Below are 144,179 nucleotides of genomic sequence, written 5' to 3' on the forward strand. Positions count from 1 at the left end.
AAGAATCTGAAAAAGAATATATATATATACACACACACACACATATATATATGTATAACTGAATCACTTTGCTGTACAACTGAAACTAACACATTGTGAATTAACTACACTTCAATAAATATATATGGTTGTTGTTTTTTTTTTTTTTTTTTTGTGGTACGCGGGCCTCTCACTGTTGTGGCCTCTCCCGTTGCGGGGCACAGGCTCCGGACGCGCAGGCTCAGCGGCCATGGCTCATGGGCCCAGCCGCTCCGCGGCACGCGGGATCTTCCCGGACCGGGGCACGAACCCGCGACCCCTGCCTCAGCAGGCGGACTCTCAACCACTGCGCCACCAGGGAAGCCCCTGTTTATTGTTTTTGAGACTGTAAAAATCACACGTTTTTACAGTAAAATACAGAAAAGTTTCCAAATTTTATGTGAACACATACACACACACACACACACACACCCCTCAACCCTTCCACTGAAAAAAATTATAGTTGTGGTTTCTTGTATCCCTTTCTTTTGTATAGCATACAGAAAGTGCATGAATCTGCAGTGTATAGACTGATGAATTTTCACATACGTACACACTCATGTAATCACCGCGAGGTGGTTACAAGATATAGAACATTCTAACACCCCAGAAGTTTTTCTTGAATTCCTTTTTTCATAAATATCGCCTAACACCAGCAAATTTTAAAAATCGTATCATTTGTACATATTTATTAAAGGTGGACAACCTGACAGGAATCTAGACTTCAAAGGAAATAAAGTTAGGAGTCAGAGACATGAGAGCCTTTACATTGGAAATTTGACTAGCGAACACCAATTTCTCTTGATACCTTTTGTGGCTGCCTCCTCACCCTGCCCCCGAGAAGTCGGGGCGGAACAGGCAGGGTTCTCTTAGACGTGGTGGAAGTGGAAGAGTGGAGAAGAGCCTCTTTCTCATTTCTACCAACTCGTGTGTATCCTTCCCCTTCCCCCACAAGCCACGTGCATGCTGTGCACTCGGAAAACTACGAAAATGGCAGTTTGAATTCTGGAAAGTCAGTCACTCGTGTATGTCAGCAGACAGGGACGTGGGCAAGGCCAAACCCCTGTGCTGCGTGTGCAGCCTGGATTCAGCGAGAGGCTCTCAGAATGTCTGTCCAGGTTTAATGGTTTCCTTGCTCATTTGAATGCGTTATTGTTCGAGTGGCAGCAAGAGCAGCCATTCTGTAGACATTACCCATCACTGGTTAGAAAATGACAATGTCAAACTATGTCTGACCCCGACTCTCTTCAGCTCTTTTTATCTGTGGTATCTCTTTGGAATAAAAATGCCTGCTCCCTGCTGGGTCTTCTTAAAAATGCACATTGTCTCTTCACATAAAAGCAGGGATGATGGTGCTAGGAAAAAAGAAGAAAAAGAAGAGGAGGAGGAGACGGGGCGGGGGGGGGGATAAATAAATAAAAGAAAAGGCATTCATTCAGACTTCTTTGGTTTGAAGTGCAAGTCCAAAAACCTGTTGGGCTAAATGGGCACTTCATTAAGAACTTCCTTTAGAACATTCTGGTGCTTTCTAAAGGGAGCTTGGTTCCGTGGTAGCTCAGTATCCTGATGCTCACAGAGGAACTGGTTTCAGAATGCTCAGGGCCAGTGTTGGGGAGGGTGCCCTTCAGCCTCTTGGAGCCCTGCAAGTGTGAAGCTGCCACCAGACGGCTTGTCTGTTTTTCTAAACAAAGCAGAGAATAAATATAAAATTGCACTAGGCAGTGCCACGTGTCCCTGGGGGTCCTTTGCTACCTTGAGCCACAGTGTGCCCGATACCTAGGAGCCTGTGTTCTCAGGTAAAATCCTGAGTAGAAGCAGCCAGGTTGGACAAATACCGTTCATATGGTCACTGTTCTAGTCAGAACCTATGTTTTGCCTCTGACAGTCTTTCCCTGGCTTGAAATTTCAAACAAAAAAGGAAAGGTCAGATTTGAGGTGGACTGACTAGACAAATGCCAAGGTCCCTTCCAGAGCTCACAATCTAGTAGCCTCTACTCAGACCATGCTGGGTTTCCTGCCTCCATGCTACCTTTTTGCCTGTGCGATTTTCTCATCAGCTAGGCGAGATGTGGAAGAGTTATATAAACAATTTTGAAAAATGAATGTTCTGGAAGCGCCTTCACAATCTAAATGCCAAACACGTAGTACTTTTATTTAATCAGAAGGATATGAAGAAATAATTTTCTTTCCATCAATGAACCATTTATGTCCACTGGGTAAATTACAGAAGGAACTCTCTCCCAATTATATTTAAATACACATTTTATATCTAAAGCTGTAGGGCAAATTATAGTCAACAGCTAGAGTTCTGCCATCACATGGAAGTGTATCCACTGAAAAGTGGAGGTTTTTTCCACTAATTAGAAATCTTCTCTATAAATCAGACTATAAATCAGAGCTTTGGTGTACAGAAGACCAAGACCAGAGACAAAAGATCTCTTCCCATACCACCTTTGGTTTTTGTTCTCTTACAAGCATGAGACATGAGTCGGAATTTTTACAAACTACATACTTCATGAAACTTTTGCCCCAGTAGTAAAGTATGAGAAAATATCAATACCAGTAGATATGTGATTATTGCATAAAAATGTCCACATTACTCTCTGGGCCTCAGTTATCTCATCAGGAAAATGGGATAATAAGAAACACCTTCCCTGTAATGACAGAGCCATACTGTATGAAAGTAACTCAGATCCCTCTCTGCTCTACAACTTGTATAATTCAATGCTAATTATGGACCAATACAGAGGTAATTCATGTATCACAATACGAAATTATCAGACCAATTTATTATCCCGCTAAATAGCATTCAATGCTGACAGGGCTGGATCTGCACAAACTGTGAAGTAGATGGAATTTATAATAACCATAATAACAATAGTATTGGTTCATATTGATTGAGCCCCCAATTTTAGGCTCCATGAGAGAAGAGACATTGTTTTATTCATGAATATATTCCCAAAGCCTGAAAGAGTATTGATCTTCTAAATACGTGTTGAATGAAGGAATGAATAAATAAATGGATGCTTTGCACCAGGCTGTATGGTAAGTGCTTTCCGATTATTTCAATGAATAGATATTTTCTCCTCCATGCTTGGTGCTGAGGGCACATAAAGGAATTTGACATGCTCCAGGCCAAGAGGAATGCTTTTCATATGTTTTCTCTCGTAAGCTTCACAGTGTAGGCATGACACATGAGAAAAGCGAGGCTCAGGGAGGGTAAGTTACTTATCTAGGGACACACAGGCAGGAAGTAGCAGAGCCAGGATTCAGCTCTTGGTCTGCCTGACCCTATAGCCTCGCCTCTTTCACTGGGCAACACTACCTCTCTTCTGTCTGTCTTGTATTTATTCTCTGCTCTTCATAAAGAATCCCCGGATGAGGAATCGTTGGGACTTTATCACTTGGTTGAGAAGACTGCCATGGCCTCACTTGCCCCTTTTCAGTCCGTCCTATGCCTCCTCACTTCCTCACTTCATTCTTTCGAATGCACTACTTGTATCTTTTCACTCTCTGCTTATAAATCTTCAGTGTTGATAGGATCAAGATGGCACCGTCCTCCCAGGGTAAAGTGCCCCCCTTATCTGGCACCGTATTTCTCTGCCTAGTGATTCTTCCCCATCCTTCATGGTCCAAAAGGAGAGCTACCTTCTCTACTCCTTTACACATCAGCCTTGCACTGTCTTCGAAGTTTTCCTGGGCATATTTTGGGCTTGGAACATAGTGAGGAGTGACTACATCATTGAACTTGGACTCAGAGGACCTCAATTGAAGACTCCGAGCCAGTTTCCTCACCCATAAATTATGGAAAAGAATACATGCTTCACAGATAATACATGTGGAAGCAATACCTAAACTCTGCCGCTCTAAACATATGTGTTATTATTGTGAGATTGTCTTCCTATGGAATTCTTTTTTCACCAAAGAGTGTGACACTTGGAAATCATGCTATAGGAAGACTGATTTTGTGACAGTCCCTGGGGTGGATGGATGGAGGGAGAGGTTGGAGATCTGTTAGGTGTTGGCTCTACAGTGCAGACAAGAGGTAATAGAACTTGGACAAAGGTTGACGGCTGTTGAGTGGAAAGGAAGACTCAGCCCAAGTTTTTAATACAGAGAGAGGGAGTGTGGCACCTACGGCCTGGGGAAAACAGGGGGCAACCCTGGCACAAACAGGAAAGTATGGTGGCTAGGTACCTGGAGTTGGTGATTAAAGCTGTAAACACAGATGAGCTCTCTGAGGGAGAAGGAAAAGTAAGGCAAGCTTCAGGCACTAGAGAAAGAATACTGAAGGGAGGTCAGGAGTAAGGAGACAGGAACAGACCACACACATCAACTTCTTCAAAGTGGCTGATCCTTCAATTACTGGTACTTCGGTAAATTTCCAGAGGGACCAAGAGGAGAGGGGCCACCATGAAACAAACAGCAAATTGGGATGAGTGTCCTGAGGGACGTGCATTGCCTTTTGCTTTCTTTGCCAGTGTCTTTCTCCATGTAGATATGGATCTTACCTCCCCAGGCAAGATGCCAGCTCCTTAAAGGCCTCTGGTCTTTCAAGTTTCTAGGTCCTTCACAGAACCAACTTTTGTTCACAGGAAGTGGTCAGAAGACACTACTTGCTTGGTTGCTTGAAAAGGAGAGGCGTGGAGTGAGGAAGGAAAGTTACTTGGTGAGATCTAGGCTAAAGACAGGCTGAGTTTGTCCAGGAAACTTTTAAGAGCTCTGAAGTAGTAACTAATTTAAAAACCAGGAGATTTCAGGGAGTTCCCTGGTGGTCTAGCGGTTAGGATTTGGTGCTTTCACTGCAGTGGCTCGGGTTCAATCCCTGGTTGGGGAACTGAGATCCCGCAAGCTGTGTTGCCTGGCCAAAAAAGCCCCTAAAAAATCAGGAGATTTCAGATACAATTCTAGGTCTTTTTTTTCCCCTGGGAAACTGTCCATCAGGTGAACCTGTACCCTTGCAGGCAACAGGCATTTACACAAAAAGCCTAAAAAACCTTTTGGAGGCTGGGGGTCGAGGAATCCTCAGAGAAATCAGGACCTCTGCTAAGGCGCAAATGTGGTAGTCATTTTATAAAGACAGTGCTCTGGAGGCCTAGAAGCAGGAGCCATTAGCTCTGCTTGAGGGGATCTATGAAGGTTTTCCAAGAGGTACTATCTCAGCTGAGTTTTGATGGATGAGTATGAAGGACTTGTCCAAAGAACGGAGGGGAATGAAAAGGTATTCCCAGCAGGGGCAGGGAATGATGCAAGGATGCAGGTATGATGCAGAACGATACAGGGTTGGGGAGGCCCAGTGAGAAACTTGGTAATGTAGACTATGGCCCAATAGCAAAGATCCAGAGCTGCTGAATGACTTGGCAATGGACTTGGAAAGCAATAGGGTACCATGGGGGAGAGGGGCAGAGTTAAGCAGGGGAGGGACATTGTTCAAGTGATGTCAGAGGCTCACTCTGATGGTTCTGGGAGGGTTGGGTATGGTAGGGGGAGAGACTAGAGGCCTGCAAAACCTATCCTAAGGGAGAAAGCCACATCCTACTCTTTGTCCGCCTATTTGGCAAACAAAGCAGCTTCCCAGCAGGCCAACAGAAGGGCCCCCAAAGCTGAGAGAATGGACCTAACTCAACTGATTCTTAAGGACAGCAGCAGTGAGTACATACTTTGTTCCTTCCTCCTGTAGCAGGAGAAATGCCTCACCTGGGAAGACCGACTATACCACAAATACAGTAAACCGTGAACTCATTTGGCTTCTATATCTTCCCTTTCTCCAGGGCTGGGCAGCATCTGGCACATAGTAGGTGCTCAATGAACATTTATTAATCTGAAATAGGACACTCATATGGGATTCAGTCAAAGGCCTTACATTTTTTTTCAGTCTTGGTTCAGCCACTCAAGAGCTCTGTGGCTGTGGACAAACCACATAACTTCAGTGAGACTCAGTTTGTTGATCTATTTATTATTATTAATTTATTTTTGGTCGTGCCACCTGTCATGTGGGATCCTAGTTCCCTGACCAGGGATCGAACCCGTGCCCCCTGCATTGGAAGCACGGAGTCTCAACCACTGGACCACCAGGGAAGTCCCTGCTGATCTATTTTAAAAATCAGTATGGGAGTGTGCCTGGAAGCACTTTGCAAATTCTAAAGTACTATACGGGGCTTCCCTGGTGGCGCAGTGGTTGAGAATCCGCCTGCCGATGCAGGAGACACGGGTTCGTGCCCTGGTCCGGGAAGATCCCACATGCCGCGGAGCAACTAAGCCCGTGAGCCATGGCCGCTAGGCCTGCGCGTCCGGAGCCTGTGCTCTGCAACAACAAAAAATAATAATAAATAAAAAATAAAGTACTATACGACCCAAAGTGGTGTATCCATAAAATGGAATACTGTTCAGCCATAAAAAGGAAGTGCTGACACATGCCACCACATGGATAGATCTTAAAAACATGATGCTAAGTGAAAGAAGCGAGACACAAAAGGCCACATGTGACATGATTCCTTTTGTGTGAAATGTCCAGAATTGGAAAATCTATAGAGACAGAAAGCAGATTAGTGGTTGCCAGCGGTTGGGGAGAGAAGGGAATGGACTTAATGTGTTTTCTTTTGAGATGCTGAACATATTCTGGAACTAGATAGCGGTGATGGTTGTACACCATGGTGAATGTACTAAATGTCACCAAATTGTACACTTTTTTTTTTTTTTTTTTGACCACACTGGGCAGCTTGCAAGATCCTATTTCCCTGACCAGGGATCGAACCCAGACCCTGGGAGTGAAAGCGCGAGTCCCAACCACTGGACCACCAGGGAATTCCCTGTTAACGTATTTTATCACAGTTTTTAAAAAGCCCCCCAAAAGGGCTATATGAAGGTTAGTCATCCTGAGAAGTTATTGATTCTTGCACTCTACCCGCAGACCCCAATCCATTTTTTGGCATTCAGAGAACTTACAGAGTAGATGCACCTCTACTAAGGAAAACTGGAATGGGAGTGGGGGGAGGGAAGGAGGAGCTTCGGGCCATCAGAAAAGGGAAACTGGGTGGTATTTGTTTCGTAGATTGCCAGTTGTTCACCCTGTTTGTATTTAAATGAAAGGAGGCTTTGAAGTGGGAGCCGCCTCTGAGCAGGGCTTGGGGTTCCTGGCTTGTGTGGTAAAGTTCAGACTTGTCCAGATCCGTTTCTAGCCAGAGGTTACTGTTTCTGGTGGAAAAGGCTTAAGTTTTGGTTAATAATACACGAACAGGAAGAGCCGAGTAAACTGGGGGGCAAGGAATGAGTTCCCCCTGGACTTGGTATGAAAGGAAGCTTTCTCTGATTTGGGCTTCATAGTTTGGGAGTATCTTTTTCTCGTTTACAGTGGCTGGGTTTCATTTTATTATTAATGTTGGTTGCATCTCGGATCGTATTCTTTTTGGTAAAGAACATCTTTAAGTAAATGCATCAGTCAATGAAAGTTAAAAGTGCTCTGGGCTAAGCCCTAGCAATGCCTTGAGGACCTGATGGTTATCAGTTTAAGGAAAACCTAGACCATTTGAAAGTCCCTCGAAAATGGCAGGAAATTCATCTGTAGTTGAGTTTGCATATTTAAAAAGACTCCTCTCCTAGCTGCAGAGTTAAATGTTATGCCAACCCACCGAAACTGGAAATTTAAGTCCCACTCATAGATGGGTCGCAATCTGTCTGTATCTGCCGATTATCTCCAAGAGTTAATGAAATGTAGAAGAGTCTGCAGTGGGCTTTCAAAACAACAGCTAGCTACTTTCTACAGCTCCTCACAGCCAATCATGTCAACGAGGTTCACAAACAACAGTGGAGGAAGTCTCAACAAACCCCATGAGGGTGCTAATTGTAATGATGGTTCATATCTTCACCCTATGTAATTTTATGGGAATTGAGAGTCTAGCCAAATAATAAGTTCCAGCCCCTTTTATCTGCCCAGTTCCCAGCACACTCCAGAGGTGTCTGAGGGCTTCTCACCCTAACCTCTCACAGCAGATTGTAACAATAACAACTTCTCAATCTGCACAGTTCCCTTCATTAAAGGAGCCCTAGAAGCTTCAAAAACACTCATTAATGGAATGTGACAAAACTTAGAAGGTGGGAAGACTCACCCATTTCCAGTTTTCAGGTGGCTAAGTGGAGACAGGGTCCCAGAAAGGTGTGAGACTCTGTTAAGAGGCTTAAGGGCAGAGGGGAAGGGGGTTCCTGGGCTACCTTTATTCCATGTGACCTGGAAGTCAAGTCCCGGGTTCTGGACACCCCGCCCCCGCCCCCCACCCACCCCCGCGCCAGCTACATGCTATCAGCAAGTTGCTTCTCTTCTCTGGGCCCCAGTTTCCCTTCGTGAAGAAGGAGGGTTTGGGCCAGAAGGTTTCCAAGGTCAACCCTGAATTTGCTCTGCGGTTGGCAGGGCGGCAGTTCTCTCGCTTCAGGGTTTGATTAGACCTGTAGCAGAACCAGACTGGGGGCTGGGGCGGGGGAGCTGAGAATGCCTGCCAGGTTTCCGAACAGGTCGATGCTCCACGAGCACCGTCTGACGGAAAGCAAGTCTGAGGAGGCCAGGTGAGGCTCTAGGGCCAGCTCGGAGTCCCAAGTCCCTCTGGTGCCCGCATCAAACAATGAGATGAATGCCAGCGCTTTCCCTTCCTAGCCCAGGAGCTGGGCGGTTACGAGCGTCCTCCAGGCTGCGGGGCTGTAGCAGCGGCGGAGGGGTGCTGGTGGTTAGGTATCGAGGCCGGAGGGCTCCGTCCGGCTTTGGCCCGCGGGCAGCCAGCGGGTCAGGTGGCCGCACGCAGAAGGCCTAGGACTCGGACGTGGGTTTCAAGTCCCCAGCCTCTCGGTCCCCTGGGACTTGGGCCCTTCACCCACGAGAAGTCAGCCTCTCCTCCCCGGGTGGGGGGCGGCGGGCAGGCTCCCCGCCTCCCGGGAGGAGGAAAGGAGGGAGGAGCCCCGCGGGGCGTGTCGCGCGAGGGCGCGTCGCGCGCCCGGTGCGGGCCCCCTAGGAAGTGGATTTGGACGCTCCGGATCCAACCCCGCTTCCAGGTTTTCTCCCGTCCCGGCCCTGCTTGCTCCCGCCTGTCTCCGGCCCCCCCGCCGCCCGCCCCCTCCCCCTGAGTGCCGCCCGCTGGGCCAAGTTTGTCGAGCGTCGCCGCGCACGCCGGCCAGTCAATCAGCGGCAGAGCTGAAGAGGGCATAGCCGTGCGGCCGAGGGCAGAGCGAGCCGAGCCGAGTCGAGCTAGCAGGGCGGACCAGCGCCGGGCAGCCCGAGCCGCGCGCCGCGAGCGCCCGCCGCCGCCCCTCACGCCCTCCCCGGCCCCCGCGGCGCCTGCCACCTTCCCCTGCTTCCCCGCGCCCCTGTGCCGCCTCCGGTCAGCCCGCCCCGATCGCTGCCCCCGCGGAGCCGGGAGGTCACCGGCTCGCGCCTCCGCTCCCCTGGGCCGCGCGCCGCCTCCACGCCCTCCTCCTTCTCCCCGGGCTGGGCGCCTGGCACCGGGGACCGTTGCCTGACGCGCGAGGCCCAGCTCCACTTTTCGCCCCGCGTCTCCTCCTCCTGCTGCTGCTCTTCTCCTCCTCCTCCAACTCCCCTCGCCCTCAGACTCCGCTCGCGAGCCCCCGACTCCGCGCCCGCCCGCCACTTTCCGTCCCGCCCCGAAGGTGGGAGCGCATCCGCCCCGGCCGGCACCATGGTACGGTTCGTCTTGCCCGCGCTGCTCTGCACCCTGGCCGCGCTCAGCGCCGCGCTGCTGGCTGCCGAGCTCAAGTCGAAAAGTTGCTCGGAAGTGCGACGTCTCTACGTGTCCAAAGGCTTCGACAAGAACGATGCCCCCACGCACGAGATCAACGGTAGGTGGGAGCCCCCGGGAGGCGAGCGCAGAGACGGGAGAAGGGGCCGCCGAAGCCCCCTCGCCCCGCCGCCCCCCCTCGCCGGACGCAGGTAGCCGAGACGGAGAAATGGGCAGGCGCGCCAGAACCCCGACGCAGAGCGTTCCCTGCGGACGCGGGGGCCCCGGGTGCGCAGCAGGCGGAGGGGCGCCCCCGAGTTACCCGGCGGCACTCCCGCGCTCTGCTTCCTTCCCCCACGCCCCCCCCCTCCCGCGGGCTCCCTGGTCCCAGGAAGCCCCAGAGGACTCTGGCCCGCAAAGTGCGTGTCACCGGCTCCCTCGCCTTTTCCGGGTTGAACTCCTTACTGGGCTCCCCGCTTTGTTGTGTGGGTGACGAGAGGTCGGGTAGGGTGGAGGTTGCCAGGTTCCGGGGGCGCAAAACGTGGAACTTGATGTTTCATTGATGTTCTTTAAAAACCCACTCCCCGCCTCTCTTCTACCGCTGACACGGATTAGGAGTTTTAGTAGCTACAGCGGCTTTAGAAGTGGCCTTTAAAAAGCAAACGACTCTCCACTCCTCCGAACCCTGACTTTTGGGGACTCTCCTGCTTTCCGGAACGTGTTGGACGAGAAGGGTATTTCCCCCCCTTTTCTTTTTCTCTCACCTTATTTTAAGGGTTCCTTGCACTTTAAATTACAAACCTTTGGAAGGACTGATTACTGGAAGCCTGAATCTCGGTTTGGAGATGGTTATGCAAATAGAGACCGCTTAACCTGTGAAAAAGTTCACCGGGTTTCGGCGCCGGGGGTGCGTGGGGTGTTTGTGAAAGCCCTTCTTGGAGCGCTGGGGAGGCAACTTGGCGGCGGGTGCCCTTCGCCCCTCCTCGCCATGCTGGCGGCGGTGGCCGGGCCGATCCCCTCTGGGTGGCACTCATTCGCAGAGAGGCCAACTGTTGCGCGCAGCCCCGCGGGCCGCGCTGGGGCCAGCGGCCGCGCAGGTAGCCTCTTCGCCCCGAGGGTTCGGAAAGAACTACGAATCCAGCTGGCTGATGGCCAGCTTAACCTAACGGAGAAGTGAGCGATTCGAGTCCCGGGGGCCAAGCCTCCATTCCGACCCTTTCATGGAAGTGAGCAGAGCGCGCCTTTGCCTCGCGGTGTTGGTCACCCGGGTGGGGCGGGCAGGGGGCCGGCAGCCAGCAAAGGAAATACTGTAATTTCAACCAGGCGCTTCCAAAGGCTTAGGAAGACTTGGGGGTCATTTTGGGGGAAGGGCTATTAATAACCTTGGAGATTAAGTGCAGTCATCAATTACATATAAATTACAAAAAGATAATTGGGAGAAGTGGCTGGGCACTTTTCGAGTGTGACCGGCATCTATCTAGAAATAGAACCTAAGAAGTGGTTGGAGCAGCCCAGGACCCCACGCACCTTGGGAGTTATCAGGTAACTCGCACGTTACTGATCAGAGACTGTTCGCCCTTGAGCTGCTGGTCTTTTGGGGAGCTCACGTCTGTCTTCACAGCGGCACGATTTTATTGGTTGTAGAGCCCTAAGAAGCCCTCTTTCTTTCCCCTCTCCCTTCCGCCCCGCTCGAAAAAGTAAAGCTGAGCCAGTAGCCACTGAAGCTTGGGGGCTCCACAGGTCAGACCTGGGGTCTTTGTGTCCTGCACGGTCTGCGCCCGGGGCCCAGCGGAGATGATGGGCGTGAAGCTTACAGTTAGTTGTCATTGGCGTTCAGGGAGTGGGCCGTGGAATTGCCCTCCCCACTTTCTCCAACTTCGTTCTGTGCAGGCTTGCAAGGGCAGGACATCTTCCCCCGCCAGCATCTCAGGAAAAAGGAAGTTTGAAGGGTGCCCGACGACAGTGCTAGGTGTTCCCTTTGATTGTCATGGTCCCCAGAAAACACCTGAGGAATGTTTTTGCATAAATATTTCTCTGGACATATTCCTCCTAAAGATAAGAGCGTTACTAGTGACCAGCAGCAGGAAATGGAAGCTAATGTGCTCACACCCAAAACATTTTATTCTTTTTGTCTTGTCCTTCATCTCCCTCCCAGGGCTGCTGCTTTTATTTCCCCTTTTGAATGACCTACTGGACTGCATTCTCCCGAGGAACAAAGGAAGTGCCTTTTTAGCTGGAATCCTTGGAAGACCACCAAGGACTTTAGCTCATGCAGTGCAATTTCGCACCACTTTCAACAATAACAAAAATGCATGACTGAATGGCTCAAAAATGTGGAGTGTTAGAGGCATTCATTTGAGCCTAGGACACTGTCACAACACAGACAGACCCAAGTAAATACCTTTAGACGGCCAGTATAGAAGCGGGGTAATCTTTACCATCACCCTGGCCTCTCCAGATGCGTACATTGTGTTGTCTTCCCTGGGCTCCGCTCACATAATTTTGGTCATTTGGGAGAGCATGGTCAATGTAGCGACTTGAATGAATTAATTGCCAGGCACTTTCCTTGGTTGGGGGTGTGTGCGTATGTTTTCTTAAGTGCAAAACAGTCCAGGACTGTTTTCCAGGCAAAGGGTCACAGTGTCTGGGTGCCTAGCCCCAAGTTTAAGGTTTGATTCTTGATGGCCTTGCACTTGCCTTCTAGAGGTTTGAAGAGGCTTTGAGAATACTCCACGACCTGGCTCCTGCATTGCCTATCCACTTGACCCCTGAACTTAACCAAATAATGGGTAGCCCAGATGCCATGATCAAAAGGGATCTTTAACACAAAGGATGGGTTTTTGTTCAGCTTTCAATGGGCATATCTTTTGGAGCGCCTACTGTGTGCGATATTCTGTGCTCAGCATCCTGGGGGCAGCAAGGACGGGAGGGCCTCTGCCACCAGGACCTTCCCAGGTAATAGGGAGATAAGCCTTGCCCCACACACCATTGGAATACAACGTGGTGTGTGATAAGGACCATATGAGTGGTACAGATGAGGAGAAAGGAGTACCGGGGAGTTCAAGGGAGAAGGGATTTGGGACTCTAGGGTACTAACGTACTAATGGTACTTCAATAGTAATTAAGAAAATAGTATTTATAACAAGAAACTGTAAAATCTTATCATGCTCATTGCACCTCCCTCCATAAGGACAGGATAAAGGATATGCAACAATTGGCATTTTTGTTACTAATCTAATCTTTGCTTGAAATTGTCTTGAAGAGTGAGGCAGTCGGTTAGAAACCTACTTCACCTTGCCAAAGGTCCCCTCCACAGTGACATCGAATGATACCAAGGAGAACTTTGCATCACAGGTGTGATTTGGGAGTTTTTATTTTTCCTGCTCCCATTTACGTTCGTGACCAGTGCACCTGTGAGTGTGCACACGTGCTCACATGTATACCTCTGAGGGAATCACGTAAGCTATGTTAGGATTACGTGGGAAAACGTGTGCTGGAGAAGTAAGAATACTTTCTGATACTGCGCTGATTATTCCATGTAAGACACACAGCATATGTCTTCAAGAATTGTATTCCCTCTTACTAACTTTAAGTAGATGGGTTGGATTTTGCAGAGAACTTGTGATTTTTCTCACCTGTCAGTATAGAAATTGTCCCAAGTAGTACAGGGACTATCTCCTGGACATGCTCAAGAAAGAAGTTGGTAAAAGTTCTGGCTTATGCAGCTCAATCTCTACTTAGAACATACAAATAGAAAATGTTTGACTCAGCATAATTACTATTTTCCTTTTTCGTTTGACTCACATTGGGTTGCATGCAACTTCAGGATTAGCTGGAGAGTAGACTGAGGAATGAAAAAGGAAGGTGTTTTTCGTTGTCTCAACAAGGGAAACATCAGTGTTCATCTAAGTCGGTTGGGAAGGGGTCTGTGGTTCCCCAATAACATCTGTTTTAGCCCTGAGGTGGTTGCCATATATGTTCACCAAAAATGCATTTTGGCCTCAATGAAAAGATGAAAAGAGCTAGTGGCTATTAAGTGCTTTCCCTGGGCCTGGTCCTAAACGGGATTGTCTCATTTAAAGTCCACAGCAACCGTATAAAATCAGAATGATGACTATCTTCATCATCCGCATCTTACAGACAAACTGAGATTCAGAGAGGTTTAGACATCTATTCGCAGTCTTTTTTTTTTTTGCATTACGCGGGCCTCTCACTGTTGTGGCCTCTCCCGTTGCGGAGCACAGGCTCCGGACGCGCAGGCTCAGCGGCCATGGCTCACCCAGCCGCTCCGCGGCACGTGGGATCTTCCCGGACCGGGGCACGAACCCGCGTCTCCTGCATCGGCAGGCGGACTCTCAACCACTGTGCCACCAGGGAAGCCCTATTCGCAGTCTTATAGCTCGTTAATGTTGGAGGTGGGATTTGAACCCTAGGTCTTATCTGACCCAAAGTAGAGTCTATGCTGTGTTGTACAGAAAATAAGAAAGTACCTTCCCAACTCCCATAGGGGGCTGGTCTTAGAAACATAAGCTATGAGAGGACCAGCAACTAACTAGTAAAAGACCATCATCACAGCACTATGCTGATGCTCTCGTAGAGAGATCCAGTCATGTCCTTTGCAGGCAAAGTGTTGTACCCGGACAGAGACAATCTAATGTTAACAGTAGGAGGACTGTAAATTGTATTTCCTGGGTCATGGGGGGAGCCCACGATAGCTTCTGAGGAGGGGAATTTCGTTAGTCAGGCTGTTTCAGGAAGATTAACTGGTGGCACTGCAGAGTTCAGGGTTGGTGAGGCAAGGGGAAGGCGGGGAGATCTGTTGGGCCGCTGTTTTCAATAGTTCTTAACCGCCTCTTGTCTGTTACACCCCTATTCCATCCTAAAGATTGCCAGCTTCCTTTGCATTCAGCAGTGCTTTGAATGGAGTCATTCCCTTGCTTTGAGCTTCCCTGGTTCCAAGCATCTCAAATGATAGTTTCACTGAGTCACTCCTGAACTCCCCAGGGGTTATGTGCCCTCTTCCTCCGAATCCCCTGCTTGCTTGAATCGGATCCATGGTCTTTGCACACAACTGTCTTTGTTTCCTAGTTCATCATGTGTGCAGGCACATGTGTGTCTCCTTGCCTCAACTGTAAGCAACCTGAGGACAGATGGCAGCTCCTGGCATTTTGTGTGCCCAGTGGTACCAGGTGTGCGAGCGCGGTGCAGTATTTGTCAAACAAGTAGGGGGATGACATAGACAGTTGTATCGCCTTGTCTGGCAGGACACCGGTGCTATCATGGGGTTATACTGCCTTGGTGATGGATCATCATCGCATGGTCTCTCGCTCTCCTGGGAAGCTTTTGGGTCTAAACATCCTGAAGTGAAATAAATTTAGAGTAAGTCTCCTGGAAATGTTGTTATAACTTGGAGAATGTTTTTATTCTTTTGGGAGCGTACCCATCTTCACCGCTTCATTAATAACCGAGTGTCATAGGAATTTTTCAGAAGGATTCCGAATTCTGTTTTTCTTTCCGCCTTGATATACTTCTTTAAGAAACAAACAGTTGAGACTTGTGATTAGGCAATTTAGAACAAATGGAGAAGAGTAATTTAACACCTTAGATTCAGCATATAGAGCTGTCTGGTGCACGTCAATTACCTTTAAAAAAAAATCTTAAATTTGTTGTCTTTACCAAGGTGAAGAACACAGGCTTAAGGATATCAATATTTTATATAAGTGGGGAATTCCCTGGCAGTCCAGTAGTTAGGACTCCGCGCTTTCACTTCCTGGGCCCTGGTCGGGGAACTAAGAACCCACAAGCCGTGTGGTGCGGCCAAAAAAAAAGCGGACACACTAAAATACGAACAGGGAAAAAACTAGCATTTTCAATTCCACTTGGCTAAACATCTGTTGCTTACTGTAGAGAACATGAAAGTGCAGAAAATTCATGAAGTGATTCCATCTTGGAGGTAATTTGAAATATATTTAAGTTCTGATGCATTTAATTCAGCAATCTGGTGGGAGAGAAAAATCAAAGAGATCCATCAACCAGGTATTCAACTTTTGAAAATGAAACTCTAACAAATGTTAGAAATTAGGAAAAAAATTGAATGGAAGAGTTAAAAAAGTCAATAACCTCCAGGAAGCCTGGAAGCTATGTAAAAACATCTTATTGGAAGCCCAGATAAATGTGTGCCAGACATCAAAAAGACCAGCTGCTTGGGGGAAGAAAAAAAGAACTGGGCATGACTGACTGGCAGAGAGAAAGAGGTGCTTCAGGGAAAAAGGCATCTTTCACAAAATGGAAAGTATAAGCCAGCAGAAGAGGGAAGTCCACGAGGTATGGCAGGGCAGGTACAAACTAGAAATTAAGTGAGCTGAAAGAGAATCAGGTGAGACTTGCCAGGGATTTGAAAAAGGGCCCATGTGATGATAACGGTGAAAAGGGTGGGCTGAGTCCAGCCTCTTAGAGGAGAAGCAATATGGCTTCTTTAAGGGGCAGCCATGCCCGATTAACCTCCCAGAGTTCTTTGAAAGAAGCAAGTGGGTGGATCCAGGGAAACAGACCTAGTTTAGATTGTCAAGAATTATGCAACGGGATTCCAAGACGGAGTATATTCAGAAAATGCATTTACTTTGGGATAGGTGAGGCCATTGGTTGATTGAGAAGAGGAAATAATGGAGGAAGGGCCCGGGGGGGAGAGGGGAAAAAACCCCACTGTCCTAGGTGGAGTAGTTTACGTGGTAAGGCCATGGTTACTTGAAAAGAGCAGTTCTAGCCTAGCTCTGTGACAAATCAGTTAGTTGTCTGATACCTTCAGTGAGGTTCTTTCTCCTCGATTTGAAAAATGGGAGTGGGGTTGTTAGAATACTGGATTACGTCAGTGATTCTCAATCCTTGCAACGCTTTAAAGCACCTGGAGAGCTTTTTTTTTTAAAAAAAAAATTATTTATTTATTTTTGCCTGCGTGCGGGCTTAGTTGAGGTGAGCGGGTGCTATTCGTTGCGGTGCACGGGCTTCTCATTGTGGTGGCTTCTCTTGTTGCGGAGCACGGGCTCTAGGCACATGGGCTTCAGTAGTTGTGGCACGTGGGATCTTCCCGGACCAGGGATCGAACCCGTGTCCCCTGCATTGGCAGGCGGATTCTTTTTTTTTTTTTGCGGTACGCGTGCCTCTCACTGTTGTGGCCTCTCCCATTGCAGAGCACAGGCTCCGGACGCGCAGGCTCAGCGGCCACGGCTCACGGGCCCAGCCGCTCCGTGGCATGTGGGATCTTCCCGGACCGGGGCACGAATCCGTGTCCCCTGCATTGGCAGGCGGACTCTCAACCGCTGCGCCACCAGGGAAGTCCTTGGAGAGCTTTTAAAATCCACTAGTACCTGGGCATCACCCCAGACCAATTAAATCATACTTTCTGGCAGTGGGGCTCGGTCTTGGTAACTTTTTCAAAGCTCCTCAGTGGCTCTAATGAGCGGCCATGGTTGAGAACCAGTGCCCTAGATGATCTGTGAGTTCCCTTCTATCTCTGAGATTCTGTGATTCCGAATTTTCCAATGAAATTCATCACAAAGTGTTATCTCAGAAGAGAGCTTTGATTTAGATACACCCAGTGCATGCTTGTTTCAATTTTGGCTAACTTGGACTTACTTAAGAGGAACGTCTGGTTTATTTATTTCTTTATCTTAAAAATGTATTTATTTTATTTATTTATTTTTGATTGTGTTAGGTCTTCGTTGCTGCACGCAGGCTTTCTCTAGTTGCGGCGAGCGGGGGCTACTCTTCGTTGCGGTGCGCGGTTTTCTTATTTCAGTGGCTTCTCTTGTTGTGGAGCACGGTCTCTAGGTATGCGGGCTTCAGTAGTTGTGGCTCGTGGGCTCTAGAGCGCAGGCTCAGTAGTTGTGGCATGGCGCATGGGCTTTTAGTTGGTCCGCAGCATGTGGGATCTTCCCGGACCAGGGCTCAAACCCGTGTCTCCTGAATTAGCAGGAGGATTCTTAACCACTGCACCACCAGGGCAAGTCCAGGAACGTCTGTTAAACTTGGCAAAAATATTTTTTAATCAAGACGCAAGTATATGCCATAACCAGTGATGCTTTGCTGAGGGTGGAGAAAGAAAACTAGGACATTGAAAGTACTTTGGAGAGAATTAGACAGGAATCCAGCCTTGCTGTTGTTTATTGATTAAGTGTCAGTGTGCTAGGTGATACTTCTTCCCCTCTCTTTATTTTTTTTTTTTTTTTTTTTTTTTTTTTTTTTTTTTTGCGGTATGCGGGCCTCTCACTGTTGTGGCCTCTCCCGTTGCGGAGCACAGGCTCCGGACGCACAGGCCCAGCGGCCATGGCTCACGGGCTTAGTTGCTCCGCGGCATGTGGGATCTTCCCGGACCAGGGCATGAACCCGTGTCTCCTGCATCGGCAGGCGGATTCTCAACCACTGCGCCACCAGGGAAGCCCCCCCTCTCTTTATTGGTAAAATAATAAAAATCTCTTTATCCCTTACTTTAATGTCCTCTTTGCCATGTGTTTATTCTCTTCAAGTATCTTATCAAGAAATAGAAGTACAGTAAATCCCTAGGCTTCTGGCCGCCACAGCCATCCAGAACACAGCTGGGAATGTGGAAGTAAGCAGAAAAGCTAAATGATGGAAACAGCTGTCATAAAGCCCATGCATTCTACTTGGAGAAAAGGCCTTCAGAAATTTATCATCCACAATCATTGATTGAATAGCTCTTCTATCAAGAGCAGAATGCTAGGTGCTGGGGATTCACAGAGTTCGTTGAAAACCAGAATCAAGCTTTTTTGAGGCACTTACATTCAAATTAGGTAGATAGTGTTTCAATGTGGGAAGATTAAAAGTTTAGGTTACCTGGCTCCCCAGCCCTACTTGCTACTCCTTACCTGATTAGGAGTAGCAAGCAGTGCTGGTTGGGATGTGGACCCATCAGAGGAAGGGATGGGTTTGGAGGCAGGCAGCCACTGGACCGCCAGGGAAGTCTCTCAGGGCAGTATTAAATAATTGCATATTCTGATTTAAAAGTTCCAAAGGTTTTCGCTGTTGTTGTTTGTTTTTTGTTTTGCTGCACCATGTGGCTCGTGGGATCTTAGTTCCCCCACCAGGGATTGAACCTGGACCCTCAGCAGTGAAAGCGCAGTCTTAAGCACTGGACTGCCAGGGAATTCCCGGAAAGTATATTTTAGAAAGAGTGGACCTCTTCGAAATACAAAAATCGCTCTTGAAAGCACATTACCTTTTCAGAGCACCTAGTTTCCCAACAGTGCTGGGTCAATAAGGAGTCAATTCTGTGTGTCACTTTGTCCTTCTCTGGAAAAAAAAAAAAAAAGTATTTAAATATTAATACCAGTGAGTATTGTTAATTCAGTGGTTTACTCACTTCAGAGCTTTTGGTTGGTGATTTTGTTCCTCTGCACCTTCTAATCCCCCTAGAATGTCAGATTTTGCCTCTGCTGCTGTTACCACCTGCTGTGCTCGGCTTGGGAAATTGACATGCTGACCTGAAGTCACTAAAGGCAAGAGTTGGTTTGGAGTTAAGAGGTGGCAGGTTTAAATATGTGAATATTGGTTTCCCTTTTATACATTTACCAAACTAAGTAAATGGATAATCATATGTAAAGAAACTCTAGAAGTTAAGGACGGGAGTACTGTATTAAGAATGAGGGCAGGGCTTCCCTGGTGGCGCAGTGGTTGGGAGTCCGCCTGCCGATGGAGGGGACGCGGGTTCGTGCCCCGGTCCGGGAGGATCCCACGTGCCGCGGAGCGGCTGGGCCCGTGAGCCGTGGCCGCTGAGCCTGCGCGTCCGGAGCCTGTGCTCCGCAACGGGAGAGGCCACAGCAGTGAGAGGCCCGCGTACCGCAAAAAAAAAAAAAAAAAAAAAAAAGAATGAGGGCACATTTGACGGTCCTTGTCTCTGATGAGGTAGGTGGCTGTTGGATGGAACCTTTAAAGGAAAAGAAGCTGTTGCTGCCTCTGGTCACGGCCATGTAGCTCCAGCTTTTATCACACTGCCCGGCACATGGTAGGTGTTAGAGAAATGTTTGTGGTTCACAAAGAAGTTCCAGCATGATTTGTGACTTTTGTATTCATTCTGGGAATGAATATTTCTATTCCTCCATCCCTTTTAATTCAACTAACTTATTTTCAGCTATTTATTTAAAAATTTCTAATACGTTTAGTCCTAGATGCCTAAGTGAGAAAGAGAATCTTTTTTTTCTTTCTTTCTTTTTTCTTTTTTTCACTTAGAATGTAGTGTTATTTCTCAGCTTGCTCAGAGGTGGGAGCTAAGTGTTTCGTGTGGTTTGCTTTAATCCTGGTAGACAAATGGTTGCTGCTTCTTACATTGTCTGTTCCAGACATTAACAGGAACTCCGCTGTACCTGCAGAGGCGCTTCTAGAAAAAATAGCCTTTGCTCCTGTTCCTTGCTTTAGACTCTCAGCCAGGTGTTCGCATCCCTCCCCTTCCCCAGGCAGTTCAGGTTGGGCCCCAGGCAGGGTTGCCTTCTTTGTCTAGTCTAGCTCAAGGTCACCTGGCCCCCCATTTATCCCAGCCATCTTTGCATGCCGGTCCTTTCTCCTCCCGGCTACTTGGTCTGTTGGCTTTCGCAAGCCTCTTTTAGCCTGGCTTCTTTCTTGATGTTGGGCTTCTGTCTACAGGAGCAGACTGGAAAGTGGTTTCTTTTGGACTGCAGAGGTTTCCTTAGTTCTCCAAACCCTTGACGTCGGTATCCCAGCAAGCTTCATTCAAGCCGCAGAAAAACAATTTTCCCTTCAGTTATTGTTTCTATTCTACCACCCGGGTTTGTCTCCGTTGAGTTTTCAGTCTGGTGTTTGGTTAGAGATGAAAACAAAGAACTGTGTCCTTGCAAACTGCGGTGTGAAGCATGTGGTTAACAGTTACTACTTGCAATGGTCCGGCCTGAGTGGGAGTATCATTTTTCTTGGCAGTCACTTCACAGAAAGTCCTGCTTCTTTGGTGCCAGAATAAGCAGTCATTGCATTCCTTACAATTTATAGTCAAATTATTATCTACTATTGTTAAAATTGCCTTAATTATAGCATATTTCCCCATGCTAAGATTTTTAAAAGCAACGCAAGACAGCTTTTCACTGGTGTACTTCAGAAATAGTCCTTAAAAATCGCTCTCTGACTAGGATGTCAGAGGCTTTGATGAGGAATCGTTTTTTTGTTTTTATGGGGAGAATTTTTTTTTTTTTTTTTTAAGGGGAGGAGTGCAGTGGGTTCACTTTAAACCGAATCCGAACTAAATACCCCCAGCTGGCTGGTTGGTTAATATTCTGCCTTGTTTATCCCCAGTTTGGAAGTAACTTTCTCTTTCCCCTGCCTCTTCAGGTCCCACGGGCCTGGATTCATTCTGGGAAGAAGGCTCTACTGGTGGGAGGTGGGTTGATCATGAAGCAGTGGGGCGATGGGAGAAGATGGTCTTGGGTCTTTCGGGTTGGAGGGCAAATGAAGAAATCAGAACCTTCCAGAATAAGAGACTGTTCGTTTTCTTGGGATCAGAACAGAGATTTAGGTGACTGGGTGGGAAATGTTTCTGTTTAGAGGCTCTCTCAGAATCTCTGCCTTTGAGCTCTGCTTTCAAGACGGATCCAAGCATCTGTCCTCTTCTTTACCACCTCGATCACTACCGTCCTGATCTCATCTCCCATCACCTCTTCCCCGGATTCTCGCAGTTGCCTCTGACCAGTCTCTCTGCCCTGGCTCTGGCTCCAGCCTCTTCCACACCAGCGTGTTCCCGGCACATTAGCCAGTGTGATCCTATTCTGTTAAACCTCACTCTGACCTTATCACTTGTGCTGAAGAGTGCTCCAGTGACTTCCACTGACACCCAGACCGAAAGCCAAAGCCAGAAGCTTAGGAGGCCTTACGGGGTCTGCCTCTGGCCCCGCCTGTCCCGCACTGCTCTGTTCAGTTCTCAGTCTGACCTAAGGGCAGGGACTTTGCCTCTTTTACTCACAGCCCTACACCTAGCGTCTAGTGTGTTGCTTGGCACTCGGATGTTTGTTGAATGAATACATGAGTGATTCCTCCCGGCCAGTAGCATGCTCTTAACCATCCGAAAGCCTTTTGCTGACTAAGAGCATCCTACTTGTGAGTGTGGGGCCACACATGTGACCCTGCATCTGTAGAAAGAGGGTGCCTGGGCCGAAGGTTCATTCAGCAACTACTTACCGAATACCTCTGAGTTGACGGGCATGGTGCTGGGCACTCAGGGTGAGGCAGCGACCAAAGAGGACACAGGCTTCGCATGCATGGCGTCACGGTCTAAACGGTGAGACACATATTGTCAGGCTCCGGACGCGCAGGCGCAGTGGCCACGGCTCACGGGCCCAGCCGCTCCGCAGCGTGTGGGATCCTCCCGGACCGGGGCACGAACCCGCGTCCCCCGCATCGGCAGGCGGACTCTCAACCATCGCGCCACCAGGGAAGCCCCTGATAACTACTTTGAAGGAGACGTAGTCTTGAGTGCATATTAAACGTGCTCGGAGTGAAGCACAGCGTGCTGGAACTTCAGACCCCCCCATTTAGGCCCGTGGGGCTCTTCTCCCTTCCTAGGAGATGTGTGTTTTACACCACCACAACCACCACCCCTGCAACTCGAACGGCAGGGTCTGTTCCTGCCAGTGGGTCCTGAGGCGAAGGCCGGAGTACTTGGCGCAGCACAGGGGGAGGTGGGCCTAAGTTAGCGAGGCTTACACGGAGCACTCTTCTCTGGTTTATCTCTTGGCCATCATTTTAGAGACGGGCTTACGTGGGCACCAGAAAGCGCACGGTGAACCCTTGTGTCCCTTTGCACGGCTGTCTTCTGTTCTCGGGGGGGCCCTGCGCAGGAACCACCAGGTACCATGAGTGCCGAAGCCGCCAGGTTTCTGTGAAAGGCCAGCGTCCACTCTTAGCCCCATAGAGACCACAGAAATGCTAGTTTTTAGGAACTATTTTATTGAAGTAGAGTTGATTGACGATGTTGTGTTTAATTTCTGCTTGGCAGCAAAGTGACTCAGTTATGCATATGTATTCTTTCTCATATTCTTTTCCGTTATGGTTTATCACCGGATACTGAATATAGTGCCCTGTGCCGTACGGTAGGACCCTGTTGTTTACCCATCCTGTATATAACAGTTTGCACCTGCTAATCCCAAACTCCCAATCCTTCCCTCCCCCACCCCTCCCCCTTGGCAACCACAAGTCTGTTCTCTATGTCTGTGAGACTGTTTTTGATTCGTAGGTATGTTCATTTGTGTCGTATTTTAGACTCCACATGTAAGTGATATCATATGGTATTTGTCTTTCTCTCTCAACTTACTTCACTTAGTATGATAATCTCTAGGTCTACCCATGTTTGCTGCAAATGGCATTATTTCATTCTTTTTAATGGTTGACTAATATTCTGTGTATATACATATGTATGTATATATACATATGTGTATGTATATATGTATGTATGTATATACCCCACATCTTCTTTATCCGTTCATTTGCCGAGGGACATTTAGGTTGTTTCCATGTCTTGGCTATTGTAAATGGTGCTGCTATGAACATTTATATAGCGTGTATCTTTTCAAATTACGCTTTTGTTTGGGTATATGCCCAGGAGTGGGATTGCAGGATCATATGGTAACAGTTTTTAGTTTAAGGAACCTCCGTAGTGTTTTCCACAGTGGCTGCACTAATTTACATTCCCACCGATAGTGCAACAGGGTTCCCCTTTCTCCACACCCTCTCCAGCATTTATTGTTTGTAGACTTTTATTTTATTTTATTTATTTTATTTTTTGGGGTAGACTTTTAAATGATGGCCATTCTGACCGATGTGTGGTGGTACCTCACTGTTGTTTTGATGTGCATTTCACTAATAATTGAAATGCTAGTTTTTTTGACCAGTGAGTGGCTCAGCACGGAGCCCTCTGGCTCCGCAGTGACTGTTCCAGTAGAATTCTGGGTCAGCAGAAATGGGCCAGATGCTCTTGCCACGTGGTAGCAGGATTCCTTCCCTCTCCAAGCCTTTATGAATGGCAACCAAGTGTGCCAGGTCTCCAGGACAAGAGGGGGACCGTGGCTGTGGAGGTGAGTGCAGAGGCCGGCCAGGGAGATAGGACTGTAAGGAAATGCAGCCCAAGTGATAAGTATTCTAGCAGTTATCACCGGAACAGGATGGGAAGGAGCATTCCCTGCCGTACATTGAGCCCCTCAGAACAGGGTCGCCCCCATTTCAAGAAGGAGTGTTTGGGGACTTCCCTGGTGGCACAGTGGTTAGGACTCCGTGCTCCCAATGCAGGGGGCCCAGGTTCGATCCCCGCTCAGGGAACTAGATCCCACATGCATGCCGCAACGAAGAGTTCACATGCCACAACTAAGGAGCCCGCGAGCCACAACTAAGGAGCCAGTGAGCTGTGACTAAGAAGCACGCCTGCCACAACTAAGACCAAGTGCAACCAAATAAATAAATAAAATGTTTTTTTTAAAAAAGGAGTGTTTTTCAGAATTTTATTATATATATATATATATTTAAATTGAAATAGGACTGATGGTTTTCAGAATTTTAGATGAGTACTCCGGATAAAAATAGGGCCTTATTTTTGTTAGTATGTTCGGAAATTCCAAGCTCTGATGAGGAACCCCGAGGCTGAATTATGTATAGGCAACACCTCGCGTGCTTGGCAGTTTTACTTACCAGTGCACAAGTAGTCATGAGATCCCAGTATTCCCAGTGTTTCCCGGTTACAAACCAGTGGTTTTCACCATCTTCTAATCCACACCCCCTCCTTTTACAGCAAAGGACAGTCTGTATTGCAGTGATGAAGGCTGAAGCCCCAAGCTCTCGATTTAGTGCAGCGAACTGGCTGTATCTGTAGTAAATGGGTGCCTATGTTTGTACGCAAGGGCCAAGTCTTGTGTAGCTATGCAGATTAAGGTGTTCCCTATTTTATATATGGATTTAAATATGAAGATTTGGGCATATGCCCTATTTTAAATACAATAGGCTGGCACTATCAATATATAAGGATAAGTTGCCTGATTAAAAATAGAAATAAGGGGCTTCCCTGGTGGCGCAGTGGCTGAGAATCCGCCTGCCGATGCAGGGGACACGGGTTCGTGCCCCGGTCCGGGAAGATCCCGCATGCCGCGGAGCGGCTGGTCCCGTGAGCCATGGCCGCTGAGCCTGCGCGTCCGGAGCCTGTGCTTCGCAAAGGGAGAGGCCAGAGCAGTGAGAGGCCCGCGTACCGCAAAAAAAAAAAAAAAAAAAAAAATAGAAATAAGCATTTTGTTTCTTGTCCAATCAAGCAAATGGTCCATATGCTATGAAGTGCTCATGGTGTGGACTAAGATGTGTGAGTTCATGCTGGGGCAAACCAGTCCTTAGCTATCTAAACATAGCTTTAAGTTTAGAGAGAAGTGATTAATTGTCTCTGGTTTTATTTTTAAAACAGACACAGCGTGGACCATTTTTTCCAATAACCTCTTAGTGTTTCTCTTAGAGCCCAGAGATTTTCTTGGTTGCTCCTAAGCTCAAGAATGAAGGAAAATACAGTGAGATTCTGGGATAATGGAGGCTGAGGCTAAGCTTGTTTCTCTCTGCTGGATCTGTAATAAAAGGGTTTCCTAGGCAAATGAATGGTGTAAATAAGATCTTAGGAGATGTTTGACACCTGCATAGGGGAGCGGGGATCTCCAAACACCTCAGGAACAGCCATTTTAATTGAAACCATTGTGTTAATTACAAGTATATCTCTGTTTATTGAAGTAGGGTCTCTAAGTTACTTTAAAACTTCGGATGGTGGGAGCGCGGGGAGAAGTCACTTTGGGTTTAAAAGTGATAAATCTGTGTTTCTTTAAAATATTGTATAATTCAACTCATTCTTTCCAATTAGTCAAATTTATAGAAGGCATTTCTATAATTGACCATAGCAGCATGAGCAACTAATGGCAGTTCTGCTGTTAGGGCAGGCTATTTGTTTTCCTTCTTGAAGTCCCAGCAGCTGTTGTATCCTCAGAGTTTGCAGAAGGGAAAAACAACCCCAAAAACTGAGATGTGTTTTTCATGTGAGAGGAATGCAAGCTGATCACTAAGAATAAAGGGAAATGACTGCATTGGCGCAGTTATTAATTTCAGAAATGTCTGAATCTGTGCTATATGCCGGAGTGTTATGCCAATGCTTTGTGGCTTCCCGGGGTGACACTTAAGAAATGTAAGATTTAGATCCTGTATTTTGCCAAATATGAATTGCCTCACTCAGTATTAAGTGTTTTTCTTAAAAAGTTGATCCCTGGGCCGGGAAGATCCCACATGCCGCGGAGCAACTAGGCCCGTGCACCACAACTACTGAGCCCGCGCGCTACAACTACTGAAGTCCGCGCGCCTAGACCCTGTGCTTTGCAGCAAGCCCGTGCGCCTAGAGCCCGTGCATTGCCACCGCAATGAGTAGCCCCCGCTTACCACAACTAGAGAAAGCCCACACACAGCAACGAAGACCCAACTCAGCCAAAAATGAATGAATGAATGAATGAATTTGTGTTAAAAAAAGGAGCTACTCCCTCTTAATTGGAGGGAATATTAAAAAGAAAAAAAAGGAAAAATAGGTACTTCCTTGGCCATCCAGTGATTAGGACTCCAAGCTTCCACTGCAGGGGGCACAGGTTCGATTCCTGGTGGGGGAAGAGATTCCACATGCTGTGTGGCACAGCCAAAATAAAAAACAAAACAAAACAAAAACCCCAGGAAGAATAGCAGGACATTTTACTCCAGCTAAATGTAAAATGTTGGAGATTTCTTCAAATACCACATCACTTCAGTACGTTTCTTGGTTGTATTGAATTCTGTCCACTGAAGTAGTTGACTTTTGTGCTTTTGTTACTTTCTAAACAATGTATTGTAACCTTGACCAGACCTTTCTCATCTCCTTTCTCTTCTCTTCCTTTCCTAATATTTGTTTTGTTTAATCAGTCAATATTGATAAATTTTTTCCATTTTAAAAAAACAACCAAGAGGGACTTCCCTGGCGGTCCAGTGGCTGGGCCTTCGCGCTACCAATACAGGGGGCCCAGGCCCAATACATGGTCAGGGAACTAGTTCCTGCATGCTGTAACCAAAGATCCCGCATGCCACAACCAAGACCCGGCGCAGCCAAATAAATAAATATTTTAAAAAAGACAAACAAGAAGAGGCTAACGTAATTTCATTGGCGCTCTAATTGCTTTATTGATGGAAATCTGTTGGTCCGTTCAAGAGTAAGGGTGCTGGTGACCGGTTCTTCAACCATATGTCTTTAATTTTTAAAAATCTGGCAGGGCCTGAAACTTCGAGAAGTCATGTCATTTTCTTCCAAGGTTTTAAAACTTTAACAGTAATATAAACCCTACCTACTTAAGATTATTTAATCCATATTCAGTAAGATTCCTACAATCACATTGATCATCATTATTTTAGTTACAATAGATAGTATGTACTGAGCACTCACTATGGGTCTTTTTGGAAAGCATTATGTAGAGTAACCCATTTTATACAAACAGAAAATAAAAAGACACACGACGGAAGGAGAAGGGAATGAGGAATTCTAAAAGCAAGGCTTATGCCAGTGAATGGGCTATGCCAGTAGGCTTTCCAGGTAGCATTTATCTGAGAAAAAGAAACCTGACAGTTCTTCAGGCAAGACACGTTTTTGTTGTTACTAAACCTGGAAAGAATTTATTATATAGGTTTTTACGTAAAAGACATCAAACAGGGTAATAATCAGTGTCACCAACATTTCATTTATTGTACTGATCTCCCATAAAAACTCCAAGAAACAACATTTGAGAAATTCAGTCTGGCTTTCAGATCCATGGTGTTATCTTCAGTCTAAAGAATTCACCTCTTCTACCTTTCTGGGTAACTGCTTCCTTTTTGTGTATGAATTCACATCTCTTGGTCTCTGAGTCAGAGCTCTCCTGTAACAACCCCATGATAGCAGCAAGTACAGCCACCTGCAATGTCCAGAAAACCAGAAAGAGTTACATTACCAGGGGAAATGAGAGCCTGTGGGCTGAAGTTACTTTACATCTAGGGATTGAAACCATTTGGGGGAGCTGGACAGCATCTTTGATTCTTCAGCCATTTTTCTTCTCCCTGTCCCGACTAACTCTGCTCTCAGGACTTTGTACCTGGCACTCAGAATTGTCAGACTGTCATTTGGCCTCCAGAGATTGCTGTTTATGGTAGGTTACATATTTTCCAATTGAAAAGATGATATAACAGTAATAATAATGAATAACTTTTATATCTTTTGCACATCACAGCCCAATCGCTATTCACATGTACACGATTTTTTTTTTTTTTTTTTTTTTTTTTTTTGCGGTACGCGGGCCTCTCACTGTTGTGGCCTCTCCCGTTGCGGAGCACAGGCTCCGGACGCGCAGGCTCAGCGGCCACGGCTCACGGGCCCAGCCGCTCCACGGCACCTGGGATCCTCCCGGACCGGGGCACGAACCCGCGTCCCCTGCATCGGCAGGCGGACTCTCAACCACTGCGCCACCAGGGAAGCCCTGTACACGTTTTTATGTGGCTTAAATTATAGTACTTGGTGTATCTGCTATTTTTCCAGTTTGATTGAGATATAGTTGGCATACAGCATAATGATGTGATTTACATATACCATGAAGTGATTATCACAAGTTTAGTTGAACATTCATCATCTTGTATAGATAGAAAATTTAAAAAATAGAAAACATTTTCTTGTGATGAGAACTCGGGATTTCCTCTTTTAACAGCTTTCATATACAACATGCAGCAGTGTTGATTCTATTGCTCATGCTGTACATTACATCCCTAGTGCTTATTTATCTTATCACTGGACGTCTGTACCTTTGGACCACCTTCATCCAATTCCTCCTGTATCTGCTATTTTTAACATAATATGAAACGTGCTTCTGTAGTTCTATAGAATTCAAATTTTCTAACAGCTGTATAGTAGTCCCGGAAGTTGTACCAGAATCTAGTTTACGTACCCCACACGGCTGTTTAGTTATTTCTGGTGGTTTGTAGGTGTGTGTGTTGGGTTTTACATTCAGCACAACGATGATCATCTTCTTCACTGTGTGTTTGGCTTCTGTTGAAGAACTTCCTTACGTTACATTTTATGCAAATCCTCTGGTGTTTGTTTTGTTTGTTTGTTTGTTTGCGGTACGCGGGCCTTTCACTGTTGTGGCCTCTCCCGTTGCGGAGCACAGGCTCCGGACGCACAGGCCCAGCGGCCATGGCTCACGGGCCCAGCCGCTCCGCAGCACGTGGGATCCTCCCGGACCGGGGCACGAACCCGCATCCCCTGCATCGGCAGGAGGATTCTCAACCACTGCGCCACCAGGGAACCCCTCTGTTTTTTTTTTGTTTGTTTGTTTGTTTTAAATTAAAGAAAGCTTAAAAAAAAAAAAAAAGAAAGGAAACGTTCCCCTGGTGTCGCAAGTGTGCTGGCGGCACACTCCAGGCTCCTCTGTTCAGGGGTGCAGGGAAGAGAGAGGAGAGGAAATCTGAGATTTAACCTAGGGACTTGGTCAGCTCTAAGAGTTCAGTTGTTTTTTCCAGCATTTCCCAGATGCACTGTCTCTCAGCTCTTGCCAGGAACCTACATGTACTTTGGTCCCTAAAAACCTAGGTCAGCAATAATCCCAGAAACAGCTCAAATGTTGGTTGGTGGGGGGGGGTGTGATTAAACCTGAAGGCGAGTATGAATTAGTTGCTTGCAGGGCAATGCCTTTTTTTCTGGTTTTCCCGCCTTTTGATGGGAGGAGGGTTTCCCACATGTCTGTGTGTCCCACTTAAAACAAAACAAAACAAAGGGGAAAAACCCAAACAAAACCCTTCCTAAAAACATTTGTCATCTAAACAGTACTTCCTAGAAAGCAGTGTCATTTTTTTCTCAAAGGAGGGGCTTGTAATAACCCTCCTTCTCACTCCTCTCCCAGCTTTTGACAATGAGAAGATTTTATGACTATTAGTTGTGAAATGGCTTAATTCAGCTTCTTATTCTTTATGGAAAATAACTTTGCTATGCCTAGTGTCTGTCTCTGGTCAAAGGGCGTTTCCTCTGTCATTGACTTCCACGGTTTGTCTGCTTTCAGCTTTGTGATCGGGAGGGTACAGTCTCGCTTTTTAAATTGTCCGTTTCATCTTTTATCTTTCAACAGGTCCTGGAAAGAAATCGTCCAACGGCTTCTTTCCAGTGTCAGTTTTTGAAAGATCCGTGGCTTGCTTTATTTTGACAGGTGGCTGGTGAAAGAGGTGCTTACAAGGTGGGGTAAAGGAGGAGGGGCATCTCAGTGCAGAGAGAGGAGAGAGGTTAGCTGCTCCTTCTGGGGCTTTCTGACATAGGGCGAGTGATTATCATGCTTTTTCTCCTCAATGGGGCCTTTAAAGAGGAGTTTGCCGACAAGGCCTCCAGTTGGAAGACAGCTGTACCCTTTTCAGGACCATTTCGGGGTCTTTGCCTTTTTACTGGGAACAGAATTAGAATCTGTAGAGGATGCAACTGTGTAGATTAATTTCCTGTGATGGTGAACAGTAGTGATAAGTCATTCAAAAGCTAGGTGTCTTTATTTGGGGGAGCTGTAGCTTTGGATCAGCCCCAGAGGCCAGGCCAGCATGTGTCTCAGATGGTCTCAGCGACCCTGGTGTTCAGGGATATCTTCCAATAGTCCTGATTTGCTTTAGCCATGCTTGCTTTAGTTTATACCACTCCTGGGGATGGCAATTGACTGTTGACTGCCTGCTGGATAAGTTAGTGCTTCTTTGTTATAACTGAAGCAACTCCCCAGGTCTTTTAACCTTTGGTTATTGGTAGCTTCCTGAGATTGTCACTTCTAGGGTCAATGGGCCTTTATGATGTCCTAAGGGTTAGAATACATATGTATCCCTTTACATCTCCTCTCCCGTGCCAGACTGCCCTCACTCCTCATCGTATTCTACCGCCGACTTTTCATCATTCTAGTTTCTGTCTCCTGAGCCTTCAATTCAGTTTACGGCTTGTTTCATTTGCACAACCCAGAATTATACAAGAATATTCCAGGTGGTTGGAAGAAAGGTAGGAGAGTGTTTTCTGATTCCCATCCCCTCCCTAGGTTCGGGGACAATTTTTTTTTGGTGTTGTCGATTACAGTACATTTAACAGATTAAGCCCTGTTAATAATTAAGAACAAGATGTAAGGTTTAAGCCGGTCTAAAGAATTAACCAGTAAAACAAGTGAAGCTAAGACAATACATAACTGAAAGGATTTGGGATCCAAGAGGCTCTTTTCCAGACCCTCTTTTCTTGCTCAAGCCCAATCCTGGCTTCCAAGTGGCCTCTTGGGGAGGAAACTGAGTGATCAGTAACGGTGAAAGCAGGGAGAAGTCGGTCCACACTGTCTTTTTGTACTAGAACACTGTGGTAACAAAGGCCTCTTGGAAAGAGGGCCATCTGCTGAGGCAGGGAAAGCTTTCTGTCTGCCATGAAGGGGGATGCTTCTTGCATGGGGTTTTAGAAATTCACTGTAAATTAGAGAGCCTTGATATTAAAGAAAGTGGCTCAGTGTCCTAAGTGAAGGCAGATGCTAGCAGTAACAGCAATAAGAATTAAAGTTTTTTTTAGGGAGGGGTTTCGAGAAACTTGACAATATGCATAGCTTTTAATTCCTCTTGCTGGCCTTTTCAGAAGTTCTAAGCTACTTCACTATGCTGTTTGATGAGAATATTTACATTCGACTTTAAGCTGATTGGTTTGGTTTGGTTCGGTTTGGTTTTTCCCCTAAGGAGACACAAGCTGTAACATAAGCACGGAAACATATCACTGGCAGGCAGGAGAGAGCCTTCCTTGGACGGCCTGTGAGTCAGGAAGCCTGGGTTCTGCTCCCAGCTCGGCCCCTGACCAGCGGGGGGATGGGCCTTCAATAAGTCATCATATCGGGGCCTTGTTTCTGGTGTTCATTAAAGGAGGGCGTTGCACTAGATTATCACTAAGATCCTTTCCAGCTCTGATATTCTGTTTTTCACTGCAAATGTGTTGAGAGCTGATGAGATGATCTGGAAAGATGAGAGGAATATAAGGAAAGCCCTTTCCTCATTGCATATGTATTCTCGAATACAATAAAACCTTGAAATGAGCAGTTCTGGGTAACTGAGCTTTCTGAATGGTTTTTGTCTCCTTCCTCGCTGTCAGCTGTCATTCTGCATCGCTGTCAGCATGCCGGCTTGTAGCAACTCCTGTCCCCCCCTTCTTGGCTGCTTCCCTTGTGTTCTTAGAAACCGTAGCATTAGGCTCATCAGAACTCTGTGCTAAGTAAGTGGAGAGAAGCCGTTGGGAGGGCCTCTCCTATGAGCCCAGCCCGTGGACTTTGGCTGATCAGAGCTTTTGGGGGCTTCTTTTTAGGTTCCAGATAGGCCATGTGTCGCTCTATCCCTGTTTGTCTCAGGCTAGACATTAGTGTAGTTAATAAGCACATGTCTTCTCTAGGCTAATTAGTCAGAGTAGGTGGATGAGAGGAGGCGCGGAGGCCCTGAGACCAGGAAGGGGCCGGGGACCCAGTGTGTATCCCAAGGTGTAGCCAGATGGCTAGACATGCATCAGAAGGTGCCTCGTTTTGTAAAGGATCAGAAAAGAGGTTGGGAGTGAAGAGCTAGGCTAAGGAGCTGTGGCTTGGATTCTAAAGAGAAACCCAGCCCAGACGGGCCTCTCTAGCTTGAAGTAGGGTGCTGCCCCGGCCAGTGTGTGTATGTTTAGGATTCGCTTGTCTGCCTGGTGCCCGGAATGTTGCACTCGAGCTTCTGCAAAGCTACAGACACGCTGCTCCCTAAGCCTTGGGACTCGGGGGCGTAGTCAGTCCCAGAGTGGGAACTTCAGTCAAGCCAACTCTTCAGAAAGTTCACGGGCAAGGCGTTAACATCCCAATACGCTTCCTTTTTCTGAATTTTCTTTCAGTGACTCTCCTGCATGAGACAGAAGTGAAATGATTCATCATTACGTTCAGAATAGTCTCTCTGGCCATCAGGCCAATAGCGGTACATAACTCACAATCCAGGCGGATAAACCTTGCCAAGTAAAAGAAGCCAGACTACTCATTTCCCAAGAACAGCAGGACTGTCAGGTCGCCTCCCCACCAACCGTGGTACACGTGTTCTTTCTGCCTGAACTTGCCCCTACCGACTTCTGCCCATTGAATATTCTGCGCCTCTCTCAGACCTTTGCATTCATTTTCTCTGATACCCATGGCTGAACATCTTCCCTTCTTGCCCCTAGCATTTTGCTAGGAAGGAATAGATGGACCAACGAATGGGCATTAGAATTAGAATGAACTATTCATTCACTTATTCGGTAAGCATTTATGCAACATCTTCTGTGTGCCCAACTAAGTGACAGTTACTAGGGATATAAAAAGACAGATCGTGTCTCAGTCCTCAAGGAAATAATCCTCATCTCCTATTAAAATTGGCTATTGGTTTTATTTACCTCTCCAGGTTTGGAAGCTCCTTGAACTCAGGCATGCTGTCTTGCTCAGCTCTATAATCCCCCATCATGCCTCGCACACAGTACAGGGGCTCCATAAGTGTTTATTAGCTTGATTTGAAAAACACCCAACTTTTTGCCCATGAAAAAAAAAAAAGGGCATGCATTCCCAAAAGGCCTTTCCGAAGTGTGGTCATTGGCGTGGTGCTTTGATCTAACAACAGCAGGCGTGTTAGTCTTTGAAGCACACACTTCCCTCAACATCAAGGGGACTAAAAACACAGAGGGTTAAGACCAGCCACTGCCAGCCAGGTACAGGAAGGGTCTTCTTTTCGCTGTGAAGCCTCCAAGATAAGGACTCCTGCCCATTTGTACTTCTGGATAAGTGCACGTTCCAGCCTGCCACCTATCTTGTTATGCCCGGAGTTGATAAGAGTGCTTTAGCTACAAATGTGTGCATCTGTTGAAAGGATTTGATGCCATCTACTCAGCTGTAGGAAGGCCTAGCAGAAGAATTGTTTCAGGAAGAATAAGGCTTTTAGACCACACAGTGGTGTTGGAGAAAACAGCTTCTAATTATCTAGTTCTTGAGTCTAGAGTGAAAATAACATAGCTAGGGATAATTTATTATGCCGAGTGTAAATGGGTGTTCAGAGCTGGAAACTGGAAAACTTACTGGGGGAATTCAGGTATTTAAGCCCTTTGATTCAAGCATCAGCGCTGCACTGAGAGTTAGGAAAATGAAGGGCTGCAACCTCACAGGTCCTGCATATCATGTGATTAATTATCAACAAAGCTTTCAAAGTATGATGATAAAATTAAATCCAGCTCTCATTTACAGGAAACCCTGCCTCTAGTACAAATTATAGACTTTACTAGGTTTATCTAGCAAGGCCTGTCCTTTAAGTGCTATATAATGATTCCTAAACCTTTCAGGAAAGAATTTGAGAGATAATATTTTAAACCCACAAGCTACAATTAACTAACAAGTTGGAAATCTCATTTAGTCTTCTGTGCTTGCTGGCTGGCTGCCTTGCTTGCTGGCTTATTTATTTATTTATTTATTTATTTCATGTTCAAAAATTAACCTTTACTCCCCAGAAATGCTTCCAATCCTCTGCTGTTTCTACTCTGGCAGACAACTATAAATAACAAAATTAATATCACTACACAATGCTTCGGGACAGTTATTCGCAGCGTATAATTGAAACCCACTGCTGTTTTCATGCCGCATGACTGCAATAACAGAAACTACTGGGAGACCAAAGGAGAGACTCTCCGCTCACCCCAAGGATAACCGGACGCCTTCTTCCATAAAGCCGCTTTGCCCTTGTGAACTGAGGCCGGTGTGTTATGGCCAAGTAAGATTTAGTGGACATCTGTGAAAACAGGCTCCTGTCGGGACACAGCTGATCAGAAGTCACGGTGAAGATTTGAACGGCCCATTGACCCATAGCGCAGGTATCCTCCTTCATGGGCTCCACATCCCAACATGTGCTACCACCCATGGGCGGGGTTGCGTGATGGACCCCTCAGGGGGAGGCACTGAAGGCTTCTGGCTGCTGTCGCCCTCAAGTCTTCCCACAGAATCGGGTCTCTAATGGCCATAATTAGCTTGGGGTCCAGAAGCACTGGGTGTGAGTTTTTTTCTAAAATCAAATTCTGCATAAAAGGAGCTCTCATCTCAGAAACATAAACGAAACGGACTAGAAACTGGAGGCGGGGGAGGGGGAGTCCTTTGTACTCAGAGAATAGGTACTTTTACTTTAAGTGTGCCAGAGTGAATTAGGACTATTAATGCTTTCACAACTCTGCTAGTTATTGAGCCGCTTCTTAAAACAAGGGAGGCAAGGGGGGATCTGAATAGACAGATCGCCGACTTGACAGCCACTTCTCAGGTTGTTCTTTAGGCTCTGAGCATGTGCACCTGCCTCTCATTTCCATTCACGTCATTAAGAGCCGCGTATCATGTGTAATACAGGACCATCAGCGTTCTTTATTGCTGTTCTTTGAAAGGGAGTAAAATCATGTCCCTTTCATTCTCCCTGAAACACGACGTGTTAAAATTAAGGGCCCTGGTGCTTTGCCCAATTACTTTTCCAGATAAAGTTTCTTGATAATGTGCCTAGAAGTAATTTTAATTTAAACAAGCAAATATGTATTCTTCGTTTAAACGTTTTCCAATTCCGTTTGTGTCTCTGGTAGAGTCCTCTGAAGGAACTGCTTAGATTTCCAAACAAAACTAAACTAAACTAAACTAAACAAAAAACCCCCAAAGGAAAAAAAAAAAAAAAAAAAACCCTCCCCAAATCAAGTAAAATGGACGCCGGTGCCCTTACTGCTATTTCACAGCCACGAGGCCCCCGTGTCAGAAAGCTGCTGCCTAAAGAACCAGCATCAGTACCCTCAGCAAAGCTGAAACCCCAGTCCTGTCTCTCTGCCAGACTACTATTATCAATATTTTAGGGCTTCCCTGGTGGCGCAGTGGTTGAGAATCCGCCTGCCGATGCAGGGGACACGGGTTCGTGCCCCGGTCCGGGAAGATCCCACATGCCGCGGAGCGACTGGGCCCGTGAGCCATGGCCGCTAGGCCTGCGCGTCCGGAGCCTGTGCTCCGCAACGGGAGAGGCCACAGCAGTGAGAGGCCCGCATACCAAAAAAAAAAAAAAAAAAAAAAAATATTTTAGGAATGTCCCTTAATGTTAGCATTAGCTTAATAGCACATACACGTAGATAAGCCATCCACAAGTCAAACATGAGTTTTGGCGCCCTTGCATTGTAACCAGTACAGAGGCCCTATTCTGGGCTAAGCTTCAGGGAATCTTATTGATATATCAGCTTCACAAGCATCTTGGAAGAGGATTTTATTTCTTCATTTTTCTGATCAGAAACTGAGCCTCAGTTTTTCTGACTGTAAAACAGGATACTACCTTCGACAAAAGCAAATAATATATGGGAAGGTGCTTCAAGAGCCATATGCACCATGTGAGGTGCCATTATTAAGACAGCTACTTCTGTTCTGGTTATGCACAGGTACTTTCAAGTAAAAATCAAAACCAATGAGCCCAATCTTTTGACTGTTCCTGATGTTTAACGACAGAATTTTTTTAGTGTTTCTGATTTCTTCTAAGACCACCTTGATTACAAACATTTTTAGACTCCTTTTCCCCAACCTGCCACCCCATAAAAATTGATTTGTAAATGCCGCTGCAGGTCACCCCGTTTGCGAGCAATACTGCGTCCTTGAATGAAATGTTCTACTACAAAGTCAAAAAGGACATGCTCCTGTGAGGCAGAGGCTGTGTTGCCCCTAAATACATCTTCTTTATTTACTCACAAGTTGGAAAGGTGCGGGGACTTGGTAAGGAAGTAATGCTAGGCCCTTGGAGTCATCAGTTACCTGTACTGAGATACATTTTGATAATTTTATGCAAACAGACGTGCATTCATTATGAGTCCTGGCTTAGGGTTCTCTGGCCCTGATCTGAGTCCCCTCTTGAGTTCAAAAGGGCTGCTGAGGGCATCCTGAAGGGCAGTGCCTCCCAGCATGGTCTTACAGGGCTTAGTTTTCAAGCTGGGTCCAGATACTCCTCCTGTTCTGTGGGGAGTGGGGGGCAGGTCAGAAAGGGGAATGCTGGCTAGTAAGAGATTTGCAGGGGTGGGGGAAGGGCTGTATGCATGTGCCTGAGATGTGACATCTGTGCTGGTAGCTTCTTAGGGTTCCTGGTTACTCTGAAGGGCTTTGCTGACACCCCTGGGGAGTGATGTCTGACCTGGGACCGTTCGAGGTTCCTGCTTGTACACGTAGCCCAACGTCTGAAGCCTTCTGAAGCCTTCCGGAAACGCTTTACATGTGCCAAAGACAAGGCCCCGAGCCTGCTTTTGGCTTGGGCTCTCCCTCCTACTCAGGTAATTGTGCATCCTTATGTAACCTTTCAAACTGAAGACTGAGACATTTATAGCAACCCGAAAGTTCCTCTCATCTCTTCTCTCTTTCCCCGTTCAGAGTTTGAGCTTTGAGATGCGGGGTGGGGGGTGGGGTTTAAGAAATGAGTTTAATTCACTGCAGATTTAACAACATCGTATGTATGGCCCTGCTCCCAGCTTCAGCCGAAGGACGTGGCTTTGTTTGACAGAGATCCTTGAGACGTATTAACTTTTAAAAAACAGATAGCACAATTCCTTCCGGGAAAAAAGAAAAAGATCGTATGCCTCCTTTTCATAAAGGAGTCAAAGTTGTCACAATTAGTTAGGGCCTTTTTATTTTGTGCATGGCCATTTGCTCTGGGTAGTGGGTTCCTATGGGCACAAGTGCAATTCTTTGTGCATTTTTAGTGCTCTGAAGAAACGTTTCACGTTGCATTAGCACAATAATAAGCATAAATGTTTTGCAAAGGGCTTTTGTAAGAGAGCAACTCTTAATATTTTTAACGGACTTTATTTTTTAGAGCACTTTTAGGTTCACAGCAAATTTGAGCAGAAAGTACAAAGAGTTCCCATGTACCCTGCACTTCCCCACATGCACAGCCTCCCCTGCTATCAACTTCCTGCACCAGAGTGGTGCATCTGTTACAGTCTGAGCCTACAGAGTTACATCAATGAGCCTACATTATCACCCAGAGTCCACGCTTTACGTTAGGATTCCCTCTTGGTGTGACACGTTCTGTGGGTCTTTGACAAATGTATAATGACACAGATTCCCCCATTACAGTATCACACAGAATAGTGTCACTGCCCTCAAAATCCTCTGTGCTCTGCCCATTCATCCTGCCCTCCCCCCCGCCCCCAACCCCTGACCACCACTGATCTTTCCACTGTTGCCATAGTCTTGCCTTTTCCAGAATGTCCTATAGTTGGCATCAGACGGTATGTAGTCTTTTCAGATTGGCTTCTTTCAGTTAGTAACATGCATTTAAGCTTCCTTCATGTCTGTTCACGCCTTGATAGCTCATTTCTGTTTAGCACTGAGAAATATCTCATTGTCTGGATGTACCACAGTTTACTTATCCATTCACCTACTGAAGGATATAATGGCTGCTTCCAGATTTTGGTAATTACGAATAAATCTATAAAGACCCTTGTGCAGGTTTTTGAGTGGATATACTTCTCAGCTCCTTTGGATAAACGAGTACGTTTAGTTTTGTAAGCAACTTCCAAACTGCCTTCCAGAGTGGCTGTACCGTTTTGCATTCCCACCAGCAATGAATGAGAGTTCCTGTTGCTCCACATCCTCACCAGCATTTGGCATTGTCAGTGTTTTGGATTTTAGCCATTCTAATAGGTGTGTAGTGGTATCTCATTATTGTTTTAATTTGCGATTCTCTAGTGATGATGTGGAACATTTTTTCAAATGCTTTTATTGCCATCTGTGTATCTTTGGTGAGATGTCTACTCAGGTCTTTGCCCTCATGTTTTTAATCAGGTTCATTTTCTTATTAATATTTTTTCATCCTATGACAGATGTTCATTTGTTCTAACTGGCAGCTAGACTTTTTTTTTTTTTAACATCTTTATTGGAGTATAACTGTTTTACAATAGTGTGTTAGTTTCTCCTTTACAACAAAGTGAATCAGTTATACATATACATATGTTCCCATAACTCTTCCCTCTTTTTGTCACCCTCCCTCCCACCCTCCCGGCAGCTAGACATTTTAATTTTGGTTACACATCTCACCTAAGATTTGTAGGGTTTAAGGCAGATCATGCTTGGTATATGTTCCCCCGGGCTTGCTGAAGGACTCACTTTTATTAACATGACTCTGGTGAAAGGGCAGGTAAAAGTGATCAATTAAGTGTGCAGCTGCCGATTAACCTATTGAATGTATAAACCATGTCAGAAAATCCAGTTCGTTCTGCTATAATACAACATATTCATTCCTAAAAGTCACTCTGCTGTGTAAAATCATGCAGTAAAACCACAGGGCTTATTGGGAATATTGGGGTTAGGGTCCAACAGTAAAAAAAAAAAAAACAAAACTTCACCAGTGGCACATTTTAAACGCAGGAAACCGAAGAAAAACAATAGCCTACTTTTTGCACATGCTAAAATGGTTAAGAAATATATAAAAACTACAATAAATACGACACTTTACCTTAAAGAACACCTGAAGTTTGCTTGTGGACACGGGGTTGGGGAGGTGGTCAGAAGGGTTGCATACTGTGAGTCGTGGTGAAGTGGTGGAAGTACATTATCTGAAATCAGATGGGAAGTTAATAAATGTGAATGGGTGTGACTCAACACAGTGAACTGACAGAGCTGGTGGATGTTTGTGTGTTTATGTGTGGATTCCTACTTGGTTTGTTTCCGCTGGTTGGAGTCCCGTGCTTTTACCTAGTGTTTCTTGAAGATGAAATCACCGGTGAGGGAACCGCAAGTGAGCTGTGAAATTCACAATTATGCCCAAATTGCTTCCTAATTTATCGATGGCATTGGAAGGAATTTACATTTTCAAAATAAGCATTGTAGCATAGCTGACTATAGTTAATATCCTTTGTTGATTTCTTGAGTGGGGGTGGGTGGGTAGTAGCTGCTCACATATGACCTCCTTTGTATGTGCTGCCCAGAAGTGCTGCTCTTGAGGGCCCACTGACCAGCGCTCTCATCACCAGTCGGTCCCTCCACAAGGGGCCTCTTGTGCTGCCTGGGAGGGCCGGTTAGCATGCAGAGTGACTTCTGGTTTTATATTGATGGGAGAATGCTGTGTTAAGACCTCTGGCTTACTCATAATTGCTGGTGTGGATGAGGCATTGGCCAGCAATGAGTAGCAAGAAGGCTTCCCTGGAGCTGGTCTAACTAAGGCTGGCTGTATATTTGAGCCCTCAAATGGACTGTCTTCCTAGAGTAATTAAAAGCATATTAGACTCTGGTCTTCTTTCCAGTCTCTGGCATGGATCGTAAGAGGACTGGATTCAGTTGTGTCTCTTTTCTGTGCACTTTTCCCCTTATGGATTAAAGAAACCATCTTTTACTAGGGGAAACTTTCAATCGTGTCAAAACCTCGTTTTCAAAGGGAAAACAACACCTTAGAGAGGAATTTATTTTCAAATATAGACATTCACATTGCGTATAAATATATAGACAAGTGCTCTAACAACAACAGCAAGATGCTGCCCTTCTGTTCTGGGGAACAAATACATTATTTTCACTTTGGAGGGAGGGATTCTCCACAAAATACAGATGCTCTGCTCTATGTGTATTATTTCCTATAATCCCCCTCACTAAACATGCTTTGGCTCTATTATTCTTGGGAACCTCCGGGTTTTTCTGTAGATTGGCTGAGACAGATAGATCCTTAGCCTTAAAACTTCTTGCTATCTGGGAGCTACATCAAATTTATGGGGCTGCTGTGCTTGATTGGGAATGGGTCCTTGGAATTAGGAGCTGACATTGTAAAAAGGTTAAGGTTTTGTGAAGAAAACTCGGAACTGTCCCATCTCCGGGTCAAAGCCATCTAGTTTTCCTGGAGCCCCATATTTCTCTGTAACTATTTGCTATTTAGGACCACTCTCTTCTCTATGGAAACTCCACTGTTTCAGCACTGATTTTCGTGTGTCACCTCCTTTCATTCTTGCAAAAAAAAAATTGTAAAATTACTCCCCTCTCCCCCATTTTCCACTTAAGGGAACTGAGACTTATCTAAGTCTCTTGCACAGGATCAAGCAGCATGCAATTCGAACCCAAGACTTTCTTTTTTTAACTCTCATTTTTTTTCATTGTGGTAGATTTCACATAGAAAATCTACCATTTTAACCCTTTTCTTTATTTTTTTTGGCCATACCGCATGGCTTGTGGGATCTTAGTTCTCCAAGCACTGATCAAACCCGTGCCCTCAGCAGTGAAAGCGCAGAGTTCTAACCATTGGACCACCAGGGAATTCCCCATTTGGAAGTGTACAGTTCAGTGGCATTTAGTACATTCCATAATATTGTGTAACAGTCAACACTCTAATTCTGGAATATTTTCATGTCAAAAGTAAAATCCTGTACCTGTTAAGCCACCATTCTTTGTCTCTCCCCCCCGCACCCCCCCCCCCCCTCGACAATCATTAGTCTGCTTTCTGTCTGTAAGCATCTTGCCTATTCTGGATATTTCATATAAATGGAATCATACAATATTGGACCTATTATGCCTGGCTTCTTTTACTTAGTACGGTTTATCCCCATGGTTGCATCTATTGGCATTTTATTCTTTTTATGGCCGAATAATAGTCCATTGTATGGGCATACCACATTTTTAATCCATTCCTCATTTAATGGATGGCCTGTGGGTTGTTTCTACCTGTTGGCTATTTCAATAGTGCTACCATGAACATTCATGTACACGATTTTGTCTGCAACACCTGTTTCAGTTTTCTCGAGTATATGCGTGGGAGTGGAGTTGCCGGGACATATGGTAATTCTGTGTTTCATTTTTTGAGGAGCTGCCAAACTGTTTTCCACGGTGGCTGCACTATTTTACACTGCCATCAGCAGGTGTGAGGTTCTGACACCAGAGGCTGTGCTCATTTTCTTAGGCCATACCGTCTCCTAATAACTCCGCAAAGGCTCCAGCAGCCCCCTGCCAAGTCTCCCCTCCAGCCAACAACAGAAGCACGTTTCAGCATGTCTCGTGTTTCGAGGGGAAGTTGGTGGTAATACGACTTCGGCTTGGGGAAAAGAACAGGTGTTTGCAATTTGTCAGTGGCCATCTCCTCTTCCTCAGTGTCAGGTAGTGGTGAAGAGGGTAGGCTCTAGAACCACATACTGTATGATTCCAATTCTAAGAAGTATCCAGAATGGGCAAATCCATAGATAGTAGGATCAGTGACTGCCTAGGACTTAGGGAGTGATAAGTATGGTATGGAGTTTCTTTTTAGGGGTCATGAAAATGTTGTAATATTGGCTGTGGTGATGGTTGCACTAAATATACTAAAAACTATCGTATGATATACAGTTCGTTCGTTCTTTCTTTCTTTCTTTCTTTCTTTCTTTATTTGCCATGCCGTGCAGCTTGTAGGATCTTAGTTCCCCAACCAGGGATTGAACCCAGGCCCCTGGCAGCGAAAGTGCAGAGTCCTAACCACTGGACCACCAGGGAAGTCCCTGTGCGGTGTACTTTAAATGGGTGAATATTGTATGTCACTGAAACGTTAAAAATCAGCGTCAGCTCTGGAGTCTTACTGCCACTTATTAGCTCTGACCTTGGACCAGTTCCTTAGTGACTTCTGCTCCAGGGTTCATATGTGTGAAAAGATGGTAAAATAATAGGTTATACCTACCTCATAGAGTTGTGAAGATCAAAGCGGCTAATAGAGATAATATAGTGCTTGCCATGGTGTCTGACACATAACCAGTGCTCATTCCATGCTGGTAACTATTAATATTAGCATCATAAAATAGTTTTTGAAGATCCAACTGAGAGATGGTGTCCTTGATGGGCCAGTGAAGACAGGAAGTAGGTGGAATTCCTTTTACAATTTGAATTCTTCGTTCAACCCTGCTGCCTCATACGGGACAGCATAATGAGGCAATAATTCGGATAGTAATGGGAGATGAGGTCATGTGGCAGGGGGCGTTGGGTAGAGACCTAAGGGCTAGAAAAAGAATATTGGTGCTGATGTGGGAGAGGAAATTGTATTAAAAAGGCTGCTCTACCCTTCACTGACAACAGATGTTGGGAGGTCTTGGGCTCTGGGCTTCAGGGTCTCTGACCCCCTTGAAATTCTCTCCGGTTTCTTTGGAGGTCATGATCCCACAGTTGGAGGAGTCCTGGTGTAGATTAGCTCCCTTGGATATGTTTTCCTCTCTCTTTGCCTAATGCCTCCCATACCCGGGAACTTGGAGGTAGGTGCTCATGCTAGCAAAGGAACCAGCAGCTTTTCTAGAGCAACGGAGGAAAAAGCTGGGATGAGATGAAAGGCAGGAGCCTAAAAGACGGGGATCTGTGAGTGAAAAGAAAGCAGAACAAAATGCCGAGCTGCTCCGCTGGTCCAGTTGCTCTGAGGCTGAAGGCCCTCCAGAGAGAGCCAAGCCCTTGTCTGTGTTCCAACTTGCAGGCTCCAGGCAAGGGACGATGTCCCACTTTGAGGGGCACACAGGAGCAAAGACAGCCTCCCTCCCCCCAGTATTTGAGGAGACAGACTCAAAGCAAACACATAAAGGGACTGAGGATCATGTCCAGAGAACATGCTCTCGAGTCCAATGGGCAGGCTGTAAACCGAGTGTGTAAAGTGCCTAGCGAAGCAATATGGTTAAGCGTTTCGGTTCACAGAGTGCTTTCCTGCCGTCTCTGCACCTCCTTTCCATAAGCCAGTGTGTCCCGCGTGGACTGCTCGTGTTTTACGGCCAGAAACACCCTGGGCTACCGACCACTAAGTGATTTGTCACTGAGAGACTGTTCAGCACCGGTGTCTGCTTCTGTGAGGGTATCTGCTGGATTCCATCACGGGGGTAGGGACGCCTCTGCCAGCTGAAGCCGCACACGCACGCTCTGTGGCCGAGCCCATGCCCGGGCCATCGTTGCAGATATGGGGATATCCTTGCCAGGAGGCTGGCAAGTGTGAAATGCCGTTGGCAAGGACCGGGGGCTGGAGCGTGCAGCCCCGTTGCCCGGGGCGGGGGGGCGGGGGGTGGTTGTGGGCAGCAGGAAGGGGCCTGGGCTCTGGCGCGCAGCTTCTCCCTGCCTGCTCGCCCACCCCTCTCCAGCCCGCTGTCTCCCCATCAGCTGTGGGGCTGCCAGCCTGAGCACGGGGGCTGCCAGCCTGAGCACGTGGGCTGCTCCTTGGCTTCGAGCCAGTGGCGAGCTGGGAACCTGTGACTTTGAGACTTGGCCCTTTTCAGTTCTCTTTGTTCAGAAAAAAGTTTCATCCTGGCTCTCTTCAGTGGCTGCCGAGGATTAGGAGAACCCCGGGGAGACTTGGCTATAGGACAGCTCTCAAAGCTGTGCTGGGAAATTTGAAGAGGGGCCATTTCTCTCTGTCTTATTTCAAGTGACATTCTTCTCTCCTTTCCTAAACGGGTTTTTACTGTTGCAAACCCCACAGCATAATCCCCTCGTGTACTTTTGTGATTCCGCGGCTATGAAGGGGATTAGACCAGTATCTGGACCAATAAAATATGGTAAGGACCGTTGAAATGGACAATAAGAAGGAAAGTTCAAATCTAGGCGCTTGTTTTTAATGGTTGGACCAGTTAGAGCCTGTGCTTATTTTCCTGGGTTAGCATTTCTCTTTCTTTAAAAAAAAAAAAAAGTCTGCTTTTCAGTGCCTTGGAGGGAAAAAGAAAGAAGGGAGGCTTTGCTCCCCTGAACAGAACTTGAGAACCGGACCACGAAACGGCCAAAGGCTATGGTATTTCCCAAGTACAAGTGGGCCATTTTCCAGAATGTGTAACTGCTTGTACTTTCCCCAGTTTAATATTGTTAAGAAATGGAAATTGCCTCGGTTGTAAAGTGGTTTCGTATTAAACTTTCGTTTATTAGTGTCAATGGCTTTTAGCTTTTAAAAAATGCTATTTATACCATGACTATGAATAAATTGTTTTTTGAGAATCTGATTATTAAAAGACAGATTCTTCTCCATTTTCTATACACTGCCCTTTGGTATAAATATATGATAAGTGTCTCTATCCGTCTTGTTACCATGTTTGTTTTGGTATCTTGGGGAGAACTTAACTGTGAGCTGCTTCCATTAGAATTATTTCCTGGAGGACACATTACCAAATCAAAAAGCTGTAGACGACTACATATACACATACCAGGGGTGCTTGGTTCTGTTTCTGTAATCCCACAATATACAAATGTTGGCAGAATTTCCATGAGTGTATGAATCCTGTGAGCTACTTTGTCATGCATGCTAGCTGATATTTACAAATGGAGGTCTGAAATGGTCCGAAACTTTGAAGATGCTTTATTATGCAGTATGTGAAAGTGGAAGTGTTTATATTTCTTGTTTTAGACTATACTGGCCAACTGGGCGGGAAAAAAATACACAGCCTCCTAATAGGCTGCAACAATCTCGTAACAAACCTGAAGGGTCCTGGGGAATCTTCACAGCCTAAACCGACAAGGTTTTGTCAAAGGTTTTGCCAAGGTCTCAAACCCTGTGGATGGGTTTTCGATATCTGCTGTGAAATGACGGTCCATTTCTATGTCATCCACATACCTGCCGAATGACTTTCTTAGTCAATTTCTGTATTGTGAGCTCAGATGGAACACGATAGCCCGGCTACTACAAGGAGCTCCTGGTTCTTTAAGGGCTCTGCTTGATTAATGGGAGAGGATTCGAGCATAATTAGGAATCACATTGCGTTTGAAGACTGGAAGTGGAAGCCCAAGAAGGGTCACTGATTTGTTCTCAAGGTCATAGAGTCAGACTGAGTCAGCCTTGCTTCCTCTCAACATGTGTAAGACTGGGATGTACGTTGCTTTTGCCCTTTCCCCCACTCTCCCCATTGGATACCTTTTAAAGCTTTCTATAATCAACAAAGGTCAGGGCTCACCCTGGCCATGCATGCTCTTTGTGACTTTGCACATCTCTCTTTTCTTTCCTCCACCCACCTTCCACAGGTTGTCTGTTTCTCCCACTGGCCTTCTCCCTTCCTGTCCCTTTCATTTCATTGTTGTTGTCGCCCTTCTGCAGAAAGTCTCTTGGTAGTGTTCATGTGTTTTAGAATAGCAGACGATATTCCGGGCACAAGTGGGTTACCCTTTGGTTTGTATAAAGAGTAGGCCTTTCTTTTTCCTTTGGTTGCTGTGGGGGGAGTGTTGGTTTTGGCCTCTCATGGACTGGAGTATTTTTCCCCCCAGCTCTATAAGGCATGCTATGAAACTCACCGTGTTAAAGTGTACAATTCAGTGGTTTTTAATATAGTCACAGAGTTGTGCAACCATCACTTAACAGTCTATTTTAGAACATTTTTGTCTCCCTCCCACAAAGAAACCCCTCTAGCAGTCAGTCTCCCCCCTCATCCCCCCCCCCACCCCGCCTCAGTCCTAGGCAACCACAAATCTGCTTTCTGCGTAGAGTGACATCCTGAGGGCCCAGTGTATGGTCCCTTCCCTGTGATAAGAGGAGCCGTGTGGCTGCTCACTTGCCCATCTTGACAGTGGCTTTCCTGATTTGTGTGCTGCACTCCAATTCCTATTCTACAGGCTCCGGGATAGGACCTTGGAGAGCCTCTGTGTTGAACTCCCTTTCTGATGTCTGACTTCCTGCAGCCTCGTTGTTTGTCGGGTGCCCCTGAACCCTGGTGATGGAAAAGCCCAAGACTGGAAGCCTCCTCAGGGCAGGGACTTTGAAACCCCAGCTCTGAGCCCGGTGCCTGCCTGCGGCGTAGGAGATGCTCAGTGTTCACTGAATGAGTGAGCTTACGCACTGATATTAACGAAGATTAAATTACCCTAGCATTTTGAGACATACCTGTCACTATTAACTGAGTTCATTTCTGCTGTTGTGTACGTGTGTGTTTTCTTTAAATAACCCAACTGTGGAATCATCTTAAAAACAACAAATTCGGGATGTATCTCATTTTGTGTATTAACGAGACGTGTGCTTTCCTCTCAACCTTCTGTTTCTTGTCTTGTGAGTCTGGTCCCTATAGAGGAGAAAACAACATGATGCTCTGTTTATTTTAAGGGGAAAAAAGGAGACGGTTTAGAGGACGTAGTAGAACTAATGCTATAGACATCAGTACTCCAGGTAGCTGCTTTGGTTCTTTTGAGCACTTTTCCCCTTTATCTGAGGATGAGCATCTGGTAAGGAGTGCTTTTATTTGTCATTGAGGACATGCCTGTTGTACAGTCAGAAAACAAGTGGGAGTGAGACATTCTATCTGAGATATCTCTGATTGCGGGAACCCCGGGCTTGGTGTCAAAGTTGAGAAAGTGTCAATGAAATGTTAATGAGGAGACTCCAGGAGTTCAGGGCATTTTGAAGCTCAGCACATATTCACATCCCTCTGGTATCAGTGAAGATTCCAAAGTGAAACCTGTAGGGTCATTTGGTTTTAATGTTGTCCCACAATAGGATATTAAAAGCCACACACTAAGGAGCACAATATTGAAAATTGCTTTGAACTTGCAAAGCTTGCTATCTCAACTGTCCCAGCAACTTTCAAAATGTGATAAGCAGGAATGCAGCAGTTCCAAAGACATGTGCTTGCTCTTAAGCAAACGCCTCAAATGCTCTTAATTTGTACCAGAGACCTTATCAAAGGCCTTGGCAAAACCTCCCGTTTGGCAGTTACGAGAATTAGTTGGGCTTAACCTCTGAGGCATGGGGTAGGCGTTGGGGAATGAGCATTTCATGCTACTTTCTCATCGTCAAGGCAGGTGGACCGTGGACAAGTGGAAAAGGAATTGGGAAGCAAAGGGGAGGGAATTTGAGAGGATCCTCTTTTCCCAGCTGCCACAACTTTCCCTCCAAGACCACTGTCCCCACCGGGCACAGTAACTTATTGGTAACAACATTAACCCCATCAGTGAAAACTTGGCTTCATGTTAAGCTTTGGATCGTTGGCGCTCCCACCCTCAGACCCCATTTAGCCATGATACCGCGAGGAATCAAGCCTTTTTAAAGAAATCGCTTTCATTGTTTGTTCATTCTTATTAAAGACTTTTTAACAGTCCAGAAGACAAATTCCGCGTTAGGAAAATAAGTGACGCCTATCTGGCTGTCTGTGACCTTGAAGTAATGACTGGCTTTCCTAGAATTAGGATCTGTATTGCTTGAGAAGCTTTTATTATTTTATTTTATTTTTTATTTTTTAATAGATCTTTATTGGAGTATAATTGCTTTACAGTGGTGTGTTAGTTTCTGCTGTATAACAAAGTGAGTCAGCTATACATATACATCTATCCCTCTTGCGTCTCCCTCCCTCCCACCCTCCCTATCCCACCCCTCTAGGTGGTCACAAAGCACCGAGCTGATCTCCCTGTGCCATGCGGCTGCTTCCCACCAGCTGTCTGTTTTACGTTTGGTAGTGTCTATATGTCCATGCCACTCTCTCACACTTCGTCCCAGCTTACCCTTCCCCCTCCCTGTGTCCTCAAGTCAATTGAGAAGCTTCTAAGTAGATGGTAGAAGAGCGGGTCAGAAGAATATTTTCAGAGATGCAAAGTATCTGTAACTTTGTAGATACAATTGTCAGCAACCAGAATTCTGAAAGAATTCCATCTTCCTCAGGAAAGATGAAGGGATGGTGTTTATCAGTAAATGGAGACCACAGCTGTTTTTCTCTAACATGTGGCAGGGGGATAAAAATCTTTTACTATATTTTGGCATTTAGGAAAATGTTATAATTTGGTTGTTTCGGAGTGTGGCGTGTGTGTGTGTGAGTGAGCGAGTGTGTGTGTGGAACACATTCCCCTTTATACCATGTGTCTCGAGTTTTAATCATTTCCAGAAAATGTAAGAAACGGGGAGAATTCCGAAGGGGCTAGTAAGTAGGCGTTCATATTGAACCAGGAACTGCGTTGAATGATGTTTTCTCCGTGAACATCTGAGCGTTGCGGTTGTCAGGAGTGGTCCTGAAGCTGACTGGCTGCGGGGGCGGGGGGGGGGTCTTTACAAGTAGGGTTAGATGACTCTGGAGAGAGGGGTCCGAGGGTTAAGCTTGAGAGTGGGTCAGGAGATTTCGTTCTAGAAAATGAACACCCGCATGTTATGATTACCCTTAATTTATACCCTTGGGGCCTCCTTACAAAACAAAACAACATTCTGAAATTGAAAAGCAAAATTTGGGCTTCATGGAGCCTGCTTCGAGCTGTTGAGCCTTGGTCTGGGTGGAGCGGCTTGGTGTTGGACTGGGCGTTGAAGGAATTAAGCCCCTCATTTAGGGTAGGGGGCCACACTCATGGCTATGAAATTACCTGCAGCCCTTTGGGCTCAATTTTAGAATGACTTTTAGAATGTCCTGGAAAGTAAATTACTTATCTTGGGGCCTCGGTTTCTGTGAATTGCCTCTCTCTGTGAGAAACCTTGTAACTCATATAATGGCCTAAAGTTTCTTAGATTTATATTGACCAGTTTGGAAAAAGAGACATCAACTCAAGCATGTTTTTTTTCTGTCAAAGAAATCGTATGTCCATCAAGGACAAGCTTCGTGTATAAAGATGGCTTTATTTATATTTAGAAATGATAGCTGCAGGCTTTTTAAAAAAAATTAATTAATTTGTTTTTATTTTTGACTGTGTTGGGTTGCTGCACACGGGCTTTCTCTAGTTGTGGCGATGGGGGGCTACTTTTCATTTCGGTGCACGGGCTTCTCATTGTCGTGGCTTCACTTGTTGTGGAGCACGAGGGCTTCAGTAGTTGTGGCTCGCAGGCTCTAGAGCGCAGGCTCAGTAGTTGTGGCGCATGGGCTTAGTTGCTGCGCCGTGTGTGGGATCTTCCTGGACCAGGGCACGAACCTGTGTCCCTTGCATTGGCAGGTGAATTCTTAACCACTGCACCACCAGGGAAGCCGTAGCTGCAGGCTTTTCTTTGATGAGTTTGTTTAGATTCCAAAACCTGAGCATGTTTCAGCATTGGGGAAGGGAGGCTACTGACACTTCCCCCAGAAGACAAAGTGATTTGAGTAAAGCAAAAGAGTTGGTAGTAATATGTACACACATTTTGTGTGTATGTGAGTTTTTAGTCCTGAAACTAAACGTAATTTAAAATAACGAACACCGTGTTTCAAAGGACTGCGTATTTGCCTTAAAAATATCACTATCACTGAGTATGAGTTGCTTCTTAGCAATCTGTAGTTCTACCCTGTCTTATTTAGGCCTAGAAGTCAAGAATAAAGTAGACTTTTAATTAATAGTTTTAAAATTTGCCATCGTTTCCAATTATGTTTATATTTGAACAGGAAGAAGGCTTAGGACTTTAAGAAAAGTGATGCTCATAAAACACTGAACGGGAACTTAAAGACTGGTTTCATATATGTGTACACACACACACAGCAGTAAATTGGGATGCCACAGCTTGATGAATTTTTCAAATATTTTAGGAAAGGTTTCAGAGCACTTATGAAACAAAAGCATTAAGGACTGCTTGTCATAGCTAATAAAGTTTGCTTGGATCTCACTTGATTTTTCTGCTTCACTTCACAAGGTAATTGAAACTTCCTTTTTACTTCGAGCCGCCCCCCCCCCCCCACCCCAAGAGCTACAGTCTTAAAAGAACACCTCTTTTGGTTAGCAATTCTATGGAATTTTTCTGAATATAGGACTAGGTCTTAAATAGTTATAGAGCTAGTGGTCATTCAGTCCTTGGCAGGGAAATTAGTTAAATCTCTAAGTGGCTTCTGGCAGCTGAAGAACATCCAAAGAGGAAAAAATGGCTTATTACAACTGGAGCTTTTAAAGCATCTCTTGGGTAAGACTGGAAATTTGATCCAGGTCGAAAAGTAGAGATGATGGAACTGTCCCCCTGGAACAATGAAGGTATGAAAAAAGGAATCTCCAGTCTCCAAAAAAACCTGAAGAACTTGGGTATAAGAACTATGAATTGATGCAGAGGAGTCCAAATGATGAGCTTTCCCAGTGTTCCACGTCTGCTTGTTTGCTTCTTTATCTCGAGTGGTTCTCTAGAAAAATGCTTTTCTCCATCAAATAAACCAACCTGGAACTCTTAACCAGCTCTTGCAAAATAGCTTCTCCCTCCCTTCCACCCATGGTTGGTTTGGGGTTGACAGTAAAAGACAAAACATTGTTGACTTTACCAGAAAATTTGGGGGACAGATTTTGCTGCTGTGGCTGCTGCTGAGGTGAACAAAAACCTCAGATTGCATGTCCTGTATTCTCAGGGCAAAAACACTTATTTTGGGAGCGATGTGGGTGGGTTTTGAGGCGCTCTTCTGTTTTTGTTTTAAAGCGTTTGGTAAGAAGACACTTAACTTTGAAATTTTATTTTCATATGTACTGGCTTGAGAGCCCTGACCTCCCACCCCTGCTCAATCCACCTTGTCAGCTTTCATTTTTAACTAAGTAATCAACTAGTTGACATAACTTGCTTATTTTAAAAAGCAATCATATGGGAGTAATTTGGCCTCTTTTTTTTATCAAGTTGAGTGTTAATTATTTTGATCTGCCTCTTGAATGGTGGGTTGTTAATAGTAATATTAGTCACAGCTGGGCTGTGAGTGCTTGCGTCCAGATTCCTTGGTTGAATGTTTCATAGGTCACTAAACAATTTTCTGATGAAAATGATTTATTTAAAGCCTAATTCTTGACCTCTGTCTTCCCCCAGTGCCTTAGGATAATTAAATGCTCAGTACTGTACCTCTAACTAGTTACTTGCCATTCAAGAATTCCTCATTTCAATGTTCAGATCATATGCAGAAAGAATTATGTGTTCTGGAAGGAAAGATTTGTAAATACTGGGGTGTTTAATTCAATTTAAATTCATTTTGAAGAGACTAGTACCATGGATTGAGTGACTGCATTATAACTCGCTGTGCAAACGAAGGATTTGAAAAATATTTTGACGTTCTTGACTAGGTTTCATGTCATTCTTTATCAAGTGCATCATAATATATTCGGTTTTTTTGCTTAGCTCACACTGTCTAATGTGTACAAGTTTAATATTTAAGACAGACTGGTTATCTCATATAAGTGACAATGGTTCTGTGAGAACTATAACTTCACAGAAATATAAGAAAAACAGGAACTAGGGTCAGAGGCCCCCCAGGGTATGAAAGGATCATAACCTTTCTCAGAGAAGGCAAACTTGACTGATATACTAGTTTTTATAGAGCACTTTATTACATGAAGGAATGTAGTAACAGGACTGAAAGCAAACATATAGCAGTAATAAAGATTAAATCAATTGTATGTCCTGCTTTGGGGGGAGGTGAAAGGATGTGGGGCTTCCCTGGTGGCGCAGTGGTTGAGAGTCCGTCTGCCGATGCAGGGGACACGGGTTCGAGCCCCGGTCTGGGAGGATCCCACGTGCCGCGGAGTGGCTTAAAAAAAAAAAAAAAAAGGATGTGGTTTTATATAAAATTACTTAATTATAAGTAGGATAAAAACGTCCTGGTTTTGCATATCAAAAAGGTACAGTATCTTCCTCAACTTACAATAAGTCAAAAATGCATTTAATGCACCTAACCTACAGAGCATCCTAGCTTAGCCTGGCCTGCCTTAAACTTGCTCCGAACACTTACATTAGCTTACAGCTGGGCAAAGTTATGTAACACAAAGTCTATTTTATGATAAAGTGTTAAAAATCTCATGTAATTTATTGAATACTGTCCTGAAGGTGGAAAACAACGGTCGTCTGGGTACAGAATGGTTGTAAATTTATCGATGGTTTTTCCTCGTGAATGCGTGGCTGTCGCTGCCCCAGCATCACCAGTCTCCGACCACATACCCCTCGCCCAGGAAAAGATGGACATTCAAAATTGGAAGTGCAGTTTCTAGTGATTGTGAATCACTTTCGCACTTTCCTAAAGGCAAAAAATCATAAGTTGAACCTTTGTTAAGTCAGGGACCGTCTGTACTGTATTTTCTGACATCTTGCATGTATACATTTATGTATAAGTAGGATTTACCCTTGGATATATGAACAAAATCAAGAAGCCAGGTCGAAGTCTAAAGGTGTGTCATCCATTGTTGTATCCCTTTATATTGAAGTAATGTTGTCAGTATTTTCTTAGATGATAAAATTACCATGCTCCTAAAAATATTGAGCGTGAAGCTCTTAAGTGAATCAACAAAATCTTTTAGATGGTAAGTCATGAGAGTACAAAAGACGTCGAAAGGTGATTAATTTTATTAACAGAGCTTTTGTGAAATGAAAACATCCCCTTAGACTTTGGTGTGGAGGAGGGAAAGAATGCGGTGTTTTCAGGGTGGACATTGGGAGTTCTGTAAAATATGCTGCCTTGCCGGCCCCGGGGTGTCTTGTTCAGGGAGGCCTGCATCATTATATCGAAGGGCCTAGATTGGCCATGCAGATGATTGGGATTAAATTAAGACTTCCTATGCTGCCAGGAAAAATAATAGCATATCCATTTCATCTCCAGTACGGTTTCAAGATGATTCACAGTTGGAAGATAGATGGCATGGAGTTGAACCACTATGCATTTTTTTTTTTACCCTTTTATTTGAAAATCTCAGCAAATAGATACTTTACTTGAAATATTATAGGTGAGGGAGGGGCTCGTTGTTCCAGTTTGCCCAGCTCGGTCCAGGTTCTCTCCCCTGTTGTCCCAGCATAATTGTTAATGCCGCCTCCTTTCACTCAAACGTGTCCTGGGGTGGACTGTAATTTACGGTCACCCTAAGGACAGGAAACGGTATATTCACAAAAAGAAGTCGATAATTTAAAATGATTTAAAAGAGTCTTGCTTCAAAAAATGGGTAAGTGAACTTCCCAATATTTGCTAGATGTGAGTTAGCCTAAGTTAGCAGCAGGTTGATGTCCTGGAGGAGCAGGTTCTGTGTATATTGGAAGAGCCCTTTTCAAAGATGCAAGAAAGCCATCTAGACGAAGTCTATAAAGAATCACTTAGGATCGGATTGAGGCCGATTCTGATGGCACTCCAGGGCCACCATTATGAACAGCACCTCTCCGGACCCTGGCTGCGCTCGCAGGCACAGTAAGAGTCAGGGCTCATGACTCACTCCCTGGGAGTTTTTTGGGCTGTCAAGTGTCTGCCTCCCTCCACAGGCTTCAGCCTGAGAGTTGGATGCAGAATATGCAACTGCCTTCCTCCAGGGCCTGCCAGTGCTTTTGTTTTTGAAATGACCGATAAAGACAACCTTTTCTCTTTTGTGAACGAACTTCTTTCCAGAGAACAACAAAGAGCAGCCAAGAAGCGCTCTTTTCTGTTTTATTTGTGCGTTTTGTAAAACTGCTTACAGTGCTATAGGACGAAACTATGAATTATGGTTTTGTGCCTGGTGATCAAACCTCCTCAGCCTAGGGAACACCATAATACCCAGGTTGGATAGAAACGTCCAAATAGTGCAGGAGAGGTGTTTTCGGATCCGATTTATGTGTTTATTATTATGACATGTGGTTTAGTGGACTTGAAGCAGGGTGACTGATTCCCAGGCTATATGGGATGACCTTGGATAAGTCACTTAATCCCTCTGTGCTTTAGGTCCCTTTTCTACTTTTCGAGGCTTAACAAAGCTACGGAAATACCCTTCTGGGGTTAAAGGAGTGAATTGCTTGCTTACAGGAGATACATTCACTCACTCAGCCTTGTGTCTCGCTTGCTATAACAGGAGAGGTCACCGAGGGCTTTACAAGTGCCTTCAGCTCTAACCCTTGCCCGGAGCAGGATGAGATTCAGAATGCATAGAGTTCCCGGACAGGAATGTGCAACCGAAGTGTAGCAGGAGGTAAGAAGGCCTGGAACTGGCCCGCCCACAGGCCTGCAGGACTATTTTTAGTTCTGGGGCACTAGGGTGGGTCAGCTTCTTTTCCAGGGCAGTGTTTTAAACTGGAGCCATGAGTGACAGGCCCCTCTGGCGAAGCTTTAAATTGGGCCAGGATGGGGTCCCAGTCCATCCCTGGCTGAGGATAAGAAAACTGAGTTATTTGGGCAGCAGTGGATAGGGCAGTTACAAGTTACTTACCAGGAGAATATCTCAGTTGAGAAAACTGGATTACCTTGGATCGGTTGGGAAGTGCTTCTTACGCCATCTGGTTCAGAGACCATGACAGAGGGAATAGGGCATGTAGCAGGGATAGAACACACGGATCCCCATGTTTTGAAAGTACCTTAGTTCATAAGGCCAGATTCGGACCACCTCCGCCTGCTTTCCGTGGAGCCCTGTGCCCTTGGAGTTCATTGCCAGAGAGCGTCACGTGTGGACCTTTATGGTCACGGGAACCAGTTATGTTAACCTTGCTGACTTTCAGTTTCAATGGCGATTAGAACACTTATTTCTTAGGATTTTCTTACCTTAATCAGTTGCAAGTGATTTTTCCCTGGATTCTTTTAAATGAAAAATTAACTAGAGAAAGACCATAGTACATTAGACTTGGGGCTAGCCTAGAGGGGAACCTGAGACCCCCAAAGGTGGTTAAGATGCAATTTGCTTGGATACAATTTATGAAGTTGGTCCTAGGGACTTAGCTCTGTCGTGCTGGCCTGGCCATGGGAAGAATGTTTTGCTTTAGTTTATTACCGTTTAATTCATTGCTGCTTTTCAGTCCTTTACCCTTGGATAGAATTGGAATCATAGTCTGTTTGTCGGTGGCATAAGTTTAAAATTGGTTTCCAAAGGACACGTCTGCAAAGGGACCCTGTTTATTTCTGTAGAAATGTCCCTCCATTAGCCTTGGCAGGCCTCCAGCTTTGCAGACGTAATGGACCGAAAACTGCTGGTTGCCAGCTTTTGGCATTCATACTCTGGAATGTACCAACTGGACCATCCCACAGAGGTAGACATAACTGTAGTCTCATAATTTATAAAAATACAGCTACTCTATTTGGCCTGCTACTAAACGCAGAATGTAGAAGTTGCCGTTGAACTCAAGAGAGGCAGGGTTGGGGAAGAGAAAGCACACTGCAGAAGGAATCGGAAATGATCCGATCTTCCTAAGAACCTCTAAGGACCTCCGTTGACTAAGAAATGAGAGGTTTGGTCTGAAGGCCCTTTCCAGCCCTCCTGTTCATCCAAGTATTTATGGAGAACAACGCAAACAGGTACTGCAGCTCTGAGCCCGCTCAGGTGAATAAGAGAAACCATTGGCTGCTAGAGGAGCATCCTCCACAGGAGGTCCCTGGGTGCCCTAGAGGAACAGAATCGTGGGAGCATAGTAAGATCTTAGAGCTCCTGTGAATGTTGGAGCCAGAGCAGGGGTCAGAAGTCATTTAACAGATGAGATCACTGACACCCAGACAGGGGGATACTTGACCCACTTCACCCAGCTGCCTTGTGGCAGAGTCAGTTTGAGGACTAAGGCTTCTCATCTTCTTCATCATTGCTCTTTTTTTAAATCAATCAACCTATCTATCTATCTCTCTATCTATCTTATCTATCTATGGCTGTGTTGGGTCTTCGTTGCTGCACCCAGCCTTCCTGTAGTTGCAGCGAGCAGGGGCTACTCTTCGTTGCGGTGCACGGGCTTCTCATTGCGGTGGCTCCTCTTGTTGCGGAACACGGGCTCTAGGTGCGCGGGCTTCAGTAGTTATGGCACTCGGGGTCAGTAGTTGTGGCTCGCGGGCTTAGTTGTTCCGCGGCATGTGGGATCTTCCCGGACCAGGGCTCAAGCCCGTGTCCCCTGCATTGGCGGGCGGATTCTTAACCACTGCGCCACCAGGGAAGTCCTTCATTGTTGTTCTTTAAATGATACTTACTGTGGTACTCTCTCTCTCTTTGGGCTTAACAGAATATTGGTTTGGTGTCATCCATGGTGACCATTTTTTGCTGAATACAGAGTGAGAATGGTTTACCATCCTTCCCTAAATCATTTTGATCATTTGTCTCTAGTGCACCAGCTCACTGGCTGCGTTCTCTGAGCGATGTGCAGTAGCGTTCAGAGTAGGCTGCAGTGGATCCCAACCTTTTGTAGCCTGAGAAAACCATAGTGCGTTCTGTAAGTGGGGCAGTATTCAGTGTGCAGAAAGTACTTGGCAGACCTGTAAATCCATAGATGTTTGGCAATATCGCTAAGACCCACAGGTTGAGAACCACTGAACTGAACCCTTGAAAACATGTGTGTGTGCCTTAATGTAATGATAACATTTGGAGCTTTGGTCTTGGAACTTGACGTTATGATCTTGAAATGCTTTTAAACTTGAGTCATCTCAGTGCATACCTGATCCGTGCCTTCATTACATACTTTTGACCTGAAATGCATGAAGCTGATAAGGACTTGAGAAGGCCGCTCTGATGGCATGTAAACACTTGGACTGATGAAGGTCCTGCTATACTGTTATATCCTTGCTGTGCAGCTCTTGAGGGATTGCTTATTAACATTTTATCAGCCAATCATTTGCCATTTCTGATCTTACTGTCTAAAATGTGTGTGCCCTGTAACCTAACATCTAGTACAGGATGTTGCTCCATCTTTTTGCAGAGAAAAGCATGCGAAACAGCTGCAACTATTTAGGAAAGATGAGTAATGCAGAAAATAGTGCATATCTGCAGGTTTTAACAGGGTTGTTTCCTTTTCTAACAAAAAAATAAATGAAAAAAAATCACAGCCTGTAGGTTTGGAAGACCTCCGACAGTAAAGTCATTTCCCTGTCAATGTTGGTATTCAGCATCAGAATAAAAATCGAATAATTTGAGTATGATAGAGCAGTAAGTCAGAGGGTCTTCTGGGAACAGATCTCAAATTCAGCAGGCTCTCAAATAGATAGTTTGACGTGGAAGCTTGGTGTAGGATATTGTCATAACTGGGATGGAATGGAAATGGGTAGGGGTGGGTTGGGGGACCCCGAGCTCCTTTATTTAGGGCAGAGAGTGTGCTCATTTTTTATCCTCAGCATCTGGCACCATGCTTGAGTGACTAGAGACAGAAAACTGGTGGAGATATAGGTAGAGCAAGCATGGTAGTGGTGAAAGACTAATGAAATCGGGATTAAAAAGCGCAAGTTTCAAAAGTTAGGTGGAAACCACAGGGTATATCTACAGGCAGCCACCAAAACTATAGTTGAAATAGAATGAGACATTAAAAACAAATTGGGGGAGGTTGTAAAAAATTACTTATTTGGCTTTGGGGCTGAAATTCTGCAGCTGTCATCAGGGAGAATGCTCTGCCCGGCAGCCTGAGTAATGAATAAAAAGAATTTTCAGAAGAAAATAAATCAACAAGCTCTGTGACTGTCCAACTGCTGTCTCCCACCACCTTTGACAAGAATGACATTTTACCCACCCAAGCCATTCTTCTAAAATGAATTGATAATGTTTGCATGAGTAGGATCTCTTGTTAGAGAATGAGACTGTCTTAAATTTCTTACTCAGTTTTCAGCTGTGTTAGAAACAGAGGCTATTCTTAGATTTTCAACAGCATTCATATCTGGATATCTTTGGCATATAATTTGTTGTGTTCTGACCTGGAAGGTTGATTATGTTTTCCTTTTACCATTTCGGAAAGATGTAATTCACATGAGAGTTATTAAGGAAATGAGGTGGGGGGTGTTATCTGAGTCTTATTTACTATTTCATTCCAGTTTTACAATTGTGTGTGTGTATTGAAGTTCTGAATGCCCTGGCTAAATTTTAGGATGAAAACAGGAAGTAGTGACTATATTTAAGTGTTTTCTTCGTCGAGGGATTAAAACCCATGTTTTCGAGTTTGTTTTGGTTTGGTCATCACTCCCAATTTAAATGGCATTGTTGTTTTCTGGTGACCAGAGAGGAGCTTGTGGAGACCAATAACTTGTGTGAAGCTTGTATGCGAGGTCATTTCAGATGGGATTCTTAACTGTAAAATGTCTGTGGATGGCATTCAACATACCTTTTGGCCTGACTCAGCAATTCCAGTCCTAGGTGCATACCTAAGAGAGTTGAAACCCTTTGGGCAGAAAAAAGAAAAACGAAACTGTAAATTTGGGGATTACTGAGATTTTAGTGCTGTAAAGGTGGTTTCCGATTCATGTTTGTATCCAGTATCAAAATAAAAATCTGAGACTATAATAAATCATGTAACTGGGCTTCCCTGGTGGCGCAGTGGTTGAGAATCCGCCTGCCGATGCAGGAGGCACGGGTTCGTGCCCTGGTCCGGGAAGATCCCACGTGCCGCGGAGCAACTAAGCCCGTGAGCCATGGCCGCTGAGCCTGCGCGTCCGGAGCCTGTGCTCCGCAACGGGAGAGGCCACAACAGTGAGAGGCCCGCATACCGCAAAAAAAAAAAAAATCATGTAAGTATGTTTGTCACAACATTATCCACAGTTGTCACAAGGTGGAAACAACCTAAATGTCCACCAACAGATGAATGGATAAACAAAGTACAGGCCTACATCGTTTTATTGTGCTTCACTTTATTGCATTTCACAGATACTGCATGGTTTTGTTTTGTTCTGTTAAACAAAATGAAGGTTTGTGGCAATCCTGCATGTTCAGGTCTCAGTCACATTTTGGTAATTCTCACTATGTTTCAGACTTTCATTATATTTGTTACGGTGATCTGTGATCAGTGGTCTTTGGCATTACTGTCGTAATTGTTTTGGCATTTTTAATGAAGTATTTAAAAATTAAGGTCTGTACTAAAGAAGGCATGTAAAATTAAGGCATAGTATAGTGCAAACATAACATTTGTGTGCACCAGGAAACCAAAAAATTCACACGACTTGCTTTGTTGTGATATTCAGTTCATTGTGGTGGTCGAACCAAACCTGCAATATTTCTGAGGTATGCCTCTAAGGTATAGCCATACAATGAAATAGTACACAGCCACGAAGAAGAACGAAGCGCTGATACATGCTACAACACAGATGAACCTTGAAAACTTCATGGTTTGTGAGAAAAGCCAGTACAGAGAGACTATATATTGTATGATTCCTTTTATATGAAATGTCCAGAATAGACAAATCCATAGAGCCAGGCAGTAGATGACTGGTTGCCTTGGGCTGATGTGTCTGTGCAGTTGGAGGGGAGAGAGTGGAATTTCAATGTTTTGGAATTAGATAGTGGTGGTGGTTGCAAAACTCTAAACATACGAAAACCCACTGAATCGTACGCTTTAAGTGGGCAAAGTGTATGGTATGTGAATTATATTAGGATTTTTAGAAGTTGCAGGGTGGGAGTGGGAAAGCAGCATGTTAGCATCATTTCCAATGTCCAATTCTCAAATGGCTAATGTCAGGGTTCACCTGACTGATGGGGTGGAAGAATTACAAGCTGGACCACAGGAGACCAGGGTTCTAGCCCTAACCCAATAAGTTGATACTGTCCCACCTTGGACAAGTTCATTCACATTTGCAGGGAACTTTATTTCCTCTTCTGTAGACTGAGGAAATGTGATCTCAAGGGCGTAAGTTCCAGTTCTTAGTAGTTGGAAACTTTGATGGCATTTACTTACATGCAACCTTATTTCACTGTTCTCCATCCCCAGAGAATGAAGGGTCATGTTGGGAGTTGAAGGGTGGGAAAAATAGCGTATCCTTTTCATAACAAAAGGATTGAGGGTGTCTGGGGAAGGGGGGAAGAAAAGGAGCTTGGCTTAGTCACTTTGGGCTGCTATAACAAAAATATTATAGATTGGGTGACTTAACAGAAATCTATTTCTAACAGTTCTGGAGGCTGTGAAGTCCAAGATCAGGGTGGCAGCAGAGTCGGTGTCTGGTGGGAGCCTCTGGGGTATCTTCTGTAAGGTCCCTAATCCCATTCACGAGGTCTCCACCCTCGTGACCAAAGGCTCCACCTCCAAATACCATCACGATGGGGATTAGGTTTCAACATATGAGTTTGGGGGGTGGAGGTATACAAACACTCAGCCTATAGCAGAGCTATATGCTTAAAAAACAAATGTGATTTCTCAGACTATTGGGCGACGGAATGCATGTGGGGTTAATTCTTATTACTGATCCAGGCCGGGCATTGACAATGATTTACCCAGGCACCCTTTGGCCTCTCTGCCGTGGCAATCTCAGCTCTCCTCATGCCTCAGCTTTCTGTCAGAACCGCAATCCACCACCACCATTTGTTTTCCCAAAAGGCACATCGTCTCTGCCCCGGGCCCCCCCCTTCTGCCCTTAGCCTGGCTCGCCTGACCTGACTTACCTGTTCTTTGTGGTGGGAGACAGCTGTGCAATGGGTGGGAGGTGGAGGGGGTCCATATCCACAGCAGCACCCATTCATCATCACTCTGAGAGGAAACAAGGAGTTTACAAGCTTTTACTGAAAAGTCATCATTGTGTAGGTTTTCCGGAAATAAAGATTGTGTGAGCCATCACAGAGGGCTGTTTTCAGGACATCCCTCACAGAGGATGTTTGTTCTTTCCCCTCAGAAATGCTGGCAGTGTGTAAGCTTTTCATCCGTTCTTTAGCAAGGCATAAGTCTGGTGCTTTTAGTGTCTGATCCTGCTAAATAAGTAGGAACTGTTAAGAGGGCCTTGTTCTGAAGAAACGATCTCCGAATATCAGTGCTAAGCACCATCTATGACCACACACATGTCCATTTATAAAATGCCCTATGAGACTGGGAGCCATGATGGTTTTATATCAAAGTTCAGTCTCCAAATCAGGGCCATTTAAAATTGTAAAACCGTTCTGAACTTGTATTGTCTTTATGTCACACATAGGGTACAGATGTGGCAGGTAACATTTGGTACACTGGCACTTTTAGAATGAGAAATAGTGAGCTACTGTTTTCTCCGGCTTCTTCCCTTCTCTGTCCTTTTCCTTCAAGGTTTTTGTTTCCATTATCATATGTACTTTGTTTGGGCGGGGGGGTCCTTTTCCTTACTGAGCGTCCTGCCTTGTCGCTTGTTCTCTTTTGTGAGAGATGAGCCATTTTTGCATCGGGGTGCTCTAAAATGAAGGAATGATAGAACTTATGCAATTTGGTCTTCCAGAAACCTTGGTTATTTTGGTCTTTGCTATTACCCAGGTTTTCTAACATTTTATTTCCCTGGAGCACTTCAGACAGCTATGGCGTTCTTCTGGTGTGCACGGTGGCTTATTCTAAGGCATATGGTTTGAGACATGGCTCTACTTAAGCATCTTATTTTTGCTTTCTTCTTGGATGTTTCAGATCTGTTTCCTTCACTAAGACCTAGCTGTCTTGAGAGAAATTAAGAATGGTCTGAAGTGCAGACAGCGGAGTCTCTCTTCCCAAGTAGGAAAATATGTGTTGTAGAAATAAACAAGCCCATTCTGAGAAATAAATTTATTTTCATGTTTACTTAACTTTTTTCTTTTAAATCTTTTAGGATTAAGATTTCTGGTAATATGAATCAGCTGTTTGAAGCCCTTTGAAAGAAAAAACAGCATTATGACCTGGGTCAGCTCTCTGGTCAGTTGTGTCTCTGGCAAGGACACCACTCTTAGGTGGAAGGACAAGGAATGTTCTTTTTTGGAACAAAATCTAAGGATCTAAATGTATACAAAACAAACCAGTTTTCGTTAATAAATCACTCCATTGATCTCTCTCTGAATACATCTAGAACTTTTGTGAAGCTCTTGAGTTGTAACCTCGGACAACTGTTGACCTTACACTTGTGGCAGTCAAATATTATGTGTTAGTTGTCTTGCTTCATCTGAAAAGGAAATATTTGGAGTAACAGATTTTTCTAGATAACTGTTCTTTTACACATCAAACAAACTTTTAAAGATGTTCTAAACATCTCAGTGAAAATATTTCTGAAATATTTATTCTCCTGCCTAATTAAACAGAATGATAAAAAACCATAACTAATTAAAGAAGAGCCAGGGTCATCCGGGAAATCATTTAATAAATGATACTCTAATGCAGTAATGTCCTTAGGGGTTTTTGAAGTATGAGGAGCTATTTGCCCCTAAGCTAAGTGGCCCTAGAAGGTTCTGCCTGTGTTGCTTCTGCCTCCGTTTTCAGCTGTCACTTGAGCTGTCCTTGATTGGGGTTCACTCTTTGTCCTTTTTCACTCAGGGCAGAACTGAAGGTCTAGAAATCAGACAGCAGATTTGGTTAAATATGCAACTGGAATATTTGTGTGCAAAATAAAGGCTGCGTCCCAGAGGGTGGCTCCAGTATTCTACAGTAAATTTCACAGACTTTGACTGTTTCTGTTTTCCTCTTTTTGTTGTTGTTGTTAAACCTCAGCTTCCCTTGCTCATTGGGTTGTCTCAAAGGTTGAGGCAATGTGTGAGCGATTGCTGTGCTTCTAGGGTTGTTTACTGAATGAGTGTAATATATCGGGAGTCCATAAAAAATACTTTTAAAGCCTCTCCATACGTGTAATTTAAAAAAGTAATATTCCTGGGCTTCCCTGGTGGCGCAGTGGTTGAGAATCCGCCTGCCGATGCAGGAGACACGGGTTCGTGCCCTGGTCCGGGAAGATCCCACACGCCGCGGAGTAACTAAGCCCGTGAGCCATGGCCGCTGCGCCTGCGCGTCCAGAGCCTGTGCTCCGCAACGGGAGAGGCCACAACAGTGAGAGGCCCGCATACCGCAAAAAAAAAAAAAAATAAATAAAATAAAAATAAAAAAGTAATATTCCCATCTTTCCACACCAAACCTTAATTTATTTTCCTTCGTCTCCTCCACCTCCCTTAACTTCTTTTTATCTAACTTCGGAATTTTGCTTATCTCCTTTGTTTTTTTTTTTTTTTTCTTTTTGCTGTGCGCGGGCCTCTCACTGTTGTGGCCCCTCCCATTGCGGAGCACGGGCTCCGGACGCGCAGGCGCAGCGGCCATGGCTCACGCGACCAGCCGCTTCGCGGCACGTGGGATCTTCCCGGACCGGGGCAGGAACCAGTGTCCCCTGCATCGGCGGGCAGACTCCCAACCACTGCGCCACCAGGGAAGCCGTCCTTTGTATCTTCTAAGGTTCAGTGTCAGTACACAGGAGCACAGGTGCATGGTAACACTTTTTGTTATGTTTTTAGCACCCTCCATAACTTGTATATTCAGGGTCCCCCTTTTTTTTTTTTTTTTTTTTCGGTATGCGGGCCTCTCACTGTTGTGGCCCCTCCCGTTGCGGATCCGGACGCGCAGGCCTAGCGGCCATGGCTCACGGGCTTAGTTGCTCCACAGCATGTGGGATCTTCCCGGACCAGGGCACGAACCCGCGTCTCCTGCATCGGCAGGTGGATTCTCAACCACTGCGCCACCAGGGAAGCCCCAGGGTCCCCTTTATTCAAATGAATATTCTCCTTGCCTCACCAACCCCACAAGCTCTAGTTTATTAGATGAACTGGATTTTTCTCCTTTGCCAAAATATTTGGTGTTCTCTCTCCTCCCGGGCTTTATTTTGGTAAATATGCACTGATTTCACCTTTATTGTACAGTTGGCCGGCCTACTTGATATGGAAATGAGTCTTACTGGTTTCTACTTCCCAGGGTCCCCTCTGGAACCCTTCTTATGGATAGGAATCGCGTTGACAAGCACCGGTCTCTTGGGCACAGTGGCTGTCTGTAATGATGGCCGACACATGTTGGCCAAAACAATTTCACCCTTGAGTGACTTCAAAACTGGCTGGTGGATACCATCGGGTCCCAGTGATTTATCTACTCCTGGTTTGTGATTAGATGCAGAGCATCGTGTTTACCACTATTTGATCTAGTACCTCTGACCTGCCGAGTTCAGTGTTCTGGTTTGGGAATGCGAATCTCTTTCCAAGACAAAGAGTTCATTCAGTCTCTTGAGCATCTCCTTTTTAGCCGTGTGACTGTGATTAAGTGGGTCCTCGGATGCTCTAAATGGCTTCCTCTCTTACTCTGTTGGCTTTGCAATCTCTTGCAAGTGGCTCCTGCCTAATTTGTATTTTGCGTCTAACCTTCTACGCTTTGGGGGCTTTTCTCTGTACCCAGTATGGGACTAGCTTTTTACTTCATCGATGATACCTTTACTTCTTTTTACTCTGGCCTTTTAGCCCTGATGACAGTTCTCTTCTCTCTCCAGCCCTCTCCTCAAAATCTAAGTGCTTGGGAGCACTTACTCTGAAGTGACAATAAGGAAAGGTCCCCCCCCCTCCCAACCCCCTATTTTCAAACCAGTCTCCAGGCATCTTGCTTGTTGTTTACTTTATGAACCTTTTTTTCTCCCTCAGTAATGCCCGGTTTCGTCATAGCTTCTTACTTTAAAATGGGAAAAATCCATGTAATTTTGAACTTTCTTTTCCTCTCCCTTGGCATTGTTGAATTTCAGAGTGCTGGGATTCCCACTACATACTGTTTACCCAGTTCCTTGGTGCCTAACGAACTTTTATATACTACTCAGGACCAAGGCCAGGGCATCCCAGGCCCCTGTCCACCCCTCCCTCCCCGCACACCCCCACCCCATGGAAACATTTGTTCAGGAAGCATTTTTCATTTTCCAAACCTTGCCTCTACATCCTGGCAGGTGAGTATTATGTGGATGAGTTTTCCTTTTCTCACTCATGTCTGTAAATTATATGCACAATTGTGTGGGGGAAATGCAGGGAAATCTATGGCCCCAGTCTAAAACCTAGTAGAGAAAGACCTATTTGACAGAAATATTAAAGAAATAAAGAGAGGAGGAGGAGGTGATCAGATGATAAACTGACAGACGCTCTGAGGTCAATATACCCTCATCAGCGACATCAAAAAATCAGCACTTAAATGCATCACAGTTGTGCGGGGGAGCTGTCATTTCCATCTTTATTCTCCCTTTCTTTGATGTGATAGGGAACAAACTCCCTTCCTCTCCGGGTGAGTGTTCATTTGTTTGTTTTTCTTTGATACACATTTATCCTTAGATACTCTACATTTCGGAATCTGTTCTTTCAACAAAGTGATTGGCTATTAAGAAAGAACTGATCATTTGTCAGGATAGTGCAGTTAACGTAGTATGTACTCCAGGCACATGTATTTTTTTAAAAGTAAGATGCATATTTAAGTAAGTAAATAGGAGTGTCTTATTTCAGTCTTTTGTATTCATGAGTGCAGGAGTTCGAGAATGCAAATGATTCATAGTTTATTTGTAGAAATGCTTGGATGTTGATGCAAAGTTGATTCCTCAAAATTTTAGGCTGGGCTATGTGAATTGTTGATATTTCACCCTTTGGACCTGAAATAATGGCAACTTCATATGAATCAACCTTTATTATTTTGTGTTTTAATTAATCTCCAACTTTATAACAGAGCCACTTCAAAACTAAAGAAAAGATCCTCTAGTCTGTAATCCCAAAGTGATATTGCTATAGACTGAAATTTTTACCAAGGGACAGTTTGTGTTTGGGCTACATAAAGCTAAATTGCTGGTTATTTCTGTAATTTTTAGAAGCAATGCTTCTTAAGACTACTAATAATAGTAGTAATAATCACAACAGGAAAACAACACTCTTCCCTTGATTAAATACAGCTGAACCCTGAAGCATAGAAAGGACCCCCCTTGTGAGGAATATACAGCCATTCCTCGGGATTGGGGTGGGGGGTTGGTTCCAGGACACCACCACCCCACCCCCCACCCCACCCCCCCCCCCCCCCCCCCCCGCCAACAGGGACACCAAAATCCATAGATACTCAAGTCCCTTACATGACCTAGTACATCGTTCCATATGCTTTAAATTATCTCTAGATTACTTATAATACCTAATACAATGTAAATGTTATGTAAATGGTTGCTGGTACACGACAAATTCAAGTTTTGCCTTTTGGGACTTTTCTGGAATTTTAATTTATTTTATTTATTTATTTATTTTTTTGCGGTACGCGGGCCTCTCACTGTTGTGGCCTCTCCCACTTCGGAGCGCAGGCTCCGGACGCGCAGGCTCAGCGGCGATGGCTCACGGGCCCAGCTGTTCTGCGGCACATGGGATCCTCCCGGACCGGGGCACGAACCCGCGTCCCCTGCCTCGGCAGGCGGACTCTCAACCACTGCGCCACCAGGGAAGCCCTATTTTATTTATTTTAAAAAATATTTACTTTATTTATTTGGCTGCGCTGGGTCTTAGTTGCGGCACGTGGGATCTTTTTTTTTAGTTGCAGCATGTGGGATCTAGTTCCCTGACCAGGGATTGAACCCGGGCCCCCTGCATTGGGAGCACGGAGTCTTAACTACTGGACCACGAGGGAAGTCCCAAGAATTTTTAAAAATGCCTATTTTCTATTCACGGTTGGTTGAATCCACAGATGTGGAACCTGTGGATACGGAGAGATGACTAGAGCATCTTTTGATGTCAGTATTTATAATAGCTACTATTGAGCGAGGCACTATATAGTTGAATGCTTATATTATATATATATTATATATAGTTTGACACATATATAGTTTAATGCTTTCAACGATAATGCTTTCAATGAGTCTATGAAGTAGGTTCTGTTTTTGTCCCTATTCTACAAAAGAAGTAGCCTAGAAGTAGAGAGGTCAACCCAAAGTTGCACAATTAGTAAGCAACAGAATTCAGTTCATACTCAGGTCTATGTAACTCCAAAGCCTTGATGCTTTCCGTATAACATGTTGCCTTCCTGCCTCAGAGACTCAGGAACAAGTACTGTGTTTCGGAAGCTTTTCAGTTTTCTTTGAGTTTTCTGCTTGTTGTGACTTTATTCATTTGTTTTGTAATGAACTGGTCTGACTGAGGAACCTTGGTGATGCTGAATAAAATAAGCTGAAGCTCTAGGTTCTTTAAGAGCCTGATCCTTCCTGTTCCACGTTGCTGTTCACTGGTGAGATGGAAAGAAGCTTGAGTTCTGTATGCTATTCCAGGGCTACCACATTTGTCAACACTATTATAAAGAGTTTTAACCAATAAAGCATCATGATCTTTTTTAAAACATAGGCTCAGGGCTTCCCTGGTGGCGCAGTGGTTGAGAATCCGCCTGCCGATGCGGGGGACGCGGGTTCGTGTCCCGGTCCGGGGGGATCCCACGTGCCGCGGAGCGGCTGGGCCCGTGAGCCATGGCCGCTGAGCCTGCGCGTCCGGAGCCTGTGCTCCGCAGCGGGAGAGGCCGCAACAGTGAGAGGCCCGCGTACCACAAAAAAAAAAAAAAAAAAAAAAAAAAAATAGGCTCATTATTTTTTTCCATAGGCTCATTTTGTAATAATCCCTGAGATAATTTCTGTTTACGTCTGCGGCCACAGATCATGGTAGCACAGAGGTTCATCTCACGATAATGGAACAATGCCTTTTTATAAGAGTATACCCACCGTTTACCCATACCCACTCAGTCATCAGGCCAAATGGCAACCCAGAAAGTCAGACTTGTGTCACTGAGCACCTCTTGGCGTGTATGTTTATGAAACTTGAGATTGAGCTGTGGTTCTTTTCCAAGCTTACTTAATTATGGTCTCAGAATCATATTCTATATGATTGAACTTATCATCGTAGGGTTAAACTTCGATATGATTAGTTGGTCTTTTTGTATTGGGCTGTGTCCATTGTAATATATTAAACATAGAAACACCCATGGGCAAAAACATACGTTTTTTTTTTTTTTTTTTTTTTTTTTTTTTTTTTTTTTTTTTCAGATCACCCGGTCGAACTCATTCTAACTTAAGCTGTTCATTTGCAAAAATCAGGGCTTATAATGCTGGACATTCAGCTTTTGGAATGGCCTTTCCCTACTACATTGAAACTGATTCTAGAATGTGATTGAAAATCTTTCACCGTGGTAATGCATATGCTCCTGTAACATTGGCTGTTATTTGAGATCATGCCACCTTGGCTCAGAGTTAAAACATAAGATTAGGTAGATGTTTTTTAAAAATGTGACCTTGCACGGTTTATGATCCTATGAAAGACAAAGAGGACAAAGGAAGCTATTTTCCGTTCTTTCATATTTCTATTTACCAATACTCATTTAAGTACACGAAAATGTTTACTAATTCAGACAGATAAGCGCAGCACCACCCAGTGTTATTTTTAAAACGAGACACGTTTAGTGTCGCTTGTTGTTTGTCCTCATCCTCCAAGACAGTTTAAAAAATTGCCTCTCGTGGGTTACTGTGGGATCTGGAAAAACTAGGAGCTTGTGCAAATATAGGTGTGTGTGTCTGCGAGGAGAAAGTTACTTTAGTTTTTATTTTCCTTTGAAGTACCTTTAAGTATATTCTTAAAATACATCCTAAACCACATACCATTATCCATTTTTTAAAATTTATTTATTTATTTATTTATGGCTGCGTTGGGTCTTCGTTTCCGTGCGAGGGCTTTCTCCAGTTGCGGCGAGCGGGGGCCACCCTTCATCGCGGTGCGCGGGCCTCTCACTATCGCCGCCTCTCTTGTTGCGGAGCGCAGGCTCAGTAGTTGTGGCTCACGGGCTTAGTTGCTCCGCGGCACGTGGGAACTTCCCGGACCGGGGCTCGAACCCGCGTCCCCTGCATTGGCAGGCGGATTCCCAACCACTGCGCCACCAGGGAAGCCCCCATTATTTGTTTTTCACGTAAGATAAAACATCTTCAAGGAGAGGAGTCGAAAACAAGTATATTAAAGTGACTTATTCTTTTCTGGCAAAAAAGTCCTGGTATGAAATTGGGTCCTTGAATTTTCCAAAGGAGGCTGTATTTACTGCCCTTCTTTTCTAAGAAGGGCCATTTTAATAATTTTTGCTATCACATCAAAGACTTTTCACAATAATTATAGGCAATAATTGCAGTAGTAATGCTGTGTGCCATCTGCAGGCTCTGTGTAGTGGAAACTGGAGAGAAAAACGTGTCCCTCTGCTTGATGGGAGTTACCATGAACTTGAGGCCCTGGTGCCAGATTGCCAGTAGCATCAGCTTCAGGTGGCCCTGCCACTACTTAGCCCTGGGTCACATAGCAGCTTCCTTTTCTCCCCTGCAGCCTGACCCTCCCCATCCGCCATGGTGGTTGCTCATCCTAAATTAGCTGATGGGTCTTGATGAAGCGTCACATTCTCAGACTGCAGGAGTAATTGGAACTTTTCTCTGGGATCAGATATTTGACCAAATCAGTTGCTTTACGAGTAGTTGGCCCATGACCCAAAAGATTTATGGAAGGCAATTGGATATTGAAATAATGAAACAGGCACTTACCCTCCCATTGCTCCAGCCCATGGAAAGCTGTCTGATGCTTGGCATTTGTGAACATGAGGCCTCCAGACTGTCTCCTGGCCAGACTCTGATGCTCTGGTACTTCTCTTAGGTCCTGTGACAGACGCTATTCTATAGTGATTCCAGTGTCAGCCCTACGGCAGCAACCTTCCTGTCTTCTTCGAGGCCCAAAGCAGAATGGCCTCTCTCCTTTCGTCCCCACCCACAGCAAAACACAGGAACAGCCAACCCCTTTATTCTAGTTGCTTTCTGGAACGTTCATATCTATCTCTGTGGCTCTGGGGTGACTAAGGGGACTCTGATCTGGCCGGCCTATATCTGAGGATGGTCAGGAACTGAATAGGCCTGTGGGGGCTTGAATGCAGAGCGAACGACTGGTTTCTGTCTTTTCCTTGTCACGTGTTGTCAAGGTCAGTCACTTTTCCGTCTTCGTCTGCAACGAAGTAAATTTTTGTGTGTGTCATAAATAAGGAATCGCATTAATCTGTTTAGTGCCCAAGATCTGCCCTTATTTTTCCCTTCTCTGTGCTACTTAAACCAGAGGAAAATGGTAGATGGCTGGCAGGACAGCCCAGCCGAAGAATTTCCTAATTGATGCCTTACGTTTAACTTTAAGTACCTTTTTATCAGTTTCAGAGCCCAGAACAAACAGGGATTATTCCTAGCATGGTAGAGAGGAATTATGAAGTCTCTCAAGTCCTTTGCTGTTTGGTTTGTCAGTCACTTGAGGGCACAGAAGCTCCTCTCCTGACCTCAGCTGCAGAAGTTGGGTGGGGTGTCACACCACTGATTTGTATTGACTGTTGGAATACAAGGTTCAGGAAGCTCATCATCGGGGGACCAGATTGAGGTTTAGAGACGTTTCAAAAATTGAAGCATGAACATAGTCTGAGAGATGGCATTGTTAAATTAATTTGCGTGTTCAGTGGCGTGATTTGTCAAGCCAAATAAGTAAAGCATTTGTGCGACGTTTTTCCTTTGTGCATTTTGCTTTATTGACCAAGAAAGGCAGCGGAACTAGATCCCCAAGGAATTTGCTCATTGCAAGATTTTGCTTTGAGTCCAAGCTAATACCTTCTGTTAGTTCTGGATGACTCAAAAAATGGCCACGGCCTATCTGGCAACGTAGAGATTATATTTGAGTAGATGAATCTCTCCCAGTTTGTCCAAAGGCACCTCCTAAGGCACATCTGCTGATGTCCCAGTGTAAGAAGCATGGCCTGGGTGGATTTGCCTGGGTGGATTTCCCCTCTCCTCCTGTCTTTCGAACTTGAGTTGTTTCTCGATGAGATCAGAAGACCTCAGAGATCTTTGGTGGGGGGAGGGTGGAAGAGTGGAGTGATTCAGAATATACAGTAAGAGGGAGAGAGAAAAAGCTTATAGAGCAACAATAAAATCCACTTCTGTTCATCTTGTAATTTTCAAGAGGGTGGAGACCAAGCCTTTTGCCTTTTCTGCGCTGAGGAATGGCATCTAGCACGTAAGAGGCACTGGGTAAACACTGCATTAAGCACCAACCATTTTGGTGTGTTGTCAAATTGGGCCAAAGGTTAGTTTGGGAGAAGTGAACCAGTACTTTGATATAGAGTTGGGGAAAATTTTAGGACAGGGCTCCATTTCCAGATAATCTCTTGAGGCGGAATGGTTGAAGTAGTAAATGTACTGAATTTTTTCATCTTAATGAACAAATCAAATGTAATTAATCGACACGTTTGATCCTAAAGGAGAGATTCTGAATGGTGAGATTGGAGAATTGAGTGGCGCCAAGGAGACGGTCATTAGAATAAATAGGGAGAATGGCCATTAAAAGAAATGCCAAGCAGACCAGGGATGCCTCACTTATAAAGGCAAGCAGGTAGAATGTATCATAGAGAATGGGAACACTGGAAAGTTAAGCAAACTTAATCTGCTAGGAAGGGCAACATCACTTCTATAAGTGGAATCTGTGCTTGATTGATGACCTTGTGTTTTTCAAGGGACTGAAGCATATGTGGACAAAGGGAAACCAGTGAATGTGATCTATCTGGGCTTTCAAAAAGTTCTTTGTGGGATTGCACAGCAAGCCAAGGAAACTTAAAATAACTGGCATCACCACAGAATTGTGGGGCAGGAAGCAAAGGGTTAGGGATAAATAAGTCAAGCCTCTGTATAGCCACATTAACAGTGGCATTCTCTCCAAAATTAGGATGGAGACGAATTTTGCTTAAAACTCTAGTAAATGGCCCAAAAGAGGAAATGTACGTTGAAAACTTTACTTTTGGCAACAAAAATGGGACTGAATTCTAGGGTGGCTGCCCCAAGGGTGCCAGGCCCAGGTGTTAGGATACTAGATAATGGTGAAGAGGAGCTTTTTTTTTTTTTTTTTTTTTTTGCGGTACGCGGGCCTCTCACTGTTGTGGCCTCTCCCGTTGCGGAGCACAGGCTCCAGACGCGCAGGCCTAGCGGCCATGGCTCACGGGCTTGGTTGCTCCGCGGCACGTGGGATCTTCCCGGACCAGGGCACGAACCCGCATCTCCTGCATCGGCAGGCGGATTCTCAACCACTGCGCCACCAGGGAAGCCCGAAGAGGAGCTTTTTTGAGGGTTGGGGAAACTCAGCCTTGCAAAGTGAGGGCTCTGCCTTTTCTCCATCTGCCTGCGTTAAGGTTGAGAAACATTTTTATCTCATGCTATAAAAATTAACCCCCCTTTAACTGTGGCCCATGTCCATGGGAAGGGAGACTAATTAAGAGTCCTTAAATGCAGATCTGTATTAGAGTAAGCTGTAACTTACTGTGACCTTTAACAAGAATGTTGTGCAAGTGGGTTAAGGGTTTTAATTAAGTACAGACTTTGAAAAAGTAACTCTTCTTTCCCCTTTGCCATTTCATTGATACCTGGCTAGAATTTTAAAGAATGGTTCGTGTGGCTTGAAATCTGTTGATGGAGATTCATTTTTTTCTTTATGTGAGGCAGTGAACTTTGTTATCACTTAGGGTAAAGGCATTCTAAGTAGCCATTTGGAAAAGTATCTGTGGGAGAATTCCTAATGAATGATTATGTTGTTATTCAGGTATATTTTTCCTAGAAAGTAGATTTACTAAAAACCTATTCTCACACTGTATTCTGGAGGGAGGAATTTTAGGTATGTCATGAAAGGGAGTAAAGAGAAGTTAAGGAGGGTTTTTATTTTTCTAGTTACCCAAGCTGAAAAAAAGGCATAAAAAAGAGAAAACAATGTTAAAAATGTTCATGACCCACAGGACCCGTGACACGCATAGAAAACGAAAGGCATTAATTAATGTTTGTATTAGCGCCTCCCCACCCACCCACTGCATTTTCTCCTACACTTGGAATAAACTTGGTACCCAGCTGTTGACCCTTTCCAATCTTGCTGTGAAACCTAAACGGCTGTGGCAGGTTATCTTAGAATTGGGCTCCTGGGGGTTTCTTTAGAGATGATTAGGAGATAATAAGGAAAATCGCTCCCTGTTGGAAGTCTGGTGTTTGGTCAGACCTCGAGGAGGAGGAGGAGAGGAGTGTCTCCAGTGTTTTTCTGAGGATGCCTTCCTCCTCCACTTTCTCTGAGGCCTGATGTGATTGCCTGCAGGAGACTGCTCACAGGGATGGATCATTGTAAGAGTGTACACTAGGGGTGCAAAGGAAGGACAAGATGCTGGGGGCCAGCATCCCTCCCATCCCAGGAATCCCCGAGACCCTCTGAGCCTGGTCTCTTCACTGTCTTAGAGATGGCTCTCACGAGGCCTCCGTCTACCAGTAATTAGGACACGTGGCTTGGGTACATAGGTTCCAGAAAGAAGTACTGTTGGGCACCGAAGAAAAACAATGTTCTAGCCAATGGTGTTTCATCTCTAGGCTACTTTTTATTTGTAGCGGGATTTGAAACAGGCATATTTGGACTCAGGCATTCTGTTAAATGATGAGCCCAATGGAGATCGTAAACTAGTATTCGAGTGAAACTCTCAAATGATGCTACTCCAGGTATGTGCACCTGAATCACTGACAGGAAAGATCTTCATTATTTGTAAAACAAGTAAGAGAGCTCCTTCTTTTCCTCTTGCCCCTATCCGCACTCCGCCACCAAGTCACCAACACATTTCCGGGAGCCTTTTACTTTATTAGCTTAGGTAGTATTTACTGGACCCTCAGAATTGTAGAAGAGATTTGGGTTAATTGCCAGTATTATTATTCCTGTTGAGTCCTGGACCTGGACGAAGTGGGTGGAAATGTGCAAAATAGATGCAGTTGCTCTACGTGCTCTAAAGTGATGATAACATAAGGTCAGAGTATGCATTTCAGGTCATTCACTCAGTTGGTTGATGTGCCTTTCTTCAGTGAACCTTTGGTACAGTTAAAATGGGGTTTGAAGATTGTCAGATTTAAAACTTTGGTTCATAATTTGCTTATCAGTATAAAGCAATAAAAAGCCCTGCTTGATTTCAATCTGAGGTGGATTTTAAAGCTGTTGCAAGCTCACTGAAATGAAGTGTGGTGTTTGAAAGTAGCAGCCCCAACTCTTCCAACTACACTTAAACGAAGTATTCTTAGAAAAATATAATAAAACTGATTTTTGAAATGTATGTGTTTCTGATTGGCCTTCTAGCCTACCTTGCAGGATTAGTGGACCTAAAAATTGGTAGCAAAGCCCTCCAGAGCTATATTTCGGCAAGGTTTTGCAAAATGCTAACTGGCTGCATTTCTCCTACTGATTGGTAGGTGATCTCAAATCATACATCTCCATAATGACTGTAATTTATGTGCTTTATTATTACGGTTTAGGTCAAATGGCTTCAGGCTTTGGATGTGCATAGCACATTACATGCAGTCATTTCACTGCTATTTTGCAAGGGAGGAAGGATGGATTAATGTATACATTCATTCCCTCATCCCCCTGGGATTATTAAAAACCTTTAGAGATTTTCTTTCTTTGTTCCCATGAAGCAGAGCATTGTATATTCCTCCTGGGGTTCTTAGATAGCTTGGAGGGGATGGAATTATACAGCAACCTGCATTTTAGCTCACTTTGTGGCTACATGAATTTAGATCTAGAAAGTGAACAGAAACTATTTTGGTAACTCTTTAGACCAACGGCAAGGAATTGTTTTACCTTCACAACAAATAAAAATCAGAAAAAGAGTAAAGTAGCAATTGAGGGATTAGGAAAATTACTGCAGCAAGTAATAGCTTGATGTTACTCCCCAATATTAGAATTACATCAAGTGTTTGATGTAATACTGATGAAAGCCCCCGCCCCCGCCCCCGCCCCCACATATTGATCCTTTTTACTTTGAAAACTGAAGGTTTTTTTTTTTTTTTGGCTGCGTTGGTTCTTCGTTGCTGCGTGGGCTTTCTCCAGTTGCGGCCAGCAGGGGCTTCTCATTGCGGTGGCTTCTCTGGGCACTCGGTCTTCAATAGTTGTGGCTCGCAGGCTCTAGAGCAAAGGCTCAGTAGTTGTGGCGCACGGGCTTAGTTGCTCCGCGGCATGTGGGATCTTCCCGGACCAGGGCTTGAACCCATGTCCCTTGCATTGGCAGGCGGATTCTTAACCACTGCGCCACCAGGGAAGTCCAAGGCTTGCTTTTTTTGAAAAAATAAAATTTATCTTAGAAGAGTTAGATTTACAGAATTTGCGAGGATAATCCAGAGCTTTCCTATACCCCAAACCCAGTTTCCCCTATTATTAATTAACATCTTACATTTCTGTGGTACATTGTCACAATTGATAAACCAATATTGATGCATTATTGTTAACTAAAGTCTATATCTTATTCCGATTTCCTTAGCTTTTTTTTTACTAACAGTTTCATTGAGGTATGATTCATATCCCAAACAATTCACCCATTTAAAGTATACAGTGGCTTTTAATACACTCACAGAATTGTGCATTTATCACCAAAATCAATTTTAGAACATTGCCCCAGGCAACCACTAATCCACCTTCTGTCTCTAGAGAGTGACCAAGGCTGGACATTTCATGTAAATGGTATCATACAATATGTGGACTTTTGTGAGTGGCTCCTTACTTAACATAGTATTTTCCAGATTTCACCATGTTGGAACACGTTTCAGAAGTTCATTCCTTCTTATGGCTGAATAACATTTCATTATTCAGATACACCTCATTTTGTTTATCCATCCATTGTTGGACATTTGTCTGTTTTGAATCATGCTGCTATGAACATTTGCATGTAAGTTTTTGTGTGATTTCCTTCGTTTTCCCCTAATGTCTTTTTCTGTTCCAGGATCCCAGCCAGGGTACCACATTATATCTCATCATCATGTCTCCTTAGGCTCCCAAGGCTTTTCTTTTGAAGGCCCTTTAAATAAATGTCTGTACGTACTTGTCATCAGTTCCCCATCACTTATGCATGCCTCTGAACTCCTAATTGATAATGCTGTCTTTTCTGGCTATCTTTATTCCCCTGAATTCTGCCTCCAATAAGAAATTTACCTCAAGTAGCTGGAAGAAAGAAGGTGCTGCTCTCCTGGCCCCTCTGCCTCACCTAGTACAAGTCATCAGAAAAGCCTCTTCCTGGAGAACTTCATTCAGTAGCTTATCAGTATAATAGATGCTCTTCATTTTCGTCTTGGTTTTGTAATTGCACTGTATTCATAATGCTTCCTTCTTTACAAAGGGCTTCTTTAAGAGCCTACAGTGAATCATGTAGAGCTGGGACTCAAACCCATATTTCTTACTCTCCAGATCAGTCGTCTTATCCCCAGACTACCATTAGGCCTACAGAATAAAAGACACAGACAGTATCAAGTAGTTGGAAGCTTTTAAAATTCACTTCTTTAAAACCCCTTGTCAAGAGCGAAGTATCCATAAACTTCACCAAGGAGGTAAAAGAATTATATGCTGAGAACTACAAAACATTAATAAATGCATTGAAGATGATTCAAAGAAATAGAAGGATATCCCATGCTCTTGGATTGGAAGAATTATATTGTTAAAATGGCCATACTATCCAAAGCAATCTACAGATTTAATGCAATCCCTATCAAATTACCCATGACACTTTCCATAGAACTAGAACAAATAATCCTAAAATTTATATGGAACCATAAAAGACCCCGAATTGCCAAAGCAATCCTGAGGAAAAAGAACAGAGCTGGAGGCATAGCCCTCCCAGATTTTAGACAATACTACAAAGCTACAGTAATCAAAACAGCATAGTATTGGCACAAAAACAGACATATGGATCAATGGAACAGAATAGAGAGCCCAGAAATAAACCCACACACCTATGGACAATTAATCTTCGACAAAGGAAGCAAGAATACACAATGGGGAAAAGACATTCTCTTCAGCAAGTGGTGTTGGGAAAGTTGGACAACCACATGCAAATCAAAGCTAGAACACACCCTCACACCATACACAAAAATAAACACAAAATGATGAGACACCATAAAACTGCTAGAAGAGAACAGCAAAACATTGTCTGACATAAATCGTACCAATGTTTTCTTAGGTCAGTCTCCCATGGCAACAGAAATAAAAGCAAAAATAAACAAATGGAGCCTAATGACACTTAAAAGCTTTTGCACAGCATAGGAAACCATAAACAGAATGAAAGACTGGGAGATAATATTTGCAAATGATGCAACCAACAAAGGCTTAATTTCCAAAATATAAAAACAGGTCCTACAATTTAATAACAAAAAAACCAAACAACCCAATTAAAAATAGGCAGAAGACCTAAATAGACATTTATCCAAAGAAGACATACAGACGGCCAGTAGGCACATGAAAAGATGCTCATCATTTCTAATTATTAGAGAAATCCAAATCAAAACTACAGTGAGGTACCATGTCACACCAGTCAGAATGGCCATGATTAAAAAGTCTATAAATAATAAATGCTGGAGACGGTGTGGAGAAAAGGAAACTCTCCTGCACTATTGGTGGGAATGTAAATTGGTGCAGCCACTGTGGCAAACAGTACGGAGGTTCCTCAAAGAACTAAAAATAGAGTTGCCATGTGATCCAGCAATCCCACACCTGGGCATATATCCAGAAAAAAATGAAAACTCTAATTCAAAAAGATACCTGCACCCCAGTGTTCATTGCAGCACTATTTACAATAGGCAAGACATGGAAGAAATTCAAGTGCCCATCAACAGACGGTTGGCTGGCTTAAGAAGATGTGGTGGATATAGATAATGGAATATTACTCAGCCATTAAAAAGAATGAGATAATGCCATTTGCAGCAAACATGGATGGGCATAGAGCTTATCATACTAAGCAAAGTAAAGTAAGAAAGAGAAGGATAAATACCTTATGATATCACTTATATGTAGAATCTAAAAGATGACACAAATGAACCTATTTGTGAAACAAAAACAGATTCACAGATGTGGAGAACAAACTTGTGGTTGCCAAGGGGGAAGGAAGCATTGGGAGTTCGGGGTTAGCAGATGCAAACTATTGTATATAGAGAATGGATAAACAACAAGGTCCTAACCTACTCTATAGCACAGGGAACTATATATTCAATATCCTGTGATAAACCATAATGGGAAAGAATATGAAAAAGAATATATATATGTATAACTGAGTCACTTTGCTGTACAGCAGAAATTAAACACAACATTGTAAATCCACTCTACTTCAAGAAAATAAAAATTTAAAAAACACGCAAAAAAGGAGCTAAGTTTTCTCCAGATCCCTTTCTGCATGAAAGGCCATTGCAAAATCGAATCTCTTACATTGGCAGTTTTCCTAAGTGCTTTCCAGTCTGTTATTCTCAAATGTCCCTCACTGCAGCCCCCACCCTTAGGGTGCAGTTTGTGTGTCTCTTCTTTACCAAAGGCATTCGGTTGCATTTTTGGGAAAATGAGTTGGGCTACAGAGAATGTTTGCTGTCCAAATCGTGCTGGTGCAGGCACGCCTGGGTTTTCTGCATTGTGTCCCATAAAAATTTCTGGCGCTGTTTCCTCCATTTAGGACTCTGGAGGAATAATCCTGAAGACATTTACTTTATCTCCTACAGGTATAGAAAGCTGACACCCTAGTGGTAACTACAAGTATTCCTCTATCATCATGTCCCCCAAAATGTGTGAGAATCTGAGAGACATTTTCTTGGCTTCTACTTGGACTTCAAAATGAAGTTACAGATAAACTGGGAGATTGGGATTGACATATATACACTAATATGCATAAAATGGATAACTAATAAGAACCTGCTGTATAAAAAAACAAAGTACATGTATGCTTTAATAAACGTAAAATGTGGACGTATTACTGAAAAAAATAAATTGGGGTATAGTGGTGTATCGGGGAGAATCTTATTATAAAATATGTTAATAATGTCCCTTTACTCGTCTTTTACATGACACTGACAGAAAATGTCCTTTTATGTAAAAAAGACATGAATTTGGATGTTATTTTAAATGCATCTTCAATAAAATATGATACTAAGCGGAAAAAAAATGAAGTTACAGTTAGAAGTAGTTACATTGGTAGTAAATAGGCTGGGAGCTGGCCTGAGAATGTAACCACCATTTATAACATTTTCTGTGGGCAGGTGGGTTATGAGTAACTGGAAATAAATGGACATTATCTGCACCCCATCTGTACATCACAGCCAGCCTTTGGTGAGAGGAATAAATGAAATAAAATGAGAAAGCACAGTTCTACAGATTGCCTGCGGCAGAGCCCTGTTAAAGGATGGACTAGATTCCTCATATTCAATGCCTGCTTCTTTAACTATTGAGTTGAAGTGCTTCAAAAAAAAAAAAAAAAAAAAAGGAACCAATCCTCCACACACTCGGCAGGATTGAGTAGTAATTTATTGTGATTGTCTTTGTTCAGCTTTGAAAAACGAAGGCATTGATATTAAGACTAAAGAGAAATTACACAGAGCTGGTGTGACTGAAAAAAGTTTGGCTCTTTCGAGTGATTTTTTTGTTTTTAATGCCACAGAGTTAAGCTTTAAAAGCACGCTTCATTGACTCTCCTCCAAGCCTCTGAGGACAAGGCTAAGGGACCTTTTTTCTTTTGAGGGCCACTGACCCACAAAGAAAAACCCTAATCGAGGGCCATGTACAAAAAGCAACTTAATTTAGGTGCTTTCTTAGAAATCCATAAAGCCTTCAATTCACCTGCTTTTAAAATTAAGAACAGGGAACTCTCAACAACTATAACAAACAAAAAAGTCCTTCGGTTTCACATTATGTGCAGTTAGAAGAGGTGGAGTGTGGTAAGAGAGAACAGGATGAGCGGAGTGAAAAGAGAGTGGAAAGCAGACAGAAGAGGGCCATGGAGAAGAACACAGAAGGTCCCGGAAGCAGGAGGTTGAGTTAGGGAAATAGAGGAGGCAAATGATGGTTGTAGATCATAACCCACTGTTGACTCAAACCATTGGATGAACTTCGATTCCCGGTTCTTCTGTGGCTCTAATGCTTCAGCCTTTCAAGCTAGAGTTCTTCAGGAAGGGTATGTATCAGAATCCTCTAGGGCCACCCCCCCTTTTTAAATGCGTAAGCTCACCGCTTCCCCTGCAGTGGCTGTCATCCTCCTATCCCACATTGGAGCCTGTCGTCCCTGTGTTCAACGCTCTCAGCCTAAAAAACAATTTGTGGCTTCCTTCTTAAATAAGAAGTATACAGGATCACCAGGTTGAGAGGAGAGCTCCAGAAACAAAAAGCATGTCTCATTCAGACACAGCATTTTAGAAGCAGTCTCCAACAGGCAAAATGGAATGTCTTTCCATTGATACGTATGCCCTGGCTTTTAATCATAGAAATCATTTCTGGTGTTACAGTAGAAATATTCAAGTTTTAAAAATCAAATGAGTTGCTCGAGTTCTTAGTACAGTTCAGAGCTGTAGTTTCATTTTCAGACGCACCAAGACTTGTCCCCTTTTCCTTCCTAGTAACTTCTCATCAGCGGAAACTGGTTATGGCACTGAATCCCCACTGGCCCATGTGTGGCTTGGGATTTAATTCATAAGTGTGTCTTGGACAGGGCTTTTGGCAAGAATGCCGGATTACATTTTCAAGGAATGCTTTTTAGAAACACAGAATACGTGGTGTATGCAGGGCTCAAATGGGCAAAAGTGACCCGTTGGAGTGGCTTGTTTGCACTCAGGGGAAGATGACTTTGCCAGCAGAAACATTAGCCAGGTATCTACCTTGTTGTCACCCTTTCCACAAGGCAAGCCTTTACCATTAGACAGAGTCTTCTTGTAAAGATCTTCTCTGTAACATGGAAGTGGACTCTTTTTCCTTAGTTTTTTGCCAAAACAAGTAAATGTGCTCCAGTGTTCAGACATCAGCAGGTCTCCCGCAGGTCCTACTGAGGGCCCCTGGTGGGTAGGTGGTGGGTAGAGTGCATGGGCCTTTTGTTTAGCTCCTGGCTAGTTCAGTCAGTCACCAGTAAAACTTTAATTGCCGTGACCCGTTTTTGAAGGGTGTTTGTTCAGTGCCCCAAATGTAAAACTCTCAAAATCTAGCGCCTTCTTATATGTAGAAAAGTAGTCTTTCCTGCTGTCTCTTTGAATTTTCTGGCTTTAGGTTCTGTGTGTGTGTCTGTGCGTATGTGCGTTGGAGGTGCCAAAAAGGGTGCTTTTTTCCCTTGGTCGTAGACGCCTATTTTGATAAGATCCAATGAATGACCCTTTCGTTTATTGTATGTGTGAACCATGTTAAGATTAGGTGAATATAGATTTGCTTCCAGACTCTGAACTGTTTTCCCTTGGAAATTCAGTGCATTACCACAATCTAATCTTTGCAGGGGCTTGAAAACCAGCCTGCGATTAATTTTAGCCTGTGAAAATCTTTAAAAAGTAGCTGCTCTCATTATAATTAATTTACCTAGTTCTGTATGTCCTAAGTTCTCATTGTGAGCATTTCAGTTAATTTTCTTTGTGGTGTGTGAGAGTGATATGGATTCTTCAATACAGCCACATCAAGTACTGTACTAGTTGGGGGTCCTTTGTATTACTTTATGTATTCAGATTGTGGAGCTCCTCAACCCTGAAACCAGGAGACAACTGGATATCTCTTTGTAAATTAGGTGTCCCAGTACCAAAGGCCTGCTGTGAACTTGTTAAGCCAGTCAAGAGGCAGTTTTGGGTTTGGTTGTAACAAGGTGTTTCCAGAAAACTAAGCCTCTTCCACTAATGAGATCTAAGATGTTCGACAAGCTCACAGCTCTAAACTCTTTCACATTCTTCCCTGGGCCCCCCCACCCCCCGCCTTTGTTAGAATCATCAGTTGACGGAGGGTTTCAAAAATGCCAAATGAAGCATTTAGCAGTTTCTGGATGAGGAAGTTATTTGAAGAATGTTTCCCTTCTCCCCTTCTTTAAAAGTCCTTTAATGCGCCATACCGGTTTTTGTCTGGCAATAAATAACACTCTCCCTCCTTTTGAATCGCCAGGAAGGAAGAATGATCGGGAATATATCTGATTATGTAATTATTTGCATCTGTGCAGTTGACAGCACTAGTGTTCGTCAAAAATATTGCCAACACCATGTTATTTGAAATCCGCCCCCTCCGCAAAACTACTTTGGTATCTGTCCGAAGTGAAGACTTAATGCCTCTAAGCACCGACGGCCAAGAAGCAGCAATGGCCGTCGGCTCCTGGTCCAGTTCATGTCTGTGATTAGTGTTGTTAAAAAGATTTTGCTCTTCGTCCCTCCTCCCTTGGTTTATTATACACACACACTTAGCATTGATAGGTTCATATGTCTTCAGTATATGCTTTCCTGAGCTCCTGAGACCTTAGGTCTTTTCAGACCCCTTTTGTCTGTCATGGAACATGAACTGCAATAACAGAAGGAACAGTGAAGTTGAATCCTTATAAACATCTGTAGAAAATGATACGAGGGCACCTATACCCCACAAATGAATATCGTGTGACTAACTGTGATAGTACCTGGTGGGGTTATTTTTGAGTGGCGCCATATCTCTTGGTCATTATGAGGGAGAGGCGTGGTCTGTTCAAAGCACTATTTTTGGTCTGTGACAGAGGAGACACAAGGCAGAAGCGCTCCAAACCACAAACAGAATGCCGTTGGTGTAGGGGAGGCAGATGGTCTGCATGTCTTTGACATTTTCTTGGCCCTTAGGGCTACCTAAAGGCGACATTTACTGGAAGCCATTCCTCTGTATTTGGACCAGTGGCTACACTGCACACAATCATAAAGGTCAATATTATAGTGTCTAACATCTGTACAGAAGATGCTGGACAGGAAAATCTTAAAACTGAGAATCATTTCACATCCCCCTTTGTGACTTACCATAGACTCACATCCCAGCGTGGATTTTGGGTTGTTGTCACATATTTTACAAATCATTCTTCATTAACGGTACTCTCTCTTGTAGTGGAAACTCCCAAAGCTAGAAAAACTGTCTCCGTTGCATGACTTGCACAGCATTTAGCATAAAATCTCTGAAGAATTTATGCGAGCCTTCCGTTGACATTGAATGATACTCTCTTTACTGGCCACGCTGATTTTTCCTGTATGGTAACAATCTTCCTGATTGGGAAGTTCTTCTTTTGTCTTTTGGAGACGGCTTCATTATCTTATTTTTCCAAGAAGGAAATCAATATTTTCAGTATAATGAAACTTTTTAGATAACGCGTGATTCCTGGGCCTTTGCGGGAACATCACGGAGAGAAATGAAGCCAAGCACGTGCACCTAAATCACACTCTTCCGTTTTGGACTTGATGAATGATGATGGAGATTGATTGTCCTACATTTTCTCTTCCAGGTGATCATTTGAAGATTTGTTCCCAGGGTTATACCTGCTGCTCCCAAGAGATGGAGGAGAAGTACAGCCTGCAAAGTAAGGATGATTTCAAAAGTGTGGTCAGTGAACAGTACAATCATTTGCAAGCTGTCTTTGCGTCCCGCTACAAGAAGTTTGATGGTATGTATTGCAACTTTGGTCTACGTAAGTGTAGATATTTGCTTTGTTCTTGAATTCTTTTTTTTTTTTTCTTTTTGCCATGCGGCTAGCAGGATTTTAGTTCCCTGGCCAGAGATTGAACCTGAGCCACAGCAGCGAAAGCACTGAGTCCTAACCACTGGACCGCCAGGGAACTCCCTTGAATTCATCTTATACCTTTTAGTCAAGTCACATCTACGAGCTGCCAGTGAATTTCGTACAGTTGCTTTTCCCAAGTGCCTTTCTTCTCTCAGTGTTCAAGTTTTCTCCCAAGAGGCTCTCCTGGCTGGACCCCAGGGGCAAGTTAGCCTTACAGCTTTATTGCTAGAATCCTTCCAGATAACACTAGAATCCGTACGGTATGGTAGCCATTATGGAAATATGGTCACAAGGAGCCAAAAAAGAGATTAAAGTAGTTTAATTTAAATGCTTTCATTTATTTTCTTGGGTGAACACACAATAGTGTTGTTGACACAAGTCACTAAAGAAAAATCTTCCTAATAAAAAGCAGGCATCTGAAAACTTAGTCAAGATAACCACAGAGATTCTGCAGATGCTGGACTTCAAATTACATTTCAAAATGGATCCCTCAAAGCCAACTAGAATTCCTAGAAGCCCTATAGAACACAGGATTAAAGCTCATGCAGCAGTGACCATGCGGCAGTGACCCAGAGGTAGCTCCTGGGCTCCAGTCTTGATTAAGTCCGGCACCACCCCTGGCCTCATTTTAGCTGAAGCTTTGGTCAATCCACGTTAAAGCCACAAGAAAACCCACTTCAGTCCCCTGTGCCAAACACAGATTTTCGCATGCACACTTTCTTTTCAGAGTGAAGTAATAGACAATCTGAGCCAGAAGAGAGGCACTTCAATCATATCTGAAGCAATGTAATAGATAACAGACTTTCAAAACTAGAGTACGGGGTCCAAACACCTCAGGATTCCTTTCTCTGGTGCTGTTCACTCAGTTTGCAGGTCGTTATGAAGCAGATTTAATTTTAATAGGAATGATTTCCTTTGTACCTGTTGTAAAGGCCATTCTAATTACATAGTACCTTTGAAGCATGCTTTTCCTGACATTCTGTGTGGCGAAGAAGTACAAGGCAAATTTTTGAGACGTGAAATGTCTTTGAGCATTTCTGCAAAGGGCTCATTACCATGGTGACAAGTGGGATTAAATTAGATTTGATCTAGCTGATAAGGCAGCCCCCAGCTAAAGAACAGGTTGTATTTCAAATGGTGCCTTTGAGATTCGTTATTTGAAACTGATAACTGATTTAATAAGTGTTAGTCAGTTCCCAGGCTAGACGGCAAAAGCATATTTATATATATATATATATGTTTTTTATAAATTTATTTTTATTTACTTATTTTATTTTTGGCCGCGTTGGGTCTTTGTTGCTGCGCGCGGGCTTTCTCTACTTGCGGCGAGCGGGGGCTACTCTTCGCTGCGGTGTGCGGACTTCTCCTCGCAGGGGCTTCTCTTGTTGCGGAGCACGGGCTCTAGGCACACGGGCTTCAGCAGTTTTGGCACGTGGGCTCAGTAGTTGTGGCTCGCGGGCTCCAGAGCGCAGGCTCCGTAGTTGTGGTACGCGGGCTTAGTTGCTCCACGGCACGTGGGATCTTCCCGGACCGGGGCTCGAACCCGTGTCCCCTGCATCGGCAGGCGGACTCTTAACCACTGCGCCACCAGGGAAGCCCCGACAAAAGCATATTTAATTGGTAATGTGGTTGAACTAAAATTTTCCACGTAGTGTACCAGTTATTGTGCTCATTTCCCCCAATGCTTTGTATGTGGAATTGTGTTTAGTCTTCATCTCCTTTCCCTGGACGGATAGAAATAATTTATGTATCTATGTATCCTGTTTAATATTCTATAATCCCCAAGGCACAGGCTGTTAACTATGTTAACACCACGTGAAGATGAGTGTTATCGGCAAAAGACATCCTTAGACCACCTCTGTCTCTTGGTCACTAAATTATCAGTATGATTATTGAAAAGAATGGTATTCTCTTGACTATGGCGTTTCTCATTCAAGACAGTAACCGACGCAATTTCTTTTCCTTTGAGGAGAAAACTTAGATAATCAGACAGTCATCTTTGAAAACTTGAGATGCTGATATTTAAAAATGACCACTTGGAGGTTTAATAACGGGACTTAGAAGGGAAAATTCCTGCTCTTTAGAAATGGCTAGCCTGTCAGTAGCAGGATCCAGTGGAGATGAGGCAGTTTCCAACTTCCAAGGTCACTGCCTCCAAATCGCCGCATTTCTTCTTAGACTTGTCTCCTCCAGGTGTGGAGTGCACAGACATTTAGTGATTTCTCTTGCCAGTGGGCCCGGTAGCTTCACTATTCTTTCCCCTTCTCACTCCGCATGGTTTTATAGCATTACTCATGTGATTCCAGTGTGTACTTTTTAAAAAGCCACACAGGAATTTTATCAGTAAGTATTAACATGTTTTTTTTAAAAAGGACAGAAAGGGGCTTCCCTGGTGGCGCAGTGCTTAAGAACCTACCTGCCAATGCAGGGGACACGGGTTCGAGCCCTGGTCCGGGAAGATCCCACATGCCGCGGAGCAACGAAGCCCGTGCACCGCAACTACTGAAGCCCGTGCACCTAGAGCCCGTGCTCCGCAACCAAGAGTAGCCCCCGCTCGCAACAGCTAGAGAAAGCCCGCATGCAGCAAAGAAGACCCAGTGCAGCCAAAAAATAAAATTAAAAAAAAAAAAAGAACAAAAAGTTTCTCTTGCCCTTCCCTACCAGCCTTCACCTTCAATAAATGTGTTTAACGCTGTTTCTTTATCAGTTTCAAAACTGCCCGGAAAAAGTAATGGTAGGGAGCATAGATTTAAATTTTTTTTAAGGAGTTGTAGCCTAAATGTGTTTGGCCTGGAGATCAGAACAGAGCTGGGATACTTTGCATATTTCCTCCAAGCTAGGCTTTCTGAGACAATTAACTGCTTTTATATGGTAAAATCTCAGTTGATTGGTATCCAACAAACTGTAATCCTCAAGTGGGTGCTGCATTTATTGATTGATTTTTAAGGTTGGCAGTTATGACCTGCCAGTATTCCACAAGGCCTGAAGACGATGTTGAGTGAAATTGTACAGGGGCTGTGGTGACTCAGAAAATTCAAGGGTGGAGTGCTTTGGTCAAAGAATTGTCTAAGCTTTTATAAAAGCCAAACCCTGGGCTATGGATGTGAATGGAAGGTAGGGAGTTAGGCAGAGGACCAAGATGGCGACTGCAGAACCAGAATGGGGCAGCAAGGTGGCATCAGGAAGGCTGGGGATAAGTACTGAGGAAATAGCAAAGGACACATGGGAACATAGGAGGTCAAAGTACTTCAGAGGAGCATCTTTTGCCATCTCCAAGCTTACAGTGTAACTTCGAAGTGGTGATCCTGAGCTCAGGCAACTTCATCTGTCATCACAACTTCAGTCATGGGCTTCCCTGGTGGCGCGGTGGTTGGGAGTCCGCCTGCCGATGCAGGGGACGCGGGTTCGTGCCCCGGTCCGGGAAGATCCCACGTGCCGCGGAGCGGCCGGGCCCGTAAGCCACGGCCACTGCGCCTGCGCGTCCGGAGCCTGTGCTCCGCAACGGGAGAGGCCACAACAGTGAGAGGCCCGTGAACCGCAAAAAACAAACAAACAAACAACAACTTCAGTCATGTTTATGAGATACCGCTTCTTTCTAAGGCAGGAACAAAGTTTTTTGTGGTTTTTTTGTTTTTTTTAATAAACTTTCAAATAAAAATAAGATTTCGAGGCTTTTAGGGAATTAGCCTTCTTTTACCAGGAAGCATCGCATTATCATTCTGCGTCCATGAGCTCTGGTCAGTCTGAGCGCCAGTGCTGGCATTTTGGAGTCAGTCCACTTATCTCTAAGGTCCTCTTTTGTTCTACACATGTAACTTTCTATTGTTTGCACCTCTAAAGACACTATACAGTGTATAATCCAGTTTTTAAGTTGTAAACTCTGCGCACGTGTGCGTGTTTTCAGACCTGGCTGAAGTACAGAAGAACTTCCTTAGGCAGCACCTCCCCCCGCTCCCAATTCTCAGATTCCCCATATTTTAAACCTGCGCCTCTGAGTTTAAGGACTCACCTCTTTATTTTCTTACACGTTAATCTTCTTCATCTAATCTTTGACTTAGAATATTCCATACCAGAAATCAACTATCCTGGGCTAGAGACATAGGGTTCGAAAACTTTAATGACAGAGCTAGCTGCTCCCCCTCTTGGCCAGTTTTGGGAATTTGTCTCTTTTTTTTTTGAAGTAGAACTGCTAATTAACATAGCTGAATCAGTTGTCTCATGAATATGCTAATCAGATACTCCGTTCAGGGGGCTTTGAAAGAATTGCTTGGCAAAAGGAATAGAAACAATAGAAGTGCAGCATAATCCGTGTTTGGAGACCACAACATAAAGACCCGCCCCAAAATGTCGCATTTTGTGAGAGACTAGTTGTTTTCAAAAGAATCAGAGCAAAATCAAACAACCCAAAGAGATTAAGAAGATTAGAGCTGCCATGTTAAATGTATTTCTGAATTACATAGTAAAAATGATGTTAACAACTACAAAGATAGATTATTGCTTTCAAACTCCCCGGATCAAATTATTTGCCAGATGTTTTTGCATGTTACAAAAGAGATTTTAAGAAAATGGTGATGCTGTCTGATGCTAGGCCATTGGGGAGACTACTTTCATTTGCCATTGTAGGAGCAAATGTAGCAACTTTGCCCAGGAGGCAGAGCCCGCCTAGTGGTCAGCCTGTTTCTGCTGTGAACCCACTGCGACCTGGGGCAATTAACTGGTCTCAGTTTTCCCATCCATAAAACCAAGGGGTTGAGCTCGATGCTCTCTAAAGACCCTTTCAATTCTACAAATTCTGTGAATCTTCTCAACATGTGACTAGACCAGCTGCTTCAGTGAAAGGTCTTAGAAGATGTTAATTAGGCGTCTGCATGGTCCCCTCTATTTTCCTCCTATCATTTCTTAACCCTCCGCTACTTTCACTGGGTCTTTGAAAACCCTCCCATGAGCCTGAAGCTTGTTAACTCGAATAATAGTAGAAATGTTCTGAATTAGCTTAAAACGCACATAAAAGAAATAATTGTCCCATCTATCTGAAGAGTGCTTCACGTCCTGCCTTTGTGAAATGATAGAAAACAAGGGGGCTGGAGAGCTTAAGGGAATGGGTTGGCCACTCTTCCCATTGAGCCACATTTCTGTTTTAATCAGTGGCTAAAAGTTTTCCATGGTTCATCCTGGCCATTACGTCATTAGGCCAGTAGGCTCAGCAGTGTGGAGACTCAGCGAGTTGAAGGCATTTGAATTCCCATGACCATGAAAGACAAATATAGCCAACCAAGCTTCATGGCTGTTGGCTAAGCTGAAGTTTTTGGAATTTTCCTGACCCCTGACTGCAAGTATTTTTCAACTGCATGGTTTTCTCATTGTCCTTTGCACGGCCATACTGACTTCGTAAAGACCTCCCGGGTCTTTAGTTTGAGTCTTCGACATCCTCAAGATAAATGTGTCATAGAAATGTGTGACGTACATACAACATAAGGTGGTTTTTTTAGGTCCTTACCTCAGATTTCATTCATTAAGATGTCTTTTTAAAATTTGTTGCTTTTTTAAACCCCTGCTACAGTGCAGGGGGCAGGATGAGTAGCAATGAAAGTACAGAAAAACACATAAGGCCTCTAACCTTCCTGCAAACGCAGTGTTCCTTCCAGAGCATACTATGGGTGTTGGATTTGGTTGGAAAACACTGCTACTCTGTGCTTTACAATTCTATTTTCCTTTTTTTTTTCTTTCTTTCCATGCAACAGAGACTAAAACGCTGGGTAGTTTTGCTAATTCTTTGATAATATCTGTGAAGCGTGATGAGTGAGCCACTGCCAGCTTACTGGAATCAAATCGAGCTCAGATAAAACACACACTTTTCTGTATTGACAAAGGTTTTCTGCCGTTTGCGTTGTTATCTCAGGTGTGGCCAGTTGTGTCTGTAGCATCGGCCGTCTCATTGAAAATGCTTGTGCAGCTTCCAGGGAGCCCTGAGCACACTCTCTTTGGGCCTCTGCTATTAGCTGTGGCTTCTTCAAGAAGGCGTGGTGTCAGCAAGAAACAGCCGATCTGTTTGGAGGCGAGTAAATACGCAGAAGAGCTTCAGCCGAATTGCTTTTATCTATTTTTTGGTTCATTGTGCTTTGAGCCTGGGAGTTGAGAGCCTTGTTGATCGTCTCTGCTCACCCTTTTTCCATGCGTCTGTCTGTCCCAGCAAAGAAAAGGGCTTATTTGATCTAGCAGTGACTCTGACTGAGAGAATTCCCAAGCCAGTCAGGGCTTTCTTGTTCATTGTCCTGGCCCATCTCTATTGCAAACTCTTTGCGCGCTGTCGGTCTCTCTCTCTCTCTCTCTCTCTCTCTCTCTCTCTCTCTCTTTCTCTCTTCCCTCCCCCTCCCCCCATCCCTCAAGAATCTGAAGCTCTGCATAATACAGAGGACTGGAGCAGAGAATGCTACATGGGCATACCTCTTCTGGAGGTCAGTTTGGCAGCGTATCAGAGGTTTCAAGGAAAGAAAGATCTGCATACAGATTTATGTGCAAGAATGTTCATCACAGTATTACTTGTAATAGTGAAAAATAGGAAATTATCCTAAATGTCCCATAATGATTACATTATGATCTGTTCGTATGGCGTCATAGTATGCAGTTGTTAAAACTGATGTTTCTGAAGACTTTTTAATCACATCGGAACTGCTCACCATACGGTGTTACATGAGAACAGGGCATAAATACAGTATGACCTCAACCATGTGACAATACGTACCTTCACAGAAAAAGCAGGAAAGAAATTCAGTAAACCATTGTTGTTCTCTTAATGGTGGCATTATGGGAATTTTTGTTTTCTTCATACCTTGCCATATTTTTCGAATTGCTGCAATTTGAAAGGAATACTTTATAGGAAAAAATGGTATTTTTAAACAAAAAATGTAAGAACTGCTTTGGTGGTGTTTTGCCATGTTTGGGTTTTGTTTTGTTTTGTTTTGTTTTCAGTATTACAGTATTCACTGTAGACAGTTTGCAAGAAGTAGAAAAAAATGCATCGAAGCCTCCAGCATTTAAGTCGGATGAATAGAATAAAGGGAAATAAGTCATTTCTGAAAGCATGAGATACATTACTTTTCCTGTTGTGTCACTGCAAAACTGGGGTGAACTAAAGTGAGAAACATTGCAAAGAATCACGCCGATTTCCTAACACCCATCCAACACCACTGTATGCACCCCATATTTTGGGGGGTCAGGTAGACAATGTATATATATACATACAAATCAGAATCATAACCGATTGTGCTATTTTGCATCCTGATTTTTCTCTTGATATTAGATCATTAGCAGATAGACTGTATTATGAGGTTTGTGTATGAGGTCATATAACAGGTCCACGTGGAGGTTAGTATGTGGAGCGCTTGGAACGCTGCCTTAGCCTTGGAGCATTCTTGCCTTCATCTTGTCTGGCTGGCCACACGGCATGTGGGATCTTAGTTCCCTGATCAGGGATCGAACCCGTGCCCCCTGAGGTGGAAGCGTGGACTCTTAACCACTGGACCACCAGGAAGGTCCCCGCAGAGCTTTCTTTTTTTTTTTTTTTTAACATCTTTATTGGAGTATCATTGCTTTACAATGGTGTGTTAGTTTCTGCTTTACAACAAAGTGACTCCGTTATACATATACATATGTTCCCATATCTCTTCCCTCTTGCGTCACCCTCCCTCCCACCCTCTCCCTATCCCACCCCTCTAGGTGGTCACAGAGCACAGAGGTGAACTCCCTGTGTTTCTTAAGCATGCCCTCGTGGACCCTTCTCAGTGAGAAGGAATCCGGCTGTGCTAAAGAGACTTGGCTAGCTGGTGCCGGCAGTACCACTGCTAGAAATGGAATGGGGTCCAGGGGAAGGGACCTTACCTTACTGACTGAGTGTCCCTGGCCACGTTAGCCCAGAGAGAGAATTGGCATTCAAAATGCATTAACTACTAAAAGTAACCTTGGCAAGAAAGGGCTGCTCCTACAGTGGCAGGGTCCCCCAGCCCCCTTTCATATGCTAACAGCCCCTAATAAGGGCCTCAGCTGGCAGTGGCCTCTCCTCCTGGAAAGTGCCTGTTAGAAACTTAACACAGACTTGACTGAAAAAGCAAGACCCAGAGGAGGAGATAGTCTTTGGTTTCAGTCAGTAAAATGCTTGCATAATTTCCTTTTTCTTCCCGGCTTCCATTTGTAGGTGCTTCTGTTAGCTGTTCTTCATCAAGTACTTGATCTTGGGTGAAAGAATGGATGGCTATAACTGAGTTTTCTTAACAGTGTGAGAAGTATGATTTGTAGCATGTAGCAGGAGACTTCTTTCTCGGGAACTTTGTGGATGTGGTAACTTACCGTTTGCACGCCACACCAGGGCTGTGAAATACAGACTTTACATTCAAGAAGAAATTAATCCCTCTATGTAAAAGGCAGCTTCCTAATAATATACATACAAGGGGGTAACTTATAGCACCAAGCAAATGGATTGACTAGAAAGGCCTTCCAGTCTCTTCAGATCACAGGTTAATTCTAGAATGCATTCTAGCACATTAATCAATAGCCAGTCGATTATTTATCAAGTGGTAGCTAATGGCATTTAATAGTAGAACTGAGGGTCTTTTGACCTGTTTCAAGAATTTTGAATGTTTATTTGAAGCAAGACAAGTGGCGGGGGATAGAAGTTCCAGAAGTACATGATGTTCTTCTTTTTGTAAAAGACAGGATATTTACATATATGGAAAGGTTTTGCCTTTTCTCTCTAGTAGTTTTTCCCATGTTGAATTGGTACTACTGACAGTAAGAATAATCAGATGTTAGAGCCGGAAAACACTCCCAGTCTCCTAGCTCAACCCCTGCATTGAGGTGCTTCTGGTAGGATGCAGATGAAATAAATACATGGGGAGGGTGGGACATTGACCTGCTGCTTAATTCTCAATTTTCCTTTCCCTGATTCTTTGCCTCGATCTTTTTGTGTCTATGCGTGCTGTGTATGGTACTCTGTGTTTTAATATCATGTAAAATCTCTTCCCTGGATTTCTTCATCCTGTGTTTCTCACTCAGGAGTTGCTCCACCCTCGTAGATGTCTGGGACGTTTCACAGAATTGGAAGGTAGAGCCATTAAGCATTACCTTTGGCTGAATTGCTCCCAGTTTTATAAGGCCTTGGGTCTTCTTAACCATTCTCCAGCAGCATTGGCTTAATGTATATTCCCCCCAGATGGATAATATTTGACTCTGCCAAGAAAGATAAAAACCAGCCTTGAAAGGTTTTTTTTTTTTTCTTTTTCAATAATTGTAGATATAAAGAAACTCTGAAGGTGACAGTAACATTATTTCACGTATTATGAATAGTGTCCATTCATTGAGCAGCCATTGTGTGCTAGCCATTATTCATATGAGGTGAGCAGTAATAGCCCCATTTTATGGAAGAAGAAGTAACAGAGGCTCAGAGAGTTTAGATCTTCTGTCCCGTCAAGGTCACACAGCTCGTAAATGAAAGGGCCCATGCTTTGCCCACCGTGTCATGCTGCTTTAGATCCTAGCACATTAAAGTGTTTATTTCCTTTCCTATGTCGTGGTCATTCATGAGCCCTAGGCGCAGCAGTTGCTTCATCCTTGGAACATAAATCCTTAAGCCCCCGAACTGAAAATTGAAGGAGAAATAAACCCTGCTCACAGACACCATATTTAAAATGCTTATAAACTGTCTCCTCTCTCACTCTTCTTTCAGCCTCTCTGAGCAGCATTTTTCATGAATAGAAGCAGTTGCTGCGAGGGAGATCTGAATTCCAGTTAAGTCAGCTTCTGATCCTGGTGGCACTCTGGTTTACACTGCTCCTGGCTGGTTCTCTCTTAGCCACCAAGTGTCTTATAATTGGCTTCAGGCATAATGTTTACAATGGGATGATTGCTACCTGTCTCAGACCTGCACAGTTTTTCTTCAGCAGTTAAGATCTGATTCTGAGTTCTAAATAATGGGGAGGGGGCGGGGAGTGGAGATGAGCTTTGCAGAGATGAATGAAGTTGCTCTTGGTGGCTGGGGACCAGGTCCTGAATGTCTAATTTGTGTTCTATCCCCCATTGTAGAAGGAAATGTGGGAAGAAAGGTGGGGAGGTGGGGAGGTTAAGGAATCTACAAGAACATATGAGAGCGGCTAGTTTGATAGGAGAAATAGATGTAAAAGTTTTTCCCCCCTTTTTTCTTACAGCAAATTATTATGCTTTGATTGATATTGTACCTAATTGGTATGGATTTTCGAATTTAATTGGTATGGGTTTTAGAATTTAAATTACGTCTGCCATCCTTAAAAGATCTCTTTGAGACAAAAAGCATAGGTAGAATAGTCCCATTTACCAGGGCCAGTAAGAACACGTCTAAGGAGAAATGAGTTTGGGTCTTTTGGTTCACTTGACTTTTGTTCTGTTGACTTTGAAGGTGAAATAGATGAATATTTTAAAAAAACTTGCTGTATGAAATGAAAGATTAAGGATTTTATAGACGGTTTAAAGATCTCCGGTACCTCCATAAAACGATGCGTGGAAAGTGGTGGGTATAGTAAAGGTTAATGGGATGGAGAAAATTCATCTTTCTAGAAATTTTCATTATAGTCTGATTGGGCAGGAAGGTTAAAATGCATGGCAAAGCTGTGTGCTTTGATTTGAGCCTATACCAACCACTTAGTACATACTTGTCAAATTACATAGCTATTTGGAGAGATCAAATTAGCAGATTTTAACTCCTTATATCAGTTTTGTAGAATTTCTATATATAATCCACTCAGTGGAATTATATTTGCAACTTATACGGCCACACTAAAGAATCTTTTAAAATGTGAAAGAAAGGTAATCAGTTTTCTGAATGATTAAATGAATTAGAGTTTATATGTATACAGCACCAAACTAAACTCTGAAAATATAAGCTAACATCACACACACACACACACACACACACACACAACCTTCCTAGCAGAATTTGAGTCCCAGGAAATAAAGTAAGGTCCATTGTGATATTGGACAGACGAGGGCATGCTGGGTTAAAATCAGTCCTGTTCTTCATTGGATCATTGCTCTTGTACTTTGAAGTAGCTGTATTATATTTAACTACACCGACCCATAGGCTGTTGACCTGAATGAGGATCTCTAAGAATGTTTTATTTTTTCCATAAAATGTTCAGTGTCTTAGCATTTCTTTGACCTGGAACACTTTTAAGCCTAAAAAAATAGTGACATTTCATAGTGTTTTTCAGTTAAAACTGAGCTCGACATGCCACGCTGCCCCAACCCTTAAAACCAGCATTCATTAGAAATGCGAGTGAGTATTCAGAATTACTTATTTAATGAGTCATGAAAGCACAAGTCAAATAATTCTCAACATCCTGTTTCTACACTAAATGATGTGTGCCAATTTTATGAGCAATATAGTAAAAATCCAATCTAAGGAAGGACCTATGGTTGCCTTTGGAATGTGCTCTTCTGGATGGTGAAATATTAGCACTGGATTGACACAAGGCTTCCATACTGATCTCAATAACAAGGCTTTATTTTTCTAGTATGTGAAAGCCAGCACCATTTGGCAAGGACGGTACAGGAAGTGGACCAGATGACATTTAAGGTCTTTTCTCACCCTAAGATTCCACAACTTTGAAGTCTAGAAAAGTGCTGCCTGCATCTCGACTCTTAGTTGAGAGATACTTCCACACAAGAAAATTCATCCCCAAAACCTCTTTAAGAAATGACACTGGGCTTCCCTGGCGGCGCAGCGGTTGTAAGTCCGCCTGCCGATGCAGGGGACGCGGGTTCGTGCCCCGGTCCGGGAAGATCCCACGTGCCGCGGAGCGGCCGGGCCCGTGAGCCACGGCCGCTGCGCCTGCGTGTCCGGAGCCCGTGCTCCGCAGCAGGAGAGGCCGCAACGGTGAGAGGCCCGCGTAACGCCAAAAAAAGAAAAAAAAGAAAAAAGAAAGAGAAAAAAAAAGAAATGACACCCAAGAATGCAACAAAAAACTTTAAACCCAATTTATTGGAAATACATTTTCCTCTAATTAAAACATTAACCTTTACCCTGAATGCTTCACGTTCAGCACAGTTCCCGGGTTGGTGCTGATTGCTGGTGAGAGGCAAAATGGGAGAAGTTTCATTGGCTTGAGTCTTGCTTCTCAAACTTTGGGGTATAGCAGAGTGCCAGATGGCTGGGTCCCGCCCTCCAGAGTTTCTGATCCAGTAGGTTTAAGGTGGGGTCCAAGAACCTGTGTCCCAGTGGTGATGGTGTATGCCCATGGAAGCACACTCGAGAACCACTTGGGCTTTGGAGAGAATCGGAGGCCTTCCCGGCTACCTGCTTTGAGTAACTCTTTTCATTATCATTCCCCTAGCTCCTTATGTACTTTCTGGCCTCCTTCCAGGGAGAGAACTTTGGTAAAAATGCCAGGCTGTGCAGTTGTAATGGGGATTTCCCTTTCTCTCACTGAAGAAAACCCAGAAAATAAAAGGCAAACGGTAGAGAATGGTTTTGTAGCGCTATTGCATTTTGAGAAGATCACTAATGTTCTTTTGGCTTTTTTTTTTTTTTTTTTTTTTTGCGGTATGCGGGCCTCTCACTGTTGTGGCCTCTCCCGTTGCGGAGCACAGGCTCCGGACGCGCAGGCTCAGCGGCCACGGCTCACAGGCTTAGTTGCTCCGCGGCACGTGGGATCTTCCCGGACCAGGGCACGAACCCGCGTCTCCTGCATCGGCAGGCGGATTCTCAACCACTGCGCCACCAGGGAAGCCCCCTTTTTTTGTTTGTTTGTTTGTTTGTTTGTTTTTGTTTTTGGTTCTTTTGGCTTTGAAGGAGTTGTCTTATTTTCCTTTCTGTTCCATGTTCACTTGGAGGCAGCTTCTTTCTTGATGTGGTCCTTATATTTTGCTTTGGTATTTATTACATTTCCCGCTTATAAACTTGATACCATGAGGTGTTTATTTTTATACCAGATAGAGAGTCTTTAAGAATGATTAATGTTACAGATAGACTGTTAGCTCCTCTCTTCTGGGAACTTCCTGAGAAAAGCTTCAGGAGAAATTAATTTGACATTTGTATTTAAAAGATTAAAGTCTTTAACATTTAGGCTGTGTGGGTATGCGGTGCCCAAAAAGTAAATCTGAAAAAACCCCAAAAACACAGGTATTCTTTTTTTTTTTTCCCAGTTATCTTTCCATGTTATCTTAATCTCATGGTTTTACTGTATGAATCCTTTAGGAACCCGAGATCACCTTGGATATCCCAGTTTATACTAATGTCACAAGGAACACCTGAGAAGTTCTTTTCCTGCTTATGTGGGGTGTTTCATTCTGTTCCTTGGCTTCAAGCATTTCCCAGGCAGTTTTCTTATATGTCATGTAGATGTAAGGAGGAGAAAAGGGGAAAAAAAAAATCGTGTCTAAGTAAACAGCATGTCTTGAAAATACCTGTCCTGGTGTCAGATTACAATGAGGAGGCATTAATCCACTTTGGTTTAGATTCTTACCGTAAAAGGTTCTGGGAAACCTCATGTTTTAGACTTTATGTATCCATTTATATCCAGTTCTTTATTTACCTTGTGACTAAATGAGAAAAGGAGGGAGGGAGGGAGTCCTGAGAAGTTGTCGGTTTAAAGTTTCCTTTTTTTCTGTCTCTTAGACATAGACACACGTGACTTTGTGACATAGGTTTCCTTTCATTGACAAACGATCAGAGATAACAAATTCCCCCAAAGAAATCCACCCTATACACAAGCATGTTTTCCAATTTAATTTCAGGGTTTTTTTTCCAGTTTTCAGATTTACCTGAAAAGCAAGCACTCTTATTTAATTACTGAGAACCCTTTCTTTTTTCCTTTCTTTTTTGGTTTTATTTTTAGAATTCTTCAAAGAACTACTTGAAAATGCGGAGAAATCCCTGAATGACATGTTTGTGAAGACATATGGTCACTTGTACATGCAAAATTCCGAGCTATTTAAAGATCTCTTCGAAGAGTTGAAGCGCTACTATGTGGCGGGAAATGTGAACCTGGAAGAAATGCTGAATGACTTCTGGGCCCGCCTCCTGGAGCGGATGTTCCGCCTGGTGAACTCCCAGTACCACTTCACGGACGACTATCTGGAGTGCGTGAGCAAGTACACGGAGCAGCTGAAGCCCTTTGGAGATGTCCCTCGGAAACTGAAGCTCCAGGTCACTCGTGCATTTGTAGCAGCCCGCACTTTTGCTCAGGGCTTAGCAGTTGCAAGAGATGTAGTGAGCAAAGTCTCGGTGGTAAGCACTGTTGCCTTCTGTGTTATTGTTTTCTTTCGTTTCATGTTAAAAGAAAGTTTGGGAGATGTGGAAAAATAAGTCAGTAGAATTCCATCATCTCAATAGTAATCGTCTTTTTCTTCTGTTCTTTTCTCATCTTTCTCTCCCCTCTTCTCTCCTACACTTCGTCCTGATACATGTGTATCATGTGGCTATAAACAATACAGTGATGAACATCTTTACGTATCAACATCATTCTTTCCTGTGGTTTCTCTGGTAGCTATTCTTAGAAGCAGGATACGTGTTCACTTTGGAACCTTAATTTTTAAAATGGATTTAGGGACTTCCCTGGCCGTCCAGTGGTTAAGACTCCATGCTTCCTCTGCAGGGGGCGAGGGTTCGGTCCCTGGTTGGGGAACTAAGATCCCATATGCCGTGCAGCCGCAAAAACAAACAAAAAAACGTTCAAAAAATGGATTTAATACCTCCACATTCTTTTCAGCTCCTATTCTGCTTCTCCTTCAGAGAAAGAAACATATACAGATAGACTCCACATATGGTTGTTTTGAGTGACTATGTTTGAGCCTGCTAGTTACAGTCTAGAAAAGAATTTCACATCCATGCCTATATGTTTCCTTGTTATAAGGTATACTCGGAGCCCTTTAGAAGATAGACCTTTCTATGACAATTAATGTGGACCACCTGCTCTTGACTTAATGGCTTTGTTTACAGAATTACCAGGAAAGGGAATGGAATTGTATTAGCAGGAAAGAGCAAATGAAATGAGCCACATTTTCCTTATTTGTAAATTAGAGGAATTGGACCAGACCAATATTTTTCAGACTGTTCTTTGGAGCCAGCTAAGGCCCTCAGGGGCCTCCTTGAGGAGAGACAAGGGAGACACAGGGGTTCTTCTAGTGGGCGAGACTCTGCATCTGTGCCTTTATCTCCTGGCTGCACCAGGGAAGCTTTGCTTTCCTCAGTCGTATGTAGTAGGGTTTTGACCATGATTTCAAGGGGGAAAAGATTCTATGGCTCCTTCACTCCCCCCACCCTCCAAAAAAGATGAAATCTGAAAACCTTTTGAAAGCCTTTCCACCTCTACCCTCTGTGACTCAATGCCAGTGAAGAAATAGAATAGGACTGATCTTAGTGTTGTTACCTTTAGGCCCTCAAAGGAAAAGCCAAATTTTAGCCCATTTGGTTGTTTTGAGGACTGGAGGAGGGGTCAAACTACAAACTAGACAGTGATACTAACAGTAAAATATAAATCCAGTGGCTTCTTAGAGAGTTCATTCAGATTTAGGGTAGCCGTATAATTTATTGTCCAAACCAGGAGGTGCTTAAAAACAATTATACCCAGATAACATGGGCAGACCAGGATTCGTGGTGCCCCTAGCGAGGAACCTTACATTTACCAGAGTGAAGGTAAAGAATTGTGTATTTTAAAAATTAGATGCTTATTGGCTGTTTCATGTTAGCACTGGGGGATGTTAGTATTAGTTTGTTGGTTGCATTCCATTATTATAGTTGTGTGTGTGTTCCCATTTCCCAGCCATAAGCCATCAGGAAACAATTCCTTGCAGTACGTTATTGTTCGTTCCTTTTCCTCCTGATATTTTCATCATAAATTGCAAAAACAAAAAATTGTTGGGGCATATGAGGGTTGGGTGGGAGGAGGTAGGAAGATGATGGGTGTAATTAAAGGAATAGTCTGAATCGTGAACTGCTGCTCCCACCTCTGCAACCATTATTAATCTTGGAGGTGTCAGAGTCCCTAAACAATGCACAGTTAATCCAGATCAAAGTTAATTACATCGTAGTTCCCCTAACACATCTGCCCTACTTCAGCAATTCCTCGCATTTATCCTAAGCTGAATAGGGAGAAAGGTGCTGCTGTGTTTTTTGTTTTTGGTGGGGGGGGGGGCTGCGTTGGGTCTTTGTTACTGTGCGCGGGCTTTCTCTACCTGCGACGAGCAGGGGCTACCCTTCGTTGTGGTGCACGGGCTTCTCATTGTGGTGGCTTCTCTTGTTGCGGAGCTCGGGCTCTAGGCACACATGCTTCAGTAGTTGTGGCATGAGGGCTCAGTAGTTGTGGCTTGAGAGCTCTAGAGCGCAGGCTCAGTAGTTAAGGCACAAGGGCTTAGTTGCTCCGCAGCATGTGAGATCTTCCCGGACCAGGGCTCGAACCCACGTCCCCTGCATTGGCAGGCAGATTCTCAACCACTGTGCCACCAGGGAAGTCCATGCATGCCGTGTGGTTTTGAACGTCTGTGTGTGCGTGTGTGTGCCAAAGAGAAAAGCAAGGACTAGAACACCCTTTGCAAGTGTCTGAAAGTGGTTTCTTTACTTTAACCATCCCCCCCTCTGAGTTGATTCCTGGGAAAAAGGACCAGGCTGACACAAGCCTGCCATGGTGTTAGCCTCCCTTAGCCCCGTTGAGGCCCCTTTAGAGAACTGAGATTCCAGAACCCCTAACTTGAGGGCGAAGGTGGTGGTCGAACCAAGGAAGCAGGTCAAAAGGTTGAGGGCTAGAAGTCTAGGCCATGTCATGCCACCTCCCAGGGTAAACAAACACTTGAGGCTTCCCAGTATCGCATTCTTCTTGACATGGTTCCCAGAATTAACTGAGCACCAATAAGATTGGTTCACCACCGGTAAGATTGGTGGGACCTGTGCAATAAAGAGTATGTGACCCAAAAGGAAATAATCGCAATTTCCAATTTTGCCTTTGGTATGAATTTTTTTAAAGCAAGAAAGAAATTTCTGTGTACCTTAGTTTTGTCAAGTTGTTCGAGAAAGTTAATTTCCAAATATGACCCTAAATTTTTGGAGAATTGATCCCTATTCTATATTCATTGTATTCTCATGTCTGCCTAAGAGATGTTTGCGTCATTATATGAGAATACAATGAATACAAGCTATAGGGCTCAATTTACTTTCAGTAAAACATTATTTGCCAATTGTTGAGTGGAAAATACTGTTACGACTTAAAAAATTTTTATTATAGTTGATTTACAATGTTGTTAGTTTCTCGTGTACAGTTTCTCGTTACATACACACACCACACACACGTACACACACACTTTCATATTCTTTTCCATTATGGTTTATTACAGGATTTGAATATAGTTCCCTGTGCTGTACAGTAGGACCTTGTTATTTATCTATATTACATATAGTAATGTGTATCTTGTAATCCCAAACTCCTCATTTATCCGTCCCCCACCCCATTCCCCTTTGGTAACCATAATTTTGTTTTCTATGTCTGTGAGTCTGTTTTGTTTTGTAAACAAGTTCATTTGTGTCATCTTTTACATATAAAAGTGCTATCTTATGTTATTTGTCTTTCTCTGTCTGACATACTTGACTTAATATGATAATCTCTAGGTCCATCCATGTTGCTGTAAATGGCATTATTTCATTCTCTTTTTATGGCTGAGTAGTGTTCCATTGTATATACGTACGTACCACGTGTTCTTAAGCCATTTGTCTGTTGATGGACGTTTAGGTTGCTTCCATGTCCTGACTATTGTAAATAGTGCTGCTATGAACATTGGGGTTCCTGTATTTTTTCGAATTAGAGTGTTTTTCTGGATATATGCCCAGGAGTGGGATTGCTGTATCATATGGTAACTCTGTTTTTAGGTTGTGGGGTTTTTTTTGTTTTTTTTTTTTTACAAACCTCCATACTGTTTTCCACAGTGGCTGCACCAATTTGCATTCCCACCAACAGTGTAGGAGGATTCCCTTTTTTCCACACCCCCTCCAGCATTTTTTATTTGTAGACTTTCTAATGATGGCCATTCCGACTTGTGTGAGGTGATGCCTCATTGTAGTTTTGATTTGCATTTCTCCAGCAATTAGTCAAGGTGAGCATCTTTTCATGTGCCTATTGGCCATCTGTATATCGTTTTTGGAGAAATATGACTATTTTAAATGTTGTTTGTAATTGGAAACTTTAAAAAATAATGCTTTGCTTTACTTCTGAGCATCTTCTTGACTTAAGGACTGACTTGAAATCAAACCCGTCAACTAAGTTGAGTTATATCTAAATTACATAATAATAAGACACTCAAGCATCAAATCAGTTTCTAAAGATGCCAAAACACAAATTATGTAAAAATCTGTCATCAGTGTAATGTTTCTTTTTAGAAGGCTGGAAAGGAATACGTGCACATTTGAAAAAATATTCATTACATTCGTTTTTGGAGTATGAGTACCAGCTCAACAGAGGTTTTAATTTAAGGTGTAGTGGTATATGGGGAAGACAGTAAATGATCTGGCTATGAAAAAACATATTTCAAATTGAACATGTTGAAAATAATCTACTTTTTTTTTTTTTTTTTTTTGCGGTACGTGGGCTTCTCACTGTTGTGGCCTCTCCCGTTGCGGAGCACAGGCTCCGGACGCGCAGGCTCAGCGGCCATGGCTCATGGGCCCAGCCACTCCGCGGCACGTGGGACCCTCCCGGACCGGGGCACGAACCCGTGTCCCCTGCATCGGCAGGCGGACTCTCAACCACTGTGCCACCAGGGAAGCCCCAATAATCTACATTTGATTGAGAAAAATTAGTAAGCTCGAACAGTGTGGGGACCCAAGCAGTGTGTTTTCATGTACGAACTGTTGCCCAAATGTAGTTGACGGGTGGAACTGGACCAACCCAATAAATACATTCCTTCTTTTGGTGTCCAGTAGAATTAATTACCTTGGGCCTGAAAAAGACCCTTCAGGGTGGAGAACCTCACCCACTTCATCTAGAAAGAAGTCTTTAAAGTCAACTATGAAAACCATTGTGGCCTTGGGACTAGTTATGCATACTTAACTCAGAGATGTTCACACTTTCTTTTCATGAGCAGATGCCCTGCTTCTCCAGTTTACTTTTTTTTAACATCTTTATTGGAGTATAATTGCTTTACAATGGTGTGTTAGTTTCTGCTTTATAACAAAGTGAATCAGTTATACATATACATATGTTCCCGTATCTCCCTCCCTCCCACCCTCCCTATCCCACTTTAAAGGCTATTAGCACCAGGAAGCTTAACTGACTTCAGGAGAAACTCACTTCTTACTTGAAGTATACTTGCCTTGCTTCAGTGTTTCTGGGCAAAGACATCCAGTGATTTCAGCTTACTCCATTGAGCTTTGCAATTCAAACTTCAGAAAAGTCCCTTTAATTAGGAACAGATGGTTCACGAATACCCTGGTGCTACACATCTTTGTATTACTTATTCCATCTTTACTTGTCACGGTTCATGATACATTTCTTATTTACCTGCTAGCAGCAGCAGTTTTGCCTGGAAGGGTGAAGTCTGTTGTGGTCTTTCAAAAATGCACAAGTGGTTACATGCACCGTGAAAATTAATAGCTCCTATGCCAAAGAGAGTTGCATTCTCATGGTTTCAATTAACACTGACATAATGGGGCTGTGTCTGTACCCCAACCCCAAACTCTGGGGACTGTAATTAGAAATCAGTGCCTTAGCCTTGTGATGTCTAAATGACTGTCCTGCCTTGAAAACGATTTCCATCGATCCCCCTTCATTGTTGTCTATTTGCAATGCCCTGACACCTACAAGAGTACTACACAAATTAGCTTGCCATCTCCCCAAATCATGTCTAGTTTAAAAAATGAGCAATACAAAAAGCTTTTAAGTGTAGATATATATTCAACATTGAATATTCTTTTTCACACACAACCTTAAAGACCAGAATTGCAAAGAGGAAGGTGGGATATATATATATATATAGTCTATACACTATAATATATACAGGGCTGGACATGGGGAAGGTAGGGGTGTGGGAAGTGTTAAGGACTGAATACTCTCAAAACAATAATAGAGCCCTCTACAAGGGGGCAGATACAATGATGCTTCAACTTATCATAACTGAGTCTAATTTAAAACACAACAAGACTTATTTTCAAGCATTTATGCAGTTTCAGTTTTACCTACAGTGTGGCTCCAAATATTCCTGAATGAATCCTAGCTTATTTTATATCTTTTGTTATGTGTTTAAAATCCTATTATCAGGGACATAGGAGAATCTCCACCTTCTTTCTTTGCAGGTTTGTGTATTGAAATCAAACCCAAGTTGGGAAGTTGTTGAATAAACCCTTCACATCTCACAGCGTGTTTGAGTTCCCTATCTCTTTCTTTCTTTTTTTCTTTTCTAAATTTTCTTTTATTTCTGGCTGCGTTGCGTCTTCATTGCTGCGCGCAGGCTTTCTCCAGTTGCGTTGGGCGGTGGCCTCTCTTGTCGAAGAGCTCGGGCTCTAGGCTCATGGGTTTCAGTAGTTGTGGCACACGGGCTCACTAGTTGTGGCTCACGGGCTCTAGAGCTCAGGCTCAGTAGTTGTGGTGCACGGGCTTAGCTGCTCCGCGGCATGTGGGATCTTCCCAGACCAGGGATTGAACCTCTGTCCCCTGCATTGGCAGGCGGATTCTTAGCCACTGCACCACCAGAGAAGTTTCCTGTCTCTTTCTTTGATAGTTCCCCCTATCTCTTTCTTTGACCATAATTTGGGGAACGATTTCCTGTTATTTTTGTTGGGTGCTTATGTTGCCAAGAACAGATAAAAATCTAGACCCTTTCTGTTTGTTTGGTCCTATTGGCAGTGCAGGGGAAAAATGTTGCCGTGAATGTATGTTAGCAACTGGAAGAAACTAGAAGGAAATGTGTTTCTAACTTGAGTGCCGCACGTTGACTGCCATCGCTGTGTAATGTGGCTGAAGGCTCATTCTGAATTACTGAAATGAGATCCAGGCTGTGTGAAGAGTTCTGTTCCAGGATTTCTCTTTTTTCAGGCGGCTTGCAGTAGTTTTTAATGTGGTGTGTGGAAAATGCAGGTTATTTGGTAGAAAGTCCCAATCTATATCAAGAGAGTCTTTGCAGAGAAAAGGACTTTTCTGCAAAGGCATGTTATAGCAGAAATGGAGTGCAGATGTCATGTTAAATGTATATCCTGAGGAACACAGGAATGAGTATTTTTAAGAGTCTTAATAAGTTAAAAAGGAAATGAGGACCCCTCCCCCACCAGTGACTTTTTTACCATGAAACATAGACTAGCTCCTAAGATCTAAATTCTTTGTTACCTTACCATTTAGAAACACCTTAGTCAGTCTTGAAGGATTTCATAAGGCTTGGAAATTGGCTTTTAATGTATTGTCATTATGCTCAATAACTCAGATTGATTTTTAAATATATTTTATTTATTTATTTATTTACTTTTGGCTGTGTTGGGTCTTCGTTTCTGTGCGAGGGCTTTCTCTAGTTGTGGCAAGCGGGGGCCACTCTTCATCGCAGTGCATGTGCCTCTCACTATAGCAGCCTCTCATTGCAGAGCACAGGCTCCGGACGCGCAGGCTCAGCAGTTGTGGCTCACGGGCCCAGCCGCTCCGGCATGTGGGATCTTCCCGGACCGGGGCGCGAACCCGTGTCCCCTGCATCAGCAGGCAGATTCTCAACCACTGCGCCACCAGGGAAGCCCCCAGATTGATCTTGATTTGAGTTAATAAAGGAATATTGAGTCCAGACGATGTTCCTTTTCTATGATACTGATCCCCCAAAGTAAACAAATCAAGCCATCTCATTCTTCTGTAATTAATGTCAAAACCTTTTTCTTCTATAAATAATATGCCACGTTCTAGTGGAAGTTGATCATCTCTGCTACATTTAGCTGCAAGTTTTTCAAGATGTTAAAACTTTGGCCAAATATGTAGTTTCCTGTTTTGTTCCAGTAACCTCTTTTCTCTTTGTGTCCAGCAGTGTTTACTTGAGCTTTTGAGTTCTTTGTGTCTACCTCTGGAGAATATTTTTTTTCTCATCCCTGTAGCATCCTGAACCATTGTAAGGATGTAGCATTGAGCGCATAAGTCATTATTTAAAAATCTGTCATCTCATCCATAGTTGTCCAATCAGATATTGTTCCAGGTAGAACAGTTGAATCCTAACTTGCCCATCAACATAAAAACTGCTTCATTTGGTCAATAAATTTGAAACCTGCAAATTCTCACTAGAAAATATCCAACCCCAGAGCTGGGGTATTCACGGTGTGTGGATACCCTATGTTAGATCTGGGCGCTACACAGAAGGACCGACCTCACGAACTGCCCTCGAGGTTCCGCCAGTCTGGCACTCAAAAGATACACATCAAGGAAATTGAGTGTATCCACCTTAGGACAAAACTGCCCCAGTTCAAATCTTGGCCATCTACTGGAAGATGTTGTGTTTGTCCCTTAATCTCTTTGGGCCTCTGCTTCCTCATCTGTGAAACGAAATAATAATACTCATCTCCTATGATTATTTTGAAGCTTAAATGAGTTAATACATATAAAGTACTTAGAACAGAACCTAGCACATAGTAAGTACTGTATCAGATAAAGCAATAAAGTCCAATAAAAGCTATCAGTAGAAAATTAATTCTGACATCAAACAGAATATTTTTCTCTTCAGTATTAACATCATGACCTTCATGATCATGAAACCATAGAAACTGAATAAGCATATTCTGTCTGAGACCATTAACCCATTCTTTATGTCAGTGGTTCAAAGGAGGAAGGGAGGGGTGTACAGTTTTCCTTTTCCTGTTCTTTCTAAATATCATTTTGAGAAATAACTATTGAATTGCTAAGTGAGGTCCGAAAAATCTGACTTTTATAAAAGCAACCGTATTTAACCCCTACCTGACTCCTCCCCGAGCCCCAAGGATTCTGGAAGTCACATCTGGGCTCAACAGACCCTTCTAAATAAGAGGAAAACATATCAAATGTTAGTCAAGACCTGTGACCCAAAGGAATAATCAGATTGATCATTTTCAGTGGCACAGCATGCCTTAGAGAATCAGTACATAAGTGAGGATTAAAGGAAGATCTTAGAGTATGGTTACCCGTTGTGTTAATCCCCATGTGGCATGGGCTACTACTGAGTCTTGGGTCTTCTGGTGTAAATTATTGCAGTAAGTAAGTTATTTGGGGACTTGAGAGAAGTAATTGATTTTGAGTGTTACAAGGGAGTAGAATGTGAAGTTGAATTTATATTCAAAATTATTAAATCCCCAGAACACAGTATGACTTAGTCTACTATTATATCTGCTTTCGGGTGAAAGGTTTGCCCCTGGCATGGCGGAGAGACCATTGAGAGCTTGTAATGGAGCACCCTTGAGGGCCTGGTATATCATGACATGACAGCGAGAGCCATCACTGGATCAAGGAGATGCTAGATATTACCAGAAACTCCACAGGAGAATTTAAATTGAAGTACTGTATACTTTTAGGCTTTTTCTTCCCAGTGCAATTAGTATTCCTTTGGCTTGTTGACCAACCTACATTGCTTTTTACCGAGAAGCGATAGACGATTCCAAAAGAGAGACAGCCATTTTGTTCGTCCACTGGGGTAGTCCAGAGTCGGAAAAGAGAGCTGGTCCGTAGTACTCTGTGTTCACCATCCTGAACGTGGTCAGCTCAGTGCGAATGGGGACCCGAGACCTGGGGGGTAGTCTCATCACTTCTTCTGGGGGAGTGAGCATTGCACGGGACCCCTATTTCTTTAGTTCTCATGACTGTTTTGAAAACCTTTGTCTTTCTACTTTGTCCCACACAAGGGGTTTATTTCCCAAGTTCTGTATTCCCTTCATGTAAAAAACACTGCATGGAAGTCTGATTAGTCGTTGTGAGACGAAAGACAGATTTTCTCTAACTTTGGTATTTCATATGTACTTTCTCATCCCAGTTTTCTTACAACTTCCCCAGTTCTGGTATTATTTAGTGTTTCCATAGCATGTTATAGCTGAGTTCCTTGTGATCATTTTTAGTAGTTACACAACAAATCATGTGCAGAACATGAGCCAGTACTTAGCCAAAGAATGAAATGGAAAAACTCCGCCAAACCCAGCTTCATTATCTTCCTTTAATAAAGCTCTACTTTGGTAGAGTTTTTTTTTTTTCCTTTGGTTTGGTCTCTCTTTTAGAACTTGAGGCTCCACCAACCTATTTTAGGATACTCCTGTAGTGAACTTACAGTGAACCCCATCCTAGAGTTTAAAAAAGAGAAAGAAAGGGAAAGGACTTCTTTGGCCAAAAGTGTTTCTCGAGCACAATTGTGGAGTTTAAAATTTTTGCTTATTTCCAAAAGGTCTACACCATTTGGAAACTTCTTTGTGTTTTCTAGGACAGGTCTCATAGTCTAAAAAGTCCTACTTGCCTTGCTACCTAATCACAGATGCATTCCAGCATGATTCCTGGCACATAGTAGGTGCTCAGTAGCTTGTTGACAAGTTAACTTTTTGCATTGTTTTCTCGCACAAGTCCACTGTTTCCTGATAAGCATCATAATCCAAAAATGCCATGCACTAACCTGGTTTGCACAGGCATTTTCATAATAACTCTTTACCTCTCCAAACTCCAGCCATTTTGGCAGTCTCACCAATGTGGAACCTAATTTAAGATAAAGCAGAAAACTACCGACGCTGAAGATTCGAGTTTCATACATTCATTTGGAAGAGGCAGGGACACATGGTACATGTGGGAAATCGTTTCAGTGTTTGCTAAGGTGCAGTGTTACAATCATATGCAGTGAGGTAGCTGCCCACACGTCAGTTATGCTCTTTGGCTTTGGTTTTCTCATCTCTCAAATGTGAGAGCTGTACTCAGTGCTCTCTAGGGCCCCTTCCAACTTCTATGATTGTCTGGCCACCTCCTCTCTCCAGGCCTGTTTGTTCCTCTGTCCGGTGAAGGGGTGGGAAAGTATCAAAGTCCTAACTCTCTGTGACTTTAAAGGCATGCTCTTGTTGCTGTCCAGGAAACCTAGCTATCCAGATTGGCTATTCCTCCAGGGTATTGGTTAGCCAAGATTTTACTGTACATTAATACGTAGTTAAAAGGACTAATTTACTGCCTAGGAAAACATTTGGCACTGGTTAAAACTGTGGAAAAGTCCTAATTGTTCACAGGGAACCTTGACTTCGGTGTATACAACTACCGTCCTGTTGGATGTTCCTCCCCCTTTTAGGCTAGAATTCTATTTGAGATAAGAAGGTGTGTGTGTGTGTGTGTGTGTGTGTGTGTGTGTGTGTGTGTGTACATCAGATAGGAGCCTAACAGTGTGAAGTTTTTCTCCTGATGGTGCTAATCCCCCATTCCTGTTCCTAAGGCTACTGTTGATAAGTGGTATCCAAAGTTACGCTCCAGAGCAGGTGAAGTGCACTGCTGGACTGCCTTGCATCTCAGCATCTGTTCCCTGCGGTGGTATCTGCTTTCAGAAGTCTGTTTGCAGAGCTGGTTGGTACTGATAGAGAGGAATGCACTAATCCTCTGATATTGACTCCAAAAGGGGAGGGTGGGGCGGAGAGAATGAGAACACAGGAACTCTTGGGGAGCTGCCAGCTTGTGATCCTGGCCATGATCCTTTCTAAGCATTGATGGAAATGAATGACAGGATGGGATCGGCTCTTCTATGCCCAAGACAATCGCACCCTATAGAAGTGCAATTGAAAGGTGAAACAATTGAAGAAAGATGAAACCAAGTCTCATTTCTCTACAGAGGACGCCTAGCCCAATCCGTCTTCGGTGCCGCCTTCGTCCTTGCCTCTTCCCTTTCTCATGAACTTTCAGTAGCTCCCTGTGTCCTGCCATATGGTGTCTTGATTTCTGCCTGGTTTTCAATCCCCTTTACTGTCTGGCCACATATACAGCCCTTGCTATACTCAGCCAAGTTTATTTCCCATAATTCCTCAACCCTGTTCTAAGATTTCCACGGTCTGCTCAGTACCATGTGTGCTTTTGTTCATTTCATTCTTCCTAACTGTGATGTTCTCCCTTCATTTGATCATTGAAATCCAACCCCTTCTGACTAGCAGATGCAAACTATTATATGTAGGATGGATAAACAACAGGATCCTACTGTACAGCACAGGGAACCGTATTCAATGTCCTGTGATAAACCATAATGGAAAAGAATAGGAAAAAGAATATAAATATGAGTCACTTTGCTGTGCAGCAGAAATTTAACACAACATTGTAAATCAACTCTACTTCAATAAAAATTTTAAAAATAAATAAATAAATCCAACCCCTTCTTCAGAATTTAAGTGAAGTCCCATGTCTTCATCAAGTGTTCCCTGAGCACTCTATGCTATACCGCTCCCAAGCCTTGGGCGGCCTTCACAGAACCCCAGGTTCCAATTTATTCACATTCTTCCCTGTAGGATACATTAATTTTGTCTTCTGTGCAGCTATTGGCACAGAAGGGGAGTACACACGAGGTGTACCCTTCTAAACTTTGACTGGGGGCTTAGGTTTGAAAGGGCAGTCTTGTAGTCAATGTGTTTGAAGAGAAGATGTGCTTGAGTTCCAGTCTGGCAAGGCAAACCCAGGGATGGGAGAGGCCACAGCTGGCCATGGATGGCGGGCAGGTAAAGACCACCTCTACTACTGCATCTTCCGGCGATCCTGGACATTTATTCATAAAAGCACATTGAAATCATTGAGCCTTTTAAAATGAGTGCGAGTAGTTGAGTGTGTGTGATATGCAACTTTGGTGTGTAATTCAGTGTTCATCTCTACCCTCTGCCTTCTTCCCAGCATACCCCCTTTTCTTTATCTACTTTTGCTCTTCAGGAAGCAAGCCAGGCCTGCTAAATGTGACCCATCACGACTCATTCTTAAGGGAAGTTCACGGCCAAGGCTTCAAAGTCAACTTGATAGACTTGCAATTGCTGTGTCTATCTTTGCCCCACCGTTGTCTTTTTCTTCTCCCAATTAGGTAAATCCCACAGCCCAGTGTACCCATGCCCTGTTGAAGATGATCTACTGCCCCCACTGCCAAGGTCTCGTGACTGTGAAACCCTGTTACAACTACTGCTCCAACATCATGAGAGGTTGTTTGGCCAACCAAGGGGATCTTGATTTCGAGTGGAACAATTTCATAGGTGAGCAGGCGATTCATGTATTCCTGTTGCTATTGATTGCTAAGCTTCTGGACACAAGGAATGTTTTATTTATTTTAAAATTTTATTTATTTATTTATTTTTGGCCATGCCACACGGCTTGCGGGATCTTAGTTCCCTGACCAGGGGTTGAACCCAGGCCCTGGCAATGAAAGCGCAGAGTCCTAACCACCGGACAGCCAGGGAATTCCCCAAGGAATGTTTTAATTGTCAGCGATGAAATTTCTGTTTGTTATGTAGTGTCGCCAGAGTTCTAACTGCGCTCAAAGTTCACACCACTCTACAGGTAAATGTTCCCTTGAACTAATGGTGGCATTTCTGAAGACATTAGACAGACATTAGACACAGCGAATACCAAGTTTTAATAACAAGAAAGTGATTTTTTGACATTTTCTCCCTAAAGGTCAGTTTTAGTTCTGCATCATAGGCTGGTATCCATGTAAATGCTGGAGTACAGCCATCACTGAGCTGTGAAAGCGGCTTTTCAAATGTTATATCTGTTACATTGCAACCAAATCTTCTGCAAACGGCCAGATACCCGTTGGGTATTTGGATCAGGTGCAATCTGATTGTGGGAATTTAAGGGTTATGTTTCTGTAGGGATTTAACAATCACAGACTGCTCTGGTGAGAATGGAAGGACTTCTGTCCTGATAATTTTAGAGGTCAGTGTTCTCATCTACACCTAAAACTTAGAAAACCATTACTGGGAACCCAGACAGCAATGGAAGTAAAGTGGCCTGTTTCTAAGAACGTTAATTATGATTTGTGGGAAAGGACAAATTCTGGATGATTGAAATATCTAGTCATCGACTCCCTCGATGCCTGCTTAATGCATGTGGGAATCCCGGAACGTTAGTGGCCGTTGTTGAAGCTGCTAGTGGTGGGGCTTCACCCACATACTATCAGCACCCCAGAACAAACTCGGGTTTTTCCCCCATACCCAGTAACATTTAAATAATTGTAGAATTTGAGTGTCTTTGTAAGTACCTATTTTTCACTTATTTGTCCACATCGTGGGAACACGTATGCAATTTGCTGAGGGTTTTTGGGGGAGGGGAATGCGGGGATTGGAGCCCGGGAATGCTGCTTCGTCTGCATGAGAGCTGATTACCGTATTAACTGTGAAAGTGCATCAAGAAATTGGCTCCAACAGATTCTTTTTTTTTTTTTTTTTTTTTGTACGCGGGCCTCTCACCATTGTGGCCTCTCCCGTTGCGGAGCTCAGGCTCAGCGGCCATGGCTCACGGGCCCAGCCGCTCCACGGCACGTGGGATCCTCCCGGACCGGGGCGCGAACCCGCGTCCCCTGCATCGGCAGGCGGACTCGCAACCGCTGCGCCACCAGGGAAGCCCTCCAACAGATTCTTGAGAACAGTGACACAAGGGGGAAAAAAAGTTGTGACTATTAAACGCTTCAGCACAACTGTAGCCTAAATAGCTCAAAGCTAGAAGACCTGAAAAAAATCTTCCACACACAGAAAAGCAGAATCCCATGAAAGGGAAGGCATAAGACCAGCCAACATACACATGCACAAATGGCACATCATGCCCAGAAAGAAGCCATCGGAGAAATTGTTGCTGGAAAATATTTCCCATGGAAATAAAAGCCCATGGCATTTCTAGATCTAAAGTTGAAAGTTTTTTCTTTCTGTCTTTTTTAATCCCACTCTCACCCCCACCCCAAATGTCAAGTTTGCAGCTCACTTTTGCTAAATTCATTTTTATCAAACAAGATGATTTGCCGTTTCGCTTTCCCCGGTAACATCTAATGCACTAGTTCTCTGGGCAGAGCTGTAGCATTTGCTATACAGTAGCAAAAATGGTGACAATGATCTAGTTTGGGTAACTTTTCTACAGGCATGTAAGGAATGAAGTGCACTATTCTGTTCTTCTAATGTGTCTGACAGAAACTATAACTCAGAATCTCGTCTTAAAATACAAATTCTTCGGGCTTCCCTGGTGGCGCAGCGGTTGAGAATCCGCCTGCCGATGCAGGAGACACGGGTTCGTGCCCTGGTCCGGGAAGATCCCACATGCCGCGGAGCAACTAAGCCCGTGAGCCATGGCCACTGCGCCTGCGCGTCCGGAGCCTGTGCTCCGCAACGGGAGAGGCCACAACAGTGAGAGGCCCGCATACCGCCAAAAAAAAAAAAAAAAAAAAAAAAACCAAATTCTTCTACATATTTTTTCCAAGAGTCTGCAGGTCCATATGAAAACCATACTCTGGCTTGCTTAATTAACGTCTTCAACCAGGTACTCTAAATCAAGGAGGACTTCCCTTGCTGCCACCATTCTCGCTGTGTGTTTTACAGATTACCTTTGTTATCTTCGATGAAACAAAAATTCAACCCAAGTGGAAATTGGTAGGATTTCAGAATCAATTTTCTCAGTTATTTTAAATGATACTTTCTGGAGGGAGGAGGACTATAATTATATCTAAACTTCATTTTTAATGGGTATTTTATTATTTATTTCTAATAAGCAGATATAAAAGGCCAGGAGTAATAGACCTTGTTAATCTCCAGTGCTTTTTCGTGGGTTTTCGCAAGAGTTTAATTAATTTGCTCTGTGGTTATAGAATTCAGTCCCAATTTACATACCTTTGCCATAAGTTCTTTTTTTTCCCTTTGCAAGGAATTTTTTCCCCCCCTTAAACTGACTGCAGTTAATGAATGGGCGAGGGCTTTTTTTCCCCACTTCTTTAAATCAGATGTTGGGGTTAAGTTGGGAAACTGCCTTTTGTTCATCCATTCGGGTCGCGAGGTTGAAGATTGGGTTTCTGATTATCGGAGGCACAGTGCAAGAGGAATCGCTTTCCCTAGTGAGAAGGGGCGCTTTGTTGCCCAGGGGGTGGGGGGAGTGTTCTGAGCGCTAAAATCCTGCAGTTGGACTAGACCCTTTGAAGAGACTAAGGACGAGTTCTCCAACTCTGCCTTCTTGCTGCCGAGCCCTCCTGTCCCTCTCTTGAACTGTACCTATTAAACTGTCGTCCACCTTTATCAAGGTGGATCCGAATAGTCAAAACACCTTGGACTTGGCTTCATAAGAGGTTGGTTACAGGAAACCTTCTTTTTGAAAAATACTCCCACCACCACCACGGAAGTCAGTTTCTGGGGAATCATAAATTATGGGTAGGTGCAACTTGCTCTCCGTCGCATACTGCCGTCATGGTAACATTCATTTGACTTCTAGCCACCCTTATGAATGTCACATGTCTGCTGCCACTGGGAATTTAGTATGAGGGGGTCGGGATTGCCGGCTGGGACGTCAGCCAGTTCCTGGCAAGAGGCAGCAGCCGGTCAGGTACCCCGCAAAGGGAGACCTGCAGCCTCGATCCATCAGAAGCAACAACACCGGACCAGCCATCGTGGGACTCCTCTTGGGGCTTCTCATCAGGGCTGGCCGCTTCTATGGAGGCGCCCAGTGGCCCCTGGCCAGGCAGGACTCGCCCTGGGGCTGCAGCCTCCAGGCAGACTACAGCCTCACTCGCATTCTTCAGTCGCGGGACACGCAATGCCATGGCACCGGCGCGACAAGGGCCTGGCCCCTCTCCCTTCCCAGGCCCTTGTGCACGGCCGGCTGGCCTGGAGTTGACAAAGACACCAAGCAGCCAGAAGAATTGGGGTTTATGTTCCCATTCACAAACACACGAACACGTTCATGATCTGGCCTTTCCTTGCCACTAGGGGAATAAGCAGGGACGAGGTGCGCGGTTTCCTTCCTGTTGAAACCTCTGTGTTTGAGATGTTTATGGTCTGTCCCTTCATAATATTGTTCTCTGGAGCCAGCAACTCCTTCTCGGCTCCGAAGGCCTGTGCTGTCTGGACGTGGCAGCCCTGATGCTTCGACAATGATGAACACGTTTAGGTTTTGCTCCACTTGTTTACAAAAGTCCCCTTTTGCTAGCACACCAAACGCATTTTTCCTCTCCTCCAGCACAATGGTATATTCGCGCTGGCAGCCTTTCCTTAGAGGTTGGAAGTGTCAGTTTATTGGCGCTTACCACAGTGCATCCTGCAACTTCACTTGTTATGACTTTCCAAAAAAATTGCATTGCACGGACATCTATTCGTGGTTTGTGACATTGGAACTGTAGTTGAAAGAGATGAGCCCATGCTTTAAAATGTTGGGGTGCGTTTGTTCTCGGGGAAGGTGAAAGGTCGCTGACCAGATTTGGGTTCACTGATCTGCTGATGCCAGAACTCCTTTCCATCAGCGAGCTTAGGTAGAAGTTCAGCTGTGGCCTGCGCTTTGAGAGAGACCCGCCATCTTCTAGAAACTTGCCCTTCTTTCTGGCAGCTGTCTTTGGACCACCTGAAGGCTGTGGAGAATGTGAGCCTAACTCTCCTTTAAGGGGAAAGAACAAGTTTAAAGGTTCACTGCTTGTCATGAGTGAGGCATCCTTTTTCTCATTTGGAGATTACCTTTCCAGTTTCTTCTAATTTTACACAATAAGTATCCGGGAAAGATACTAAATCGGGGCTTCCCTGGTGGTGCAGTGGTTGAGAGTCCGCCTGCCGATGCAGGGGACACGGGTTCGTGCCCCGGTCCGGGGAGATCCCACATGCCGCGGAGCGGCTGGGCCCGTGAGCCATGGCCGCGGAGCCTGTGCTCCGCAACGGGAGAGGCCACTACAGTGAGAGGCCCGTATACCGCAAAAAAAAAAAAAAAAAAAAGATACTAAATCGCATAATCCCAAGAACCATGGATGAGAAGAAAACCCATAGAGCACTTTTCATTGAAGAGATTCAATGTGTCCTAAAAAATTCTAGACCCCTCCAAAATGTAAAAGTGATTTCCAGAGTAATTAGTGAAGACTCACATTGTGAACACATGGATTTTGTGCCCTATCTTGGGTTGTCTTTTCATTTGAATAAAAAGAGGTACAAGTTTTTGCTTTAAAATAACTCAAGGCCCTTGTATTTGAAACGGGAAGTTTATCTTAATTCAAAAATTGCATTTCTCGGGGCTTCCCTGGTGGCTCAGTGGTTGAGAGTCCGCCTGCCGATGCAGGGAGCACGGGTTCGTGCCCCGGTCAGGGAAGATCCCACGTGCCGCGGAGCCGCTGGGCCCGTGAGGCGTGGCCGCTGAGCCTGCATGTCCGGAGCCTGTGCTCCGCGACGGAGGAAGCCACAACAGTGAGAGGCCCGCGTACCACAAAAAAAAAAAAATTAAATTAAAAAATTGCATTTCTCAAAATGTCATTATTTGAAAGGTCATTAGAGTTCCTAGGAGCACTTTCATTTGTATTTTCTAACTGTGCACTCAAGGATCTGAAAGGGTTTCATTTAAAAAATGAAAGAAAAGGGCTTCCCTGGTGGCGCAGTGGTTGAGAGTCCGCCTGCCGATGCAGGGGTCACGGGTTCGTGCCCCGGTCCGGGAAGATCCCACATGCCGTGGAGCGGCTGGGCCCGTGGGCCATGGCCGCTGAGCCTGCGAGTCCGGAGCCTGTGCTCCGCAACGAGAGAGGCCACAGCGGTGAGAGGCCCGCGTACCACAGAAGAAAAAATAATAATAATAATGAAAGAAAAGAATTGGCATGCCAGGATTCGAACTGATTTATGTTTTTGACTCTTGTAAATGGAACATGAAATGAGAAGATCCGTGGAGGTCTCTGGGAGAACTGGCGTGTTATTCTGCTTCCAGCCTTCGGTTTGTCAGCTGGGAGCTAGCTCAGAGCCGTACAACAACAGCCAGTGACTCATGGAGAGATGAATGATCAGTGTGTTAGAAGGTTCCCGATTGGGTTTCCTTGCTGTGGAATAAAGCCTTCATCATCTGGTCACTTCACACTCTAGAGAGCTAGTGGTACATACTGACTGAATGAAGTTCTGTGTCATAGAAATAGATCTAAAAGCGTGAATTACTGATGATCATGCCTCTCCCTGTCCCCCACCGCCCCCCTCCAGCACCGCCCCCCCAAGGGAAACAAAGACAGCAAAATAATCAGACTGATCACCCAAGGCCAAGCTAATGATTTCCTTTGTATGCCGTGTTGTTCTGCCCCAAACCTCATGTTAGATGCTATGCTGATGGTGGCCGAGAGGTTAGAGGGTCCTTTCAATATTGAATCGGTCATGGATCCCATCGATGTGAAGATTTCGGATGCGATTATGAACATGCAAGAGAACAGCGTGCAGGTATCTCAGAAGGTAAGGAAGGCCGGGTCCTGGAAGGGAGAGGAAGGGGCCCGCCCCAGCCGGCGATGTCACTTCCATCATGTGACCACACTTATGCCAATACAGGTTTTCCAGGGATGTGGACCCCCTAAGCCTCTCCCAGCTGGTCGGATTTCCCGTTCCATCTCTGAAAGTGCCTTCAGTGCCCGCTTCAGACCCTTTCACCCCGAGGAGCGGCCAACCACAGCAGCTGGCACTAGTTTGGACCGACTGGTGAGCAGTTTGGCAGGAATGGCCGTGTTTAATGACAAAGAACTGAAAACATTTGCTCAAAATGCGTCTTTATTTGGGACGCTTCCAACTGTTGGGTCTTTTCAAGTGAAAGTTTTCCAGCAACTTGCACAGGGATGTCAGTGAATCTGCCTCTTTGATTCCCTAGCTCAGACATTTCATCTGTAGGCTAACAAATGGGGTGCGCTGAGGCATATCTGAACACCCGCCTTTCGTTTCACAGTGTGAGTTATAAAAGCCCGCGAGAAGAGACTGTGTCTTGTGAGTGTATCTCCGGGGTGTGAGACCCAGTCGGCCTCAAATGGCCCTTCTGACTACAGAGAGACTCTGGAGATGCTTTACAGTGATGAAAAAGGCACATGTGTAGGTGGTTTGGGGGTTTTACAGAGGTCTCTTTCTCTCTCCCTCTCTTAATGAGGTTACTGACGTCAAGGAGAAACTGAAACAGGCCAAGAAGTTCTGGTCCTCTCTTGCTAGTAACGTCTGCAACGATGAGAGGATGGCCGCGGGAAACGGCAATGAGGATGACTGCTGGAATGGAAAAGGCAAAAGCAGGTTAGCCTCCGTCGAACGGATGTGCGATCTCTCCCTTCCTAGATGCCCGGAGACCTTTCCGAGAAGGTTTGCTCAGTTGTTTAGTCGAGGCAGCGTGAAGCATTTCACAAGTAGGTGGCAACAACATGGAAGGCTTCTAGACATTCTTAGGAATTGGCTCTGCTGTAGAAGTGTCGGGAAGGCCCCCAGCTACTTGCAAAGAGTTCTGGGGCAAAGGGGCAAAGGTTGGTGACAATGGTTATAAGCTGGTGTTACAGCTGCAATGAGGGATTGAGCTGTTTAAATAGTGCCATCATTTTTAATGTTTTATACCTGTGGTCCTGTGCTCGATGGCCTGGCCTCATAAAGTACCAGTTCTCCAAAGGTCTCATTCTCTACTTGATGATGCTCTGTGTCCGTCCCCTACATACTCAGTAAGTGAGACAAGTACCCGCTTCGCTCGGACCCACCAACCTCCACGAAATGGGCAGTTTTCAAAAAGGTCACAGCCGGATTGGAGAAACATAATGTCTACCCAGGAAAAGGAGAGATTCGAGTTGTTCGAAAGGCAAGCACTTGCAGTTCATTGCCCTCGGTGGAAAATACTAGAACCTAGGCAGGAATCATTGACTATCTTCTGTAACTTTTTGTTTTACTGATCACGTGAATGGGGATCATTCCTCATTGCAGGTACCTGTTTGCAGTGACAGGAAACGGATTAGCCAACCAGGGCAATAATCCGGAGGTCCAGGTTGACACCAGCAAACCGGACATACTGATCCTTCGTCAAATCATGGCTCTTCGAGTCATGACCAGTAAAATGAAGAATGCTTATAATGGCAATGATGTGGACTTCTTTGATATCAGTAAGCATTTGTGCTTCTAAAGGCCAGATTGTTGTATACCTTGTGATGAGAAGCAGCAGAATGAAATCTCTATTCCATTGTGGTGTTTTTTTTTTTTTTCAAAAACAGGCGATGAGAGCAGTGGAGAAGGAAGTGGAAGTGGATGTGAGTATCAGCAGTGCCCTTCGGAGTTCGAGTATAACACCACTGAACACTCTGGGAAGAGTGTCAACGATAAAGCCAGCAGCGCTGGGGTCCCCGCTGGGGCCCGACCCTACTTCCTCACTGTCTTCTGCATCTTGTCACTGGTTATGCAGGGAGGATGGAGATAATTCCTAACCTTAGAGAAAACGTGTTCATCATCAAAAAGTTAAAAAGGCACCGGTTATCACTTTTATACCATCCTAGTGACTTTGCTTTTTAAAGGAATGGACAGCAATGTACAGTTTTTACTATGTGGCCACTGGTTGAAAAGATGCTGACTTTGTTTTTTCATTCAGTTTTGCGGGAAAAGGGGACTCGTACGTAAGTAAGGTCAGTCCTGCTCCCTCAGAATCATGTTAAATGTGGCTAACAGTGTAGGTACAGAACTGTAGTTAGTTGTGCATTTGTGATTTTTATCACTCTGTTTGTTTGTTTTTTTTTTTTGTTTTGTTTCGTTTTTTTGTGGGTTTTTTTTTTTTCTTCTTCTTCAGTACGGTCTCACCTTGTTTCTTACAAGAAAACCAGGGTCCTTTCTTGGCATGTAACATGTACGTACTTCTGAACCATTAAATAGCTGTACAGAAGCAGGTTTTATTTATCATGATATCTTATTAAAAGAAAAAGCCCAACAAGCAGTCAAATGGCCATTTATCCCTGTTGTTTTTAGTTGCCTTATCTGGAGAGAAGAGGAGGTCATGTTTCAAATTTTTTATTAAGTTAGGACAGAATGTGAAGGCGCAAGGGGGCTTCGGAGTCACTTGTTAGGTTGTGTTCAAAAACTGATGCAAGAAGAAGATACTACTTCATTTATAGCTGGTGACTGGAAGAGACTGCAGACTACCCATTTTGGTTGAGTTGGATTGTATGAACTAAGATCAGAGGTCTGTTTCTTGAAGCTGCTTATACTTAAAGTGTAGTCCATCTAGAAGATTCCTGATGCATTCTCCCTCGAAAGGTAAAAGGCATGCAGGATATCCTAGTTATCACCTGTTCACACTTAGTTTGGGGGTGGGTTCGGTTTGGTTTGGTTTTTTTATCCAGGCAAGTTAGCACACACACTGTGTGTGGGTCTTCGTGTCCACACTTGGCCCTCCTTGAATTGATATCCCAACAATCTCATTTGGTCCTTCTTGTTCCAGATTTCAACCCCTGTCATATAGAGGGAGCTGTCTGGGGGCTAGCCAGAACTGGGGTACAGCCTGGGCTCAGGGAGTAACTATCAACATTCAAGCAAAGTTTTCGTCCAAGCAGGTTTATTTGCGTTTAATTTTGGATCCCAGGTTTCTTGGTTTTTTTTTTTTTTTAAGAGATTTAAGGTGTCTTATTTGAGTCTTTTTCTCTCCCAGCCCCATCTGATCGGATAGGCAAGGGTCTTGCCATGCGTGGTTCACAGCTGTGTGCTACCCTATCAGCCAAGTAGCCCACTTGGGGAGACCTGAGTGTCCAGATTTGGCAAGGGGCGGGGAAGGAGTGGGAGTAGGTAGAGCTGAGAAGGCCACATCTTAGTGGTGACCTTTAGCCACTCGGGTGAACGGGCAAAGGCCATCATCTCTTGTCCCAGGCCAAAGACTAAGTGAGCACTGCCTCGGCCCCTTTGGAGCCCTTTCTTTCCTTGAGTCCTTACCAAGTGACAGCCCATAAAACTATGAGAATATAACAAAACCACGTTAAAAAGAGTTCCCAGACGTCTTCAGAAAGAATCACACTCTGCAAAGTCTCTTCCTGCTTTAGACAGCCATTAAGATCTCAACCAATTCCACGGAAGCTGAAACCCACAGAGAGGTTGTTTGTGTTATTGTTTAATCTTCAGTTGTAAGAGTAATTCTCTATTTTTATATTGAAACATAATTACTTGATAGCTCAGGGTCTACATTTCCTTCAACTTTTTACACCAAATTCTGTAGAATGGACAAAATGGAATATTGGGGGCTGTTGTCAACAGAGGCTTAATTTTATTAGAAGTAGCCAGTTGTTATTTATTAAAGCATGATGTTAATAAAATAGGCATATTCTGGCTGGTGTGTATAAGTGTTCTTTTATTTTTTAGACAAATCACAGAAGACATAAAATTGAAAAGGCGCTCCATTTATGTATGAGGAAAAATTGATTGTAAATAGCTAAGCTGCCTTGTGAGAACTTGGAAAATGTGCTGATACTTAGTAACTACCTCAGTTGTGAGGAATTTCCTTTTTAGCTTAGACTGCTATTATTTTTACTTGGTAGAAATGAATCTGGTCTCCAAAATGTGGCTCAAAGAGTTATCCCCATAGACCTTGTTAGATTGTTTTTTAATTTAAAACCTTGAACTCTGCCCAGCTGTTTTCTTTCAGTCAACTTCTCGAAACCAATATTTTCCGAATTAAATATTCTTGAAGGTTCTTCTGGAGTCTAACTGATTTGTTTTCTTTCTTTGCATTTTTTTCCTGTTACTCTGTTATTATTTAAATTGTCTCTTGCTTTTGAACTCGAATATGAAATAAACAAATACTAGACTTTTCCATTCAGGTCTGACTGGATAACTCTTGGCTTCTAACCAGCTGGCAGGCTCACACTCCCACACCCTCCCCAAAACAGGAATAAAGGCAACTTGAATATTTTAAAACCTAAGACTTCAGCATATGAGGTAGAAGAAAAGCTTTGTGAGGAGACCTTACTTTTCCAAAGCCTCAGTTAATAGCACGTGAAGGGTTCGTGCTTTACAAAGTCGTTTCTCATCTGTACCTTAAGAAACAACGTTTTACGACACTTAGATTTGTACTTTATTTCAAAAAGTCAGTAACTGGTACCTATGATTTTGATAAAGCCGTACAAACAATTGACTTAAATTTTTGAACTTTAGTTCCTGAGTGTTAGAAACCTAACAGTTTGCAGGTAATTTTTTACGAAAATTAATAGTTAAATTTTTGAAGTAAAATTTATCATGTGATGGCAGAACCACAGTAAAAATACGTATAGGTGGTGCTACACAAAATTCTACTTGCCCTTTTGTGTTGGCAGACTATGTCCATTTGCATAGCTAAAAGATAGTATGTTAATAACTGTATCTACTACAGGAAGCCTGTGTGTGTGTGTGTGTGTGTGTGTGTGTGTATGTGTACGCACTCAGTCAAGCAAATAGCAGACTACCAAAGACAACTTTCTTTTTTGAAATAAAAAAGCACTGAGAAGTTTCTTCCAACCTAAAGCTTAGTGGGAAAAATATAATTTGGCATTCCATGATACATTATACTTTAAAAATTCAGTTTCCACTTTTAAACTCCTAATTATTTTCTTCTAAAAATTCTTTTTATATATGTGAAAAATACCTGAAAGATAACCTGGTAATATAGGAGTTTCGAGTCCATCAGTAAGGCAAATGCCATATATTTGCTTGTCTAATTTAGTTTTTACGTAGGTAATATATAGACAGGGTTTAAAAACCAAAGCACATACTATAAAGGTGCAAAGTGCAAGTTTCTGTCCTGTTCCTGCATCCATCTGCCCAGTTACCTCCCACACGTTAGATAAACTTCTTAGTTGTTTAATATATCTTCTCTCAGAGTTCCTTTGGACAAATAGAAGCACATATGAATAGATTTTTTTCTTTTTTGCCTCTTTACGTGAAAGGTAGCATATTATACCCAATCATCTCATATTTTTTAGGTTAACTTTAAAAAGTATTGAGAGGAGGAGGAGGGAGTCCCTAAAGATAATGGATTCCTGTTCTAAAGGCATGGCTTCTCCGTGCTACCACAATTTGGATTGTTACTGCATTTTGGCCCAGATTAAGCTAGGTAATTTCTCCAGAAACAAACATGGAATTGACGAAGAGCAGTTTGGCGTTGTAGTGCTATCATCCTGGAGTGCACAATTAGGATGCTCTCTGATTTTTGGCGCTTTATATCCATATCATGACCAGTGAAGAAGACGTTGACAAAAGCTGGGAACTTCCTCTTAGAACACAGCACATGAATACCACTCTTAATGCTTGGAAATGGTTCCGAAATGAAATGAAATGTGCCCTGGAATCGACTCATATTTAATGGAATGAAGTACTCGTAATGTTTCCTCATGTCCAAATGCCTGGAAGCACCATCAACTGCCACACAGGATAGAGGTGAGGGTGTTAGGAAAATGTGTAACTAGATCGTCTGGGTTACTGCGTGATTTAGCTGTCCAGCGGTAGAGGAATCATTAGGATATGCAAATGTCCACATTCAGTTTTCACGTAAGATTAAGTTTTTACTCCTTAATGTTAGTAGTGACTTCTAAATTCGGAATTAATCAGTAAAAACTATAGAAATCCATTTCTCAGCATGAGTGTCCATGTGTGGAATTAAATGCCCATTTTACTCTACATTTGACATTTCTTTTTTTTTTTTTTTTTTTTTTGCGGTATGCGGGCCTCTCCCGTTGCGGAGCACAGGCTCTGGACGCGCAGGCGCAGCGGCCATGGCTCACAGGCTTAGTTGCTCCGCGGCATGTGGGATCTTCCCGGACCAGGGCACGAACCCGTGTCTCCTGCATCGGCAGGCGGATTCTCAACCACTGCGCCACCAGGGAAGCCCTTGACATTTCTTAAACGTTAGGAATTCTGAAAAAAAAATTCAGGATCATTGTAAAGAACAAGGTTTTCATGTGTCAATCCTGTCAGGGTAAAGCTGATGAAAGGTGACAGGTGTGGTTAAAGAATTGTAAAAAAAAAAAAAAAAAAGCACATGTGTGTTGACCCAACATGCTTTCCTAAAGGTCTTACGGACTTTGATCAAAGTTCTCTGCACTTGTGTTTCTTAGCAGAGTTGGAAGTCCTGTGTGTTTGTGTGTGTATACATACAATCATATCTACACACAGAGGTGTATTTGTGTATTTTCAAACACTTAATCCCAGTTAGACTCTACCCTGACACTTATGGGCTGCCCTGCTGGTAGTGGTGTGTGCTTGGGAAATGTACACTATTTTAATAATAGCCTAAGGGAAACATAATTCGGAAGGTAAGTCTCCTGCCAAGAAAAAAAAATATAAATACATGCACATATAAAATGCATTCCAGATAGAACTTCTTAGATTTACCACTGCCTGGGGTTTGCTTTTCTGCATCACCATCGACAGCCTCAAGCTGCCTATAACCCACTGTTCTTGGTGACTCACGGCATGGGCAGTTGGTGCCAGGTTGGCCAGAAAGAAATAATCATGGTCAGTCGGTGACTTTCTGAACACGCACTAGGATCCCACCTCTCTTATGCTACATTTGCCTTTAAAGGTCTTTAGTGCCCCTGCTCTCATGTCTCTTAGGTGCGAGGAAAAATTGTTGTTATTCTGTTGTTGGAGTTGTGAGTACTTTGGAACGAGCTCTGGCAGCAGCAAGGAACAGTTATTTGGGCATGTTTACCGTCAAAAGGAAAGTAGTTCCTTGCCGTTGATTCACCCGTAACTTCTCGACCGAGCAGCGAGGTGAGATGAACCTGTGTGCCTGGCACAAAAGCTGGGCCACGGCGATGATCTCACACGATCCGGCAGAGTAGAAATCCTTCCATTTTGCAGATGTGTCAAATGACTGGAAGAAGCTGGGTAACTTGTCCAAAAAGGGGTGACAGGTAAGAGATGCAGGAACCAGGTCTGGAACCGAGGTTGGTCTGCCACAAAAGCCCGTTTATCTCAAGTGGTATTTTTCCTCTGATTACCCTTTCCCCCTTATTCCACCTCCCTGAATCATCAGGAAGGGGGATGGGGCTTGTCAGGTTTGCTGCGCGTAGAGCTGTCCTGGTCCTGCGGAAGGGCCAGGGCAAGGGTCATGGCAGACGCCGGTCAACTTGGCTGACCCGAGTTCAGGGCAAGGGGAGTCCAAGACAACCTGGAGACAAATCTTGATGATGCCAAGGTTTTCTAACCGCAGTGGCACTGGCTCTTTTGCTCAGCTCGATTTCAAAGCAGAAAGAGCTCGGATGATAGTGCAAGGGGACCATGTGGTCTCTACTTGCTGCTTCTTGAAGAACTGGGACTAAGTGAACCTGTCGGTCCTCTGCCGGATAGCCTCACGTGACCCTGCGTGAATGGGCTCGGTGCGGGGGGAGGGGGGGTGCCCGGACAGCTGCCTTGATCTGTTGAGAAGAATACCATGGTTTATGTTGGGAAAATTCACACCTGCTTAAAAAAAATTCACACCTGCTTAATCAGCCAGGGCTTTGTGAGGATGGATGGGATAAATGGGGTGCAGTGAATAGTATCTGGGCTTCTTAAATAGCCCTTGACAAGATTCCACCTTGAAAGTTACACCTGGGTCAGAGATTGGACACAAAGACCCGAGATAACAGGGGCTGCTCTAGCCTGGGGAGTGTAACAATAGGTTCCTCCTGCTGGACTGGTCTTAGTGCATCTTAGAAGGGACAACATCTGAAGACAAAACGTGTGCTTTAGGGTCAAGAGATTTTGACTTGCCATTTCCTACCTCGGACAAGGGGGCAGAGGGGAGAGAACCCTGGAGCTTTTGTTGGTTGTTTCCTGAACCCATGTCCTAGCATTGCCCATCAGACAGTATGTTCTAGAAAAATGTGGAAAGGTCCTTGACTAGAGGTATTCGGACCTTGTTACAAGGTCCAGAGAGACGTAATTTAAGATCAGCAGGGACTGAGGACTCTGCCTCCAAATGAAAGGCAAGTGATGGCCTCACCAGTCCGAGGAGAGGCGCCGAGAGGCAATGAGAATCACACCTCTAGAATCGGGAGTTGTGGGAAGGGTGAATTTCTAGAACTAAAGTGTAGCAAACTGCCTTCTTCGAATGTGTAAATGGTCCATTTTGAACAAAGAGGGTTTCTTCCCTTACTCAATGAGTAGTGAGGTATGTAACTGGATAAACCAAAGATGCCGTACGCTGAACAAAATCCCTGGATCCAAGAGGTGGATCCGAGTGGTGTGGGGGAGGAAGGCAGCGTCCCAGGTGGCTGTGAGAGACTGGTGTTCTTCAACTTGCCCCTCGGGCCACTGGCCTCCACACAAGTCAGGGCTGGATGGATCGTTATGTGCCTTACCTTGTGTAATTTGTCTGCTAAGTTCCCTTTTGGAGAACCACGAGGAAACGAATTTGCAAGTCCTTGTCGTATTGAAACAGACTCCAAAGATGAAATACCTAGAGAGGCCAGCTGTTGGTGAGCAGAGGTCTCTAATGGCTCGGGATATGTGGGCCTCCACAATCACATGGGATTTGGGGCAGTAATCTGACCTATGACACGTCTGGCCTTGGTTTCTGCACGGGAGGACAAGAGGGAGGATATAAGTCGGATGGGGTCCTTATCGTCAGGAAGCCACTGGGGAGAAACGGGGATGTGGGACTAACTGGTCCGGGGATGGTAGCGTGACAGGTATGCGTAGTGATGCGGCAGAAAGGAAATGTGTGTAAAACGCAGACGCGATGCGTTTGCTAGCATGGGACTAGGGAAGTGGTGGGGGTGCGTCAATACGAAGCTCTCAAAAGCCAGGCAAGGCAATTGAAAATTCAACGGGGGCACGATCTAACGCAAATTATTGAATAGGACTTGACCCGGTGCCCAGGGTGTATAAAGAAGATGAACTAAGTCTGGGATCGTCCTTGGGCTTGACAACATGCTCAGCACTACTCTACAGCCTAAAGCACTCAGCTCCCTTCACAACCGCGTACACTCTAGCCTCTCCCAAACGATCTTGACTTGGAACTTACTGGTGAAGTCAACGCAGTTCCACCCAAGGAGTACTTTTTGGACGTCCAGACTCAGAATACAGTCAGACACATCGAAGGCGCTCCTCCCGGCCTCCCAGCCCATCACACCCTTGCATACCATCTTCTCCATTTCTTTGGGCGCTGCTTCCAGCTCACCTGCAAGCCTCTGCCCACACAGGCCCTCCAGAGCTCCAAGGCATCTTAGGCCACACCCTTCTGCTGTGGCCTCCTGGCTCTGCAGAGAAACACAGAGAAGGATCCTTGGAGTCTGGTTCCCCAGACACCGTCCTGCAGGGACCTGGGATTGCAAGGGAGTGGGGAAACCTCTCCAAGCATTAGACGGCCAGCTAGGGGGATGAACGGGCCAAATATCCATCAGGTTAAGGAGAAGGCCTGGCTGTTTGCCTCCTGCCGTCCCAGGTGGCTTGTGTCATTTTGCCCCTCGGGTGATCACAGTTTGAAAACTGTAAAGCTTGACTTCTTGTTGGGCTTTTCTCTTTTAGACTTCAGGAGCTGGGAAACAGGTTGGGGCCTGGACAGGAAGCAGCTCCAGCTGCAGGGACTCGAAGATCTTGGCCCCCATCTGCCCTCTTGGTGCCCCCTCTGTGGGCTGTGCACTGCCCACATTTAGAATGGAGCCAGCCTGGACGCCGACCATTGCCGAGTGATAGCAGGAAAGCTGCCTTTAGATCAAAGCCTTAGGCTGAGGTTTTCTAGAACATGAGCAGATGGGAGTGTGAAGCCTGCTTCTTGCTGGCAAGAAAATATTCGAACTCTCTAATGATGACATATTCTGATTTGAGGGTTCAAGACAGGAGAAGCTCCAAGGGGTCCCTTTCCCCCTCCACCCTGACCTTTCACTGTTCTCCATCCCTAAAATATACCTCTTTCTACTCTTCTCTACCAGAGCCCCTAGAGGAGACTTCCACACACTAAGCCTTTTACCCAGGACACTCAAGGTGAGCAACTCTCCAGCCTCTTGATTACCCATCCCCCCCCACCTCTCTCCACTGTTCTCCCCCATTTTCCCGCCAGACTCTGAGTTCCTGGGGAGTTGCCATCTCCTTTGTAAAGAAAGGTTTTTCTCTCCGGGTCACATAATGAAGCTGCACCAGCTCCTCTGATTCCAGAGTTGACGGGGAGAAAGGAGAAAGCTATGCAGAAGTGTTTCCCAAGATCAAATTACCACCTGTATCTCCCCAAAGATTCCAAAGTGGTCTTGGAAGACCAGTATTGGAGGAAACAGGTGATTCTGAGTAATCCCCTTGTCTGTCTTTCCTGTAATCTTCTGGCCCAGACCACAGGGATTAAAAGAGTGGTTTCGCCACATCTCTATAGGACATTGAGAGGACGAGATCCGATCGAAGACTGTGGTATTAGTTAAGACGCTCGTGGCTACAAGTAAGGATAAATCCAACTCAAAATGATTGAAACAACAAGGGATTTATCATCTCACATAAGACGCCGCGATGTAGGGAAGCTCCAGGGATGGTTACGTCTCAACATTATTATGAAGGATCCAGAGCCTTTCCATCCTTCAACTTTGCCAACTTCAGCATGTTGGATAGCTTTGCTCATGGTTGAAAGATGGTTGTAAAACTTCAATAAAGCTGAAAAAAAAGAGATGGCTGTCACAGTTGTAGTAATAATACATCTTCACACGCAACTTCCTGCTGATAGCAATGAGACTCTTTTTTTATTCTCAAGTCTCCTTTGAAGAGCTAATACCCTCGTCCAGCAGACATCCCCTCACGTCTCATTGCCTAGAATCAGCTCACATGCCCTGAGCTGTTGAGTATGAAGGCTAATCAAGATTCATGCCCTAGGCAAAGGCCAGTCTTACCTGAAAGACGTGGCTACAGGGAGGAGGATGAACATTACCTACTCTGAACAAATTAGGGGGTGATCAGCAAGGAAGAAGGGAGGAACATCTATTGGATATGGGGATATATGTATACGTATAGCTGATTCACTTTGTTACACAGCAGAAACTAACTCACCATTGTAAAGCAATTATACTCCAATAAAGATGATAAAAAAACCCAAAAAGTCAGCATCAGAAACCCACTCTGGGTTGACTACACCTGTGCACTACCAGAGGGCAATGCCAGTAGGCCTATAGGGCACTCTTGCTGCATCTGGGGTGGGGAAGTGCATTAGGCATCAGCAACTTTGGCAGGGATAGACAACTTCACTGAGCTTCAGGGATTCCAGAATGTAGAGCTACAAAGAAAGAAATTCATCACCTTCTAGACATACCAGCTCAACTCAATTCCCACGGTCTCTTCAAGGACATCCAGGTCAATCTCGAATCTCTAGCGATTGGTTGTCCTCTACAGTAGTCCCGCCAAATGGTTGCCCAAACACTGCTTGAACACCTCCAGTGGCAGGGATCTCACCACTTAACAAGCAATGTTATCTCTAGGGAGCTCTAAATATTAGAAAGCATTTTCTGCCGACTCCAAAGTGTCCACACATGTACTGTTTGCTCAGTGATTAGGTGACAGAGCCTTTGAAGTCGCTTGCTGTCAGTCTTTACTGGAAATGGAAGTTTTCAGATGTTTCTAACTAAAATTTCCTTGCAACTTTTTATGTGTTGCCAAGAGATACTTAAAAAAATAAACAACCGAATAACTGGGAAAATTTTGGCTTGTCTTCATTAAGATCTGTAAATATTTTTCATAATTCAAACCCATTTTGGGTTTGACTGGTTTAAATTTTAACAAGAGATTAGACCATAGCATAACCTAATAACTAACATTTTGGGGGGAAATGTTTTAAGGAAATGCATTGCCGTATTAGCTTTGAAAGTAGTCATTGTATGTGAGTCCCACACTGCTCCTTCCCCAGTTAGACTGGAGAAGCCTAGCTGAACTCCTGGTTGTCCCTGTGGGAAGAGGAGATCATTTCCCTTGGTGCCACCTCCACACAGTGTAGGATGGTGTATTTGCTGTGTTCACATGAATCCAGATGAATGGGGAATAACAATGGCTCCCGCCTTGGCCATGACTGTTCAAGGGCTTGATAGCATTGATTGCTGTGCTGCTGTGGGTAGGGCTTGGGGACAATGTCCCAGGGAGAGTCTAGGCTAGAGATGAAGGGACATTTTGTCCCCCAGTGACTGTTCTTCTCTGACTACATGGATCACCACTGCCTAACCAGACCAAAAGTAGTTGTCCAGGCTCACCAGAATAATGGATTCTAGTCAATTGTTCTCAAATCTCAGTATGATGCTATGGAAAGATTTTCTCTATGTCCAGCTGGGAAGACTGCCCATAAATATGCTTGCATTGTCAGAGACATGATATCACCTTTTTTTGAACTGAAGTATAGTTGATGTACTGTAATATTATGTTACAGGTGTACAGTATAGTGGTTTACAATTTTTTTAAGTTATACTCCATTTATAGTCATTATAAAATATTGGCTATATTCCCCATGTTGCACAATATATACTTGCAGCTTATTTTATCCCTAATAGTTTGTACCTCTTTATCCCCTACTCGTTTTTTGCCCCTCCCCCCTTCCTCACCCCACTGGTCACCCCTAGTTTGTTCTCTATATCTGTGAGTCTTCTTTTTTATTATATTCACTAGTTTGTGGTATTTTTCAGATCTCACATATAAGTGACATCATACAGCATTTGTCTTTCTCTGTCTGACTTATTTCACCTAGCATAATGCCCTCCCATTCCGTCCATGTTGTTGCAAATGGCAAAATTTCATTCTTTTTCATGGCTGAGTAGTATTCCGGTGTGTGTGTGTGTGTGTGTGTGTGTGTGTGTGTGTGTGTGTGTGTGTGTACCACATCTTCTTTATCCAGTCATCTGTTGATGGACACTTAGGTTGTTTCCATGTCTTGACTACTGTAAGTAATGCTGCTATGAACATTGGGGTGCATGTATCTTTTCAAATTAGAGTTGATTCCATCAGAAAATTGTTCCCAATTCCCAATAGTCATACTTGGCCATTCTTCTCCTTTAACAGACGTGCCCTCATTTTTCCAGTGGTGTCTCTTTAGGCTGTTCCCTCAAGAGGTTAGCTACTCACTGCTCCTGTGACTCAGTAGGGAGTGTCGTCCCAGCCTGTGGCACACTTGGAGTCCCCCCCACTTTGGGGCACATCTCCTGACTCTCATGATGGATATCATTTTTTTAATAGCCAGAAGTTAGTAAAGGCCAAGTCTGGTGCACTGGACACAGCGTTCTGTCACTAACCAGATCCTTCCGCATATTATATAGATGCCAAGGAAGCCAGGTTCTCGTGCGGTGCCCTCAGTCTCAAGGTAAGTAAATTTGCTCGAAAACGAGATGTGATTATGAAAGAAGGAGAGAGATTTTCTCACTCGACTCAGAAGTGGGTTCCGAAGGCAGGTCACGTGAACAGTGCTTCAAATCTGTACTCGGGAGGAGGAGCCAGCATGCTTGGAAGTGCAAGTCCTGCTCTTTTGTTAAAAGTCACCAATTTCCTGACTGCGTGGACTCATGGTGGGCTGGTGTGAGGCTGCGTCAAGAGGTCCTATCAGCCTGGTGGTCTTATCCAGCTTCCTTCAACATTGGCCTTTGGCATCTTGTCACCCGTGACCTGCTTCTCCAGCAGCCATCACTGGCGTGATCAGTGCTCAGACCCATCGGAACCTCACTCTCTCACAGACAAGTTCTGAAACTGGAAAGAAAGCTGAGCAAAGCCAGGTCTGTCCCGGGCCCCCTCAGCCTCCCAGGTATCAGTCTCTTCCTACCCTAGAGGCCTGGCTGGTCTGCTTTTCCTCCTGGAGCATCTGCATTTTGACAGGCAGCAACGTCTTCGGCCGAAGCAATGACATCGTCCTTGAGGGATCTGAGGAGAGGGCGGCGAGGAAGGGCAGGGCGTGGGAGGCTGCCTCCAAGTTTCCCAAATCACTCATTAGCTCCGAAAAACACCAGCCACTGGACTGTTTCACATCCTCAAGAGAACGTGCCACCAAGATGGTCTCCAGAACCTTGTTTCCATTTAGTCTATACTTTCGGCTGCTTCCCCGAGGGAAGGCCTGGCCCATCCTACTCACTGTTTTTATAACAGGCAGGAGCCGGTCCGGCGATGCGGCCAGACTTGTCGGGTGGCTACATGGATTGCAGATAAGCCGAGTGAGGACTCAGGGTGGAAGGCACCATGAGTGGATGCCAGCCAGACCACCATGGCGCAGGCAGGCTGATTATACAGGCGGATCCCTGCTCTGGAGAGGGCTGGGCTGTTGGAGAGCTGGAGGCTGGTTCAGCAGTCCACCTAATTTGAGACCGAAGTAAAAATGTGTGTTTGGTAATGGAGACGCTCATATTGAAAACAGGTGGTGTTTTGGGTTTTGCCTACTCTCGAAAATGGCTTGTCTGAGGCCCACAGTGCTTTTCTGGCTCCAAAGTCTCAGCCCGTTGTGGGTTTGGAGCTCCACTAAGGATGAGGCCTGCTGGAGCCTCTGTTCTGAAGGGGGCTCCTTGAAGGTCAACAAGGATATGGGGTTGTCGTTGAGTTGCAGACCTTGCCTCACAATGAAGAGCAGGGGAAAAAAAAATGAAGGCTGCTGGTCCAAGCAGCAGGCATCTTGTAAGCACATGGGAGAGAGAAAGCTGCAGCTGACATGCTAATACAAGGCATAACATATACAGAAAATGACAAAAATGGAAGGTAACGCAACTGCCAACCAAGCAGTACGGACTAGGGTTTTCCAGACTGTTCTCTCAAAGCTTACTATAGTGCATTGGAGGTATTTCATAAGTAGGGTTGATTCATTGGTGCATTCCTTGATGCATTTATTTATTCATTCCATAAACTCTTCTTCCATGGAGAGAGAGGTCAGTCACATAAGAGTGTGTGTGTGTGTGTGTGTGTGTGTGTGTGTGTGTGTGTGTGTGTGTAAGTGAGGGCTCCTGGTTATTATTGAAATAATGCATTTCCTTTCTTTGCTCTCGGCAAACCATACCCTCATCTTCATCCTGTAGTGTGCTTATTTTCAAGTGCAGTCAAGAATAAGTCAGAATCTGTCCAAGTGTTGCTACCTAGAAACAGAAAGTTTATTCCATCTGTATGCCCAGCCATCCATAATAGCCTCTACTGCATGTCATCTCATTTTTAGTAGTTTATCATTTTTTTTAAAGAGAAACAACACCCACCATTGTATATTGGTTACAACCGGTCAGTGTAGGGCTTAACTGGAGTTTTTGTGGGTTGGCGCAGTTGGTGTGCTGGTCCCATGTATTGTGGACGTAGAGCTCAGACAGGTTGAAAGGGGGGCATAGTGGGATGCCCGCCACCACCAACCCACTCTGCAAACTGTCTTTGGATCAGAAGGACCGCTATGAGTAGGTAATGCTTGGGTGTTTGAATGGGACTTCTAAAGTTTCTACCTGCTCTACAGGTCAGTGTTGTAAAGAAAACTCAATGGATTACATTAGTTCTACACAGTTGGGAAAGGGTAGCCAAGGGCTTGAGCGTGGTCCTTATTGTTAACGTCACTTTTGATTGTGGCTTGTATTAAAAGACTATGAATACCCCCCCAAAAAAGAAAAGAAAAAACTACAAATACAATGAATAAATTTATTGTGAGATTTTCAATATGTTGGGCCACATTTGGCCATCTGTGGAATTACTGGGAAAATTACCTGCAAGATTTTACAAATACTTACTGCAATGCAACAAATACAGAATCATCGACATATGCAAATCCTGACGAATTTGCAGGTGGGTATCTGCTGGGTGTTCAGCAGTGAGCTAGGTGATTCTCTGAATTCAGTTCCCAAACTGGGAAGTTCAACCTTAGTGCTTTGTTTCATGTGCAAATATGGGCAAACTTGGTGTGGCTTTCTGGTTGCCATAGAAATGCCCTGGAGAACACTGTTGCACTGTTGGTGGGAATGTAAATTGATAAGGCCACTATGGAGAACAGTATGGAGGTTCCTTAAAAAACTAAAAATAGAGCTGCCATACGACCCAGCAATCCCACTACTGGGCATATACCCTGAGAAAACCATAATTCAAAAAGAATCGTGTACTAAAATGTTCATTGCAGCTCTATTTACAATAGCCAGGACATGGAAGCAACCTAAGTGTCCATCAACAGATGAATGGATAAAGAAGATGTGGCACATATATACAATGGAATATTACTCAGCCATAAAAAGAAACGAAATTGAATTATTTGTAGTGAGGTGCATGGACCTAGAGTCTGTCATACAGAGTGAAGTAAGTCAGAAAGAGAAAAACAAATACCGTACGCTAACACATATATATGGAACCTAAGGGGAAAAAAAAGGTCATGAAGAACCTAGTGGCAGGACAGGAATAAAAACACAGACCTATTAGAGAATGGACTTGAGGATATGGGGAGTGGGTAGGGTAAGCTGGGACAAAGTGAGAGTGGCATGGACATATATACACTACCAAACGGAAAATAGTTAGTGGGAAGCAGCTGCATAGCACAGGGAGATCAGCTCGGTGCTTTGTGACCACCTAGAGGGGTGGGATAGGGAGGGTGGGAGGGAGGGAGACGCAAAAGGGAGGAGATATGGGAACATATGTATATGTATAGCTGATTCACTTTGTTATAAAGCAGAAACTAACACACCATTGTAAAGCAATTATACTCCAATAAAGATGTTAAAAAATAAAATTAAAATAAAATAAAATAAAATAAATGCCCTGGGGCTTCCCTGGTGGCACAGCGGTTGAGAGTCCGCCCGCCGATGCAGGGGACTCGGGTTCGTGCCCCGGTCCGGGAGGATCCCACGTGCCGCGGAGCGGCTGGGCCCGTCAGCCACGACCGCTGAGCCTGCGCGTCCGGAGCCTGTGCTCCGCAACGGGAGAGGCCACAGCGGTGAGAGGCCCGCGTACTGCAAAAAAAAAAAAAAAAAAAAAAGAAATGCCCTGGAGTCTTTCTGCCTCTCTGCAGTCTGTGGGTCTGAGCCTCAAGTTGGACAACATGGCAGTGTAGCCAAAGGGGATCTGAGATTGGAGGCCATTTGGTTTATGACCATTTGGGCGTCTTAAACCCTCATGAAACTGAATGGGTCTTTTGAATTTTGTTGCTGGGTTAGTGGGGTAATTGCTTCCAATTCCATTTTGTTCTGGCTGGGGCCTCATGCTCTTGTTTTTGTTTCTTGAGGACTGTACTTGATTTTCTCACTTGAACACTATAAATGTGCTGTCCGCAGTGCCCCTCGGGGGCCCCTTCTTTGGCCATGTTCTCTGATAACTGGTGAACAAGTAAACAGTCCTCCTCCTCTTCAGTGACTGAATGGAGAGGGAGTGGAGAATTTTGATCTCCGTCATGAATCTTTCAAGGGACTCTCCTGTGAAGCCTACCCAAACTGGTTCCTGGAGGACACCTCCTTGTTAAGGAGACACCACAGATCTGAAGGTAGTGTGCCCTGGATGTGGCCAGAGGGAGGAAAAATGGGTGGGAGGTGCTTCATATATACCCTTTGGGAAGATTCCTCTCTGCATATATGTGTGTGTATAAACATGCATTGTGATTTTGCTTTCTCTAGCATGACATGAACTCACCAAAGTTAACCTAATTAATGAACTTGGAGAGCATTCGAAACCTTTTCTGGTTTCTTTATGCTATGCTGAAATCCACGTATAATTAGCCATTCATTTTTTTTTTTTAACATCTTTATTTGAGTATAACTGTTTTACAATAGTGTGTTAGTTTCTCCTTTACAACAAAGTGAATCAGTTATACATATACATATGTCCCCATATCTCTTCCCTCTTGCGTCACCCTCCCTCCCACCCTCCCTATCCCACCCCTCTAGGTGGTCACAAAGCACAGAGGTGATCTCCCTGTGCTATGCGGCTGCTTCCCACTAGCTATCTATTTTACATTTGGTAGTGTGTATATGTCCCTGCCACTCTCTCACTTCGTCCCAGCTTACCCTTCCCCCTCCCCATATCCTCAAGTCCATGCTCTAGTAGGTCTGTGTTTTATTCCCATCCTACCACTAATCTCTTCATGACCTTTTTTTTTTTTTTTAGATTCCATATATATGTGTTAGCATATGGTATTTGTTTTTCTCCTTCTGACTTACTTCACTCTGTATGACAGATTCTAGGTCCATCCACCTCATTACAAATAACTCAGTTTCGTTTCTTTTTTTTTTTTTTTATTTTTTTTATTTTTTTTTAACATCTTTATTGGAGTATAATTGTTTTACAATAGTGTGTTAGTTTTCCCTCTACAACAAACTAAATCAGTTATACATACACACATGCTCCCACATCTCCTCCCTCTTGCATCACCCTCTCTCCCACCCTCCCTATCCCACCCCCCCAGGCGGTCACAAAGCACAGAGGTGATCTCCCTGTGCTATGCAGCAGCTTCCCACCAGCTATCTAATTTACATTTGATAGTGTATATATGTCCCTGCCACTCCCCCACTTCGTCACAGCCCACCCCTCCCCCTCCCCATATCCTCAAGTCCATGCTCGAGTAAGTCTGTGTTTTATTCCCGTCCTACCACTAACCTCTTCATGACATTTTTTTCCCTTAGAGTCCATATATATGTGTTAGCATACGGTATTTGTTTTTCTCCTTCTGACTTACTTCACTCTGTATGACAGACTCCAGGTCCATCCACCTCATTATAAATAGTTTCGTTTCTTTTCATGCCTGAGTAATATTCCATTGTATATATGTGCCTCATCTTCTTTATCCATTCATCTGTTGATGGACACTTAGGTTGCTTTCATGTCCTGGCTATCGTAAATAGAGCTGCAATAAACATTTTGGTACATGACTCTTTTTGAATTATGGTTTTCTCAGGGTATATGCCCAGTAGTGGGATTGCTGGGTCATATGGTAGTTCTATTTGTAGTTTTTTAAGGAGCCTCCCTACTGTTCTCCATAGTGGCTGTATCAATTTACATTCCCACCAGCAGTGCAAGAGGCTTCCCTTTTCTCCACACGCTCTCCAGCATTTATTGTTTCTAGAGTTTTTGATGATTAGCCATTCATTTTTAAATCCAGGAGATACTAGTCATATTTGTAGGTGAAAATGTTGAGGAATAAAGAGGAAAGGGAGAGGGTAGAAAAAGATCATGTACAGGCACAGTACATGTGTTTCAAATTTTTTTTTTCCCTGAGACTCTGAAAAGAGAAATGAAGTTTTGCATTTACCAAGTCTATTAGGTTTTCTTATTTCAGAACAGGATAAACTGGGTTTTTCCTTCCCAGTTGTAAGCTAGAATTGAAATTGAGTCCCACTTTGTCTTCTTGGACTTAGAAAGTGTTTTCCAGGCAGAGTATATGAAGGCACAACTTTTCTCGTAACTGATCAGTATATACACAAATGTTTGAACAAATGCCTTCTTCATTCCATGGAAAATAAGGTGCTGATAAGATACAGGAATAAAAATATAACCACCTGTTCAAAAAAGAGTTCCACTGGGGAGAGAGAGGGGAGGAGAACCTGTGTGTTCCTGTGTCCTCAGCCCAAGGACTTTCCTAGTCCGAATGACCTAAGTTACTAAAAGAAAAGTGGGTGAGTCCCAACCAATATATTCATAAAGTTTGCTGCTTTCTTAGAAGTTGCAACCAAGCGTCAGGCAATGCTCCTTGGGCATTTTTCATGGGCGAGTTGGCGAAAGTCAAGTGAAGGAATTGTTTGAATCTTCTTTGACAAGTGCTGTGTGGGCCAAAGCTTCAAGGAGATTTATCAAAGTCATTGAAGTAGTTTCTACAACAAAGGAGGGATGTAATATCTAAGATGTGTAAACCTAGGCCATTCGGGCTGGGAGGCAGCTGAAGGTGAGGCTGTTTTAGCGGAGCCAGCATTTTGAATTCACTCTTCCCTTGTCCTCCTTGGCCTACCTTTTCAGTAATGGATTTGTCAGTGACAGGATTGACCTAACCAATTTCTGACAGCAACGCCTTGTTGTCGAGCAAACAATTATAGTAAGAATGTTGAGATTTGTGCTCAAATTGTATTTTGTTACACCGACTTCCTTCAGACCTCAAGTGAGTATGGTATGGAGAGCTTTAACATGAAATGATCTCTATGAAGAATTTCATTTTCCCAGGATCTTTGAATGAAATGGATACTGATCCGCTATTGTTTTCTCCCAGGGCTTACCTGGAGGGAGAACAGAGGGGCTATAGAAATGTGTGCTCCTCTCTTTCTTTGGGGGAGAGATCAAGCAGATAAGAGCGAGGGATCTTCAACCAGCAGGGACTCCCCTTCAGAAGCAGGAATGTGAACAGGTCAATTCTTCCAACTCTTGATGGGTTTGGATTAGGAGTTTGTGTGTATTTACATGTATAGAATTGGACACACTAGCCCTGTCAGCTTGGGCTCATAAACAAATATGATCAAGGGACTCTCTTTACTTGATCTTTCCTTGACAAAGAATGTACATCCGTGCAGGGCTGGAGGGTCCCACTCTTCCCTGCAGCCCGAAGCCTCCATCAATCGATTCCCTGCGTAGAGGTAATGTACCAGGTGCAAACCTCCTTAAATGTTATCATCCAGACCACATTTCACCATTTTGTTGATGAGACTATCATGGAAGACAATACAGTTTAGAACACACAGAGGATCAGTAGAGCTTAGAACGTGCACGTAAGGAAGAGTACTTATTGGACCAGAAAATCTGGAGCAGGGGCTTTCACTGTTTTGTAAGTGAGGAAGGAATTAAAAGTCAGCATCAGGTGCTGGCTTCCAATATACTAAAATTGGAACGATATAGAGAAGATTAGCATGGCCCCTGTGCAAGGATGACACCCAAATTCGTGAAGTGTTCCATATTTTTGAATGGACTTGAGGACGGGGGGAGGGGGAAGGGTACGCTGGGACGAAGTGAGAGAGTGGCATGGACATATATGCACTACCAAATGTAGAATAGTGGGAAGCAGCCGCATAGCACAGGGAGATCAGCTCGGTGCTCTGTGACCACCTAGAGGGGTGGGATAGGGAGGGTGGGAGGGAGACGCAAGAGGGAGGAGATATGGGGATATATGTATACGTATAGCTGATTCACTTTGTTACACAGCAGAAACTAGCACAGCATTGTAAAGTAATTATTATACTCCAATAAAGATGATAAAAAAAAAAACCCAAAAAGTCAGCATCAGAAACGCACTCTAAGCTATTCTAGGTTGCTGATTTTATTTTTGTTTGAGAACACTGTTTCAAAATATAACCCATGCTGTAGGTTCAGTCATTCTCGGTACCTTCCCCGATCTTCGTGATGTCCTGTATTTAACACCTCCTGCAGGTGTTGTTATAGAGGCGGGAGCCCTATGGCCTTCCTGCTTCTCGTCATCAAACATCGCTCTTTGACTGGAGCTGCTCAGAGCTTTCCTCTTTAACATTTTCAAGCCCAATAGTGTGTGGGTTTCACATTCTTTTCTAAATATGCAAAAGCCACCTGTTTGAGAATGTGGTCCAGAATACTGCTGGGGCTCAGTGTCAGGCTCACTGCTTTGCAGTTTCCGGAATCCACCCATATGTGTGTCTATATTTAGCAGCCACCATCAACATTTTCCATCTCTTACATGTTTAGCCAACTTTTGTGTGGGCTGTTGCTTTGACCTTGCAGCGAAGTTCTAAGCATGTATGGGACCAAAATAAATAATTAAAAGATCATCTGTTCACCGCAGCCAGCAACCTCCTCAACCTATTTCATTTCAGCTATGGTTGGGACCTGAGCCAGGCATACTAGAGAGACCAACAGCTCCTCTCAATGGCTTTGGGTGGCTGAGCGTCTTGTACCTGCAACTTGGGTTTTTGCCCCTCGGCAGAAACGCTCCGTCACAGATGCACGGCAGGGCCCCCTCCACTCTGGGAGGGGTGCAGGCGACGTGATGGGGACTGGTCATAGATGCCTGGACCGCAGCATTCTAGAAAAAACCCAACCTTCTACCTGCTTGAGTCGGACAGAGACTGTCAACAGAGCCTATTTCTGGGAGATTCAGAAGGGGAAGGAAATCACATGGCGTAGATTGTTCTTGTTTAATAATTTCCTCCATAAAACCTGCTTCAAATGAACAGCCAGGACAGGTTAGCGAGGAGATGTGACAAAAGTTGAGCCTTTGAGGGCAGGGATTATGCTGAGAAGGGACTGAGGAAAACCCCATGACGACGCAATTCTCAGCTTATTTCCTTTGCTCTGCACAGGGATGGTCATATGTCAGCATCCGGTGCAATATCCCCTGTTAAAGGAGCAGAGTGGGAAAGCGTGTCATAGAGCAAGCCCTGGATGGTCAAGTCCACGAGGGAGGGGCCCAGGTCTGTCTCGTTCAGGCACTTATTCCAGAACAACGCCTAGAACAATGCCTGACATGGAGTAGGAGATCAAGAATTTTTCGTTTAAATCCGTGACAGTACATAGTATCATAATGTAGTTTAAAGAACAAAACAAGAACAAAAAATTAATAAATTCATTGGTCCCCTTTGAGGATGTTAGGTAACTAAATCATCTGAAAAGTGGTGAATAGAAAGAAAGAATCAAGCATTTATCTTCCTTTCCTACGTAAACCATACCCCAGGGGAACCAAATGTATTATGAGGCAAAGATTCATTTTACTGAAAGCATTCCAGCTAATAAATGAAGAGAGGCTGACAGAACTGGGGTGTCTAGATTTTGCATCCACTAATAAATCAATGAGTCCAGGCCTTGATCACTGGTCACATTAACATCATGAGAAGGGTGACCAGCAGACAATGCGTGCTTCCTGATGACCTACACACCACCATTTATGAAGGAACAGGCCAAAAGAATCAAACCTGAACCTGATCAAGCTTCTAATTCTAACTTCCAATTGACAGGAGATCTAAGGAACAAAGCAGTACGTTGCCATGAGTAAAATCCAGACCGTGGGAAACTGGAAAAGACAAACGCTAAAGGAAAAAAGGACAGAAAGAGAGCGGAAAGGGGGACCTGAGAGATTTTAAAAGGCTTAAGAAATGTATTGATTCGGGGCTTCCCTGGTGGCGCAGTGGCTGAGAGTCCGCCTGCCGATGCAGGGGACACGGGTTCGTGCCCCGGTCCGGGAGGATCCCACGTGCCGCGGAGCGGCTGGGCCAATAAGCCGTGGCCGCTGAGCCCGCGCGTCCGGAGCCTGTGCTCCGCAACGGGAGAGGCCGCGACAGCGAGAGGCCCGTGTACCCCCCCCCCAAAAAAAGAAATGTATTGATTAATTGCAATGAATGAATTAAAGGTTGATCCTGATTTGAACAAATAAATTGTTTCAAAATGTTTTTAAGGGAATTCCCTGGCAGTCCAGTGGTTAGGACTCGGCGCTTTCACTGCTGAGGGCTCGGGTTCGATCCCTGGTCAGGAAACTAAGATCCTACAAGCCGGGTGGCACGGCCAGAAAGAAAGAAATAAAGAAAAAGAAAAGAAAATATAAATCGAATGTTTCTTAAAAGAGAGAAATATTTGTTGATGGATGAACGGTGGCAAGTTGAAGGGGAAGGCTGCAGCTTGACAAGCTCGTCTGTGCTCAGTGACTAGCCCAAGCCACGGGGCAGTGGGCCTAATTTTAGTTCCCACCTGCTGGTGGAAACAGGGCTCTGAAGATTCTGCCAGGCTTGATTGGAATTATGCTCCATTTCAAAGCTGTAAAAAATAGATGCGAAGCTTCGAGCAAGCAGAGACCACGTCTACCTTGTTCAGTGTCTTCCAAGTACCTAGGAGCCACGCGAGGCACACAGTAAGTGCTCTGATGTGTTTGCTGACCTCCGAGAGCTGAATTCACATCCCGCCTGTGCCACTAACTTGCTGTGAGACAGCTAGGCAAATGATTGCACCTTCTCTGGGCTTCTGTTTCTTCACACGTACAGAGGAGGAACTGGGCTTATTGCTAGCGAAGAGCCCTTCCACTTCACATATTCTGTGATTAGAGAAGAAGCACTTCATTTCCCAGAAATGTGACCGAGCTTAGCCCTAGATCAATCCGTGGGAATTATTTCAGTGCCACGAACACCGTGACACTTCCTGCGTTACCCCAGCAAACGTCCTCCTTGACCACAGGAGAAAGACCACTGCTTTCGTCCAATGGTTGTGCACTCATGGGACTTGGGTTTTCTTGTGAGTTTCCAGTTTGCTTTATGTTCACAGGAAACGGGCCATGCTGACCCAGAAGCGTTGCAGTTGGTCTCCCCCCAGGGAGCCAACTGAGTGAAGGTCAAAAGCCCACCTTCCCCGGGTGGTGTGAGCTGTCTAGAGCTTATTAAACCAAAGGGCAGCCCTTCAGAGTTTCTAGAACTGCCGAACAGCTGAGCGGGCTCTTTCTGACCCACGGAGCATGCTCACACAGGTTTCCTTCTGTGAGCCTGAAGGTAAGTCCGACTCTGTACCCAGAAGCAGCTCCCTGGCTCTCCAAGCACAGGAACTCCCAAGGAAGAGTAAGGACCACAAAGGCCTGAATGGAGGGCTGGAAACAACTTCAATTCCTCCCCCACCTCACCCCCCAACCGGGCCCCAGCCCCCAGCTCCTGTTTATTCATGGCTTGAGAGCTGGGGGGAGGGCCAGTGATCTGAGCACTCTCCTCTAGGGAATAAAGCCACCCTTCCGTGATGGTGGTTTAACTGCAACCCACGCGGAGGCTTATTCAAGGATCGGAGGCATATTCAAGGCCAGTTATCAAATCAACCAGATAAAAACGTTTGTAACTTGCAGGGGTTCTGTTCCAGGATGTGTAGTGTTGTGGGACCCTCTGCACTGAGGCTTGCAAAGGCTGCAGCCTGGTGAGTGGCTCAGAGTTGGACACTGTTGGCAGTTAGAATTGTTAGTGTAAAAGGGAATATTAAGGTGGAAAAAGGTGTCAGCAAGAGGCAGCCAATACTAGAGCATGGACTTGAGGACGTGGGGAGGGGGAAGGGTAAGCTGGGACGAAGTGAGAGGGTGGCATGGACATATCTACACTACCAAACGTAAATTAGACAGCTAGTGGGAAGCAGCCGAGTGGCACAGGGGATAAAAGCTCGGTGCTTTGTGACCACCTAGAGGGGTGGGATAGGGAGGGTGGGAGGGAGGGAGATGCAAGAGGGAGGAGATATGGGGATATATGTATATGGATAACTGATTCACTTTGTTATAAAGCAGAAACTAACACACCATTGTAAAGCAGTTATACTCCAATAAAGATGTTCAAAAAAAAAAAAAAAAGAGGCAGCCAAGTTCATTGGAGACCTCATCCAGGGTGAGGAGAGCGAAAATGTGAAATTCGCTCATAAGCGATCCATCCCGACTTGCTCCACTGATGGAGGTATAACTTCGATAAGGGTTACCGTCTAGTTTGGCGATGGAGCATCCCATGATTTTCTGAATTGTGCTGGTTCCAGATTGATTTCTTACCTCACTTGCTTATTTATCATTTGGTTTCTACCCCCATCCACTTCCCTTGGAGGATTGCAGGCAGCTTTCTTCCCTAGTGAATTTTCAAAGACCTTTTTACACTGCTAGCTGCGGCGGGCTGCAGGGGGCAGGCCGGCCCCCAGTTCTGGTTACTGAACCATTCAATACGCCAAGTATTTATGGGGCACCTGTGTGCATAGTTCTCTGGGGCTACAAAAGGGAAAGAAAGGCTGTTTCTGTCCTTTCTACTTGGCCCAATCCACTCACAGGGCCTCGGGAACTCTAAGGGGTGGGGAGCAAAGGTGAGAACCTCAGAACAAAAGGGCCATGTGGCAATTAGGAACTCAGGAGCCTGCTATAGAAACTGAAAGATGGCCGGGCCCTTTCAGACATCACCACCCGTGCTTCCCAAACTGAGGTCCGCAGACCCCTAGGGCTCCAGGACAGTGTGCTGTCGATGGCGTGGGACTTGAAACCAGCGGAGAAAACGTATGTCTTCTTACTTAAAGATAGTGATTAGACAGGGGAGGCAGGGAGAGAATTCTTTTTTTTTTTTCCTTTTAGACCGTTACTTTTATATTCAAACAAGCACATAAGCATTTATAAACTGAAAACATGAGATTTCAAAGAAACCCCCTGCTTATGGAAGACTGTTTCAGATTATGCTCTGAAGCAGCCTGCCCCCCGCCCCCCGCTTCGGTGGGACTTGTATTGACTGATATTTCTGTGGGACATTTTAAGGGGCTCTAAGACTTATGACTGTGCAAGCCGGTGCTGCCCAGGAGAAATAGAATATGCGCCACATGGGTAATTTCAAATTTCTAGTAGCCACATTCAGAAGAAAAAAGGAACAGGTGAACTTGATTCTGGCAATAGATTTGCTTTAACCTGATAGACCCCAAACATTATCAGCTCAACCTGTAATCAATATTTTAAAAATTAGCGAGATACGGGCTTCCCTGGTGGCGCAGTGGTTGAGAATCCGCCTGCCGATGCAGGAGACACGGGTTCGTGCCCTGGTCCGGGAAGATCCCACATGCCGCGGAGCAACTAAGCCCGTGAGCCATGGCCGCTAGGCCTGCGCGTCCGGAGCCTGTGCCCCGCAATGGGAGAGGCCACAACAGTGAGAGGCCCGCATACCGCAAAAAAAAAAAAAAAAAAAAAAAAAAAAAAAAAAAAAAAAAAATTAGCGAGATAGTTTACATCCTTTTTTTCATAATAAGTCTCCGAAACCCGGTGTGTGTTTTCCACTTACCACACA

At 44.4% G+C, this 144,179-nt stretch overlaps 1 protein-coding gene and 1 non-coding gene across 2 annotated transcripts; both read left to right on the forward strand.

Annotated features, from left to right (window-relative positions):
- The first annotated feature begins 9,143 nt into the window (after positions 1-9,143).
- GPC4 (glypican 4) lies at positions 9,144-121,298 on the forward strand. Its single transcript, XM_059049872.2, has 9 exons — positions 9,144-9,855; positions 83,478-83,636; positions 97,613-98,004; positions 110,742-110,907; positions 116,948-117,078; positions 117,172-117,318; positions 117,755-117,891; positions 118,561-118,736; positions 118,845-121,298. The coding sequence occupies exons 1-9, from the start codon at positions 9,696-9,698 to the stop codon at positions 119,045-119,047; spliced, it is 1,671 nt and encodes a 556-aa protein (XP_058905855.1). The 5' UTR covers positions 9,144-9,695; the 3' UTR covers positions 119,048-121,298.
- A 16,965-nt stretch (positions 121,299-138,263) lies between these two features.
- LOC131749118 (U6 spliceosomal RNA) lies at positions 138,264-138,366 on the forward strand. Its single transcript, XR_009333226.1, has one exon. It is a non-coding gene; the product is annotated as a U6 spliceosomal RNA (small nuclear RNA).
- The last annotated feature ends 5,813 nt before the right edge of the window (positions 138,367-144,179 follow it).

Source organism: Kogia breviceps, chromosome X (genome assembly GCF_026419965.1).
Source record: "Kogia breviceps isolate mKogBre1 chromosome X, mKogBre1 haplotype 1, whole genome shotgun sequence".
In the NCBI taxonomy this organism is placed as follows: Eukaryota; Metazoa; Chordata; class Mammalia; order Artiodactyla; family Physeteridae; genus Kogia; species Kogia breviceps.

Coding starts and splice junctions, on each gene's coding strand:
- GPC4 (XM_059049872.2), top strand. CDS start 9,696: ATGGTACGGTTCGTCTTGCCCGCGCTGCTCTGCACCCTGGCCGCGCTC. Junction 98,005..110,741: donor TAGTGAGCAAAGTCTCGGTG/GTAAGCACTGTT, acceptor TCTCCCAATTAG/GTAAATCCCACAGCCCAGTG. Junction 110,908..116,947: donor CGAGTGGAACAATTTCATAG/GTGAGCAGGCGA, acceptor ACCTCATGTTAG/ATGCTATGCTGATGGTGGCC.